The 107,331-nt window shown below is 46.5% G+C and overlaps 4 protein-coding genes across 4 annotated transcripts; 3 read left to right on the forward strand and 1 right to left on the reverse strand.

Annotated features, from left to right (window-relative positions):
• Window positions 1–12,195: 12,195 nt before the first annotated feature.
• LOC125330898 (pinopsin-like) lies at window positions 12,196–33,527 on the reverse strand. Its single transcript, XM_048314649.1, has 4 exons — window positions 33,209–33,527; window positions 30,908–31,236; window positions 17,700–17,933; window positions 12,196–14,550 (listed from the first exon to the last, which is right to left on the reverse strand). Exons 1-4 carry the CDS (start codon window positions 33,525–33,527, stop codon window positions 14,398–14,400), a joined length of 1,035 nt encoding a protein of 344 aa, XP_048170606.1. The 3' UTR covers window positions 12,196–14,397.
• A 22,108-nt stretch (window positions 33,528–55,635) lies between these two features.
• Window positions 55,636–59,984, forward strand: LOC125331160 (G-protein coupled receptor 35-like). The gene is made up of 2 exons (XM_048315113.1): window positions 55,636–55,953; window positions 57,569–59,984. The coding sequence occupies exons 1-2, from the start codon at window positions 55,897–55,899 to the stop codon at window positions 58,514–58,516; spliced, it is 1,005 nt and encodes a 334-aa protein (XP_048171070.1). The 5' UTR covers window positions 55,636–55,896; the 3' UTR covers window positions 58,517–59,984.
• Window positions 59,985–61,783: 1,799 nt separating this feature from the next.
• Window positions 61,784–65,929, forward strand: LOC125330546 (G-protein coupled receptor 35-like). Its single transcript, XM_048313753.1, has 2 exons — window positions 61,784–63,531; window positions 64,907–65,929. The coding sequence occupies exons 1-2, from the start codon at window positions 63,177–63,179 to the stop codon at window positions 65,866–65,868; spliced, it is 1,317 nt and encodes a 438-aa protein (XP_048169710.1). The 5' UTR covers window positions 61,784–63,176; the 3' UTR covers window positions 65,869–65,929.
• A 21,282-nt stretch (window positions 65,930–87,211) lies between these two features.
• Window positions 87,212–95,551, forward strand: GPR55 (G protein-coupled receptor 55). Its single transcript, XM_048315079.1, has 3 exons — window positions 87,212–87,646; window positions 88,445–88,677; window positions 91,713–95,551. Exon 3 carries the CDS (start codon window positions 91,720–91,722, stop codon window positions 92,680–92,682), a length of 963 nt encoding a protein of 320 aa, XP_048171036.1. The 5' UTR covers window positions 87,212–87,646; window positions 88,445–88,677; window positions 91,713–91,719; the 3' UTR covers window positions 92,683–95,551.
• Window positions 95,552–107,331: the final 11,780 nt, after the last annotated feature.

Consider the following 107,331-nt stretch of genomic DNA (forward strand, 5'->3'; position numbering starts at 1 on the left):
TTCTAACAAGGGGATTAAATCAGCCAAACATTTGCTAATCCTGCTCCAGGACAGCTCTGGTGTGGGTTATCACCTGTTCCAACCCCTAGTAATTCACACAGAGCCCTCCCTGGGTGCTTACCTCGTACCACTCTGGTGATGCTGAAATGCCCTGGGCCATTTCAGGTCTATAAACATAACTTCTCGAAATGGGGAATAAGAGTCTTTCTCTGATAGTTAAAGGCAAATGAAATGCAGGGCCCTGGATGGTGGAAATGGTACCAGCATTTGTAGCACTCATTTCATTTACCAAAAGAAAATAAAAATCACTAATGTGTGAAAGTAGGCTGTATTTCGTTAAAAGCCAGTTTCAGGTATAGCCAGCAGCATAAAAATAGGAAAACTGACTTGCATGCTCGGTGTGTAGTTTATATATTACAAAATTACTGTTATTTATGGTGCCTGGAGTATTACATAAACACTAATTTTAACCAGTGTATGGAGGGGGAACTTTGTTCATTTTGTCCTGCTCAGCTGAGTGTTCCACACCCATTCAGAAATGCTGAACAGTTGCATTGCCACTTAAAACAATTCCAGAAAACAGAAGCTGGACTTTAACTGGGATAAGCCACTGAAGTATCCTACCTTCAAGGAAGCTATAAATCATTTTCATGAACCAAGAATCTGTTTCCCCTCTTAGTTGCCTGTTTTTTCCTTGTGTATCTTCACAGACATTATCCTACTTGATTCTTTCTTGGTTTACCAAAGATAACTCAAAGGCACAAATTTCTTAAGTAAGTATGTGTGAGGGGGCATTTGCATTGGAATTTAGGAAGAAGGCTGAGCAAACAGTTAAGGCTGAACCTCCAGTGCTTGGGACAAAATGCAGAACAGTTTCTTGCTGTGGAACAGAGTTTTATAGGGAATTTGGAAGGTGCTCTCCTGTCCCAGGTGCTAGTTTAAGGCAGTTTGTACAGGATGTGTGAACAGGGACTGAAGCCGAAGAGTTTAAGGGAAACAGCAGTGAAAAATTGTTTTGTTAGAACTGAGATGCTCAAAGCAGTTTTGACGAGAAGCAACTTAATCTTGTTGAAGTAGGGCTGTCATGGCAGATTATTTGAGTCTGACCAGGCTAATTGTGACCCATAGGTTAGATAAACTCTTTTCTTATTTTTAATAAGTAAGAGTTCTAATTTGCATAAATAAGATATGCAGTCTCTTACTTGTTTTTCTTTCCTGCTTCCAATTCTAGAGCTTGTTTGTATAGGGAGATCGGTGAGTGACTGGGACAATGAGATGGAGATTTGGCTTTGAATGGCGTGAGGTAATTGTGTGGGTAAGCTGTGTATCCTGGCAGCAGTCTGAGCTCCTTGTGTCCAGCTGGTCTCCAAAGGTGCCAGGTGTGTGGAGTGCTGTTTCTGCCCCATCATTTCAAAACCATTGTAGTCTTGCTCAATCGGCTTTGAAGGTTGAGCTCTCTGAGAGAGCTTGAGCTGTCTTTGAGCTCACCTCACAGCTGAGCTGTTGCCTCTGAGCTTCTCTGTTGAGCTCCTGTGGAGGTCTGAGATGTCCCTGCGCCCCAGGGTAGACACTGCCTCCTGCTCTGGGTCATTCTTCCACCAGCTGGAGGTGACACAGCTGTAGCTGGAACTGGCTGTTTTGCATTCCACCATCTGACTGCCCATACTGGGATGCAAAAAAAGAGCCATAAAATGGGTATGTTTTCATAAACTGAGCCCACGCAGTCACTGTTGGATTGACTTTTCACTGGCATTACCCAGGCCCTGCTGGGACACTGGGGCGAGGTGGGGGGGCTGGGGGGTGCTCTGGGCAAACCTGTATTGCAGCGATGCCAACCTTGGTGTTTCTCACTAGTATGGAACTCAAAAACTTTCCCTGGGTGACACAGCAATAAAACCATCTCCTCCCTGGCTGTGTCCTACAAGGAAGGAAGGAGGTCTCTCCAGATCTCAGTTCTTGATATGTGTACAGCAAACGAGGGCAGAATAAGTGAGTGTGAGTGGGTCTGGGGTATGTAGGGACACCTGGGGCTGGAAGCTGGGCTTTGGTGAGGCTGTGCTGCTCCAGGTTTCATGGTGAAGGTTTCATCCAGCTCTGCAATGCCTGTCCCTGGCTTTCTTATGCCTTCCTGCCTGTAGACACCCAAACCTGTGCCCTGAAGGAATTCTGATTTACTCTGGTTTATACATTTACACTTTACACATTTAGTTAATAAAGAAATATAGTGATGGTGCTATAATGCAGCATTATCATATGTGGCAGAGAATGGAAAAAATAGCTAATGAGTAGCCCTGGTGGTATGTATGAACAAGGAAATGGTATGTCAAGAAATCTGCTATTTTTATCACTGTTTGCCATAAAATTAACAGTACAGGAAATAGTTTTAGGCTCAATTAATTTTCAGTTCTCTTGAATAACTATTCATATTAAAACAAAGCTTGTGCTGCCCCCTGTGCCCCCTGCTTTCCCCCCTTCTGTCCAACCCTGTCACCCCAAGCGCATCAATGGCCACGCTGGCACCCGGGGATTCCCGCTCCATGGAGGAGCTGTGTCTCCCCACTGCACCTTCCCCTGTCCCAGAAAGTCTCCAAGGGGCTGGAAAGGGACAGTGATGGTTGTGGATTTCTCCTTCATGAAGCCTGTGGGCTTCTCCTTTATGAAAGCTGTGTGTGTGCCTGTGGTCTAATCCCCTCACTGTTCTCTATCCATTCATTCTTGGGAGCAGATGGTTTCTGTAGAGCTGTGTTTGATATTTCCATAGCCTCAGCATTACATGGATGCTTTTATTCACTAATCTTCCAGTGTGAGCAATAAAGCATCTTTGGAAAAGCTGATACACAGATTAAAAGCAGCTGAGCCATCCCATCACCTGAAGTCATGCTTTGTTTTTTGCAAAGTGTAATTTGTCAGCACACACCTCTTAAATTCCCCACTGTGCCCAGCTGTAACTGTGGCTGGGGGGGTGTCACAGGGAAGTTGCTTAGAGAAAAAACAATAAATACAGAAAAGTTCAGCCTTGTAGTTTGCTGAAGCAGATGAAGCTGAGGTTGTAATGCAGCAAGAAGCTCATTAAAGGTGAGGGATGCAACTCTAAAGGAATTTTACGGTACTAAGGAGGAGATACCAGGATTGTACAGCAAGTGTATGTGGGAGCTGTGCCCCACGTTGCTTTCAGCATAAGGACACTAGAAGGGCAGATTTTTTGCATCACTGATACAAACCATATGGAGGTGGATACAGCTGTTTGTGCCAAGCATATTGTTACAAAATCCCTGCGCTGCAAAGCTTAGCTTAATCCCTCCAAACTCCCCAAAGCCCTTAGGAACACCTGAGTATCTTGCTTGAGGTTTTCATTTGTGATGAAGTTGCACTTCAAAGCTCTTTTATGGATCAGCAAATGCCAGAAACACTTTACATTTTCCTTTCAAGCAGGGCTGAGCCTCCAGTGACTGCTCAGTACAGGTCTGAGAATTGCAGTGCTTATGAAAACAGGTAGAGTCAGTGACGTCTGTCTGACCTGGTCAAGTTAAAAATTTGCACTCTGTTTATTTGCTGATGTACCTTTTGCTCTGATTCATAGAGATAGTGACCTGGCAGAACCAAGTACAGTATTTCCAAGAACACGGCTCTTAAAAACAGCTCTTCTTTGAAATCAGAAGGCGATTATTCTACCAAGAGCAGCACTTGGCACTTCTTCATGGTCAATCAATAACAAAAACTTAGTCATCATCAGGGAAAGTAACCAGGAAATGGCATGTTGGGTGAGAATGGGAAGAGCTTGTGCAATCAGTTTCAGGAAATTCTTTATAACAAACAAAACAAAAGCCCCAAACCGATCTTGTCAGCAGCATATCTAATGGGCAAAGTATTTGACATGCACCTTCACACTTGGCACTCAGGAGTGTCCTGAGTCGATGTGATTTTGCCGCAGTATTAATGTTTTAAGCTCCTTTACTGAAGCAAATTCACAGGCATCCGTAAGAAGTCCTGTAGTGCTACAGCAACTTTCCATTTGCAAGCGTGAACAAGTCCTTGCCTGGTGCAGAAACCGGAGCATCTCCCCTTGGGTGATTGATGCCAGGAGCCAGTACTCCGTGTGGAGACTGCAGGGAGGGGTTTTGTGCTGGAGTGCTGGGGTCTTTCTCACTTTGCCAGAGTTGTGCTATTCCATGTGATTTAAGTTGTTTGTGTACACTTGGGACTCTGCTGGCTTTTATTGCCATATGAAATGTGTGTGTGTACAGGCATAAGGGGAAGAAGCAAGAAACTGCAGAGTGAAGCAATGGTGTTTTGAGCAAGAATGGCAGCGAGGGGCATTCCTGGCTTTTCTACTGAATCCAGTATTCAGGATTCCTAACAGTACAGCAATATCCATTGGGAGGATGGGGCACAGGTTGGAATTTGGGTAGTGGAAACATGTGCTCATGCTTCAAAATGTGAGCAGGTCTAACCAGCAGCAAAGCCACGTGTAAATGAAAATGAATTTCTTTCATGCAACTGCTGTTTAATGAATTTTGCCCGCCTTAATTGAGTTCCCAAGTTCAGTGCTTCCAGTCCATTCAGGCTGCCACCCTTTGGCCGTTTGGTTTTGCAGTATTTGAGGTAATTAAAGCCACTAGTGTAGTCTAAAATCAGCTTTCTCATGTCTGCTGCCACAGCAATTCCTCAGTTTCTCTCTCAAGATTCATAATATGATTCTTTTAGGTGTCTGGCTGCAAGAAAAGAACTCAGAAAAAAACCCAGCCTGAATATATCAAATGGGATAAAATCACAGCCTCCTCCCTCCAACTGCAGTAGATACTTTCCACAGTGAAGCACTTAAAACAATTTTTGGTACGTGTTATAAAAACTTGCACAATTGCAACTGTCTCATTACAAAGCTAAGGAATTGAATATTTAAAGTGAGTATTTAAACTTGAATTGTTTGAGGAAAAATACCTGGAGCCTGATAGTTTTCTCACGTGAAGCAATTTAGCATCACCTCAGAAAAGCATTTGTCCTTGTTTGGGGAGTTTCCTATCCCCAGTTCATTAGTTTCTGTTCAAATTCTGAAGTGTTTCTGTCACCTTGAAAGATGTGGAGTCAGCTAAGGGGTGGGATTGCACTGGTGGGTGAACTGGACCACGGATGGTGGGGAAAGATAACACATGATGGATTCTTCCATGTTCTCCTGGGGACTTGCACAGGAGAAGGGAGTGCAGCTGGGAATGTGCTGCCTCCTGGCCCCCCAGCCCCTTCTCTGCTGCCTCTGGGCAGGGGGACAGGGCAGCTGCTGGGGTAGCAGAGGCAGTGGTTCCAGCTGCCAGGAGGTTCCCAGGGCAGGAGAGTTCCCTCTTCCATGGGGGATACTGTGTTGTACAGGGTCAGGAGACTCATGTCCCTGTCTATTTTCAATAAATTGGGAACAAATTTATACCCTTCTATTTCAACCATTTATGTATGTGTGTGGCTTTTCCCCTCTTGCATGTTTTTTTCTAATTATAATTTTCTGACATACTTCCTGGAAGCCAAAGTTACTAACATTTATCTTTCCAGGACTGAATGCCTCTGCTTAGCTCTGAATCACTCTTCCAATTACAAATTAATTTATCCAGTATTGCTCTTTGCTGCAATGAGCAGCAATGAGCAATGCACCAGTCTCAGACTAAAATTTGCCGAAGGGAAGAAGTAACATGTCTGTGGTGTATCTCTGGGGCTCAGCTTCATGAGAGGTGTGTTGAAACAGGCTGAATGTTTGGGAAGGCAATAGGGGAAGTGTGATGACTGATTTACTCCAAGGAGTTTTACAGTGTGCAAGTGGGACAAACCCCCAGTGCAGGAGAGCTCCCCAGGGCTTCTCCCCCTCACCTTCCCTCCCTGACTCTTGGGGCACCAGCTTTTAAATCAGCCTTGGCTTTCTCCCTGCTACCCTGTTCAGGAGAGAATGTGGATTGCTGAAGGCATCTTAGTGCTCCAATTTGCAGACCAACAGCAACTTGCAAAAGAAGTGTTTGTTTAACTGGGTAGCTTAAGATCACTCTTCACTGGTTTTGGAAAAAATACAGATACTTGGCTATTTGTTATTCAAAATAGAAAAAGCTGTTAAAAGTACTCTTAAAAGATACAGGTGGTGGAAAAATTACTAAAAAGCTTTTAGCTGTTTCCACCACAATGAAATCTGCAGTGTCTGTAGCCCAAACTTTGGACTGACTGGTGAGAATCCCTGTTAGAGTAACAGAGCCAGTTGTCCTGAGGAAGCCTGCAGGGAAATCATATGCCTGAAATGTGGGAAATGGCATTTGCCTTGGGGTTGTCTGCCAAGACACAGAACTGCCATGATCAGTAAGTCAATATCTGGAGGGCATCCGCATGAGAACCTGCTGCGCATTTGGGTCATCAGTGAAAAGGCATAAGCTAAAATCCCTTTGGGGTCACCTGAACTGCATCGAGGGAGCTCCTACTGCATGGCTGCACATCACCCAAAGGCAGAACTGACACCTGACCTGGGGAGCTGCTCATTAAAAGCCAGCTGGTTGGGAGCTGCAGTGTCTCTTGCCTGGATCTGACAGTTATTCTGTAAATAAACCTCTGCCTTGACAGATGGGTCAGGTCAGAACTCCGAGCTGGGGGTTTGGGGTTCCTGCTTCAGGTTGCACCCACTCAAGAGCAGCACAGCGTGGCCAAGCACACTCATTTCTGTAACCCCCTCACTTGCCTGGTCAGTTCCAGCAGGTCTAGATGGATTTCCTCTGTCCCCCTTGTCTTAATTATTTTGTTCTTATCTGAAAGTGAATTCAGAGAAGTACAACTAAAATAAACATGCCCTCTCATTTCTTGGAAATGCTGATCCCTGATAGTTAGACGTGCCTATGACCTCCCAGGTTAATTGAGTGACTTTCTAATGCAGCGTGGGGGTAAACCTCTCCTCTACTTCGGTGTCAGATGGAAAATTCAGGAGGTGGAGGCACTTCCTGCTGAGTGGGCCTTGGAAATGTGCACGGTGGTGAGCAGCCCTGAGAGTGCTGCCTGCATGGGGAAGCTGTGTGCAGCAAGTGCCCCTCTCCAGGAGCAGGGAATTGTTGATGTCACTGAGCTGGTTCCTGACACCAAATCAGGAGTCAGGGCTCCTGGTTCCATTAACAGTTTCAGACTCAGCTGACGATGTTTTAGCATTGGAAAGCCTGTCTGATTAATCTTATTCTCATTGATTTACCACTATGTCGTCTGTTTTTTAATGCAAAGTGCTGGGGCTTTTTAGGCAAATTATATTAAAAACCCCAACACGTAGAATTAAGATTGAATTAAGCTTTCTGTTGCTAATCAATCTTCCTTTATTCCATAAACATATTTTTATTCTCTCATCATAATTTTGTATTGGAGGGAACATTTTTGTTATTTACCGTATTTATAAGTCAGTTATCTTGGTTTTTTCTTTTGTTTTCCTCTCCCTCATTTGTATCTCAGTTGTAAGATAGGCCCTTCAAGATGAAAGCCATAACTGATGTTGGGGTTTAGCAATGGAAAACCCTGATGTGACTGGAGAGTGCCCACTGTTCCCTGGATCTGAGGGGTCACTCGGTCCTTGGCACGTCCTGTCCCCAGCTGAGTTGGGCATTGTGTGCTGGTGTCTCTGGTGCTCTGGCAGGGTCTGCTGGGGGAGCAGAGCCCTGCTGAGGGAAGGGCTCTCCGTGGAGTGCACGTAGAGAGGTCAGTGTCGGGCTTCCACAGAAGGAGCTTTTTTTATTTCTGCCGAGATACTTGAGATCTCAGTGTTGTTCATGCTAATTTTAAACTTGTAAGATGTTTCTCATGGACTGTTTATAGACTGGTTGGCTCTTCAAAGGCCCAGAGGGACTTTTTCTGTAGAGCAAGCCTGAGAACTTCACTCAGGGAGGCTCGCCAGGAACCCAAGTCTTTCATTAAGTATACTCAAATGTGCAGCTCACTGAAGAGGGTGAATCCTGCAGACTTAAGGCAGCTTCTCAGCTTGGACTGACATTGATGCTGAGGGAACTGCTTAAAAGACTTCAAATAAAGGCTTGTATGTGTATGGATGCATGTGGGACTGGGGTCAAAGAGACTCCCGTACCCCAAAATCTGTACCTTTTGAAAACTAGGCTGCTGAGTGAAGATTTTCTCTAGCTGCCATGCTCCTAAAAAGTTAGAAGACCACATACATCCTCACCAAGGACAACTTATTTTGGAGAAGTCAGTTTTCACACCTGACTGACTCAGTATGCAGAAGTTTCCAACCTGGTTTCTGTTATGCTGGAAGACTTGCAGCCAGACTGGATTCCTTGTTTTGGAGCTTAAGGGGAGAGTTAAACCCCTCTTGTGCTTGGTAGTGCACATGCAGAGGTTTCTTTCTGAAAGCAAACCCCTCTGTCATGAGGATTAAGCATCAATGGGCAGACATAAAGACAAAGAAACAAACAGTCCTCTCTGAGGTCGTTATAGAAGGCACTGTGCAACAACACCTCAAATTTTTGACTGTATTTGGGTTATGTAGATGGACAAGATAGGATCTTTTCCCTGTGTTTCCTCAAATTCCAATTTGATGTGAATGAATTGTTAAACCCAGGCAGTTCAGCAAAGCAAAGGCAGGTAATTGGTCATATAATGTCTGTATAAATCTGTTTCCAGTTCTTGTGACGGAACAGGATTGTGTGCACTTTGACTTTAATAATCTTCTTTTATTTTCCATCTTTCTTTAAATAGATGCTGAAATTCCTTCCCCATTGTTCATCAGTTTGGGCTGTATAACTGTGTCAGTTGATAATTTAGAGTAAGTGGAATAGGATCCTCTCTATTCATTCCTCCCATGTCTCCTTTGAAAGGACTTTTTCTTCTTGGATCACAGCAACTTCTGCTGGAAATATTTGTGGCTGGCACTTAGTGCATTTTTACTACATTTAGATCACAAGGGTCACACTTTTATGAACCCTCGTAGTGGAGCTTTTTTCAGCATCTTCACCTTCAAAAGCACTCCAGGCTTTTAAATCTCACCTGTAGTAGGTACTTTGCAAGGATTCATTAGGTGTGAGCAGCAGGCTCTGATTTATTTGATGAAAACATGTCTGTTGTGTGTGAGTCTGGCTGCTGTGGGACTGCAAGCAATGAGAAATGTGGTCTGTTAGCAGCACCAAATGTGGCATGGCAAATGTGCTGTCATTGGGATGTAGCAATAGGCCTTCTGTGAGCTTGTTAAAATCTTTGGCTTCGTTTTCATCTTTGATTATAGCTGTGGCTTAGAGAGCTGCAGGTGTGCAGCTGGATCACGCTGTCTTGTGGCCATCAGCAAATTAGTGGTGGTGCCTCATAAAAACTCTTGTGGGCTGGGGTATCTCCAGTGGCTGGGGCAGGCCAGCCCTGTGGCAGGAGGTTCCTTCCCACCCCGTGATGGTGTTGGGGTGGGATGTGCTGTGCCCACAGGGCAGAGCTGTGGGAAGGAGCTCTCTGCTCACAGCAATCCTGCTTCCAGACCCTTGCTGGTGCAGCCTTGCCTCTGCTGAGTAGCTAAACCAAATCATTACAGTGGTCTTCGCCTCATGGGAAGCATGGGAAAAGGCTGGCAGGAGCAGGGCTCCGTGATGGATATCATTTGAATTGGTTAAACCCTCCTGTGGACTTGGACTTCAAATAGTGTTGCTTTACTATCAGGTACTTCAGTTTAATTATATCTGAAAGTAGAGTAAGGACCACTAACTCAGAATCAAAGCAACTTAATGCAGATCAACCCATTCACTTTAAATCCACACCCCTAAGTTAAATCAATTTCCCTCTGTGTCCCTGTGCAGGCAGGTCTAGAGCCCCAGTGCCCTCCAGAGTGGTTCCTCTCTCCAAAGCAGAACCAGCTTTTAAGTAAAGGAATTTGATGGCCTAAAATTGCCTCACCTTTACTTTTTCCCTCATTGGAAACAGCCTCTCTTTCTGCTGAGGAGCAAATATTGTAATGTTACAATTAATGCCAGCATTGTAATTAAAGAGCTGCCTACAAGACACTCTCTGCTCCACTTCTAATTGGAAAATCTTGTGGAAGGACCTGGAAAAGCTCTCAGTCTCTATCATCCCAGTGACAAATTTCACTGGCAGTCCCAACACTGCTGCTAAAATGGTCCTTTTACATTTAAATCACAACTGATAACTTACACTTCATGTAAGAGATAGGGTTCACACTTAGCTGAGTGTTGCCTTCCAGCCTTCTGGCAAAGCAAAACTAGTAACATACTCTAAAGTAAAATTACATGCAAGCACATGTATGATGACCTAGAGCTAGAGAATTTGATGCTGCCTTCTCTCTCCTGCTAAGAAAAGGTGCTGAAAGGCCTTCTGCAAGAAAACCGATGGGGGAAAGTGAAAGGTGCTCTGCAAAAGTTGTTCACAGACTGCAAGTTCAACTGGCCCTACCAGCAGGACAGTGAAAACAAGAAAATCAAGGAATCAGGAAAAGAAAAGGGGCTGCCTGGTATATTCTCTCTACTTGGATTGCCAAAACATCATGAAAGTGTTGCACAATCCTTTATGGGCTGCTTAAAGTACTGGTGTCATTCTGCTGTAATTTGTTCATCTGTTATTGAACTGGTTTATAGTTTGATGGAAAAACCCAATAAACATAAAAACATTTTCTGGGGGCTGGATGTTATTTCAGTTGTCAACAGTGTGACTCAAGAGCACCATTTTTTTGGGCAATATTCTCTAAGGCTTAGGGGAGAAAAAAGCCATCTAGCCCATGTAGAAGTCAAATGAAATCAGTCACTATAGCAACTGCAGTGAGTGTTAATCACACTAAGTTTAGTTCTCCCCTGGTACTGTGCTATGTAAAAATAACATGTATGTCAGCTTCCTACCTTTCTGGGTGCTGTTCTGGTCAGAAACCTGGCCTGCTTATTGACAGAAACTCTGCAGGGTAATTCCAGAATGAGTGCTGGTTGTCCCCTCTTGCATGGGGCCAGTAACCCCAAGTTTCCTTGGGAGTTAGCTCCCTGCAGCTCCAGCAGGTGTTCCTCCTTCTCCTATAGGACTTGTGCTTGTTCTGCTTCTAATCTGGGACCTGGGTCTTTTAAAGCTAAGCTGGTATTTTTGTTCAATTCAAGGTGAGGCAGAGGGTGTCTGAGAACTGATTTGCTTAAAATTAAGTTTCAGACTGTGGGCCTGAAGCTCCCTTATAGTGATGAGAAAACTCCCATTGCCTGAAGGGACTTTTCCTCAGTGCTGCTTCCTTGTGTTTTTTCCTGAAGCGGGGCCAACACAATCCAGATAAAAAAGGAAAGAGTCTTTGAAGGCTTTTTCTCTAATCAGTACAAGGGGGTCTGTGCCTCTGGGAGGTGACATCTGATGTGTCCCAGGGGACACTGCAAGGCCCCCTCATGTGCATGCATGGTGGTTGTGCTGTAATCATCCTTTGTTACTCCTGCCTGATGCTAGGAAGGGGGAGCTCTAAAGGAGACGGGGCTGCTTGGAACTGTTTAATATTCATTTCCTTTCTGGTATCAGTTTTGCTTGACTCTAAACCCAGTTCTTGGATTTGCATCTGAAAACTCTGCAAAGTCTCTCTTGGGATATCCTAGGGGTTTACTAGGGATTGAGTCTGCATGCAGTGAAATGCCTACATTCAAAGCCAAATGGCTTTTCCTTATCACAAAAAAAAAGGATGCAAAGTAGTGCTAATTTTGGTCATTTAGCTAATTTTTCATATATTGAAGGTGCTGAAAAACAGGTAAGGGAAGGCTTGACTCGTGGCTGAACACCCCATGATACTGCTGGTTACACAGCTACTGTGCTTTGTTCAAAAAAAAATTCAGGTAAATGGTTATGAAATTATCATTCCCTTTAATGACAGCCATCACAGACAGAAAATCCATCTGCTGAAATGAAATTACGAGCTGCTCATAAATCTCAGAAAGTATAGAGCTGTACACTCATTGAAAAAATGGGAGCTGTACCTCCTTTTCAAGGAGAATTTTCTCTCACTTTAGAAGTGTAAATTAGAATCTGGGGATTTATATGTTTGGTTTTGTGTTGTTTTGCTTGTGCTGGTGTGTGTGGGTGGCCTTTTCTGTATATTTTTTATTAAATTGGTATCACCTAGATCGTATTATCCAGCAAATTGGCCAGAGTATCCCAAATGAAGTCAAGTGTAGTTGCTGTCTCTCTGGTGCCATGTTCTGAGAATTGTGTGAGGGCTGTGGTAGTGAGTTGTTCAGCAGATAAGGCTGGTGAGGTACCATAGGAGAATGTTTTTATTTATAGCTACAACATCCTGCATGTTTCCGAGCAGGGCAGTTCCAAGCTGCTCTCTGGAGCTGAGTTGCAGGTGGTGTTTCCAGCAGGTTACAGGGTTACAGAACAGAAACTAACAATTCACGTTGGAAACATACATTTGTATCACAAACTGTGAACTATTTAACACTTCAAACGCACCTTCCAACACCAGATTTGTATACTCTAAGACAACAGATCTTTGCGTACACAAAACCCACCAGTCACAGAGCTGCAATATTATTATTAATGTAAAAATTCATACTGGGATTTAACAATCCACCTAGAGACAATATCAAGGGAAAATACAAACTGAAAAATTCCTGGCGTGCTTTCTAATCTGAAAATAACAAACTACCCTTTAAAAATACGTACTTGGGAATAAATAATTGATTAATATTGCTTAGCAGTGAGTGCATCCACTGCTTTGATTTCATCCACTAATACAACCTCAGTAAAAGCCTCAATTCATGGTTCTGCTTTTGTATTTTAAAACATTTGGTATTATTTAGGTTAATAGTACAATTGTGGTTTAGGGATAAACAAAGAAATAGGTTGTGAAATAATGCTGTGACTATGAGGAAGCTTTTGTTAATATTGCAAAAAAAAAAAAAAAAACCAACACCCACATCCCTGGAAGAAAAAGACAGCTGTGATGATCTGAAAAATCAAAAATATCCTTTTGGAATAGGTAGTTCCTGGTAGTGCTATGCACAGAGCATTCACTCACCCAGACCCCTGTGTTGGCTAATATATGGTAATTAAAGCACTGTGGTACAAGTTTTTGACAGCTGTGTTGACAGGGCTGTGGATTTGCTTCTGTGTGAAACTCCTCTGAAGGAAGGCATTTTCATGTAGTTTGGGATTTGAAAAGTAATTCTCCACAGAATGGTGCTATTTCATGCTATTTTCCTTCCAATTTGGGATGAAAATATTGTCAAAATATTGAAATTGTGTTCAGAGTTAATGAGGGAGAAGGTCATTCCCTGTTTGTTTGTCTGTTTATAATTCTTCCTCCAGCTGCACTTCTGCGGCTTTCCAATGCTTTTCTGTTTGTAGGAGACACCATCTGTCACCTTCCTTCCCAAACATGGTCCAGGAGGAAGATCCTGTAGAAGGTCCCCAACCAACTTTCCTGATGGACTGTTCTGGGTGAAACCACTCTGTTCCCACTCCTGCTCGGTGCTGCAGGGTTTCACTGATGTACTTCACTGCTCACAGCCTTAGCTGACTGGCCTGGCCCTTTTGGCTCCACAAATGCCCTCATACCCACACTTCCAGAAAGGGCTGGACACACTCTTGTTTTTCCCTAATGCTCACAAGCTGGCAGATTTCCAGAGACAAGGGCTTTACCCAGCTGAGTGCTGTGTATTCAGAGTTGCTTCTTCACTGTTGGGATGAAGTTATTTTTTGCTGCAGTAACTTTGTAAGCTGATAATTAAAAAGAAAAGTCCCTAAAAGACTTACTTTCTTTAGCTTCAACTGCAATTTCTAGACTTTGGAACATAATCAATATATGCACTTTAAATTTTATTAGAGCTTTTCTTTGTAACTGCACAGTTCTTCATAATCTATTCAGGTTTGTATTGAAAAGCAATGTGAGAATTTATGGAGGAGCATAATCCAAACCAGGGAGAGAGGGACCATCTGCAAGTTGATCATTCCCTCCTGGAGAGCCTGTTTGCCTCCTCTCTTCAAATGCAGGTTGTTTCTTATGGCTGTCATACAGCACCATGCTCTGGATCTCTGTTTTGTGGTGGGTGGGTTTGGTTGGGCTTTGGCAGAAGGGCTTTAGAACCTGGGTTTTGTTGTTGCTTTTTTAACCTTTTTCCTACAGGCATCTGTGGGTTTTTGTTTCCTTCCAAAACTCCCATAAAACTCCTATTATTTGATTGAGAAAGAGCCTTTGCTAAGCAGATCAATGGTTTATTGGTGAAACCAGCCTCTGAAGGAGCAGAGGGGCAATTCTCCATTAGCAATGCAGCTGCAAACTGAAGTTATCTGACAGAACTCTACTGTGAGGCCGGGAGGTCCCAAAGGCAGTGGCCGGCAGGGCTGCTGGCCTGGCAGCCCCGCTCAGGTGCCACAGCGAGCCTTGGGCACGGCTCCTGCAGCTGCCACGGTGTCCCCCGGTGCTGGGCACTGGCTCTTGGCCAAGGGTTACCCAGCCAGGGGTTGCCCAGCCAGGACAGTCCCTGCAGGGCCAACACCACCCTGTCCCCGCTGCAGGGCACGGCAGGGCCTGGGCAAGGCCCTGGTGGAACTCTCGGTGGATTTGTTGCATCTCAGAAGTGCCACAAAGCACCTGTAAAACTGTCACACGAAGAGAACAGCAAGTTAGCAGGAATTTAATTCATCTCAGGTTTTATAAGACAGGCTTTATCTCATGGTCTTTATATTAATTAAGTTCCTGGGATAGCTCTGAAACAACATGGATGTAATAATATTTTGTATTAGAGGTTGAAATGTTTTGTGGGGGGAAAAAAGTCATTGTGCCAAGAGACCTTGACCTCAGCACAAGTAGTACAGAGGGGAGAGAGCCACAAACAAAATTCTTGGACAGGTTACAGGCCTGCAACAGTTGTCCTGTGTTTTAATTGATTACAAATATTACTGACTTTGTGGCAATGCAGAGAATAGAAGGGACTAAATGCTCTCCAGGCTGCTTTCAGGTTTGTAGGATCCTGTCAGCTGACTGAGCTGATGCAAACACTGCTGTGGCATGGAGATTTTGGGGAACTGACAATCACTCATGCTGGCCTGCAGTCAGGTTATGGATATATCCCACTGCTAAAAGTGTGGTATGGATTGAGCTAATTGAGGCTAATCAATGAAATTGATGCTGGCTGGTTTGATTTGTGTTTGACCAGGGAAAAGATGAAAACTTTAAGCTCTCACAAGGGGTTTGTTCAATATCCATAACTGGAGAGATTTTTTCAGTTGCATGGCAAAACATTCTGTGTATCTGAGGGCAGAGGGAATGTGCTAAGCATGAAGGTAAGGAAACTGCCTGTAGCTGGAAAAATAGGCATTTTAGGTGGTATGCATTGTGTGCATGGCCTCCCTACAGCTGCAGGGTCAAACACTGATAACCAATCTCTCTACACTCAAGAGTCCAAAACAACATTACTGGTAATTCTTTGTACAAGGCAGCTGCTAGCAACAAGCTCTGACCACTCTTGTTATCAACAGCCAAGTGAAAAATCAGGCCGCCTTTTCATCAGCAGCCTTACGTGCTGGGGAAAAGGGCTTTTTAAAAATTTTACACAATTTTTGTGTCAGCTGAGGTTGCTTTTTTTTAATGAAAAACTGCATTTTCTCAGGATTAAAAACTTGCTTTGTAATAATCATAAATTTTTCACCAGCCTCTCACCACTGAGCATTGAAACATTAAGCACCTTCAAAACTTGTGGGGAGTAGTGTCTATTTTCTAGTTTTTGCTTTGCCCCCTCCCCTCATGGTCAAGCTCACGTGGCTCTTCCCAGGTACCTTTCTGTAGCTGTTTAATCCCCAGTAAATTTCTGTTACAGCTTGAGAGCCTCTTCAATCTGTTTAACCTTCACCTAGTCCTTGCCTGGATGCATTTCCTCCATGTGAATATTATTTTATCTGGCCTGTTCTTGGATTTTATCCATCCTGATTAGAGATTTGTGAGCATTTACCAAAGTAGGGGGGGATCCTGGACATAGAATTGTTTTAGAAATAGCACAGAACTAGAGGGAAATGTCAGCTATGTGAGCTGTCAAGGCATCTCGTATAGATTTCCATAGCCTCAGGAATGGTGTCAGTGTTGAACATGGTTTTCTGGACGACCAACACGTCCTGCTTTCACCTGCCTGGCACTTCTGGGTGGCTGCAGCATCTTCTGGTCTGAGGTGCTTCTACTGCCTTCTCTCCTGAGTGTAGAGAAACCCAGACTATTGACTTCTTATTCTGCACTGAGTAGAGAAGAACCCTGAGCACTGATTGCTGCTAAAATACTAACTGAGCAATGGAAACCAAGTGGAATTTAAAAAAAATCCCAAACCAAAACCATAAAAAAGCCCCTCCACAAACAAAATGAAGTGTGTATGGAGCACTAGTAGTAAAAGTTTATGGTGAACTTAAGGAGTCTGACATGGATAAACCCACTTTAATTTGTGTCTAGCCGCTGCCTCTCAGCAAGCTATTTAGTAAAAAGATTAATTAAGAGTTGCTGTAGAAAACTCCTCTGCACAGTCTGTGTTGTTTTGGAGTGCTCTTTCCAGCCCATGCACACGTTAAGATCAGTCTGTGATTTTTGAACTGCCTCTCTGGATTTAAGCAGGGTTGGACATGTTTGAAGTGAGTCAGAGTCACCCTTCATGTGTTGGTGTGCTTGGGGCTTTTCCCCTGGTAAGGGATGGCAACAGCTCTCCAACGTTCCAGGCAGTTTCATGAGAGAGTTTATTTAAAAGCTAAATAATAAAGGAGAAGGGAAAGAAATGCTCCTATTGCAGGGAAGATGTCAGGGAATTCTGCAGGTGGCTGAGCATGACCAGAAAAGGGACTGCACCCCCCTGAGCTGTTTGTGACAGTGAGTGGAGCTGATGGATGGTGTGGAGATGATGGATGGTATCATGGAAACTTTCCCTCCCTGGGAATTTCTCATGTCCCAGAAAAAACACCCACTGCTAATTTAAGCCAGACTTAAATCAATCTTTTACTATCTCCATTTGTTTTCAAGAGAGAGTGAACAATTTACTGCCTGTGCTTCCTAACAGCTTCCAAAACTCATTTCAAGTGGAGGATTTGCTGGACTCGGAGAAACAAATGATCCACCTGCTATAATCCCAGCAATGCAAAAATCAGTGAAATGTTCCTGAGTGAGTGGGCTGATGGAGCTGGACCTGGCTGAGGGTACCCCAGCTCCTGCCTGCTGTGTGCTGTCCCCTGCTCCAGGGCCAGCTCCTCTGGCAGTGCTTTCAGACAAATCCTTGCTGGTCATGGCTCCCACCAGCTCTTAGGGGGGGAGAGCAGGACCAAAGAGCAACTGAAGTATTTGAGGGGGGTTAAAAGAGTAAATCAGAGAGGGGAAAGCTGATGTTGTGAAGAAGAGGAGTTACTGTGGGCAATGTGCTGTGCTGGGGCTTGGCGCGGGGCAGCAAGAGCTCACATCCTTACAAGACTTCACGTATCTGAGTCACCTCAGACAATTTCTGGTGCTTTCTCTCTTGCCAGAACACAAATTTCTTCTCTTTTTGTCAAATTGTGCAATGGAAAGGAAGGACCTATCTTTTGCTATATGCACGTGTGGGAAGTTGGTTATTCATCTTCCAAAAGTGCAGATTTGTTGAATAATTTTGGTCCTTGGAGCCCTTTTTTAGAGCTTCCCTCCCATGGATTTGAGTGATGTCACTGATACTCTCGTTACCTCCCCTCGCTATTTCCTCACTCCTTGCATACACTGAACCTGAGTAAACAAAGGAGAGCATCTCACTGACCTGTTTGTTCAGAAATATGTAGATGATGGGGTTGTAGACGGTGCTGCTCTTGGCAAGGATGGCTGGGATGATGCTGGCTGCAGGGGTGATGAGCCCAGGCTTCCCAAAGGTAGCTATGAGTGCCACAGCTGCATAGGGCAGCCAGCAGAGGAGGAAGCAAACCACCATCACCACCACCATGACCAGGATGCGCTGCTCCCGGCTCCGGCCCAGCCCCTTGTTGATGCTGCTCCCCTGGGTGGGACAGAGGCACAAGTAAGGCATTAGCACTGCTTGTACTGGGCACAGGTGATGGTGCATGGGAGCTGCTGGAGCAGCTGCACTAAGGGCAGGGCTGGCAGCGTCACCTGAACCGTTCTGGCTGGAGAGGAGCTGCCTGGCCGTGGGCAGGGTGGGTGTGTTGTGTTCTCAGAGTGTGTCCCTGACAGCTGGAACAGGACCAGCAGAAGTGCTCTTCATCTACAGCAGCCTTCTCCAGCTTACTTTAAATCCCAGCTTTTAACGAGAGTATCCTGGGCTGGAGGCAAGGAGAAGGAATGTGCCCTGGTCTGACCAGAGCACAGCTGCTCCCAGTGCTCCCAGAACCACGGCTTGCCCGAGTCCTGCCAGGAGTGATCCCCAGCAAGGATGAAATGCCCTGTACCCACAGGGCACTGGGGCAGGCGAGAACATGAAGAATGGGAGTTGAGAGAACTTCCTTCCCTGAATCCATGGGAAAAGGCAGCACTTGAATTAAAGTGATTTACAACAGGCTCCTCCTCTGGACTTTGGGTTCACACATACTTGAAAGTAAATCACATTGCATATAAACACTGCTGGCCTATGCCTCACCCTTGTTTCCTAGTTTTCAGTGTGTTTTGAAAACCTGACCTTTCAGTGATGGCTGTGTAAAGCCTGCACTGAGAAGTGCTGCAGTAAGCACGAGGAACTAATTATTATGAGCAGTTTTATGGGGAATCCGTCGGGATGTATTTGAGTGCTGGAAGTCACCTTGAGACTAATTAAAAAACCTAACCAAAACTGTTCAAAAAATAGAACATATCTGTAATTGCCTGCTGAGGGAACTCAAATACCAAGTACTTTATAAATATCTTGTTAATGTGCAAATGAAATCTTTTATGACACTTGTCTGTGATTTAAAAGGAAAAAAAGTGGTATTTGCCACTAGGCAAATAAAGTTGTTAATCAAAATATTTCCATTAGTGAGAAGTGAATATTTCTCTCAGAGCCGCCCACAGGCATCAGTAGCTCAGATTTATTCACAGACATCTCAGACAGAAAGCTCACATTTATCTTTTTATGTTGTATCTCATGGTGTTGATAAGAATTTTGTATGACACATTCCCTGTGTGTGGATTTTCTGAGAGTTTGCCACACCTCGGTACAAAACTACACTCAGGCTGTGTGATGAAGTCCAAACAGCTGGATTGGGGTGGAAACAAGGATGGAGACGAGAGGGGTTGCATTTTGCATCATGTGCGCTTGGTATTTAAGGCTCCTGACAAGAAGCACTGAAAGGCATTGGCACCAGCTGCCAGGGTTCTGTATCCCCACACAAATCCCAGTTTCTTTGTGCCTTCCTGAGATCCTCCTGTCCACCCCCTGTGCCAGGAGACACCTGGGGCAGGTGGTGGGTGATGCCTTGCATGTGGAGCACCTCGAGGAAAACCAAGAGCTCCTTTTTGTTCTGTTGATTTCTATAAATTTTAGAAAAGGAAACCCAACAACCTCTTCCTTCAGATAAGGCCAGAGAGGACAAATGTTTAACTGATGTTTTCTAGATCAAAATCAGGCTGGTCTGAGGCTGGGCATGGGAGGAGGACTCTGGAGGGATTTCTCATTTAATAACCTTGAGCAGGGCTAAGGTCACAGGGAGCTGTGTAATGCTTGCTCTCCACATCTCCTCCTGCACATCCTGCTGCGGTGTGGCACGGAGCTGCACAGGGAGGAACAGCTGCTTCTGGCCACTGGCTTGAACTTAAAGCCAGCAGGGGACTTCTGCTGCTGCATGTTCTGCCTGGGCAGTGCTCCCTTCTCAGGTAAACTCTGCTAGGTATTGCTCTCTTGACTTCTGAAGTATTTTATGCTTTCCTAAAAAAAAGAGAAAAGCTTGCAGTTTTCAGACTGCTGATGTCAGGGAATGGCTTCATGGGTAAGCAAGGAAAGGTTTCCATTTCCTTGCCAGCAGCAGGAAATTATTATTTTCATCCTATGAGGCCAGAAAGTTTGAGCATGCTCCCACTGCTGTAACTCTTCTTGAAGCATTTTTGCTTTCAACTACAAGGCTCTCCTGGTCAGTCAAGGAAACCTGAGATATTCGTATTTGGCACACACGCAGAAAACTTTTGCAAAACTAAACAAACCCAGCAACCTTGAAATGTTGCTGCACCCCATCAGCAGATGGTGACTTGGCTATACCATATAACTGTGGGCTGTGCCTAGACTTGGCATCAGATCACCCTCTGTATCTGGACAAAGCAAAGAGCTATGTAAAAATTATGCTGGTGAGTGGTGCTGTGGGTTTTTAGTTTAATTTTGTCTTGATAACTTCCAGGAAAGGTAAGAGCACAAGTCTGGCCCATGCTTGCCTTTAGTTGCTGGCCCATGGAGATTGGAAAGTCAGCTCAGGCTGTTCCTGGCTTTGGGTTACCAGCAGCAATGCCACTGCAGGAGTTTAGCACAGGGGTACCCTGGCAGTGCACTGATCTGCTCTACACTGTCCTTTGCTTCTGGTTTGGTCAAAAATCTAAACCTCGATGTCATGTGCAAGAAATTTGTTTTTAAAATCTCTCTATTTCTGTAGGTTTTGGTATAGAAAAGAGCCATGAAAAAATGTGCTTTTATAGCCTTTGTATTTTCTTCACTGGAATTTGAGTCTCTGTTTCTTCTAAAATGATCTTTTCGGTTTCCTAAAATTTGTTTTGCCTCTGTATCACGCCTTCTATGTGTTGAATGTGTGGCCCAGTGTACTGAGTTAGCGAGACTGAGGAGTTGGAAGCCCTGGCCCCATCTTGCTCTTACAATGTCCTTTACTTTTGCTTCCCATGGGTGTTGATTTTCCCATGGGAAGCCAACGAAAGGGTCAGGAAGAGCTGGGCATATCCACACCCACCCAGGACACCCATGTAAGGTGCTGACCCCGTTTCTCCTGGGCTCTGCTCAGCACCCAGTCCCTGCCATGGGCATGCAGTAAAGGCTGACGTTGGGAACTGCTGTGGGTGGTGAAGAGATGGTTCCCCGTGGGCTGGAGTCACATTCCACGACCACTGATGTGAGCAGGAGGAAGGTTAACGCAGTGGAAATGTTACTGTGTGCTCACTCTGCACGTAAGCTGTCCTTTTCATCCCAGAGCTCACTCTGCTGTGCCCTTTCCAGTAAAACTCCACTGAAGCTTGGTCACAAAGATGCCAAATGCTGTGGCCAGTGCAGTAGTTAATCCCCTACATTATAGAGGCATTTCCATGGAATATGCACTCTCTCAATGCAACCCATGACTTTGGGGCTTGCTGGATGCAGCAGGGGTTTGTTGTGTTCCCTGTTTGCCTCTCCAGGGACAGGCTGAACCATGATGTGCCTGTGCTATGTATTATCCTCTGCTGTCAGACAGGTCCCATGGTGGAGGTGACCATGAACACAGGAGAAGGACAGTCCCTGTGCTGAGATCTGTCATGTACTGGCTAAGTTACTTTGTGTTTTCTACTGCAGAGAAGCACCTCAAGGTGGTGATTCAGCCTGCAGAAGTGATTAATTTGCCTTTTTTAAAATTTCACTGACCATAACTGGGAACTTACACAACCATCCTCCCAGTATAGGAGCAAAAATGCTCACAAATAGTGTTTGTGCAGTGTGGCATTGGATGTCACAGATACAAGGACATGGATGAGTGACTAATGCAACAAACAATAAGGACAGGTTTAAACAGAGGTCACTGTGGACACAGCAAATTCCTGGTTGATATTGCTGACACTGTGCAGAAATAAGAGTCATCACTTTACTAGGAAAGTAAAATATGTATTTTCAGCACTGGATATGGAAATTGCTCAGTGACATCCAGGCCTGGAGAGCACAGCTGAGTGTACCCATGGCCAGCTGGGAGGTTCAGCCATGAAGCTCCCACTGTGAAGAGCTCCTGAATCTTCAGGGTTATGTGAGAATCTCAGCTGAGTGACTGACTATGTCTTCTCTTGTCTTGTGAAACCACCATACTATTTAGAGCTTTGAGAACTGGCAGCAACACTCGTGGGAGTAAGAGGATGGTCCTTGAGAAATGTCAGAATAAGGGAGATAAAGGGAAAAAAACCTCAACCAAACTGTGTATGTGCTGGCCTGAGCACTCCAGCTGAGCCCCTGTCTTATGTGAGCAAAGCAGAGACAAAAGGGGCAGCACAGGCACTCCTGGGCTGTGGCAGCAGCTGAACACCTTCAGGCATCACTGCCTGTTCATTAGAAAGAGCCCAAGAGCTGTGAAATCAGATATACTCAGTTATGCTCTGCCCTGGAGAATTCATGGCTATGGCTGTTTGAATATGCACTGAGGAATCAAACTATAACCTAATGGAGATGCAATTAAATTGCATAGCCTGTGCACTGAAGGTCAGTCTGATTTCTTCTGAAGAGGATGTGAGAATTCCTGGTGGTCCCTGCACATCAGCATATGCACTGCTTCTAAGAATTGATAAATGTAGGTAGCTAAGTTGGATGCTTCAGGGGAAACCCTCAACCCTTTGGGGTTGGGATTAGATGATCTTTAAGGTCCCTTCAAACCCAACACAACCCATTCTATGATTATATGAGAATTTCCTTGAAGTTCTAAAACAGTGGGCAGTCATTCAGTGCTGGTTTAACAATATTTCATGATCTGTCCAAATATTAATTTAAAAAGTTTTGCTTGGAGAGGAGATAAGCAGCTGACGCTCCCATACAGAAATGTTGCAAGAACAAGTTAGATTTTATTTTGAAGGAACTTTTTTCTATCCCTCCTAGCATTCAAACCTTTGAATTATGTTTAAAAGCCTTTAAGTGCAATCATAGAAGCTAGAAATTCATTACCTGCATTCACAGTGAAGCATTGGCTTTCTTAAAAGTCCCATCCATTCAGTGCCTTGCCATGAAAATGAGAGTGAGGAAAGCAAGTTGCCAGCGCTGTTCCATGTCTGTTTTAATGCTTGTCTTGTGAGAGGAGAGCTCTGCTTCTGACAGACCTGGGGCTTTCACCCCACCAAACAGTGAGGCCTTGAGCCCAGCAGATCAGTCTGCAGGACAGCACAGGGGGAGATGGGGAAGAGCAAAGCTGGAGACTCAAAATGACGTGAGGCAAAAAGCAGCTTCATTGCTCATTTGTCACTTGGAAACCTCTGCCTCCTGGCTTCCCAGTGTGCTGATTACCTGCACTAGATCTGGTAAATTGACATATTGTGAGCCTAAGCTTTGTCATTGATGACAAAAACCTAAATTCCTTTGTCTGAGTGAAAGACAAACCTTATGCAGTGCCCTTTGTGCAACACCAGCTAAGCCCTGTCCCTACTGGCTGGGGCCCAGGTCCTTCCTATATGGAAGAGGACAATTAGAAGCCCCTCTGATTTACATAGACATATAGATGTATATTTCTGCATGCTTTGGGGGGGATGGGGGAGTGTGAGGTGGGGGTGATGTTTTGTAGAAGATGTGAAATGAAAAGGGTTTATCAGTCCTCTGAAAGTCACAGAAAATGCAGCGCCCTTTTCTGCAAGGGCAGCAGAGCTTCCTGCTGTGCCGTGGCTGAAACCAGGGGGCTCTGCCAGCCCCAGCTGCACACCCAGCAAAGCTGAGCTGGCAGTGGAGAGTGGAAATGGAAACTGATTTAAAACAGTGGGAATTAGTTTCTAGGGCAACCCCCCCCAATTATTCTCAAGGCTGGAAATCCTACCTCAGGATTTCCAGGGCAGAAGAAAGCCTGTCTGTGGGCTGTGGAGAGCCTTGCAGTAGCAGTTGCACCTTTCTTCCATAACCACAGCATTCTTGATTCTTGGTTTCTTGCCTGGGACTAAGTGTATTTTTATGGATAATGGAACACCTTATGCACAGGAAGGAATAAAACATCTGTAAGAAATTGCTTTTGCCTCCAACTGCTAAATAATTTCAACCAGAATTCCATCCTTCTTTTGCAGAAGAGGTGTTAGGCTGTGAGCTGAGCCTCAAGTTTGGCTTCACTTATGAGGTGCTCTGCTTTCCCTGCTCAAGGTTTCTGGGCTCCCCTGCACTGCCCCATGCCCACTTCTTGCCCAAGCAGAGATTCAAGAGCGATGTCTGTGACCTGCACAGCTGAGAGATGGCCCCCTCTCTTCTGAGGGCCTGTGAAAAGGCAGAGAAATCCTCAGCCACATGAATACATTTGTATCACTCAAGCTTGACAACAGTCCACATAAATTATCGATTCTTCTAATCAAACATTTCCTTTTCCCCTGCTTTTTTCCTGTGATATTTTACCTTTTTCTCCCTCAGTAATTGACACACAGTTTGGGTTGCCCTGAGCCTCTCCTTGCTTTTGGAATGCTGTAGAGACTTCTACCTCACTTGGCTGTGTCACAGGGAAGGGAACCGGATGACAAATGTGACCATTCATGATGTACAAAATGTCTTGTGCTCCAAATCCCACTAATGCTTCTGCCTCAGCTTCAACCCTAAATACAGGGTATGTTCATGTACCTTAATGAGCTGGGTTTGCACCAAAATATCCCAAGTTTGCCTGTTCATACAAAGAGGACACCCACTAGTTTGGTGGGTCCAAACAAAATTCTGACCCTCAGGCTGTGCTTCTGGTGCTGCCCAGCACTAAGAGTTGGGTGAAGATTTGCCTTTGCAAATCATCTCTTCCCATAAGTGAAGGCTGTGGAAAATCTCCTGTGGTGTGTTAACAAGAATGGTCCTGTGGAAATTTGGCCAAAAGCACTTAAAGCTGGCTGTAAGCAAAGGAAGGTGGTCTCAGGCTGTGTCCTGCTGGCAGGGGATCACACAGCCCATGCAGGGACCATCCACTACTGATGGCTCTCTGGAAGCTGCTGTTTCCAGTATTAACACAGACCTCTGCCAAAGCTTATAGGGATGTGAGAGGAGAGAGAGAAGAAATCCAATTCCAGCTGCTGTGCTGATGTCTTTCACCTCTGCTGTAGTACCTCATTTCTGAGAAGGCTTGGAAGGTGCTAAAGGAGTCACAGTGAGGGCCTTGTGGTGTGCAAGGGAGGAGCTCTATGGCTTAGACATCCTTTGAAGTGCTCGCAGCATCCTCTCACATCCACCTCTGTCCTCTCAAGGGTGAACCACATGATTTAAGATCAAGATTTATATCTAAATTCAGTTCCTCTCTTGCTGTTATAAACATAGAGGGCTGTAAGGAGAGGTATTTTAATCACTAAAGGGGGTAAATTTTTAATCTCAAATACCAGAATATTAAAATAATTCATCCTGGTTGTTGTTTGCAAAGGTTGGAGTACCAAGTGCAGGCTGGGAGGTTGCTGGGTTGGAAGTGTGGCCTCATCCTTCTCAGTCACTGAGTTCCCTGTAACACAGCCAAGGTGCTTCCAGGCTTGGGGGCTTACTGTGCAGGGATGTCCTTCAGAGCTAGGAATCTGCACAGCCCATCTGTCAGTGAGAATGGTTATTAAAACATCTCAGCACCACTGATGTTCACACAGCTTTGGTTCCCCTCCTTCTGCATCTTGCACTGATTCTTTAATCAGTAATGACTGTGGTGAGAGTCTGTTCTTCTTACTGAGAGTGGAGGTCTTCTCAAGTGTTACCTGTGATACACAGCGGAGTACCAGGAGGAGCCAGTGGAGGAGGGAATGCGTTCTCTGGGCAGGAGGGCAGGGGAACTCAGCCCGCGGGGCACGGCTGCTCCCTGCTGTCCTAAGGGAGAGTGCTCTGCAAGGCTCTGCTTCCCTCACTGCACGGGCTTGGACACATCTGAGGTTTGGAAGCTCCTGTGGAAAAATATTTGCGCTTCAGGAGAAAAAAAAAATGTTACAGCTGCTTTGTTTTCAAAAAATTAGAAAAATCCTTAATGTATTCACCAGGTCACGACTGCTGTTGGACAAATCATGCCGTGGCACAGCACGAGGTATCTCCCCTCCAGCTCTCTGTAGAAGCTGAGAACAGGCAGTGCCCCTCTTTAAGCAAATCCTCCAGGGAATCACAGTATCCCGAAGGGGAAAATGTTGTCCGTGGCTCCAGAGCCAGCATCTAGGCTCTGGCCTTCCTCTCACACGTGCTTTGTATTCACGTAGGTATCAGATCCTCCACTGCCCACAGCTGCTGCTGCTGCCGAGGGACGAAAGAGCCCTTCCCGCAGCTCTGAGAAGGGGAACCTGCAGCAGAGACCAACTGAACGCGAATCCGAGCATCTCGAATGGGCAGAGCTCCTGCTACCGTCCGAGTGGGGAAATACAGAAACACCCCCCGCCGCATTTTCACTGGGACTGAAGTCAATTGAAGCAAAGAAAGCCAATTCTTTGGTTATTCTGCGCGTGGGTGGATCGATCCCGTTTCTAAAGGTGATTGCCCTCTTTGATCACTGACCTGCATGGTTTCTGCAGCTCTTCTGGGCTCAGCTGTCTCAAGACTGATTTTCTCTTCCCTGGGGTCTGAGATGTTCCAGTGCTTAACCTGTCATGGTTCCTGCCTTTGGGAATGTGTCTGTCTCACATGCCCAGTTCAGTCCCAGTTTATTGTTGCTATTCATACTGGCCAGATTAATGCTGAAGGAGCAGTGTAATCACCCTTTCCCCTTCCTGCCGCTGGAAGGGAATTCCTGGAAAAGTGCTGTTCTCCCCCAGTTTCTCCTGCCCATGCTGTATGAAGCTATTACCCCAGCATTAGAAACTGTTGGACTTGCTAATTGACATAATGAAATTAACATGTAACACACCAAATGCCTACTTGCTGCACTTTTTTCTTTTCCATAACACTTGGGGGACCAAGGGGGCAGAGGGCTGGTGGAAACCATGCCAAGGTGTTGGCTTTTCCTGCCTTGCCTGTGATTACTGCTTGAGGTAGATTTACCCTGATGTGACTCAACCCAGGGCAGGAGTCTGTGCAGAAAAGCAGAATATTGAGCCTTGCCCTGATCTATTAGGATGAACACTGGTCAATAATTCGAAGGCAGGCCCTCGGATTCATTTGTCAAAGAGATAATAGAAGAGTAGCTTGTCTGAGAATTAAAGGGAAAAAACCCCAACCACACTGTAATGTAGTGACACAAAAGCTGGAATCGATTATATTTGCGTTTTGACAAGTCATGGGAGAGGACTCAGCCAAGCTTGTCAATGACTCTAATTAATGACCTTCTAATCCCTGTGCTCACAAAATGATTTATCTGTTTCCAGCGAGCATTTTTAAGGTTGAATGTGCTGACTACAGCTGTTCCAAAACCTGGTAGCAGAATGGTTGTCTCCTGCAGGATTCATGGATTTTGCTTGTGTGGTGCTTTCAGTGAGCTGGCTATTTCCAGCTGGAATCTGGGATGCAACTCATGTTTGACCAGGTGGTTTACCCAGGCAGGTCCATACTGGGCATCTGTACACACCACACCTGGGGCTGTGCAAACTGCTGAAACACAGGAATGGCCAGGGAGAGCCCTTCATTCTTCAGGACATCCACGAGCTCGGGGTGAACCCAATGCTGGCTACCAAGTACTTGTACTAGAAGAAATTCTGAACTACTGTTTCTTGGTAGCCCCTTAACTTTGCATTGCCAAAGTTGTCTTTGAGAGTCCACGTGCACTGTTTCTGCTGGCTGGAGTGCTTTTGCAGAAGTTATAGACACGACCAAGCTTTTCAAACCAGCCAGGGGGCTTTGGATGAGGATGAATCCAGCCTCCCTGCACTGCCCAGCTTCACGTCCCACAGGGTTTGCCCTGCTGCAAGCAGCACTGTGTGCTTCCCCCTGAGCACTGAACAGGTTACCCCAACAACCTCTGACCCTGGCTGCCAGGCCCTCTGAGGGCACCAGGCTCTGCAGAGGAAGAGGCAGATATGCTTTTCTGCTTCTCACAGCTTGCTCAGCCTGGTTGCTGGCTGCCTTGCGGGCTCTGCTTCACTTCTGTCATTTCTAAACCTTCATAAATTCTGTCATTCTCCCAAGGTGATCTGAGCTGAGGGATTACAGCTTCTCTGCTGTGGCATGGAGCATGGATGAGATCCTGTGTACTCCTCTGGAGCTGCATACTCAGCTGTAGGAGCAGTAACACAGTCTTGAGGCTCTGCTAACAAAACCAAGGCCATCCTAAAGCATCCCTGCTCTCTGCAGCAAACCCCAGCTGGCAGATTTCTGCTAGCAGGTCCCTTTCAAGAATGGGACTGGACATGGGGGTCACAGCCACCTCCTGCCATCCCCTGGGGCACTGTGGTGAAGCCCTTGTGCAGGAACCCCAGGAAGCAGAGATGAACCCCCTCACCCAGCTGGCTGCCAGTGCGCAACTGCATCGTGCTCTCGCTTCCCCAGGAAAGCAGCAGCCTTTGCTTCTGCCTGGGCCCTCTGCAGTCCTTCACAGGGGAGGTATGAGACCTGTATCAAAGCAGAAGGACTCCTCAGAAATGAGATAATTAAGACTAAAGCTCAATGTGTTTGGGAACCTTGATAGCCCTCATTTTCTAATGGTTGTTTTCAGAATTCCGATTTATTGTCGACAGTGTACTGTAATACATCCCAGCTCCTGTGGTATTCATTTTAAATGGCTCAGAGCAAACCCTTCCTTCTGACCATCCCCTGCCTAAAACAAGACATGGGAGGAAAAACAGACCCGCTTGTAGTGGTGACAATTGTCTTCAAGTTTATTGAAACTGTGACCTTGAAGCAATACAGTGGGAATGGGAGCCAAGACCAATTTCCCAGAGTTTGAGCATCCCTGCATATCTCCTGTGATGACAATCAGGTCAGAAATCAGAGCATGAAAATACAAATGTCAAGCGAAAGGATACAATTTTTCATGCCTGGCTGAAACCAAACACCCTGATCTCCCAGTACAGTTTTACTCCCGTAAGTGGTGCAGATAATCTCAGTTAAAGGCAACTTTTCACGGCAGGAGCTGAAAGCACTATTAAAGGCTTACAGAGTGTTGCCTATAATTTGGGGTCCACTAAAACCACAAATGTCTGTTGTTCAATTCTTTAAATATTCAGCTGGCATGTGAAGCTTATTTTGTTCCTTTTTTTTTTCTCTCTCTCTTACACACACAGGGAATTTGCTGCCCTGGGAGATCCTGGGCAGCAGCACAACCATCTGGGAGCAGCCTGGGTCAGGAATGAGCATGGCACTGGGGATGGGAATGGGGACGCTGCCTGGGCCAGGGCAGGAGGCAGGAGAGAGGCTCTGGGGCTTCTGCCCCTGCACCTCCCCTCCCTCTTGTCTTCCCAAATGAGCCCAGGTGCATCCACAGTACCATCCAGTTTTGACTTTCCCTCTTCATGGAAAATCCCCCTTCTTGAAAGGATAGTCCAGATCCAGACAAAAGAATAATTTTCATATTATTTTCTCATGTCTTGGGATTCCTGCAGGACCAGAGAGCCCAGGAAAGGCAGCTTCTGACCTTTAGAGGTGTCACCCATCTGACAGGGAGGGTAACAGCCCCTGCCACCACCCTGTCCCTTTTCCATGCCACTCTATCCCTAGTGGAGCAGCTCACATCACTGAAGGGATCCCATTGCTCGCTGCATTCACAGAGGGCTCTGCTAAAGCTGCTGAGCTCTGCTGCTGCCTGAACTGCTGGTGTAACTCACCCTGCTTAGTGGCCACAGCTGTCCTGAAGACAGACAGCTCTCCTGAGCCCAAATGTAACTTTTTATGTGATGGCTGCATAAGTGGGAAGAGTATTTAATGTAAAAACTTACACCCTCCAGTGCTCCTGCACAGGTGCAGCTCCAGCAGAAATAAAGGCTCTGCTGGCACTGGGGAGGGCAGAGCCAGGAGAGCTTGTCCAAGCTGTGGGGATCACTCTGACACACCAGACAGCACAGCCTTTGACAGGAAAGCAGGTTTTCTTGTTTCTTGCCCCTAGAAGAGCTTTGGAGAGGAACAGCCTCTCTTGCAGGCAGGACCTGCTCCAGTCCCAGCTGCTGTGAATACCTTGCAACAAGCAGCACCTCTAAAACAGTATTTTTAGCTCTTAAAGATGGAAAAACATTGAAGTCCTATGAAAGCCAGCCCTTGCCTGCACTCAGGAGACTGGTCCATGGTGGTGCAGGAGAAGCAGCTGTTCCCAGCAAAGGGTGACCAGAGAGGACTGAGCTGGCTTTCAAGGGGAACAAAAGGTATTTGTAACAAGACAATGGGCTGGGGGGTATGAGGATTAATTTAAACATCTCCACTAATTTAATTTACTTCTGCCTAAAGTCCCTGATAGTAACAAGCTTAAATTAAATGTTTACATCTGCAAATGTGGCTCATAGAGTGACCTTTATCTAATTCTCTCTTATCTTTCAGGTGCTCACTGCATGAGGTGAGCCCAAGTGAGGTCTGGTAACACTGATGGAGCTGAGGCCCAGCCTGGGGTGGGCTCCTAGGGTGCAGGGACCCAATGTGGAGGTGTTTAGGGGGTGAATGACCCTTTTGTGCTGAGAGAAAGTCCTAGCCTGTCCACAGACTGGTCCCCAAAGAGGGGCTGCCATGCTCATGGGTCTCTCCCAGCATCACTGTGCCATGAGCAGGCAGTGCTGGTCCATCACACCCCGGGATTCGTGGCTAAAGGCAGATGTTCTCCACAAAGGAGGACAAACCTCTGCACTGGCATTTCCAGCTGCCTGACGGTGCTGCCCTGACAGTGTTTGGTACCAAATGTTCTGCTGATCTTCAGAAATCACAGCTCCCACACCCTCCACTGACCATGCAGCTGCTGGACCTGCTGATAATGCTCACCTCTCCATAGCATTCCTGCAGATTTAAATCCTAGGACCAATCTCATCAATCTTTCCTAGTTTTAATTAGGGATAATTTGAAGTATCTAGCAAACTTCCCTTGTCTGTGATGCTGTCATAGGGACCTCCAGCTGTACACACCTGGGTGTGACTTGTAAAGCCCTGGTAGACTGGAGCCTGTCACCAGGACAGTCACAGGAGAGGCAGTTTCCAGGGCTAGCAGCACATGTGACAGCAGAGGAGTTCTAAAGGTGGAAAATGGTGATCACTGGCTTCTGCCTGGTTTGGGGCCACAGACAAAAGGCAGCTGAGGAATCAACTTACCTGTCTCACAGCACAGAGCAGCTTCCCATATGAATAGACAATGATGGCAAAAGGGATTACGAGGCAAAAGACGAAAAGACAGACGATGTAGGATGCGTTGTTGGCATCCTTGGAATGCCAGTTCACAGAGCAGGTTATTCCTGGTCCTTCTGGCCCATAGCTGCTCCAGCCAAAAAGTGGGGGAACAGTCCAGAGCAAGGAGTATGTCCAGGACAGGATGATGCCTGCCCATGTTTTCCTGTAGTTTGTGGTGTCAGCCTCTGTTGTTCTCGTCATAGTGCAGTAACGCTCGTACGAAAGCACAGCCAGGGAGACGAGCGAGATGATGCCTGTATCAAACCAGACACATGTATCAGCAAAAGTGAATGAATGAAGGCTTTGCTGTATGTTCTCCCAAAATATTTCAAGCTCTGGATGAGCCTGATGGCATTGGCTTTGGAAACTCGGTGGGACTGGGACTGGGACTGGGACTGGGACTGGGACTGGAGGTGCCTGACCCCACTCACCAAAAGCTGGGGGTGTTTAAACATGTGTCCAGCCAAAGCCAGTCAGTTATAAATGCTGATCAATAATTAAGCACATCTGTCTGAATTGATATGTGTGTGTGTGTGACCTGCAGCAAAATCCTGGCTTCTCCATCAGATTTTGTTCTTGCTGCACATGTAAAATTAGAGAAAATTATCTAGATTTGCCCTAAGTGTGGAGCTGATCTGGTGCTCCTCTGCCAGCTCCAAAGTGCAGCTTTCTGAACCCTTCTTGGGGAAGTGCAGTCCCACAGGGTTTTCATAAGGATTTCATGCTCTGCATAATGAAGAGCTGTAGATTAAACCCCTGTCCTGAAGCCCCCTGTGCCAGCAAGTGCCCTGGTGTGCCCCCCTCAGGGGGGCAAGCAGCTCATGAGCCTTTGCAGAGCCAGTTACTGGTCTCCTGCAATTGGGGTACTCCCAGCAGACACAAATGGGGCAATAAAACCACCAGCAGCAAATCAAAGGCTTCTTTTGCATGCAGAAATGCTGGAGGGGCGTTAATTTCTAAAGCTGATAAAAGAGTTTGCAATTTCCCTCCACACACACCTCCCGATGTACAGGCGATGCTGGCCTGTACAAGGGAATGTTGCTGGATGCTGACATACTCCTGGTAAACTTTCCTTGCCAAGTAAAGGTTTTACATGCACACAGCTGGCTTGTTACCCTGTATAACTTCAGGAGGGAAAGAGATGGCAGCAAACATCTGAACTGCAGCTGCTGCAAATACATCTTTAGAGTGTGCATAAGCAGTGTGAGTGCCTCCTAAAGTGGCTCTGGATGCCAGGCTGAGCTGTGGTCCTTGCGTTGTTCAGGTCTGTCCTGATGGGCAGGGGGATGCTCTGCTGGTAAAGCCTCTGCTCCATATGAGTGCTGGCTGGGGGAGAACCCCTCTGATGTGTGCCAGTGTCTGCAGTGGTACAGCAGGCTGGGAGAGATTGTCAGCACTGGGAAGCTTTAAACCATGAGATATTGTTATGTATAACATGATTTATATTGCACCTGCTGTCCCCACAACCCCCTCACCACCACCACTGCACCGGGGCTCTCCCTCTGTGTGCCTGGCTGGCAGGTGAAGACGGGGCTGGGTAAAGGTAGAGGCACACAGGGCTGCTCTTTTCTGCTGGTCTGTCCAGCCCAGTGCTTCCCACTCCTGCAGTGGGATCTGGGATCAGGGCTGGAAGCCACCAGCTTTCCAAGAAATCGCAGCTGTGGAGACTCAGAGCTGCCCACGCTGAGATGTGGCACTCAGGGACAGGGTTTAGTGGTGGGCCTGGCAGTGCTAGGTTAGTAATTGAACTCGATGCGTTTAAAGGTCTTTTCTAACCTGAACGAGGCTATGATTCTACGCTCCGTTTTCATCCTTTAAAGTTTGTACAGCTCTTCCGTAGCTGCTGGAAACACACCTTGGAGCCTGAATGAGGACTCACACTTAACGCTGCCTGGGGGCTTATGGGCTTTTTCCAGAAAAACAACCACTGAAGCTGGGAAAGTTTAACCCCAGCCCTGTGCTCCTGGCGTGCCGGGTGTCCCGCTCCCCACGCACAGCCCGAGCTTCACCGCACCCGCCGCTCTCCCGCCTGCGCGCACCCGGGCCCGCACCCACCGCACCTGCCCGTGGTGTGGGGCTCTGCCCCCGCTGCAGGGGCTGGCCCGTCTCCTCCCCTGTCCTCTCCGGAGCTGCCGGGGCTGGCCCGTGCCCTCCGCTCCGCGGGTGCAGCCCCCGCAGCCCCCCCCGGTTCCCGGCCGCTCCCCGGCCCGGTCGGGTCCCACTCACCGCAGAGGGCGGTGGCGAAGCCGTGCCAGGCGCAGGCGGCCCCCGGTGCGGCGGCGGCCCCCGCGGTCAGCCCGAGCGGGGTGCCCAGGGCGCAGCCCAGCAGGTCGCTGAGCGCGATGTTGAGCAGCAGCAGGTTGATGGGGGAGCGCAGCGCCCGGAAGCGCCAGAAGAGCAGCAGCACCAGCAGGTTGCTGCAGAAGCCCAGGCTGCCCACGGCGCCCAGGCACACGGCGGCCGCCAGCCGCCCCGCGGGGCTCAGGCACCGGCCCGCCTCGTCCCGGCCGTCCCCGCAGGCGGCAGCGGCGCCGGGCGCCGGCATCCCCGCGCTGCCTCCGCGCCGACACCGCGGGGAAAGAGGCGCAAGGGTCCGCGCCTGCCGCGCTCCGCCCCCGGCCCCCGCCGCTGCTCCGCTCCCCCCGCCCGGGGCTGGCTCCGGCTGAGCTGAGCACAGGTGAGCGGCACCCCGAGCCCGGCACCCCGAGCCCGCTGTGCGGGACACAGCGTCCTGCGGCGCCCCTGGAGACCCCAGGGCTCGCTGTGGGGCAAGGGGGCACAGCGGCAAAGCTGAGGGTATCGGTAAATCCAGGCCAGAGCCACAGCGTTGGCTGGGTGCAGGCACCGCCTGGACACACGGAACTAAAGCACTGAGTGATGTGTGAGTCTCAGCTGGGCCGGTAGAGCTTTCAGAGTTACGCTGTGAAGAGCACGGGCTGACCCAGACTTTCCTAGAGTGCAAGAAAGGTGAAGCTTGAGCTGCCAACCAGCTAGAGAGTAAAGCGTTTCTTATCAGTTAAAGTTCCTTAAAATCTATTGGGCACTTCTGCAACCCAGCCAAGTTCTGGTCATATCCCATCCCTCAGTAAGGAGAGCACTGTCAGGCATTTTATTGTTTTGATGCGCTGTCCTAGAAGCAAAAACCACCCCCACTGTTCTATTCACAAGGGAATTTTTCTCCAAATTTGCAGATAAAAAGTGAATTTATCTAATTTCCTGAAGCCTGGTTGCTATGAGCAATTAGTACTGAAAAGGAGGACGTGAAGTCTGATATCCTCCTCTCTTTTTTTTTCCTCTTTTTATCAGTTGTTTATGATGGGGAGGAGGCAGTTCAGAGTATTTCTGCTTGTAATGACCAAGTTAATTTTTTTTAAAACCAAACCCCTGCACTTTGGGAAGCCTGGCTGCTTTTTGCCTTTCCTCTGGATTGCTAATTGTATGGTGGGTTAGGGATGGACAGGGTCCAGCTGATGATACTATTTATCAGCATTTCTGAAGACCAAGAATGTAACTGGGCAGGTAGCACAAGAGGTCAGTCACCTGGGCCTGTGCATTTAGATACAAAATAAGGACGGAAAGCAGACCCTTCACCAACTTTGTTGCCCTCCTTTGGACATGCCCCTCAATGTCTTTCATGGAGTGAGGGGCCCAGAACTGGACACAGGATTTGAGGTGCGTCCATCTAGGCAACTCCTAATGCAGTGAAGAGTGTGCCTGTCCAAGCTGTGGGCTGCCAGTTTTTCCAGGAGAATGCTGTGGGATGTTTCAGACCATTTTCTGAAAATGTGTCAAATAGCCGTTTTGGTAATGTAAAATTGCTCTGGTGTTTCATGTCACCTGGAAAATCACACCACTTATTATTTGTTGTGGTAAAGGGACTTGGCACCTCGTTTGGGGGAAAGGTGCTACACTGCAGCACCTCTGTCTGCTTGATCATGTGGGAACTTGGCTGGAATTTCACAGCTGCTGGTGAAACTGGTTTACCCTCTGAAAAAAGGATAGGATTTACCTAAAACCAAATGTGAAATCTGAAGAGATTTGGTTACGTTTCCCTCAGTTTTAGCACCGGCCACAAGATGGCACAGGGCCCCCCGGAGTAAGGTGGGAATTGCGCCACTGGGGAAAAGGATTGGCTGAGAGCCTGAAAACAAGCCCCGGGCACACGATGCCCATGAGACGTGGCCTCAGGCCGTGTCTGGGACCAGCCGGGCAGAGGGTGGCCTGTCCCTCGTGTCGCCTTGGCTTTCCCAGAGCAGCCCTGTGCCGGGCTGTGCCAGATAACTGTCTTGTTCAAGGCTCTCTTTTGGCGCCCCAGCTCACCCATGGGGCTGGGTAAATTCCTTGCCAGGCTGGGTGTTGCCCGTGTTTGCCGTGGTGTGGGCAGCACCCACGTGCCGGGGCCGTGCGCTGCCCAGCGCCAGCTGTCCTGGCGTGTGGCCACAGCCCGGGGAGCCAAGGGCAGGGCTTGGCGTGCCAGCAGAACGGGCAAGCCCCGGGGCTTTGTGGCGGGTCCGAGGGCACGATGCCGGCCACCCACGGAGGTGGCGTTTCTGCCGGTGGCCGCAGGAGTGGCGGCACTGCAGCGCTAAAATGCGGCATCCGCAGCTGGACTCGGTGCCGGCAGCTTTGCTGCTGTGCCTCTCTGCTGGTTATCGAGTATCATGCGTCCAGCTATCCAGTATCCAAACACATCTCCTACAAATATTTTGATAATGGCTGGAAAGGGGCAGGACAGAGACGCAGATAATTCCTCCTGGTTTGCACCACCCTCTGGGCTGTGCTGTCCTGTAAATCCCTTGTCCTGATGTGGAAATCCAGCCTGTGCTGCGTGGGGCGCTGGCTGGAATTTTTGTGTCGTTTAATAGACTGTGGAGACGTTTAATAAATTTCACCCAGCGTGTGGAGAGCTGTCAGGGGGATGCACTGGTGGGATATAGGTGGCTGCACGGGGCTTTGTGCTGGGGTGTGTGCAGCATGGGGGGGTGGAGGGGCTGGCTGGAACAAACCCAGAGTAACCTCCTGCACTGCTGTTTTAGCTATTTAACACAACACCACACAGCAAGTCCTGCAGGGAGGATCTCGTGGCTTGTGGTGTTGGCTTGAAGGGGCGAGTGAGACCCTTGCAGTGATTCCCAATGGCCCTGAACAGCAGCCACAGCCACCAATGGCACTGAAGTCAAGAGCGTTGTAGTAAATTATCTTTTCTCTCTTACTAATGATAAGAGAAGTAATAATCCTCCTACAGGACTAATTACAGCCAGAGAAATTGTGTTAATGCAAAGAACTCCCTTTGCCAGCATTTGAAAAGTTACAGTTTACATGAAGAAAGAGCCTTATGTGAATAATGATTATTATTCTGTACATGGCTCTCTCTGGTCCCATCTGTTCTGATCTCAGTAAATCAGGGTGTAATTAATCACAGAGGATTGACTGTTGCAGGAAAAGGACTGGAAAATTCTGTAGAAGCAAAACTCTGGTTGGTTTTGACTTAAACTTGGGTTATCTGTCACAAAGGATGTGACAGCTCTGCTTCCCACTGCCAGCTCCTCTTGCTGCTCTCAGAAATCAGTGTAATTTCCCCAAAGGCTCAGAACTCCGACTGCTTTCTGGGTGTTTCCCTGGCATTGCACTGCATGATCTGTGTGGATTTGGAGGCAGCTCCCTGGTTCTTTGGGATGTGTGTTGGGAAGGTTGGGGTGCTCTCTGGCCTTGTCCATCCTTACTTGCAAAACCCTGGTAGGGGCCAACCAAGCAGGTGCAGGTTCTGGCCACCACCTGCAGTGCTCAGCCCCGCTGTGCTGGGTCAGGAATGGTAACACCTACCAGGATGACCACTGCCAGAGCTGCACATGCCTGTCTGCCAGGAACATGCACAATAAAGCCTCCTTACCAGTAATTTACCTTGTCCTGGATTCCTGGACTCCATAATGCCAATTACTGCACAGGATTTCTTGCCCTCCGCTCTTTGGGGTTGGCCAGAGAGGGTAATGAAGATATGATTGTGCTGGCAGATCAGCCTAAGTCCTCCAAAAGCCACTCTTCTAACTGCTTGTAATTGAACATTTGAGATGTGTGAAGGGTGGTTTGATATTATCTTTTTTTTTTTTTTCTGTTGTAGTCTCTGCTGATATCTTATCTTTAGTTGCCAAAATAAAATCTATCAGCTAATGAGTTTCTTAATGATTGTGTGATTAAATCCCATGGGAGCAATTGCTACTCTTTGCTATAAATGGCAGGCTTGGAACAGGATTTTCTACATAGTCCTTCTTATGCTTGTTTTAAGTTTTGGGGCTGTATTTTTTATTTCTTAAAGATTCTTTTATTAAAAAAGATCTTTATAAATCATCACGTGGTTGTAGGGCTTTAAGCCCCTAAGTGTCTCAGAGATGTACTGGCTCTACCAGCCTGGATCACTCCGCTGACACAGGGTTTCAGATCTCTCTGCAAAATGTTGTTCTTGTGCTGTTTATTAGTGCAGACCTGTAGTCTGTGCTCCTCTCCAGCCTTTCAGCTTCCCCGAAAGATGGGGTGTGGTGGAACAGGTGAACACAGCACTGTGGTCCTTATTGAGCCAGGAGATCTGAGTGCTCCTCCATGCCAGGGAAGGAGTCTGGGGAGGAATGGGCGTCTCAGGGAACCTGGAAATTAAACATGATGGACATCAAACCTTAAAAGAGAATTTAATTTAGCACTGGGGGCAAATAGACACCAAAAAGACAAAGAAAAAGCAAAATAAATTTGTTGCTTGAGATGTTAAAGTCAGTAATGTCTGTCTGAAAGACAACCTGGTACAGAAACAGGGTGTTCCCTGTGCAAAAATCTCCAGGGCAATAAGGGAAGGGCTTTGGCTAGTTGGAGTCACTGGCCTCTTCCCACTCCCTGTGGCTCAGGCAGGTGGGAGCATGGCAGGTAAAGCTCCTGAAGCAGAGCTCAAAGGCTACAGAAGAGCTGTGATATGAAAGGGATCCTTAGGATGCCCTGCTGTGAGGAATGTATCCTAGGAAATTGGTCACTGACACATCTGTTCAGAAATGTTGTTGTCTCAAGGGTTAAAACAGTTAAATCTTATTTTCTCCTGGGGTTTTTGTTGGGGTTTTTTTCTTGTTTTTCTTCTTATGTGCCTGGTTGTTCAGTACAGGAGTGGAAAAATCATGGTTCAGTTCCAAAACAATTTCTGCTGTACTGCCAGCCTTCCTCGCACGAGGCCGTCGAACATCCCCCTCTCTGTCCCCTCCCCCAGTGCCCCAGCAGGACTCCAGTTGCTGTTTAGCCGCCGCTCCCTCTCGGCAGTGCCAGCTGGATGTGCTTTGGGATGCAGGAGGTGTCACTGCTCCCCTCTCAGAAGCTGGCAGCCCCCAGCCCGTGCAGCAAGCCTGCATTTGAGGCAGCCCCAGCAGCAAAGTGCAGGGAGGTTCTGGCATTTACAGCAGTTTGTTGCACTGTTTGCCCTATGCTGAACCACAAAAGAGGCTGTCAAAAAAGAAGGTAGATAATAAGCTGTGGAAACAAAGAAAAAGCTTAATGACTTCTCCTCAATCTCTTTTTTCAAGGCCTATTAAAGCTCCTGGGATGTGCTAATAGCAGAGAGGTCCCTGTGCTCTGCATGTTACAGACATTTCCAGAATTTTTTTTTTTTCCAGAACTGGGCAAGGACAAATACAGGGGGAATCTCTGAGCCATCAGATGCTGCTGGTGCACATTCATGTGCCCTGCTGCCACAGCCATGGGTGCCCTGGTGCCCTGAGAGCAGCACAGCGCTGGCTCCTGGCAGGACAGTGCTTGGAGCTCGGGAGGCACTGTCTGTGGAGTGACTCCCTAAAATACCTCCCTGCTGCCAGTTACACAAGGCCATTTAGTAGGTTCCCAGACTACCCACTCACCTCTTTGCTCTCCTGGCTGCAAAACCTGGGTGAACCTGGTGTCAGCTGCCCCTGTCCCCTTTGAAGGGTGCACAAGTGCCACAGCAAAGGTTATGGGGTAGGTGATGAACAACCAGGGTGTCCTGGGGCACTCAGCTATGCACAGCCACACCCCGAGAATAATTCTGGACCTGCTGTTTAACTTTGTTTTGTCCAGCTGCAAGTATTTAAAACGTCCTCCAGCAGGTCTGTGTAAATGACATCCCAGGTCCCTGCTGCACTGTGGGTCCTGATGCCACCAGAGCAGCCTGAATTTGAGATGTCACACTTGCTGCTCTCAGAAATAACCAGCTCAAATGGTTGAAATAGAAGCCTGAATTACACTACAGCTTGGTGTTATCCATACCTGATTCTTGTGGTATTGAGGGGCTGTCTGCCAGACAGACCTTAACACCACAAATGAGCCTGTTTCCTCTCTTTGGCTGCGTTAAAAATAATTTGAGCATCAGTTTCCCCAGCCAAATTTAACACTGGTGTCAGCAGGCACTTTAACTGAAGGTACCAGAGCTGAGCTTCAGCAGGAGCACTGCCCAGCAGATACTCCAGCACTGCTCACAGAGAGGGCTGCTTGCGCTGTGTTTTGGCTTACCATGGCGATGCCAGTGTCTTCAGAACTGGCAATTTTAAACCCCAAGTTGTTTCAGGCAGGAATTACTTTTACTATGTAGGTGTAGCACCTAAAAGCAGCCTGGATCAGGTTTAGGACTTCAGGTGCTCCTGCACTGGAACAGGGTCCTGTGTCCCTTCCAGGGATGGGAGGAATCTTTCCCTAGAGAGGGGCTTGAGGTCGTGAGAGCTGCAAGTGCTCAAATGTCAAAAGGAAATATCACTGTCATGAGGATCTGCCCACACAATGTGGGGCTAATCTGAATTTTGGAGTGGGTACAAGTTCTTGCACTTACAGACTGTCTTATCTGGAAATGATGATACAAAGTTAAAAAATGACCTTTAGACACCTAGTTCAGACACCATTTTCCCCTGACGATAACCTTCTGCTTACCTCAGGTGTTAACAGCATCCAGCAGGGTGATAAGAAAAATAGTATTAAGTCCTGTCAGAGCTACTGCAAATTGGCTGCAAGCAAAATAGAGATTGATCACTGTTTAGAGGAAAAGTAACACAGTGATCTGCAATCAGGAAAGCAAATCAAGCAGAGATTTCCTGTGACAAAAGGTTTACAGTGAAATTAGTGTAACTTAATGGAAGAGAAAGGAGGAACCATGATTGGTTTCATTAAACACATAAGCAAGATGAGCAAATAATTTCTTCCTTGCTCCCTGCTTCTTTCCCTGAGAGGACATGGTTTTGCTTGGATTTACTGGTCCTGGGTATTTCTATTTGAGGATCTATGTCTGTCTGGCTGATAAATTGTCGCTCTGGGTTTATGTTAGTGTGAGAGGGACCAGAATGCCGCTGTGGGGCAGCAGCTCACAGAGGTGTGGGTATGAGGAAGGCTTTGGGGCAGGGTGGGTGCTGGAGGTGCCTGGCCCAGCTCCCCATCCTGCTGTGCCCAGAGCCCCCCTTTATCCTCACCCCAGTTTATGCACTGCTCCAGCCCCTCAACACAGGGGACAGGAAGGAAATTCCCTCTGTGTGGCTGGTGGTGATCTCCCTGAACACACACAGGTTCACCGGGCTGAGGTGGGCAGGTGTGTGCTCACAGCCATCCAGGATCAATGTCCTCCTTCCTGTGGGATGAAGGATTATGGGCACATTAATAGGAACTGTGTTTAGGCACCCCAGAACTTCAATAAACCGAGAGACTGTCACCTTGTAGCAAACTGGGAAATTGCTTTAAAATTTAAAGAAAGTAAGTCACAGAGGGTTACTTCCTGTGCCTGCAAGTTTTTAAACCGAGGCGTCTAGGAGGCAAAAAATAAACATCACATCTCATTTGTGTCTTATACCTTCTGGTAATACCAGCGGAAGAGGCTGATTTTTCCTTGATCTTTACTTCAGGGAGGAAAGGAGAACTACCAGATGAGAGTGGGACACACCATACTGTGCTCAGGGCCGTGGTGAGTAGAGTGACTGACATCTCAATCGAAATGCCAAAAAGATACTGATGCAGTGGAAGAAATAATGCATATTTTAGGAGCTGTTGGGATGAAGCAATAGCCTGAAGTTGCATCAGCAACTTAGAGCAGCATACGTGTCCCCAGAAGTTCCTGCTCAGCGTGACCCAAGGGGTCACAGCCTGCTCTCTGTAAGGTATTGCATTAGAGGGTGAGTTTGGACAGTGCATTTCAGGCAGCACCAGCAGCAGATTTGCTCAGAAGCCTCATGTTTCAGGTGGGGATTTCTCAGGGCCTGCTCTGTGTGCAGCAGCAGTGACAGGGACAGCAGACGGAGACTCCCAGCAAGTAACCCCAAAATGTCCTCTCTCAGATGGGTAGCACTGGTGTGCTGGGACAGGGGCACAGCCCTTCAACCCACCTCAGGGCTCTGGAAGCAACTGGACAAGTTGATCATGTCACTGTGCTTCAGTGTTCTGCTAGATAAGCAGGTCAGGAGATACCTGTGTTGCTTCTTAGGGACCAACCTCCCACAGGAGGTCTTCTCTTCTCCAGAAGAACCAATACTGCAATAAATGAGTGTTTTAAAGCATTGAAAGTATTTCAGCCACTAAAGCTAGGGAGAGGTAAAGGGCAGGGACCCAAATAAGGGTAAATGGGCTACTGTCACTATTGCAGCCACAAAACTTGGGCAGGTCTAGATGTCACTGTCTAGCACCAAGGGAAGCCCTGCCCTAAACAGGCACGAAGAGGTGCACGGTTGTTTATGTGCAGGCTCAGGGCCGTATCAGTGACATCTGGAATATGCACTGCGGTCAGATATTTGCGCAAAGGAGCTGGGGGAAAATTTGCTGCTTTTCTGAGTCAGAAGCTGTGATGAAAGGCTGTCAAAGAGGAGAAAAGTAATGGAGCAAAGCAGACACAGACCCAGCCACCAAATGAACTTTGCGGTTAAATGGGGTCCAGCACAACTTTATGGGGTTTTTGTTTTTCCCTCCTCATGTGCTCTCTGATGCCCTGAGCTCACTGTCCTGCACAGCCCCTGCTTGCTCAGTGCTGGGAAGGGGAGCAGCCACCACCACCACATGGGGTCTTTTTTGGCCAATTTTCCCACCCAGTTTTGGTTTTTATTTTCCTAGACAACAGGGAGGTCTGGAAGTGGGAGGCCCATGGAAAGCCTGTGTTTGCTGGCAGAGCTGTCAATGTTGTCAAGGTTCTGGGCAAAAGGCTGTCTATGGCATGAGGCCAGGGGGTTGTAAGTGTTGTGCTATGTCAATTTCTTACCACTGATGAGTGGTTGGATAACAGACTGATTAAGGAGGAATGAAAATGCCTCCATGTAAATCAGTGGCTCTCTGTGGGTGCACAGCTTTACATGTATTTTAACTGTGAGATGCTGAAAGCCAAGATGTCCAAGGTCAAAATTAAATTCCAGTGTCTGAGGCTGGAGCTGACCTTACCAAACCACATATTCCCTGCTTCGTGTCTGTGCAAGTGAGAAAAATGCACATCTCACAGATGTGTTTTTCAGCCAAGTTCACGTTCCTTGCTCTTGTGTTTTATACTCTGAGCACAGTGTGTCAGCACAGCCCTGCAAAGGGGAAAGGTTAACATTTATAGATATGCTTATATGCTTCCCTGGCCTGAAAAGCAAAGCAAACATGACCAACTTACCGTTTTACTCTACAAGGCAGCCCTGCAATGGTTACCAAGCAATCCCATCACTGACATATTACATTTTCAATAACTGCACAGACCAGATCCAGCAGGATCAAGGTGGTGTCATTTGCTTTAAGTGCTGCTATTCCGATAGCACAATGTCATGATGTTGATGCTCAGTAGCAAGCACAGGAAAGCAAAACCCATTTGTCATCATTAGCTGATTGCCCTCTGTCCCCAGTGCTTTGGAGCTATTGACAGATCTCGTGTATCTCTGGTAGGGAACAAGTATTCAGCCACTTAATCCTTGGTGAGACATCGATCTTCACTGGAACTGGGACAGGTGCTTGCAGTGCTCGTGTGGTGTAGTGTTCATGCAGGAGAGGTAAAGCTTGTGCCCAAGTCCTTCAGGGACCCTCCACTAAACACTCTGTTCCAGGTTTCCACCTCCCCTTGGCTGCTGAGGAGCCCAGCCCAAGCCCTGCCAGGCAGCAGTGGCTGTGTGCAAGCAGTGCCACGTGCTATGCTGTGACACAGATGCTTTATCAGCCATCATCACCGTATCTCTCACCAGCCTGCCACACTGAATTTTGCTTGTTCGTGCTGCTCTGTGGCCTTTCTTTGTGTGGCCCATCTCTCCAGCAGAAAAAAAAGGGTGGGTTTCAGTAAAAGGGTGGGTTGCAGTAATGAAGAAGAAATCAAAATGTAATTCCTTGGCATGATTATTCTCTGCAAAACCTCCCTTTCTAGTCAGTTAGCTCATTTGCCTTCTGGAAATACTGAATCAAAGGGTGAACGAGCTATTCCTAAATTTCTATTTTTTGAAGTTATTATTAAAATGTATTTCTAAATTTGCTTTCAGTTTCAGGAAATGGAAGTAAGTCTGGTGTAACAACATCTTTTTGGTACAGATTCATCATCACCTTTCCAAATGAGGTGAGACACATTTGAATCTAATTTATCACCTCTCCTTTGCCAGGTTATTTCTAGTTCTTAAATGATGGGATAGTTTTCTTTCTGAAAAGTGGATGTTTATGGAGCACTCTTCCTCCTCGTACCTCTGCAGACCCTCTGATGATTTTCCTGCCTCCTGCAGAGGAAGTTTTCCCACTTTAATAATGTATTTGGTCTGGGTGGCAGGGTATGTTCATAAAGGCAGGAACACTTGAGGCCGTGGGACCCTGAGGGGTGGCTGAAGATGAGAAAATGGCCCTGCATCATTAGCTCTGGGCTCTTTCCCTATGCCATGGTGTGTGCCTGTGGTGCTCCAGGTCTGCTCACCCCGTGAGCAGTGCTGTGCTGGAGCCACCAGCCACCTCAGCACCCAGGAAGGCTGGGGGTGTGCTGGCAGCCACCCCCTGCTCTGGGGACAAGGGGACAGCAGCAGTGGTGCCAGGCCCCCCCTTTGCAGGGCTGGATGCAGAGGCAAGGGCTGGGGGTGTGTCCTGTAGAAAATGCCCCCACATGGGGCAATGGAGACACTTCTGAAGGGGAAAAACCTCCGAGCTAAGCTGCTCGTTCTCATCCACACTTACGAAAAACAAAATGCAATGGGGTTTAGAAGACAAGTGGAAAAATGAGCAGGAGGAAGAAGGGTGATTAGTCCAGTGAGTTTTAGGAACACTTTTATTTCAGGAAACCAGTAAATACACATTTCAGCCTAATCTATGCTAGTAATGCTTAGAAGGCTAAGAACAAAGCAGTCCTAGAGGCAAAGCCCAAAGGTATAAGCAAAAGCCTCTAACACTCGTACGTACTACACTGCAGGAGTGATGCTCCTCCCAGGCTGAAAGTGCCTCTGACCAAATGCAGAAATGGGGAGGATAACTACAGGCAAATTACAGACTTCTGGTGAAAGCCAAGGATAAATTGATTTGCTTTCCTGAGATTAGACAAGGTCAGAGCATGGGTTACAATTACCAGACCTACTTCCACTCTCCTCTGTTGCTTCCCATTAGCAAACCCTTTTTTTTTTTTTTTTTTTTGAGTGTCTTGTGGTTGAGGGAAAGTGATGAAAAAAAATCTCATGGAGCTCTTGAAACATTAGTTACCTCCACTCAAGCACAGGGCACCCAGAAACAAAATGATTCTTAGAGAGGGAGAGAGAGAGAGCAAAAGGGAGTTTTTCATCTCAGGAAATCAGTGATGTGAGTCTATAGCATCAATGTAACGAGGCTGGATAGGCTGGAGGGCAGCCTGAAGAGCACCAAGGATTTGGTCCAGTATGTGCTGGTCATACATAAAATTCACTCCAAGCAGGGGCACCTGTGGGATGTATTTGTACAGCATTGTACGAGTGGGGTACTGCTGTAGCCCACCCTGAATAAAGCATGGCTGGCTCTACAAACACTGCCATCCTTAGCCCATCTCTGTTTTCCTCCTTCTTGGACATATGAACGTAAACTGTAAATAAATTAAGCTTTGAATCTGGAATATTAATGAAGGCGAAGTCCTTCCAAACCCAGAGGATTGCATAACAAAGTGACCTTTCAAACTGATTATGTAGGAAGGAGATGTTCATGATTGAGGGAGGGGAAGGGGAATAAAAACCCAAACCAAGTTTAAGAGTGCTTTTGCCTTGCTGTCATGGAAAAGGTGGTACCTTCAAAGGTTGCCCAGGCTGGCTTGTAAAGGTTTGCAGCATCCCATGAAGGCGTTGCCCCTGTTTCACACCACAACCAAACCCACTTTGTTTAGTCCTACTTAGTGTACCGTATTTTAGCAAAACACAAACAGATATAATCTGGATCAGTTTAGCATCTTCCAGCACTGAGATTTGGTAGAAGACAGGTGAAAAATGCCAGGTGCTCAGGAAGATCCAGCACGAGCAGCCTGCTCCTGTCTTCCATGGGGGAATGAATCCTTCTGTCCAGGCTACACACTGCTGCTGGCTGGTGCCACTGTCACAGACTGACCTTCCCCCAGTGCTGCTTGACTGCCACCATCCCAGAGAGGTCCTCTACTGCCATGTCTTTGTGTCCCCTGGCCCCTTCCAGTGGTGGAGCTCATCAGTCTGGACAGTACGGCCAGCCTGTATCCATCCCTGTCCCACATCCATGGTCTTCTCCCCCAGCCACCTCAATCTCCTGGTTCACACCCCTCTTTGGGGCTCTTTCCTAGGTCACCACCTCCAAATCAGCTGTTCTAACCTGCCCCTCCCCCTCCCTGCCATGGAGCACTGTTCCTTCCCTCCTCTCTCCTCCACAGGTTGAGTTCCATCTCCTTCTGGCACGGGCACTTTTTAGTCCCCACCACCAACTGCAGCCCCTGCAGATCATGGTGGCACAAAGCAATTTTCCACTGCTGCTCATCTCCTCACCTTTTACAGCCAGGTCTGCATGTGAGCTGACACTCATGGTGTGCTCTTCCCTTCGGCACTGCTGTCTTCCTCAAATGTCACCCACCCTTCAGGAAAGGCAGGAAAGAGCATCCAGAGAACTGCAAGACAGTCAGTCCCTACGATTCCTGCAGCTGAGGAGGAATGACTCCATACATCTGTACAGCCTGGGGCTGACCAGCTGCAAAAGCAGCTTGGCAGAGAAGAACCTGGGCTCCAGGAGGAAATGAAACTGATTGTGAGCCAGCAGTGTGCCATGGAAGCAGAGGCATCTGGGGCTGCTTGAGAATGAGCACCGCCAGCAGCTCAAGGGAGGTGTACTCTGCCTCTCTGCCCAGCCCTGGTGAGACTATCTCAGTCTATCACTTTCACTGGGTCCAGTGCTGGCCCCCAGTACAAGAAAGACATGGACTTATTGGGGCAGGTCTAGGGAAGAGCCACAAAGATGAGTAAGGGACTGGAATATCTCCTGTATAAGGAGAAACTGAAAGAGCTGAGACTATTCAGCCTGGAGAAGAGAAGTCTCTCAAGGATCTGATCCATGTGTATAAACACCTAATGGCAGACAGTAAACTTTTTTTTATGTTTAAACAGACTTTCCTATATTTCAGCTTGTGCCTTTTGCCTCCTGCCTTCTCCCTGACACTGCTGAGAGGGCAAGAGGCAAAAGGCACAAACTGAAATACAGGTAAGTCTGTTTAGAGATAAAAAAAGTTCAGCCTCAGAATGATCAAGCACTAGAACAGGTTGCCCAGGGAATGTGTGGAGATATCCTTCAAACTATTCAAAAACAAACTGGACATGGCCTCAGACAATGGCTCTGAGCAAAGGGTTGGTGGAAACCTCGTTCCTTCAAGCCTCAGTGATCGTGAACAAGGCCATCACCGTGGGCTCTAACTCAAAAATAACTCACAGCCTCTCTGGCAAATGCAGCTGCAGCTATCACAGGCAAACAGCTCTGACCACCTTTGCTTTGTGGCTCTCTTCACACAGGTCTTTCCTGCCCCTGAACACCTGCAGTGACTCTCCTGTCCCTCTTTGACACTGTGACCCGAAGAGCCACTGCAGCATTTCATGTCACCATGCTTCCCTGCCCTCTTCCTCCACAGCACCTTACAAATGCCAGATGCTATCTGAGGGTCTTATCAGCATGTGGTTCAGAGATATTTGACGTGGCTCCTGCCTTACACACTGATTTTTCCTCCCGTGACAGGCACACCCAGGACTTTGGATGCCTGTTTGCCTCCTGAGGGCTGTGATCAGCACGCACATCTCTGTGGGTACAGGATGGCTGCAAGCTGCATAAGCCTTGTGGTGGAGCAGAGCGAGTGGGTCTTATCTCCAGGATCCTGTTCCTGGTCCTCTCCCCTGCACAGCCTCGTTTGACAGCTGTGCTGCAGTGCTTCCTTTGCTTGGTGCCACCTGGTGCCTCCTGAGCCTGGGACACGCGGGCCATGCTGGCATCCTGCCATCCTTCACTCACCACACCAGTGCCTGAGAGCCTGAGCTCGAGCCAGCTTCTCTTCTCTCACAGCTCCCATAGCCAGGAGAGCACCCATCGTGCTAATTGAAGAGCAGCCAACCACCATGTGCATCACTGCAACAAAGCAGTGCAACAGCTGCCCAGGTACGGAGGCTGAGTGTGCAGCGAGGCAGTCCCCACTAGCTTTAGAGCACGCTGATTACTGACACCAATTAAACAGCCCATCACTGAGCCCTCTGGGGCTTACAGCTCTGTCTGCCCCCTCCACTTCTGCCAATGCAGACTTTAACAAGTGAAGCTCTTTGCCACCCGTGTGAGATGCCAAGGCCTTGGTTTAGTTGCCAGCTGAAGCTCTCCGATGGTTTGGCTGTACCTGTGCTCAAAGAGGAGTCCAGGCCAGAGTCCTAATGCTAGCCCCAGCATGACCCTCTCCTGCTCCATCCATGCCCCAGGCACCAAACTCAACCCAAGGGACCATTAGAGTGCAGCACTTGAGGAGGGTTGGGGAGGCTTTCTGCAGCCTAGAGAGAGCCTACACGACTTGCCAAGCTGCTCCATGTGCCCACCTCCATGCCCAGAGCTGTGCAAGCACAACTCAACACTCAGGAATACCTCTAGCTGCATGGGGCGATCCAGACCAGATATTGCACCTTCCTGGCTTTACTTAGCTTAGACTTCAGCACAGCATTTCAAATCCCCCGTTGCTGAGCATCACAGTTAGCCGTGGAACACATCCTTTTAGAAAGTGCCGAGGCGCTAGAGCTCACATAAAGTATTGCCACCGTTGATTTGGCCAGGAGATTGGCATTCAAAGCCTAACTGATGTGAAATCTGCTCTTACGCAGGAGGAGGAGGTGCTATGGAAACCCTCAAGTACCAGGGAGTTGTTGGTGCCAGGCACCTGCCTTGCACAGGCAGCCTGTGCCCGTCCTCCAGCCCCACCGACCGGCCCCGCTCATCTTGCCCAGGCTGTGTGGCTGCACAGACCCTGCGTGCCCTGCCTTGGGTGGCACCTGCTGCTGACTTTGTCACATTAAATCTGCAGGTAAGATCACTTTGTTCCCTCCTCTCTTGCTGGCTGTGAACTGCTAATCAGGGTCCTGCTGTGCTTGGGGGGAGGCAGAGGAGGCTTTGAGTGTGATTTCTGCAGGGCAGTGAGGTCCCTGCGATGCAGGAGTCCATGGGGTGGGTTGTGATCTCTGACCCTTTCAGTTTCTGTTCTTAAGCCAAGGTATTCGCTGGGTACTTTATCTGGAATATCACAACAGCTGAGAACTGGAAGTTAATTCATCCCAACATGGGAAATTAATGATTCTAAGAGATTTTTTTTTGCCTAAGAGATCCCCTTCCAGCATCTATCAAAGCAGATCATGGTTAAGGTGACCACATTAAAGTTTTCAAGGGAGGCAGTGATAGATGAACCTGAAAGAACACAAGTTTCAAAAAAGAAGAGAAAAAAGTGCTGTGCCTTAGATCCCTGCATTTGAGAGAGGTGTGAACAACAGCAGCAAAGTTGGGGCAGGCAGTTTGCAGATTTCTTTATGCTATTTGGAAACAGACAGGAAAAGCTCCTCACTTCAGTACCATGGCAGGGCCCTCCCCTGGGTCTCCTCTGCCACGGGGGCAGTTTGCCTGCTCATTCTTTCTGGCCATGCACCTGCCCAGGGCCTGCCAGCAGTGCTGTGGGTACATTAACACCTCTGGGAAGTACTGCCCTGTCCAGGTCTATTTTCATACCTGTGCTGCATCTTCATTAAATATTTGCTGAGAGCTGCCCATTCCATTTATAGGAATGTTGGTGACAATCAGGGCTGTTGCCATGGAGGTGGCAGGTCTGAGGGCAGTTGATGCAGAAGGTGTTGTGCTGTACCCAACTTCACCCCCATTTTCCTTCTTGCTCTCCCTCTGCTCAGTTCCAGGTTCCTTCCCTTGCCCACCATGGCTCCCATGCTGTCCTTAGCCATTTCACCCACCATGTTCACCCTTCAGCCCTTGGTGCCTGCTCAGTTTTGAGCTCCCCCCAGAAGGAAAGAAGAGGATTTTATGTGTAAGACTCTCTCTTCAGCACAGCTGCTTTCCCACTGGAAAAGCACGGGACGCAACCACCACAGTGCTGCTGCAACATCCACTGCACCTTCAGCCTCTGCCTTCCATCTCTTCCTCCAGCCTCTCTGTTTGGGGACTGGCAGAAGCCTCCTGCTTCTTGAGCTGCTGGAGGAAACCAGCCCTGGCCTTCCTCCCCACATGGTCACCAGCTTCTATGCTGGGGGACAGCTGCTGACCAGCTCTCCCCAGCCTATGGTGGGGAAAGCAGGACACCCTGCACAGTACTGGTGACCTTGTCCGTTGAGCCCCAGCCTATTCCTGGTCTTCCAGCAGCAAGTTTCACAGCTGTCTCCATCCTTTTGTCACAGCTGTAAGTTGCTGCCTAGCCCCTCTGATGCTGCAGGCATTTCATCTACCCCAGTTAAGCATTTCCAGCAGCCACAGGATATGCTAGCTTGTCAAGCTGCATCTCTTCAAAGATTTTTTGTTGTTGAATATCCCCTATCAGTGCTTTTGGCCTGCTTTAAACCCTCTGCTTGTTTCCTCCATCCTTCTCCCAGCCTCTGGACTGCCTTGTGGCCTGGAGCACTTGTGAGCCCTGCTGCTGGGAGCTGCATTGGGCCAGGTTGCCAGGTCTGCAGCTCCAAAGGCAGCACTGGCCAGAGCCCTCTCATGCTGCAGAGCCCAGCAGTGTGGTTTGCCTGTGTTGTTCCTCTGCAGAGGCTGCTGCTGGCACTGCAGACCAGCATTGCTGCTGGCATTGCATCCCAGAGCAGCTGAAAGAAACCTGGGCACCAGTGCAGCTGTCAGACTTCTGCCTCGTGCAGTTCGTGACCATAACCAGTGGCAGTTCCCTGCTGCTACTTACCATAGTTCAGAGAGGTTTTCCACAGGGGAAGAGTGTCCCCTTCCTCCCAGGGTACAGGCAGTGAGCAGCAAGCCTCTGCTGGGAAATCCAGACCTCAGCATACAAGAACTGGGAGAGAGATCTGTGCAGCAGTCACCTTAGTGTCTGCTATTGCCCAAGCCACTTACATATCCCCCCACCAAGTGAGTTATTTGTGTATTTTTCAGTCACTTCAGAACTGAATTCTGATTTGCAGGCAGTGCCCTCACCAACTGGCCAGAAGGTCTGCATTGCTGGTGGAGGCAAGTAACTGCTTAACCAGGCAGACATGGTGTCCCTTCCCACTTCACTCTCCTGTTAGAGTGGTAAAAAACTTATTTTACATTGAAAGGTTTTTTTTTTTTTTTCCGAAGTGTGTCTAGATGCAAGCAGAAATCCAGTGACAGATACTCAGAATCACCAGTTCAGAGAATTGTTCCATGGGCATGTCACATGAAGCCACTTTGCACAGGATGGGGTCTGACAAAAGATGATTTTTATCAGCCCATGAGCTCACACTCTTCACACAACTAACACTCTTGCAAAACATCTTGCAGCCAGTGTGACAGAGGCTCAATAGCTACTACCTATACCATGGATTTCTGAGGGTGGCTGGATGCCTGCCTGAAGCAGGAGCCATCCAACACAGCCCTTAATAGCGAGCTCCTTGTTCTGCAGTGGTGTTCCCTCTTTTACATGTGTCTTTCTGCTTTGCATCTGCAGACTCATACTCTCTCCTGGAACAAATGGGCTTAAAATCAAGTTAATCCTTCCATCTCCCATTCCCCTCTTGGTGAGGTGGAGAGCAGCATACCTCACTCTCCCTCACGATTCCTAGCATGCTTTTGGGAAAGCAGGAACACAGATTCAGCTGTTTTCCTCAGCTTGGAGAAGGAGCTCCAGGTTCACAAGGTGGTCCAAAGGCTCAGAAACCTTCCCAATTAGAGCCAGAGCATGAGGATGCCTATCAATTGACATCTGCTGTGCACTCCCAGCCCTTCATCCCCAATCTGAATCCAAAGCCAGCAGAACTGACAGAAGAGCTTTTGCTCATAGGTTGTGCTGGGCTTTAGTTTTGGTTGGTGCAATCCCTGCCAAGTTTAACACCAAGCTAAGGGTAATTTTACTTCATCTGCACAGCCTGGCTTAAGGAATTAGTGTTCCCATTGTCACAGGATGTGCACACTACCTATGGGGGCTCTTTTAAGTGCCATGTTGCCTCCTGCCCTCACACACTTCAAGATTTCCCTGTTTAATAAAGACTGTCTGCCGTGTCCTATTGGAAGTGTACCCTGAGATACTCATAAACTGAGTGAACATGAACAGAGCTTGACAAAGGATGCCAAAGGATGGCACAGGCTGACTGAGAAAGACAGCTCTGTAAAGCTCAAATTCACATTTTTAACAAAGGACATATGTACTTATATGTGCTTTTCTTACAGCTACTAAGAGGTCTTACCATGTCTTTTCCCATTTCAGGTCTCAGAACATCTTACAACATTTGTAACTCAGGACAATGAACGTGTCCAACAACTGCAGCACCACAAATCTAGAACTGCATCACCATGTTCGCCTCACTGAATTTGCTCTTTATAGCCTCATTTTCTTTTTTGGAGCACTATTTTATATCCTTGCCTTCTGGGTGTTTTTCTGCAAGATGAAGAAGTGGACAGAAACCAGGGTGTATGTAATCAATTTAGTCATTGCAGATTTCTCTGTCATCTGCACCTTGCCTTCCATGATTTATCTGCTCTGGAGTAAGTCAGCCCGAGGGGAGCTCTGCTGGTTTGTAGAGACGATGTATTTTATCAACATGTTAGTGAGCATCTACATCATTTCATTTATCTCCATTGATCGATACATTGCCATAAAGCACCCCTTGAAAGCCAGGACCTTCAGGTCCCCATCAAAGGCTGCCCTCCTCTGTGGGCTTCTGTGGGTCTTGGTGATAATCAGTGCCACCGTCCAGCTCTGGCAGAGACACGCAGCTCTCTGCTTCCAGACCCACACCCCCATGCCTGCTGCTCTCCGCCTCCTGGCCATTTTCTTCGTTTTTACTCTCCCATTAGCAATCTTGACCTTTTGCTCCACAGAAGTCATCAGGAACCTCAAGAAACATCTGAACAAGAATTCACCGGAGGAGAAATCTATCCAGAAAGCCGTACACATTATTTATGCAAATCTGATTGTATTTCTAATATGTTTCCTGCCAGCCTACTTTGGGGTACTTGCCAGGTTCATCATGGAGAGCGTTGGAGCTACCTGTTTCCTGCTCCATGTCGTGAACAACTTCTCCTCCGTGATGAGGTGCGTTGCCACGTCCAACTGCTGCCTCGATAGTGTCTGCTACTACTTTGTCACCAGGGAGTTCCATGAAGCCTTTCTACTGCCCAAACCCAGCACTCAAAAAACAGATGCAACCCACCCCTTGCAGATACAGACTTGCTAAAGGAAAAAGGGGAACAAAATCCCCCTAACCCACACCTCCCCACATCTGCAAGAGGAAATACTTCAGCTTCAGGGCTGCTGGGATAACTATTGCTCTTTTTCTCTAGCAAGCTCTTTGTTAGGTTTAGCGTTACTAACTACAATTTCTACTCTATGTTTCTGTTAAACAAATAGGTCACAGAGATGTGTAAAAGTGATCACTAGCTGTTAACATGCCTCCATTCCACCCTCCAGCACCTACTTGTTACAAGAAGACAGGTGAGCCTCTTGTTTTAGTTCATTCTGCAGCTAAAATCTATTGATCCTTCTCGCCAACATGTAAAAATGCATATACCATATTTTACCTCATTAAGTATTTCAGGCTGTTTGCATTATTAAAATACTTTGGTTTATATTTATCCTATTCCTTTGGCAGGCTGGGTTGGGTGGGTGTTCAGGTGGTTCTGGCATAGTACTAAGTACACATCCCTACAAAACAGCCTATGCTGTCCTGACCTCCTTGCCCTTCAACTCAACAGGTCAGATAGGTGTGAAGGAACACTTTTGGGATGAAAGCAACACTTGTCCAATGCCATAAAGGCACAAAGTCCAGATTTCAGAGCTGGGTCCTCCTGCCAGCTCCCCTCCAGCTGCACTGCTGAGCCCTGGCACAGAGACACCTCCTCAGGGCAGCCGTCCCTGTCCCTCCCACCCACAGGAAGGCTCTTTTACTGCTGCCTCGGCATTTGCCACCCTTGCACTGCTCTTCCCTGGTTTTGTGTTGTGGCATCAGGCCAGCCCCCAGGTTCACCACAGCCCAGGCTCAGAATATCATCCCCCAGCTGAACCCAGCTGGGGCTGGGTTTCCAAAGCCTGCCCATACTGACACCCCTATCATTTCCTTTAGGGAAGTGTATTTTTCCATGAGCCAGCAACCTAAAAAAGTCAGAGGAGAGTGGAACTGGATAAATACTCCCTAGAACTGGGCTTTTTTTCTTTCTGAATACTGAAAAATCTCAAAAATGGCACTGAGCTCTGCCCCAGCAGTTCTGAGAGCATGCCACCAGACAGCGTGGGAGAGTACTTCCTGCCCACAAACACATTTTCCCCTGTGACCTACCTCTGCCCTCAGCTAGTACTCTGTGAGCCCACAGCTAGTACTCAATCTGCTGTTGTCATCTCTGAGACCATGAGCTCCTGTGTTGGTTTTGCAGGGCGTGGTTTTTGGTAGCAGGGGGCCACAGAGGTGGCTTCTGTGAGAGGCTGCTAGAAGCTTCCACCACGTCCGGCAGAGCCAATTCCTGATGGCTCTGAAGATGGACATGCTGCTGGCCAAGGCTGGGCAAATGAGAGGTGATGGTAGCACCTCTGTGATAGCATATCTAAGAGGAAAATCAAAGCAAAGTGGGACACAGTGTTTTTCTAGCCAGAGAAGAGGAGGAGGTGAGAGCATGTGAGGGAAGCAACAGGGAGACACCAAGGTCAGTGGGGAAGGAGGGGGAGAAGGTGCTCCAGGTGCCGGAGCTGAGATTCCTCTGCAGGCTCTGGTGAGACCATGGTGGAGCAGCTGTGCCCCTGCAGCCCATGGAGATCCTCAGGGATGCAGAGATCCACCCGCAGCCCATGGGGATCCAGGGGGGATACAGAGATCCACCTGCAGCACATGGAGATCTTCAGGGATGCAGAGATCCACCCACAGCCCCTGGGGGAGGTGCCCGTGCTGGAGGGGGTGGATGCCTGGAGGAGGCTGTGATCTAGTGGGACACCCGGTGGAGAGAGGGGACCCTGCTCCCAGGCTGGAGCAGCCTGTCCTTGGAGCACTGCACCCCGTGGAAGAGTGACCCACGCCACAGCAGTTTTGGGAGGACTGCTGCTCCTGAGATTGGAGCCACGCTGGAGAAGTTCAGGGAGAACTGTCTGCCGTGGGAGGGACCCCACGGGCTCACAGGGAAGGACTCCTCTCCCTGAGCGCTGGAAGAAAACCTCGGGTGACAAACTGACCAAAACACCCATGCCCTCTCCCCTGCACTGTTGGTGGGAAGAAGGGAGGTGTTGGGGGAAGAAAAGGTGTTTTTAAGGGCTTATTTTACTTCTTATTATCCTCCTCTGATTTGGTTAGTAATAAACTCACTTTGTATCTGTAAGATGAGCCTGTTTTGCCCTTGGAGTGTTTTCTCCTGGTCCTTATCTCAGGCTCAGGAACCTTTTGTTAAATTTTCCTCTCCTCTGCCCAGCTGTGGCAGGGGAGGGCGAGTGAGCAGCTGTCGTGGGTGCCTGGCATTTGGCCAGTGTCAAACCACAACAGCTCCAAAGACAAGAACTAATGGGACAAATCCTGAGGGAGTCAGCTTGGCTCCTGTCAGCTGGCTCACGGAGATGGGACTGCAACTGCTGTAGCCAGTGGACAGCACGAAACCATCAAAATGTCTGTGAAATACCACTGGGGCATGCTCCTAACCATGTTCCTAAAGGTCCCAGCACCTCACTGCCACACTAGTGTGTCTTGCCCATGCCCGGTGGGCAGTGACGGTCATTACCAGCCCTGGCTTCCCAGCGATGCTGATGAGCAGTGTTATGCTCCTGGCTGCTGTGCAGAGGGGGAGCCAGCCCAAAATATCTGTCACCTTGCTTGTAAAGACACCGAAGAGCAGCAAGCTGGATCTCTGGGCTCACTGTCACGGGGTGCACAAGCACCGATTGCCCCCTCGGAAAGGTCACTGTCCCCGCCCGGGGCACCCTCTGCAACCGCACCAGAGGCTGCACAGCCTGCCGGGCTCCCTGGGGAACCTTCTGCTGCCAGAAGGGCAATTTGCAACCATTATGGGTTTTATTTCAGAAATTGTTTTCCCACGACTGAAAATATTAAGTTTTAATTGCCGGCTTGTGTGAGGCGAGGAGGGGGAGTGCACTCTGGGTGGAAAAACTGGCGGTGAAGCATTGAGCTGCTGGAAGCGGGACAACAGAGGGCACCAGAGACTCTGACTCTGCCAGAAAAGCAGATGATAAATGAAGCGCTTGTGGAGCGCACGAGTTCATTGCTGGGTTGCAGCGCTGCCGGGCTGTGGCAGCCGGCCCCGGGACAGCTGTGCCCCGCACCGACACCTGCGGCCGCCACGGATCTCCTTCCCTGCCGAGACACTGCATGTACCCTGCAGCCTTTCTGAGGACTCAACCCACCTGTCGGCCTCACAGGGAGCAGGTAAAGGCTTTTAATTGCCCCACACCGGTACGTGGCAGTGTGCTCAGCTCGGCCCTTCAGGGTGTGCTTTCTCACCTCCTGCCAAGGCTCCTGCTAGCCAACATAAGGGTGGGTCAGTCAGCAGCGGGTGCCTTGGTTTCCTCCTGCTTTCACAGCTGTTCTGCCTCACTGTCCTGCAGCTACATTCCATTCAGGGGAGTCCTTGCCCCTTGCTGCGGTTTCCCATTAGTGCTTCTTACCATGCTGTCTCCTCAAGTGTGGGGACACCTGGCCCCAAGCACGCAGCCTTGGGAGGTGCCAGCAGCTCTGTCCTTAAATGGGGGACTTAGTGGGGTTGGGATGTCCGGCCCAGTGGGCTTAGCTGTTCCTCAGGCCAGGGGTATGCAGGCAGAGTGGCTTTTTCACTGCAAGGTGACCACAGCAGGCTGCCGGGGAACAGCTTCAGGGTAGGCTGAAACCACAGAGTGGCCAAAACCTATGAGGCTGAAAGCCCAAGAGCACTAGGGGACCAGCTGTATGTTAGTTTCTCCATAAATTCCACCCTAAAAATGACTGTACACCTGTGGTTCAGTGTTCCTGTACCAGTTCTGGTGTTAGGGCAGGTGTTGTGCTTCCCTCTGGGATTGCCAGATCTGTCTCCCAATCTTGGACACTAAAAACAGTTCACTTACTTCATGCAATCATGTATTTTCTCTACAAATTACATATACATGTTTAGAAGCTGCTGACTTATAAGGCAATGTATTTGTGACAGATTGTAGGAATCTGGGCATTTTCCATGCCTGGCTCATTGTAAACACTTCCTTTTTGAGCTGCAGAGACAGTCTGATTCATTCTCCTTGCTGGTGGCGAATGCCCTGAAATATTTAACGGAAGAGCAGGAGATAGTCTAAGTTCTCAGATTCATGTTTCCTGACATGGCAAAATTTTGTCTTCCTACCTTTGAAGGCTGAGATCAGACACATGTGCTCACTTTCCCTTCTTTCACTGCTAGGGCCAGTGGTACCCCTGCTGAGCTGTTCCTCCCCAGCAGAGGAGTGGATTTGTGCTCGGGGCAGCCTGCAGCAGCATTCCCACTGCCCCTGGGAGCAAAGCCACCTGAGCTACCCCACAGGTGGAAGGGCTCAAGCCCTGAGGATGTTCTCAGGCCTGGCAAGACCCAGAGCAAACCCATGGGGTGGCTTCAGCAGCAAAGCAAGCGCTGTAGAGGGCAAATGGGGAACACTGCCCAGCTCTGGTGTGGGCTGCCCTAAAGCCAGTGGCTCTGACAACCACAGTGGAGGTGAAGGTAAGGGACCACAAAAATTACCATTCTGCCTTGCTGTGACCCAAACTGTTCCTACCAGGACTGGAGGGAGGGTGAGGCAGGCTTAACCCTACAACAGCTACAAGAGAGGGCTGTCTCTGTGTTTTTGTCTTAGCTGGCAGTGAGTGACAGTGTGACTTGGATGGCTGAGGGACTGATGGTGCTGATGAGCCACTGAACCCCTCCAGAGGCTGCCTACATAAGCAATGCAGGGACACGAGGAGCTGCAGGGCCATGAGAGGGGGGCCCTGCCTCAGGACCCAGCCCAGTCGCCAAGCTCAGTCTCATGCCTGCACTCTCTCCTTGCAGAGACGGCCCAACATGAGCAACTGCACTGAAGTGGAGCGTGGCATTGTGCTATTTCAGTTGGTTGTCTACATCCCAGTGCTCACTTTGGGGATCCCACTGAACACAATTGCCTTCTGGGTCTTCTGCTGCAAACTCAAGAGGTGGAGCGAGACCAAGGTGTACATGATCAACCTCATCATCGCAGACAGTTTCCTGCTCTTCACGCTGCCTTTCCTGCTGTATTTTACCAAGTACAAACATCCCGTAGACCGGCTGTGTTTTGCCATACAAAACATCTATTTTACAAACATGCCTATGAGCATCCTTATCATCACCCTGATTGCGATTGATCGATATATTGCAATCAAGTTCCCTCTAAAAGCAAAGATTCTTCGATCCCCACTGAAATCAGCTTCTGTCTGTGGCTTTCTTTGGATAACACTGATAATTGTTTCCAATTTGTATCCACAACTTCACAGTGACCGGGAAGGTTGCTGCTTTCGTAGAAAATCTAGTCAACCTATGTATTTCTCATTATTCTCCAGTATCTGTGGGTATTTTATTCCTTTCGGGATTGTGATTTTTTGCTCAGTACAAGTCATCAGATGTCTAAAAAAGAAGATGGCCATGAACCCTCATGAAACAAAATTACTCCAGAAGGCTGTGCACATTGTTTCTGTGAATTTGTGTGTGTTCACTGCCTGTTTCTCACCTCTCTACATCACACTGCTCTTGAGGTTTGCATTGCAAGTTGCTGGAGCTTCTTCTCTGCTCTCGGGAGTTACAACCTATGTTAAGATCTCTGCATGCTTAGCAAATTGTAACTGCTGTTTGGATGCATTTTGCTATTATTTTGCAGCCAAGGAATTTCCAGAGTTTTCTTGTATGTTCCCCAAGTGTATATTTATGAGGTCCAAGATGAACCAAAGCGAAGAGTCACAGCCACCCACGGATCAAGTGATGGCATAAACAAAGTGTAGTGCACGGCAGGTGTTAAGTGCCATGAAGTTTTCAGGCACAGGGAATAGGAACCACCTACAGTATTTGCAATTATTGTAGGAATAGGCATATGTGCAGACCCTCCAAAGGGTCTGATGTTAACTTGAATTTTGTCCTGCTGTCCTCAGTGACTTGACTCCAGCTCTGACTACTGTCTTGTATCGTTGCATCGCAGCTCCAGGCGCCTCCTGGTGACAGCTTGTCTTGGTTGGCTTCATGGTCCTTCACTTTCAGTGTCTTCTGACTTGCAAACCTCTAAAAAATTTCCTCCTGGGACTGCAAGCTCATATTCAGCTCATTTAAACTTAGAGGCAATTAACTTCCTTGGTGACAACTGACATAAAGTTCCCCTACAAGTCTGTCACCATGTAGTGACACTTGTTCAGATCACAGTCTGAAACCACTGACTAGACTTTGGTCAAATAAACACACAAAGGACTATTCCCAGCACAGAAAGTATCCCGTATCCAAGCATTAGATCCACCTGCTTTATGTCAGTTCTTTGGCAGACAATGCGGTGGAAGCTGCAGTGAGCCACTGTGCCGTAAAACCAGATGAAACTACTTAGGTCATTCAGCTGATAATTTATGTCCCAATTTTCTTTACTGGTGTATTTTTTAATGCTCTGGCATTACTGGTATTTCACTGCAAACAGAGCAAGTGGCCTGTGTATGTGACCAATTTAATCACTGCACACTGTTTAGCCCTTGTTCTGCCTTCTAAATTCTCTTTTCAAAGACAGGAAAAGATATGGGAGACAAATAGTGCCTGATCTTAACAACCATCTATTCCTTAGGGAGATGTGTGAGTCTTGTCATCCTTGTAGCCATCAACAAATGTGTTGCAATTAACTACCCCCAGAGAGCAAGAGGCTTCTTGACAGACACCACTTACTATCCAGGCAAGTGGTGTTCAGCAAGGAAAAGGACTTCCACTTCAGAAACAGCACAAAGGGCGTTCAAAAACATTTTTGGATCTGGGATTCCCTTCTGGGACCTTGCATCTCGTTGCTTATAATGAATGCATGTTCCAAAAAGATTACTATGAAATTTTTTATTATTTTGAAAAAAGAGATGAAGATTCATATCAAGCTGTTAACCTACTGTTAATCTAGAAAGCAAACAATGTGCTTTTTTTTGCAGATCCAGTAATGCTCATGTTTTCTCCCAGTTGACAAGGAGAACTTGTTCAATTTCCAAGGGGCTCCAAATAGGTCATCCACTCTGAAATACAGAACAGCAATGCTTTTATACACGTGGCCTCACATAAAGGTCTCATGGTTTAGTGTAAGTGTTCCTTTTTCTCATTGTAAAGGGGAAATTAGTTGACTTCTCAATCCCTGTCATCGTTACATAATATTTTCTGCTGTTTTCACTGAATGTATGAAAACAAAAAAATCCATACATTTGCAAGTGAAAATAAAGGTGTGTCACAGTAATATATCTATAAATAAATATTCATTTATTACCGTTATACATCAAAGTCCTCTACTAATGCGAAACCTATACTAGAGATTGGGAAAAAAGACTTTTTTCCAAGATATAAGATCTGCCTTACAGCAGGGTACTTAACAGTGAAACCCAAAGATGGGCAAGGAACTTTCTGATTATCTGAAGATGTATGTTCTACCTTGAACAAAAATTATTATCTGGTTTATATGTCAAGTTTAGGATGGGTTTCTGGCATCCTCCTTCAGTCTGAACAAAGCCTCAGCTCCCTGAGAGCTCTCAGTAAATGGAACAGATGAGTTATCAGATGCTGGGCCACAACAAACTAATGGCCACCATCCAGTAGCAGTCCAGGAGGATGGCGACATGCTTATCCCCAAATCTTCTCCATTTCCTAGCACAAGAGTCTGGGAAATGATAGTGGGGACCAGCCACAGCTGCCAAAGTCCATCAGCTGCCCCAAGCAGCAAGGCTGAATCACTGCATTTTACCAACATTTCTGCAAGATACAACTTTCCTGTCCCTTAAAAGAAAAAAATGCTAATAATGGTTTCCACTTCAGGCTTGAGAGGAAAAAAAAAAACAAACAAAAACACAAGGAAAAGGCTACAAAGTAATTCAGAATCTTGCTTTTATGTGAGCGAGTAGCCATCGGATATAGCATTTTTGGCCCTCCTATGCATGGAAGACAGGGTCTGGCATAAGACAGTATTTTGCTCTTTGGTGGCATTTGGGCAGGCCTGAAACCTGAGGTCTTACCAGAGGTTTGAGCTCCAGGGGACTGAAGGACACATACTGGGGAGCTGTGGGCTGGGTGCTGCTTTCAGGTGTTGGAGGTATCTCTGGCTTTGTTTCCTTGGCGCAGCACAGCTGTTCCAGTGGTGAGCACTGCCCGGCAGCCTCCAGGGAACGCCACAAGCACTGAAGCAGCGTCAGGCAGCTGGGAAGCACGGGCTTTTCCATGCCCTGCCCAGTGTGTGTGCACAGATACACAGCTGGTCCCTGCTGCTGCAGGAGTGTGGGGAGGGCTGCAGCACAGAGAGCCCTGACAGCGTTTTCTGCCACAGGCAGTTCTGTGCGGTGCTGAGGAAGGGGAAAGGGGAAACGGCCCCAACAGGCAGGGCTGGGCACTGTGTGAGATTGGTGTGCTTAGCCTCACACTGCCATTTCACAGGCTATCCATGCTAAAAATAACACTGACGTTTTGCTCTGAGCCCCGCAGTTCTCTTTTGGTCAAGATGTTGCGCCATCCCATCTTGCCGTGAGAAAACCAGGAAACAAACCACACACGGGGCAGAGGCACTGCAGAGCCCAGGTGCTGCAGGGTGGCCCAGAGTCCTGTGTCCCTCTCCCATGTGTGGAGGTGGTCCCAGTACCCCTCCCATCTTGCCAGAGGCTCTGCCCCACTGTGATATACCAGCAGCTGCAGGTATACAGGACACAGTCTCTGGGATGCAGGGAGCATGGAGATTTTCCCTGGCAGGGAAAGGAGGCAGGAGCCCATCAATCTGTCTGTCAGCAGGCTGTACCAGTGGTTCTTTACCTTACAGAAATATTTTGCCCCACTGGCTACTTTCATTAAGAAAAGCACTTTTCCAGGCACAATGGGGTGGATTCTGGTGTCAGCGCAAGGTCCTTTGGAGCTTGTTGCAGGCAGCGCTGCAGCCTGTACAGGCACCAGTGCTCTGCAGTGCTCTTGGGCCCCGGAATACCCTGCCCAAGAGCTGCCAGCAGGGAAGTGAGAACGCAGCACAAGTGTCATCTCCACTGCGCCACACGGTGACAGCACTCACAGGCATTGAGACAGGCTGAGAACTGCAGAGACAGGGGAAATACCAAGTGAGCATCATTGGTCCATGGCAGGGGTGATGAAACCTGTGACTGCATGGAAGGAGGGGACCGTGAGCAGCTGCAGATGAGGGTGGCTGATGGGAAGACGAGGTGGAGAGAATGATGGGGACCGTGATGCAGCGGTGGCCAGGAATCAGGCAGAGACCCAAAAGCCTCAGCAGGAGACATGTAAGTTCTCCACGGACAGCACTTCATCCTAGCTTTGCCTACTGGTAGCTGGTGTTGAGTTTGCTTTGACACATCCTGATGAACCTGCTGCTCACAGCCAGCTGCTTTGTGCCTGGTGACATGGCTTGTCCCTCTCTTGAGACCTCACTGGGCTGATGAGACCCTCATCTGGCAACCACAGCACCAAGCTCTGGATGGGAACCATCACACTGGAGAGGTGTTATGAGCTGAGCCCCTCCAAGCTTGATTTTGACTGCTCATGGTTTATACCACTAGTGATTGCCTGGGCATAGACAAGAGGAGTGTGTGAACAACACTTGAGGATGATGCAAAGTTTTCTATACAGTGATGAAGCTATCACAACCCAGAAGCTGGATGACTTTGAAAACTAAAGTACCAACAAGGACCATGACATAAGAATGTTGTTGGTTGGGGATCAATGAGCTGGGCACATTAATATGTCAGTAACTACTTGTAAGCATTCACCAAGAAGCCACCCCAAAGAAAGGGGGTTTGCAAGGTAAGCTCTACACTGGCTGTACACTGGCACGGAATTATTCTCAAGGGCTGGCTTGTGATGTGCAGACAGACAGTGCAGAAATACTCCAGAAGCTTGTCTAAGATGACCCGAAAAGTGGAAAGGGGAAATACATTTGCCTAAGACAGCAATTCAAGGCACTAATATCAGGGCCTTTAAGCTCATTGATCAACTTGTCAGCTTTTCTGGTAAGTATGCTGCCACGGGGAGCCCAAGAGCAGCCCCTGGGCAGCAGGTGCCTGCAGACACAGAACAGTCACAAAGCCAGCAGGTCACAGGGTCATGGTGCCACGTTTTCTCAGAATTGCTGGCTGAGAAGAACTATGGAAGACAAGAGAACTACCATGATTCAGAGTGAAACACTTGTTAACAATCACAAAACTGCCTGCAAACCACTGCCCTCACCTCTCCAACAGCTGCAGGACTGGGGGCCTATTAGGGCTGTTCTGTCCCAGGGCTCAGCCAGTGTGGCAACAGAAGCCACTCCTGTTCCAATCCCAACAGGGCTGGCACTCTGGAAGGCAGAGAGAAGACCTCAGGACCTTTCCAGGGCGATGGGTCCCCTCCAAGCACAGTCTGTTGGGCAAGGAGGGTCAACAGGCATTGCCCACTGAGACATCAGGCAATGGAAAGTAAAGCAAAGGAAAAACCTGAAGTCATTCCATCACTGGAGGAACTGTTGCAGGGATGCACAGCAGACAAGCCTTTCACCTCACTGCAGGACTTTCGCAGGCTCCTCAGTCAACAGGAGGTGGTACAAGCCACACCAGTGCTGACAGAGGAAGCTCTACCCTGGGGAAATGTTCAGGAGGGGTACGGGTGCTTCCTCAGGCACTGTTGCTGCTCTCACAGCCACCAGAAATTGGTTATCACAGGACACCTTCCTGGTCATGTGCAAGGAGCACTGCTCATCGTGCCTGCACAGCGCTCCACGCCTGGGCTGGAGGAACTCGCTCTCTCCAAGGACAGCAAGAGAACAGGTAATTCTCCTGGCTATTTACTGACAAGGTTATTTGAACTCTGCAAGGCATCACCTTTCCCCAGCCATGGTGGGACACCAGAACAGTGATGGAGAAAGAGAGGGCTGGAGCCAATGTATTTTCAAAGTATCATTTTGATACTGGCCACATCTGACATGTTTTTGGATGCTTAAGGGCTGTCTCAGCCTTTGCTAGGTCTCCCTGTTATGATCTTCCCTTATATCTTATGGGCTCGTAATGCATTTCTCATGTCCAGAGGACAGAGCTTCTGCAGCTATCTGCTGTACCACATTCCCTCACCTCTTCAGAGGTCTCCTGGCATGATTCTTCTGCTGCATGATTTTCAAGGCTAACCACGAGCCACAGATGCACATAAATGCTGCAGCACTGCCTTAATGGTTTGCTCGCTGGGGATGCTTTTGAGACCCAGGAACCTTCACCCATGGAGCCACACTTCCCTTGCAGGGGAAACCCAAAGATATGTCATCCTGGGTCTTTTCTGTCCATGAACTGTTGCACCTGGAAAGTGCTTCTGCACTAACTCCTCCAAAGCTGGAGGGCAAACAGCAATATTGCCCTTAGATCCAAGGTGAGGAAACCACCCACTAGACCAAACACAGCTTATTTCTTTCACATGGCTGCTGATCACATTCCTGCCATGGCATCAGTGAGTTTCTTTTGTCTTGGAATTGTGGCAGTTTGATGTAATACTTCTGGGATAAAGACCAGCTTTGACAATCCTTGAAAGGCAGTGAGGGTTCTCCGATCCTCACTGCAGACCTCTGAGTACAGGATTCGATGGCAGATGAAACTAGTGAGAGATATACTAATAAGAGGTATACAAATAATTGCTCGTATCACTAATGAGAAGTGATGCAGAGACATCTCAGGACTGAAGGAGAGGACAGCTGTCCTTCTGCTACACATCTCCTGGAACATTTTAAGCTGTGAGGACTCCAGCTGGCTTGCACTGAGCCCTGCTATAAGGGAAGGGATGAGAGCTGGGTTTAGGCATCCTCTTTCCATTATTAAATGTTTGCAATGGCTCACATAACTCCTTGCTGCAGGATATCTGCTGCTGCCTGATCCAATTCTGAGCCAAAATAGGGGCCCAAACTCTTTTCCCTGCCATCCTCCAGGAGTAGTCTTCCCCGCACGGGACCCAGGGAGAATCCACGTTTTTCTCTCCTTCACAACTGATCAAGCTTGTGTCCCTGTTCCTCTTCTTCCCACCAGGTACCCTACACCCAGCCATGCACAGCCATCTCAATTGTCAGGTTTTCATGGCTGGTAAAGCCCTGAACTCTCTCAATTAGTATTAATCACTGATTCAGTCCAGAACCTCCCTTGAAAAAGGCTTTATTTGCTTTTGCAGGAACTGTACCTTTTGATACCCCCAAAATGAACCACAGCAGCTGCAATATCACAGCCTACGAAGTATTTCCGCTTGTCCAGCTGTGTGTTTACATCCCAGTTTTGGTTTTGGGCATTGTGCTGAATGTGTTGGTGCTGTGGGTGTTCTGTTGCAAACTCAGCAAATGGACAGAAACCAGAGTATACATGGTCAACTTGGCTGTGGCTGACTGCTTGCTGCTCTTCACTTTGCCATTTAAAACTTTGTCCCAGTTCCAGCACCTGAAGGTAGATGCATGGTGCCTGGTTCTGGAAGGTGGCTATTTCATGAACCGCTTTATGAGCATCGGTATCATCACCTTCATAGCTGCTGATAGGTATCTTGCAATCAAGTATCCTTTGAGATCCAAGGCACTGAGGTCACCTCTGAAGGCAGCTTTTGCCTCTGGATTTCTTTGGATAGTCATCATCTGTGAGACTTCCCTCATTAAAAGCTTAGAGGACCGAAGCCAAGATGACTTTTGCTTTGAGAAATCTTCTGTGACGCCCTCGGTGATCACGCTGTGTACCATTATTATGGGGTTTTTCATACCGCTGGTCATCTTAAGTTACTGCTCCGTACGAACCATTGCAGAACTCATGAGAAAGAGGAATGAAAACTGTCACAATGAAAAGCTAACCAGGAAGGCTGTCTATGTCATGTCTGCAAACATGGCTGTGTTCATTGTGTGCTTTTTGCCTCTTTACCTCGGGCATCTCCTCCGCTTCATAATGGACTCCATCAGCTCCGACTGCTCGGCAATACAGAGCATTAGCAACTTTGTTCACTTTGCCTCCATCCTCGCAAACACCAACTGCTGCCTGGATGCCATTTGTTACTACTTTGTCAACAAGGAATTTAAGGAAGCATCTTCCAAGCTAGCAAAGTCCGAATCTGAAGCCAGTGAAGAAGCTGAAATTCAGCTCCCACATGTAACACATTGATGCAAAACACATACAGCACACAATTTATATTTGCTGTGTTCAACTGGGACTCACTAGCAGGGTTTCACACTTGCTTTTTATTAGAGTGGGTTGAAGGGACATACTACTAATGGGAAACATTCAGATGCATGATTCAGCTCTGATTCAGACAACCACAGCATTCCAGATCCTAATCTAATGATCGAGATTGTTGCTGACAATTCTCTGCCTTATGCAAATTTGTGTAAAATGTTTGATTTCCCCTGCCAAAAATTCCTGGCAATGGTAAAGGATTGGGTTTTGTCCCTCATCCCCATCTCGGATCAGTGTTTGTGCAGTTGTCACAAAGAAACAGGCTATTTCAAATATCAAAAATTTTAAAAAAATCAGAGTGAAACCATGCAGAAAAAGAAAGGATGGTGTTTCTATAAGTCACAAACATACTGACTTTTAGTTGCTAATAATGCACAATCCCCTAGCAAAGGCATATGTAGCTTGCTTTAGAGAACTTTACAGCAATGTAACAGTTACAAAATGGTCATTACAATACAAGGTCAGAATAAATTGCAATTGCTTGTACTGGGGAAAAACTTATATCAAAAATGTTTACGTCAAATGGCATTAAAATTAAATAGAAGAGTTGGTGCAGGGCAGTGAGAATAAGAACTCTGTATTAGGACTTCATTCAAGTTTATAATGTAAAGCACTGTCTAAAGAAAGTGGCAGCAAAGCTGTTCCAAAGAAATCAACATAAATAAAGTTGTGTCACTAGCATGGAAGTCAGTTTCTTAATGAGTTAAATGGAAAAGGTGGGAGGTTGGGTGTCAGAGGACCTGCTCTTCTGTCTGTTCAGGAGGGATGGCTCCCTGTTGTCCAAGCCAGGGGCAGAGGGTGTGAGCTCTAACTGAGACTGGGATTCTCTATGGCAGAGCCGCGCATCCCACCCTGTGCTGCACTTACCACAAACACCCAAGCAGTTAAAACCACTACATAGACTCAGACCACATGCCCTGGGCTGGAATGTACCATGCACAGACCTCCACTCACACCTCCACTCACACCTCCACTCACACCTCCTGAGCCCAGCCTGGGCTGCCATCCACCTGTATGTGCTAGGCTCAACGGTGCTGCCACAAAAACATCCTTACAGTTCCTACACCAAGCCCTGCCTTTGTGTCTTCTGCTATTCAAGGCAATTCCAAAAGGAGGAAGCCCCTCAAGGAGAGCCTCTGCTGCAGACCGTGGTTGAGCAGAGCCCTCCATCCACCAGGGCAGAGGCTGTTTTGCAGGACAGGATAGTAAGCAAAGCCCTGACAGTTTCCTGAGGGGATGCAGGCTTCTCAGCACACTTGCCAGAGATTCAGGTAGAAATGGGGATATCTGCACTGTAATCACCAAAATCTGAAAGCAGAATGTCTCCTTTGCTTACTATGCAAGAGGGAGGGAAAGGAGGAGAGGCTCTGGCTGCAAAGACCTTTTAAGGAGGTTGGTTTATCTCCCCTTTTCTGCACTTTCATTTTCTTTGAAAAGATCAATGCAGCAATGAAGGGTGCTGTGCATGCAGAGATGGATTATCTGCTGCTGGCTCAGCTCAAGGGGTGGCAGGGCCCTGGCCCTGCTCAGCAGGGCTCACACCCTACTTCCCCAGCCCTGTGTGCTGATGGCTCTCCTGTATCGCTGTGTAACATATGCACCTTTGTGATTTGATGGATTGTTCCCCAGTAAAGCTCAACAGATATTTGAGATTACCTCCCCAGTATAGGATTTATATGGTGAGAGCACAGTGATTTGAGAGATAACCTGATTGCCAGCATGTTTTTTCCATACCTCCAGTCTCACCAGCATGGATGTGTGCTCCTCAGAGGTGAAAGCTCTGCACAAACAAAACCGCTGTTTTAGATGGGCAAGAAAAAAACACTTCTACTCCACTAACCGCTAATAAAAAGGGTGGGGGAGATACAAAACAGCCTATAAACAAAGCATTTCCGAGCACATTCTGCTAACCCACCTAACTTCTAGTAACGCCTCTTCCTCTGACAGCCATTGGCCCAGAGACACACACCATGAATGCCTGGCCTGAGGCAGCCAAGCTTCCTCCCCACAGAAACCTCACACATCTGTGAGCCCTCAGGTGCTTACCAAGGTTTAGAGGGGGGGAGCCTTGGAGGGGCTGTGCAGGAGACAGTTGGGTTGTGCACATGCAACATGGTGCTGGGCAGGGAGTGCAGGGATGGTGTCACTGCCACAGCCAACCTCTGCAGCATCCCCAGCAGGACCAGCACCGCCATTCCTGATGGCTGCCCGGGAGCAGCTGGTATACTGAGGGCAAAGAGGTAGCACAGCATGTTTCACTCTTAGAAAAACTATCCCTTTGATGTAGGACTGAAATTTCTGTTCTCCCCCATTCAGGCAGGGCAGTCCGGGATTCAAGAGTGCTTGCTGAAATAGGACCAAGAAACCCCCTCAATCTCCCCAGCTACAAAACTGGTTTATTCTATTCTGTTTATTCATTGTCTTTTGCTTTTCCCATCCAGAGCTTTTGGGCTGATTTAGTAGAAAAAGTGTCCTCTAAATTCATGACCCACCTGGCCAAGCTCTCCCACCCGTACAGAGAAGAGGTAAGGGTGCAATGAGGAGGCAGCAGTGATATAGAGATGTTTCTGGTGGGCTCAGAAAGCTCTGGGAGACAAGGGGAATCCAAGCACTTGCCAACAAGATACTGATTGTTCCACCACTGCCTGGAAGGCAGATCATAACTATCCAGACGGTGCAGGCCTTGCCTGGCTTGCTTTTATCTTGCTGCAAAAACCTCTCTCCACATCCTCCAGCTTTCAAGTATGTGCAATTTAACCTTCATAGTATAAGATGCACTCTGTTTTTCAGATTTCCCAGATTTCTCTGGAGCCAAGTCTGGACAACACCAGCATTGTGCTTGCCAGGTGATGAGGGCACAGGTGTGAGAAGGGCTGGAACCTCCACCTCTCAGACTGGCTGAGCAGGCATCTCCCAACCTGCATGATTTCATCCTGCCCTCATCAGGCCATGCTGCCCCCCAGCAGAGGCAGGACACAGGCAGCACAAACATCTTGCACGGGCATCTCCTACATTATATTAATTCTATGATTCTATGAATTGATGACAAAGCTGGAAGCAGCGAGTGTCATACCTGTCAAAAACACCAAATGGACATGTTACAAAACCAGGTGGAAGCACGAGTAGAGCAGCTGCAGCAGTGGAGGTGGCTGCACAGGCAGGACACACACACAGTGCAGGTACACATCTAAACCTCTCTCTGACTTTCATGTTGTTGCTGCAGAGGACCGCTAACATCTTACACCAGATTTCTTGCTTGGGGTTTTCCATTTTCTTTTGTTGTCACAATTTAAACGAACCCTGCTGCCAACCAGGGTGGCTGACTGAAAAATGAGAGTTCAACTGAATGTCAAGTGTGGGGGGAAAGTGTGAAAGCTGCTACCAAAAAGCTGTGACATACTTCAAAATCATTTTTATCGAAGACAGAAAAAGAGGACACTGCTGGGGAAGTGAAAATTGGGGTGGCTCATTATCGTTAGCTTGAAGTAGAAGCAATCTCTCAGTTTCTGAATGAAGGCTCAGAGACATCACCGCATCTAAGGGGATGAGCTGTCCCGTGTGGCAGTGCATGCACCAGCTGGGAACCATGGCTGACACCATGCACTCCTCATTCCTTAACATGCTAAAAGGCTGCGCATCTGCAGTCCTGTCCATCAGAAACCCTGGCAGCAGTCTGCCAGCAGCTTTGCTTTACTGACTTCAGAATTCCATTTCTGCCTGCTAACATTTTTCTACCAAGGTGAACACTCTCTAATTCTACCTTTCTGGCCCTTGGCTCTCCAGTCTGCTTTGGTTCAGTATAAATTTGGCACGGATATTTCAAGCTTGACTTCCATCAGCCTCAAAATTGCAAGTGCAATTCTGTAAGCCTCTTGCCCTTGGTGGGTACCACAGCCCACAGTCCCTTGTTAAACCCTTGCTCTATGTTGCCATATAAAAACAGGCTCCAGGAGCACCAAAAGTCACATTGCACTGACTGGGGACCAAAGGACCAGCTTTTCTCAGTGCCACAGCAGAGACTCTACACCATGTCTCCACCACACCATCATGCACACCCCTCACAGGTCACACAGCTCCTCTGCATCGCTTATTTAGTGACTTGCTTACATTTACACTTCTGCCTGTCACAAAGGTTATTAACAATTTTTCCTGAGAAGAGCCCTTGGTGGCAGAAGGAAAGGAGCTGCCTGATCTGATCTGGTTCTGTGGCAGAAAGGCAGCAACGGGCATTTGCTCAGCAGCCAGAGCAGGCAGAAAGCCAGGAGCGATCTTGAGGAAGGAAGGAAGGGATTCTTGTTTAAACTTTAATTTAACAGTAACATCTTTTACTGCTGCTCTCTTCCTTTCCTTGCTAATTATTCTGCTGAATGGAAGAATGCAGCTGATACTCCAATACCTTTCTCCTCCCCCACTGACAACTAAGCAATCATGGAGAATTAAGTCCTTCATTTTACCGCTCCGAGGCTGCTTCCTGTCACGTTCTGGGCACTAACCGTGCCAGGCTGGAGTGCCCTTGGGGCTGCTCCCTGTCCCCGCTGCCTGGCCCAGGGGCCAGAGCAGGCTCTGTGCCTGGGAGGAGCACACCCACCAGGCAGGGCTCTTTACCACCACTGGATCTTTGCTCTCTGCCACTGCAGTTCCAGGGTTTCATCTCCAGTCGCATGGTTATATTCACAGCGCTTCAGTGATTTTAGAGAGGGAGTGGGTGTGGCTTCTGTTTTGTTTTTAAAGAAACAGAACTTTGAAACATGTTAAAGGTGAAATAAACTGGGCAATAATAAAAGGTAAGTGACTGGAATTAATAACATGGCTGGAATTCTTTCTTTTGCCAGTTGGTTGGACTCAAATGGTGAGTTTTGCCCCTTTGGGAAGAGCAGATGATATTTTCAGTAGGCTGAGAGCAGCAAGGGATGATCTCACCTCCTGATTCCTGGGGGATGGATGGTCTGCAGTGGTCCCAGCTCAAATACAACAAAACTGCTCCAGATACACACATTTGGGTTTTGGTGGGGATTTTTGTTTGTTTTTTAAGATTCTTATGTTCTCACATCAGGGGCCTCAGATCTATTTCACTCGCAGCAGGAAGGTTTCAGTAGAGGCACAGGCTTTACCAACTCCCTTGCTAGGCAAAGCACAATGTAGGAAATGGAAGCCCTGCAATGAGCTCCCCTGCTTTCAGATGCTCAGCTCCTGCTGGGCTGCCCAGGGAAAAACCACCTGGACGCTCACTGCCCTCCCCCAGCGAAAAGGAAGTGGATCCCACCACCTGCTTGCCTGGGACAGGGATCCTAACCTGTCAGCATTCCCTGCTGGTTTTCAAAAAAAATAAAGATTAAAAAAAAAAGAGAGAGAGAGAGAGAGAAAAGGCCTCCCACAAAGATGCAGGCACAGCAGAAAAAGCACTCCATTTTGAAAAGGTAAAGGTTTCCCAGAGTTTGCATTTAAAGACTCAGCCCAGGTTTGGACTGTGCTTCTGATGACAATTTATCTACATGATCATTGTGAAGCAGATTTCAAGTGAAAATACTGGAGCCAGTTATGAAATCCAACCCATTTCTGGTTGCTTTGGGGTTTTTTTTTAATCAATTCACATGGGCTTTTTTTTGCCAGTGAATGCCAGGCTGACTTATTTTCACTAGTGTATTTCAACACTTTCCTCTTCCTCATAAACACATATGCTCACTTCTCACTTTACCTTCCCTTGAAACATTTCCCTGTTTAACATTTTAAGAGTTTTATTTTCCTGGTAAAAGTGATGCAAGGAGGGACCTTCTGCTTTCGCATGGGGCTGTGTTAGGCAGAGGTTAAAGAGTGTGAGTCACGTCTGGGTTTGGCCAAGGTTCTTCAGTTTCCAGCTGCACAAAGGCACAGCACATCAAATGGCATAGACAGAAGAAAGAAATCACAAAAGCTGATTTTTGTGCCATTCAGACTTTCCCCCCAGTGCTGGCAAAGGCCCTGACAGTGCAAAGGTTTCCGCTGGGGTCACAGGAGACACGCAGCTCCCCCGTGCAGCACACACACTTTGCTCCTTGCTTTTGGCTCTAATGGTACTGGTCTGCACGGCCTGGCCCCAGCACAGGCACTGGCCTGGCCTCTCCCCCTGCATGGTTCATTCCTGAATCTGCACTGGACCCATCCCACAAACCTCTTCTCCCTGGAAGGATGCATAGGAAAGCTCTGGTATTCTTTCAGGCCCATCCATGATGCAATAAATGCTCTCCCTTGGCTCCAGGTGTGCATTTACCTCCCGTTCCTCCTCCAGACTCTGTCATGGGGATCACCCAACCCAGTGCCACTTTTCACGCCCAACCAGTCTCAGGATCCTGCTGCAACTGGAAACTGTCTTTTTGCCTTATATTGCTCTCAGAGGAGAGAAATGGGGAACAAGGTCCAGAGGAAAACCAAGTGTTAGAAATTGCTGTTTCAGTAATGACACGTTCTAGAGAGTGAACTGTGCAGCAGTTTTATCTTTCAGAGGCTTTCCTTCCTCAGGATGTTCTGTTTCATCAAAATCCGGTGCTTGCCAGGGTCACCCAATGTCACCACAACATGCCAGAAGCTGGACTTACCAACAAACCATCACACAGGATCCAGTTGCTCAGTAAAACCACCCTTCCTCCTCTGCCACCAGCTGCAGACACAGTGGCTTCCCCCTCCCCTGGGAAAAGCTGGACATGAGCAGGATGAGGCAATGAAAGAGGACAGGCTACCGTGGAGGAGGAAGGGAAGTTCCCACATCTGCAGGGCCAGTTTAATTCCGTAGCCCTGTGATATTTCCAACCCAGCCTGCAGTTCCCAGTGAGGAAGCATGTGCACCACAAGAATTTCCATAAATGCAAGAGAAAGAAAGAGAAAGAAAAGAAAAAAAACCCAAAAAGCTCACCTAACAAACAAAACCCAAAACAACACAAAACAAAACCAAAAAAATCTCAACAGTAAGAAAACTAATCTACCTACTGGCTATGGAAAAGGTGACTCATGACAAATTCTTGGGTATGCAGAGATAGAGCCACTAAACAGGGAAACAAGAGGTTCCTTAGAAAACTATGGCTATTTCCATCAACCATTTGGACTCACCCTTTCCAGGTCTGGGGGATTTTTTTCCCCTTTTATTGTCATCATCATCCTCTTTAAATGATCCCAGAAGCAGCTCAGCTTTTGCAGCACTCAGAGGCAGATTTTGGTGGTCACAACTGGTTGCTGCTACTGAGTTATCCTGACCAGTGCTAAGCATCCTGCCCCAGCATGGATCAGTCATCCCTGCCCAAGGCATTTTTGGTGTGTTATCAACTACAGCAAAATTTATCTGATAGAAAGCCAAAAAACCACTAAAAGCAAGCAAACAAACAAAAGCTTAAAAAATACTTTTCTGCAAGAAGCACACAACTTTTATCTGTCTCTTTGGCACTGTCTCACACTCCCTTTCCTTTTTTAAGAATAACCATTCCTAACCTAAGGCCAAGATGAAATGGTCAGAATATATTTATTACAAACAGGACCACCAAAGTCAGGATCTTTCCAGGCTGCTCTGTGCACCTACAGCCCCAGCTGTCATCATGGAGGTGTGAGCATGCTGACAGCCTGAACCTGCCAAGGCAGAAGTTGAAACCACAACACGAGGACATTTCTTTTCACCAGTGAACTTGAGCTGTGCAAGCCCCTTTCTTCCTGCAGCAGGTTTTGCTGCACATCCACCAGATGCTCTCCTGATGCTGCAGATTGTGGCACTGCTGCGAGGCAGGGACATCGTGAAGGATAAGCAGCAGGCCTGGCAAACAGCAGCATTTTGGCATGCAAGGTAAAAACATGCTTTCTCTTCTCTACAGGGTGAATTAACAAGTAAGGGCAGGAAGTGCCAGAGCTCTTCCTCAGGCCTGTGTTCACCCTTGTGTTATTAAAGATGTTTCTAAGCAATGCTGATATAGGTGGTTGGGGCCTTGGTTTGATGACGATCCACTGGTTTTCTCTAAAGCATTTACAGCTTATTCTGGTGCAACCTCACCCACCTTCCCAGTGACAACACAGACCAGTCTAACCTCTCTCAGTGCAGGGTCAGTGTGGTTTCACAAGACCATTAATCACCCTCTGCTCAAGCGGGCACTGGCAATTCAGAGTGTTCTGGGGCTCAGCAAAGTCCCTTCACTGTCACAGCTTGACAAAACAGCCCTCAGCCGAAGAGAAAAAAAGCAGCCGAGAGAGGAAGGCGAGTGGCTAATAGACCCCAACCAGCAATCCTCTTCCTCACATGGAGCAGTGATTATTCAAGGTCTGTCCCTCCAACCAGTCCATGGGGGAGTGAAACACCCAGCAGGGCAAAGTCCCTGCTTCTGCACAGCATCCCTCACTCACCTATTTTATTACCAACTTCCACTGACGAATTACCAACCACCAACCTGCAAAATGCAGGAGGAGCCACCTTTCAACCTTCTTCCTCTGACCTTTTGCTTCTCTAGCCTGCCTCTGATCAGCAAAGACTAAGCCACTAAATGGTTTGTTTCCAGCACATCTGGCTCAATAAATGACCCATATAAGAGCAAAAAACCATAGATTTCAGTAACTTAGGGAAGTTCAATCAACCAGAAAGTTGTCACAAAAAAAAGAAAAAATATCTGAGGTTTCATTTTAAGGCAATGGTTAAAGAACAAGTCTCCATGAGTGATCCTTTATAACTTCTAAAATCCTGGTTTGAAGACAAATATTGTGGACACAAACCTCAGTCTCCACTGGAAAATTAAATAATGCATCAGTCAGAATAAAGAGAAAATAACTCCTTTTTCTGCCTTTTCCCCCTTGCTGGTGACAAAAAGTATGGTGTGACATAAGAGGAACAGAAAGCATGCACACATCTAGGAGAAACACAGCAGACATGGCAGTGTCTGCAGCATGCAGTCAGGGAAAATAAAACACAATTATTTCCCGATGCATTAAGCTTGTAAAACCAGAGAAATTAGGAATTCCCCATGACTAATATTTCTGAGCAGAGAGCATGGGTAGTTGACTATAGATTTTTTTTTTTTAATAAACTGCTTTTTCTTGAACTCCCAATTCTAAGATGTTCCGCATGAACTCGAAGATTTACTAATATTCTCCGCATGGGACTTTCAGACTAAAAGTAGGCTTTTTTTTTTTTTTTAAATTTTTTTTTTTTTTTTTATTTTGTGATTAATCTCTGTGCTAAGCTGCCTTTTCAAGTGTCTGAAGAAATTTCACTCTGGGTCTTTTGAACTCAATCATCTTCTCTCACTGGTAGCCAGAACTTCTTCCTTTGGTTCAGATTCAACTCTGCCACACCATATTAGCAACTTCTGTGAGCTCCTGGGCCCCCCTCTCAGCATAGAGCTCCTGGTTGTGGGCAGCCAGAGAAAGACTGCAAGTGCATGAACTCACTGCCTTCTCATGAGGAAGAGCCTTGCATAGAAATCAGCCTCTCACCCTACAGGTCACCTCCCCACAAGGGTTTTTTCCAGTTGTGCTCAGGCTGATAGGAAGCAGAAATCCAGCAGAGCCCATGCTGTCCCTGTCCCCCTGCTGCAGTGCTGGCTGTCTACAGCACCTGAGCCCAGGCAACTCTGGGTTTGCAGGGCCCTGGACCTACACTGCAAAGCTGGAACACCATCCTTGCTGTGCCAGGCTGGAAAACCACTGGATACTTTCCCAGGCTACTGCAGCCTGTAGTTCAGGAACCTCCCAAACCAGAGAATGTTTCTTTATGTAAAATGGCCCACCAGGGACATTTCTGCTTTCCATGAGCACACAGAAACACGTTAAATGAACCACTCTATCCACATCTGGCTTCTGCAGCATAGTCAGCACGTCCCTGCACCTGCTAGAGCTTGGTGCAGCATCACACCAGGCAGAGCAAAAGGGGCCAAAGTGCAGCCAGTGCCCACCAGGTAAATCCTGAGCTGCCTACTGCTCTGAATGGAAAACATCTGCACACAGCCAGAGCTGCCAAAGCTGAAGATTGCTCTCCAAAAGGCCCAAGTTATGCTGTTACACTGCCGGGTTGAACAAAGTGTCAAACCACTAAAGGGGAACCTCACCTCTGTCTGAAACTAACTCCAGCATGCCTGGGAGAGGAAGGGAAGAAGGGCACCTTAGAAGGAAAAGATATTTGAGGCAGATTTCTGCTGGTCTGCCCAAAGGAGAGTCCCTGGGAACTTACACCTTTGCTTGGATGTCTACAAAGACATTTAAAATTACTCATTTACAGTATGTCTAACACATTTGGAAGAGAAAAATAACCTAAAAACTTATTTCCTAAATGTTTTTCCTTATCCTCCTTTAGCTACTTTCTTTCCTCCCACAGTTGTTTGTGCAGGTAGCCTGGGAGACCTCAGCTCACCTCAAAGCCAAAAGGGATTTGGGGGAAGAGGGAAACCCAAGTTGGGAATAAATGAAACGGAGGTGGGAAGGAAACATGAGTGTGAAGCAAACTGCAGTAGCGTCAGTTTTGATGCATTTGAAATGTATTCAGCTCCTCTGAAATGCCTTTGTGCTCGTGCTCTCACTCTGCTCACTATCATGGGAGAAGGGATGGGAAGCAGGGTCTAACCATAACCAAGAAATGTTGAATTTCCATTCTGCTTCAGAGGGCTAATCTAAAAAAAGAACAATTCTCATAGACATTTTTTCACCCCTGGTGATAAGCCAATAACCCAGAAAGGACTGCTTCAGCACAGCTTACTCTGGCCTCCAGATGATATTTGGCAAAGAAGTATCTGAAGAAAATGACATTAATTCTTTTCACATCTCTTTTTTCTTTTCCCCATTTTTTGTTGCTCTCTCTTGCTGGATTTCTTTTTATAGAGTGCAGTGATGTATGGGGAAGTTCTTGACTTCAGTCACCTGTAGCCACTGGTGAGATCAGGGAACAAGCCTGTGCTAAAGTGGGTGTGGAATAAAGCAATTTAGGGTTCTACCACCTGGTAAAGGGCAACGGTCCACTTGTAGAGAATGAGGAGGACTCATGCCAAGGGAGGAGTTTGTACCACTCTGGGATTACATTGATCTGTACTCCAAGTGTGCAAGCACACTTCTCTGCCCCCCTCAGCAGTAACACACGGAGCTGTCACATTATCCAAGATGGTTTATAATCACTTCAGTCTTCTGCACAGACTGACAGAGAGCACAGACTTGTGGAAAAGGCTGGAAGAGACCATCTAACTAAAGGCTAGCTCAACATTCCCATGTTATAGCTGGCAGAATTTTGTCTAACCTGCTCTGTATAACAACTCACAGGAAGGGGTATTTCTAGTTTCATCTATCTTCAGCATTAGAAGGGTTTATTTGAATTTCCAGGCAGAGTATTTCCAAGTGGAGTGTAAAGCCATTATTTCTTTTCCTGTCTGCAGTGGATATAGCAGACTATTTATTGCCTTCCCCTTCATAGCTGCCATTTATGTATTTGAAGACCTATTTGTGCCCTCCCCACCCCAATATCTGTGCTCTAAATACCCTCAGCTACTTCTGTGCTTCAGATGTAACTTGCTCTGCTTACCCATTTTCTTGGCTCTCTCTTGGATTGAGCTGGGTCTTTCTTTCTTTCTTCCTCTTTCTTTCTTTCTTTCTTGAGAGGCACCCAAGACTGAATATATTTCTTCTACAAGCTCAAACAATTGATATCCCACAATCACATTGACATTTTTCCTACAACAGCATAATCTTCTATTTCATTTCCAGTCACGCTCCATATACAATCTGTTCTAAGCTGCAGATCCCCTTTTTCAGATCTGCAGCATATCAAGCTCACCCATATCTCACATTTGTGCTCACAACTATTTCTAAATATGTGTAAAATTTTGCATGTCTTTCTGCCTTTTTGAATTCCTTTTTTTCCAAATCATTTACACAACTTGTCAACACCATTTGAAATACTCATTTTGCTTCCACTATCTTGTAGTCTCTCTCATTCATGAAATAACTAATCATACTGTATGTAGAGGTAAGTCTTAAGTTAGGTGGCCACACACAGAGGAGCACTTTTCATTACATTAATAATAATATAGGGAAATATAATTCTAAAAGAGTCTGTTCATACAGTCATAAACTACAGCCATTTTCTTTATACCATAATGAATTCCTCTAGCCCCTGTTAGTGGACAGCCTACACAACTATCTGGAAATACTACAGCTTTCTATGCAAAAGCTCTTTTATTTTCCCACCAATTTCTTGATTGTACATTGTTAGAGATCTACAAGAGGCAGCATGAAGGCAGAGCCCCCTCCCGCTGGCTGCAAAAGCTGGTGCTTTGACCCACCCCGCGCGAGGTGAGAGGGACACGACACCTCATGCAGAACAGGATAGCTCTGTCAGGGCTGAAGCGACCACATCGTGCCTTTGTGTTTAACACGGGACTGATGAACGCATTCCCCAGGCTACAGCTGCCCTCTGCTGTCTAGCACCAGAGGAGGCCCTGAGCCCTCTCCAGCAATGCCCTGAGCAGGGCTCTGGAGCTCCATCCCAGCAGTCTGCAGACTGCAGCTGCATCCTGTGGGAGCAGTGGGACTGCCCTGGGAACACTCCCACACCCATTCTGGAGGAGAGGCAAAGGCCTGAGCTGGGACTGGACTCTGGCAGGTTATGAGTCTCTCACCAGCTGAAGTATTGGGTTTGCATGGCCAAGCTTTGGTGGTAGGGTGGGGGCTACAGGGGTGGCCTCTGTGGGCAGCTGCTGGAAGTTTCCTCCATGTTCGGCAGAGCCAATCCCTGGCAGCTCCAAAGACAGACGTGCCTCTGGCCAAGGCCGGGTCAGTTAGAAATGGTGGTAACACCTCTGGGATAGCAGATTTGAGAAGAAAGAAAAAAGTTATTGTACAGTTGTAATTGTGGCCAGAGAAGAGTGGGGTGAGAACATGTGAGAGGAACAGCTCTGCAGACACCAAGGACAGGGGAGAAGGGGGGCAGGAGGTGCTCCAAGCACCAGAGCTGGGTTTCCTCTGCAGCCCGAGGTGCAGCCCATGGGGAGGCAGCTGTGCCCCTGCAGCCCATGGAGGTCCACGGGGATGCAGAGATCCACCCACAGCCCATGGAGGTCCACGGGGATGCAGAGATCCACCCACAGCCCATGGAGGTCCACGGGGATGCAGAGATCCACCCATAGCCCATGGAGATCCTCAGGGATGCAGAGATTCACCCGCAGCCCATGGAGATCCTCAGGGATGCAGAGATCCACCCGCAGCCCATGGAGATCCTCAGGGATGCAGAGGTCCACCTGCAGCCTGTGTAGGAGCCCACGCTGGAGCAGGGGATGCCTGGAGGAGGCTGTGACCCCGTGGGAGGCCTGTGGCAAGAGGGGCCCGGCTCCCAGGCTGGAGCAGCCTGTCCTTGGAGGACTGAGCCTGTGGAAGAGTGACCCACACTGCAGCAGTTTTGGGAGGACTGTTGCCCATGGGATGGACTCATGTTGCAGCAGTTTCTAGGGAACTGTTGCTCATGAGATGGACTCACGTTGGAGAAGTTCATGGAGAGCTGTCTCCTGTGGGAGGGACCCCATGGTGCAGCAGGAGAGGGACTCCTCTCCCTGAGCAGTGGGAGAAGCCACAGGTGATGAACTGACCATAACCCCCATTCCCTGTCTCCTTGCACCACTGGGGGCAGGAATTAGATCTGGGAAGGAGGGAGGGGTGGAGCAATGGTGGTTTTAAGGTTTAATTTTACTTCTCATTATCCTGCTCTGTTTTGTTAGTAATAAAGTCAGTTAATATCACTAATTTGAGCCTGTTTTGCCCCTGAGGGTATCTGGTGAGTGATCTCTCTCTCCCAGTCCTCACCTCAACCCATCAACCCTTTGTTGTTTTTTCTCTCCCCTGTCCAGCTGCAGAGGGGAGTGAGGGAGAGGCTTTGGTGGGTTCCTAGAATCCATCCAGGGTCAACCCACTACACACCTGCAGGGAACCCTGGCTCTTTCACGCTGGGAGATGACCCTCTCTCTGTGATCTGGGGTGGTAAAGGCTTGCTGATTGAGGAATACTGCAGATTTAGGGTGGAATTGGAGAAATATCCAATTCTCATCTGGCCAGTTGTCATTGTTTACCTGTATGCTCTCTGAGTGGACGTTTAAGCTCAGTGGAATGATTTTCCTCTGGCCCAGGAAATCTAAGTCCAGCATCTCAGCCAAAGCCCCTGTTTGCAGGAACAAAACGGGTCACACTTGTGCATGTGTGTAAGGTGTTTCCTGGGGTCAGGCAGGAGTCCAAAAGCACAAGACTTCAAGGCAATCCTACCATTTAATTCCCACACGATAACCTACCTTCACAAATTTCTTGGCCACCTCGATACAATCCCTATACAACCACCCTGGTCTCAGCAATCACTCTTCCCACCCAACACAGGCAGAAATGGGGTTTATTCAGAGCAGCCTAATATAACAGCACAATGGGTTTTTTAGCAGAGGCTGCTCACACACCTTCATCCTACCCCAAACAGGGGAGGCATTCAGTCTCTTAGGACAATCCTGATTTTTAGCACAAGAAATGAAGGCAATGCATCCTGGAGAGAGCTGGCTAGCCAGCACACATTCAGGACCTCTATCTGGCTCCTCCAAGGCCCCCATGCCCATGACACTCCAGCACAACAGACCCCTACGTGACATATGCCAAGAGTCGTCCTGGAGGACAGCCATGCTGGTGTCCAGCTTCCTCCCCTGGCACAGATCAGCACACCCCCAGCTGGATGCAAAGTGATAAAAGTGCATTTTTAAAGTGCAGAGCATCCTGGCTGCCACAGACACACACACACACACACACACACACACACACACACACACATTACCTATGTCTGCAGGCAGGCTGGACCACTCTGAGCTTCAAATTAATTGCTGGATCTTTTGGAGACAGTGTCCATTGAAATTCAGAAGTTGTCATCTCAGGCTGATATTTCAGTAAGCAAAACTTCTGTCCCTTAAGGCTTTTTTTTAAATCTTAGCTTTTCTCTTTGTTTAAAAAAAAAACAAACCAAACCAAAAATAGTTTGCACTGATTATGTGATAGTTTCCACCACTCTAGCTGTAGTTCATTTGAAAGGTTTTCATCTCTTTGAGGTTTTTCACTTTCCTGCAAATTGCTTTTTTGAGCCTGTTTATGTTATGTGGCTTTTCTCTACAAGCTATTTATAGGAATACACCTTTGCTAAAGGGAAGAGAACTTTCCATCATTTCAAATAAATGTCTAGCACTCACACTTGAAGTGCAAAGCTAGAAGATTATCAGTGTAAGTGGTATGATTATATGCAAATGAAGTGCAGTTTTTATTTCCAAAGTCACTCAGTCAAACTTGTGTATGAAGACACTGGGTCATGCCAGGCTGCCAGAACAAAGCCAGCCATATTGACTCAGCTAGACTAACATTACACATCAGAAGGAATTAAGTATCTCACCACCATTAGGCTCAAACACCACAACCTCTCTGAGCACAAAGGAGGATGAGTTCCACTCTCAGAGAAACAAGCCAGAGTGCTTTTCTCCCTGGGGAGTAAGCTGGGCTGGCAGCACATTGCAGCATCCCCACCTTCTGCAGCATCCAAGACCCTGAGACCAAGACAAATTGGTTATATTTTAAATATTAATCATATGCTGATAGCAAGGGCAGATAGCCTACATGCATAGGAGAAACAAGCTATAACTGATTGAACTTACCCCATCACTGTTCTTTTCAGATGCCAGATTTAAGGATGGCCAATTCTCTTCAATGCAAAGACCACTTCTGCAGTGGAAAAAATAAGGAAATTTGCTCAGTTGCCCTTTCCAAAGGAGAACAGACAAAGTCACGTCTTCACAAAAGGACATTTTCTTCAGCAGCACAAAACAAAGTTCTCTCTCTCAAAGGTCTCAAAGGCTGGCTATCTTACTGAAATAAAAAGTGTTCAGCCAGGACAGATTAGGAGAGATGAGAACAAAATGAAGCTCATGCTGTAACCCACATGTGCAATGTAACAACTGTTAATAAGTCATTATGATAGTGATGTGCACGCAAATGCATACACGCACGTTTTTTCAGATATACACATGGGGGAGAGAGCACCCCACAAAGGAAAAGTCCAGTTCCACACTGATGCCTCCTGCCCAACATAGGCATGAACTACCCAAAGATGGCACTGTCGAGCAGCAGTTCCTCCGCCAGCACCACTCAAAACTGTGACGCTGAAGTAGATGCGGGGATCCCTCCCAGCATTTTCTTGAACCATTTTTCCCTATTTCTCAGCCACACTCACTGCATCTCCATGATAAGTCACTCTGTGGTTCAAATTGGGACTTTGGTGGGACCTGTCTGGACACTTATGACAGCAGCGATGTTGACAGCAGTTCTCACACCCTCACATCTCAGTGTTAGGGGACACAGGCTGGAGACATCGACATGCACACCCTAGCAGTACACTTGGGCTGTGGTGGAGGAATGCCATTGTCTGCAGAAACCACAGGGAAAAGCAAGCCAGGCAAACAGGAGAGCCATGGGTGCGGTAACTGCCATCGCCCAGGTGAGACAAAATCAGTGTGAGAAACAATCCTCAGCTGGCAGCTCCAACAGCCTTATCCCTGGGACAGAAACCATTTTGGTTATGCTGCGAGGGGCCAGAACTTCTCTGCAATCCTTGAGACATGCTTTGAGATGCGCCTTATTGGTGCACTACTCCTAAAACAACTAAATGTGCTTGGCAGCACATGAGCTAAAATTGGAAAGGCTCCGAGTGCAAAGATGACATGCATTAATGAAACAGGGCACATCTCAAGTCTGGAAAATGTTCCTTTTAAGCCAATCCGTGATCTTCATTTGACGCTTATCCATTGCAGTCATAGGCTTGAGTGAGTAGGGCTTTCTTTTCAGAAAAGCCAGTCCCTACACTGAGGAGGGGTGGATGAGGACAAGCTAAAGGAAAAGGAAAAAAAATGTCGTTTCATTACACACAAGTCAGCTCCTTTTCAGACCAAGCCATTCAACAGAACTGAGTCTTTCAGAGTAGTAGCATCAAGAGAGCATAAACCCTGCAGAGGAGGCAGCTCCTACCCCTGGTGCCGGGCTGTCTGTGGGAAGTATAGGAATGACTGTGCAAGGCGCAAGAGTGCCCTGCAGCTGCTGCTCCTTTCCTGCACTGGCATCCCTCTGTGCCAGCCTGCAGTGATGGCTGGTAACTTGTACTGATGGTCCAGTCTACAGTGCTCAGGTAATACATGGTGGAATGAAAATGCAAAGGAAATAATTTTTGTTTTGTGTTTCATTACCTACTGCACTGCAAAGGCTGAGAAGAAAATGTTTTCTATGGGAGAAAATCTAGATAACATCATTTATCAGAGTTTATATGGTGAAGATGGGTGAGCATTACATGGCTGATCTGATCACTGCCTGTGTCAGGAAAAAGAATAGTGTGCAATAACCACACACTGGCACTGGAGTGGTGAGGCAGAGCAGATAAATAGCCTGTTTAACTGCTCCCGCAGAAGCCTGAGTGCTCAGGAGGCCTGCTAGGAGCTGTGTGGTCTTCTGCACAGGTGCTGGGTTTATATCCACACCACTCCTAACCATTAGTTCCTTCTACTGGTTGATTGTGAAATTAACTGGCGGTTTCATTTGAAGCCTTGGCTTTGTGCACACCTACCATTTCCCCTGGCAGTGCCACGGCTCAGTGAGCATGGTATCTTCACCAGCACCAGCCCAGCTCTGCTGAACAACCACAGAGCCCCCTGATCTGCCAGCTGGCACAGATCGGTGTGCTGTGAACCTTGGAGGGCAGACTGCAAAGCTCATGGGTGCAGGAAGCTCTGTGTCTATTCTTACACAGTTTCACTAAAGCTGAACTTGCAGCTTGACTGGCTGCTCCTTCCTACAAATACCCAAGAAAAATTTATAGCCTATTGCTAAGCCCACAACCAGAACTGCTTTTGGCCACACACAAGCTATTCTGACCCTGCCTAGAGGAGGAATGGACTGGCCATGAAGAACATGTCCTCACTGGCACTGTCCATGTCTAACTGGCCTTTTTGGCTGTGGAAGACCAAACTGAACTGTGGAAAATTAGAACATCAGCTGTAGACTGTGGGTATCTGAAGTCACTAAGGAGATGGCATCCTGCATGCTTGGTGTTCAGATGGTGAACTTCTGAGTCAGACACAGCTGAAGATATTCTGCACTTCAAAGTGTTACTCCCCTGATTTTGCTCACTCAGCTACATAAGAGTGAGACTGGCTGTTCACCAGACAGCCCAGTTCCTTTCCTCTCATCACACAACCCTGACAAGCCTTTGTAAGGTTTCTCAATTGTAAAAATAAGTCTACCCTCATAGCTGGCCAGCTCCAAAAAAACTATACTATACTATATTTGCTCCATCTGGGCTGCCTTTAAGTCTTTGCCTCACCTTGAGGATGCTGAGTGCAGCTGTTCCCGACAAAATACAGCAGTTCCCAGGTTTTCTGGTTTTAAGTTTTGCAGTCTCCTGAACTCAAAAAACTGGCTTCATGAGAATAAACACAACACCTTAGCTATTCAAAGCTCCCAGCTGCACAGTTAAGATAGCTCACTGTTTGTCAGGCTTTGACTGCTTATGAAGATGAGGAAGAGGTACTGAGCAACCCAAAGAGCACTAGTCTGAAGTGGAAGGTTTCCAGATAAACAAAACACTGTACTCCAACCCAAGTACAAACAACTATTTTTAAGCCACCAATGAAAACTAAGCTTGTTCTTTTATTTACTTGTTCTTTAGACAGAAAGAGCATCATAGTACATCTTCAGGTAGGTGAGAACATCATGAGCTCTTGGCATAGTTCTCCTTTCCAGGGCTTTTCTGCTGCTCCGCTGGAGTTAGATAAAGTCTCCAGGATCTCCCCTCTTAAAAGAAGGCAGCAAATTCCTTTTGGGGTAGCAAGCTGTGGTAGCCTGCTTAGAACAAGACTTGTTAGCTTAACTCACTATGGCCATGCAGTCTTTGAAACCTTGAAAAACACACCAAAATATCAGAAACCATTCACAGCACAGCATAAAAGACTTAGACTCAGGTTTCTAATTCCCCCTAAGTTCATCAGCTTTCTAATTCCCCACTGCACCCAGCACTCTTCACAAGGACAGTTTGTTATTCACCTCCTAGTTGTCTGTTGAGCAATGTCTTTTCCTGACTCATTTTACTCTGGATGATTAAGTCTTGTTATCTGAGATGATATTTTAGAGCTGTCTGGGAGAACAAATAACACATTCATTCAGAATGGCCCGGAAATACACTGAACCCTTCCTTTGAATTTTGATTAATTTACATTTGAGCATCCTAATTCTAGGTCTGAGGCCCAACTCATTCCATTCTGGCCATTGAGTACAAGCAAACACGTAATTTAGACATTTGTGAAAGTTGGACCTCAAAGCTGCTGTGATATATTTTCCACTTAAAAAGAGCAGAAGAATTCATGCTGGTATAATGCAAATGAATGTGGTTTTGCACTGTATGAACATGTTTCCTCTGAAAGAGATTTTGATTCCTTGAAAACAGCAAATGCTGGTGCCTGACTTAGCAAGAGCAGCACTTATGGCACCAAGAGGATAAAAAGTAGAGAAAGTTCAGCAAACATTAAAAAATCAACCAACCAACCAATCAACCAACCAACCAATCAACCAACCAGAAAACCCTACTCATCTTTGCCATAAACATTATGAATTTTTTGGTCATACACTTCCTTTCGGTTGGATTATGGCTCCTCCAGCCACTATTTATTTGCTAAATGAACACAATACTGGGAAACAGATAAAGTTGTTAAGATTCCTGTCTCTAGGTAGCACAAAAAAGATACACTCAGAACATTTTAGTGGTTACTTAAAAACCTGAAGGCCTTCTCCTTCCCATTGAAAACTTCAGAGCCATGCAGCCACCTGAATGCCCAAAATACAGCATTTATCAAGCAGCAGTGCTGGGTGATAAGGCACTGAAGCACAAAGGATTCACTGAAGTAATTCCTGCTGAGCATATTCATGTATAGCACCTGAGAAACTTCAAAAGCAATCACCAAGGACGGGGAGAAACAAGCCCAAATTTCTCAGCCAATAATGCATCTGCCAGCCTGGGACTGAGTCATTCACAACTTGCTCTCATTAAATATCCTCTAGATGGAAGTTGTCCTCATTTAGGCCAAAAAGACCAACCTGAAAAAGGAAGATTTATGTGCACACCAACAAATTACATGCTCACCTACGAGCAATGAACCCACATGTATCACAAAAAAATTGCCAGCTTAGCAAACATGCTGTTGATGTGTGCAGAAATGCTGATTTTTTTGTCTAGGTCTGATGCATCAGGTGATACTGAGTGGGAAATTCATAGAGCCACAAGGAATGAATCTAGTGCTGGGAGTGAAGGCAGCACAAAGTATTAAAATTCATTTTTAAGCTAAGTCTGGAGCATGCCTGTGGCAAGAAGATTAAAGAAGCAAACCCATTTCAACCATTTCAGGTGCAACATGACACAGAATAACTTGTTCAAAAGTCACTCGGAATTGTAGGGTGTTTCTTTTCTGCTAATATGTAGTTGCACTCTTAGGTTTCTTTCTCTGACTCCAGATTTATTTCAGTCTGTTGCTGAGCTGGAGCTAGACCACAGTTCTGAAAAGACAGAAGTTGAAAAGCCCTTGAAACCTCCCAAATCCAGAATGTGTTTCCCAAATGCTATGAATCATATTGCTTTCATTTCCTCTGCCTCACCATTTTCTGAGGAGGTTTACCTAAACTTTGTTTAGGGTTCTGCTTTTTTTTTTTTTCCCAAACCCCATTTTTAGATGAGACAGGAAGAAAATTGCAGATTTTTTTCTTCTCCTAGTCCTGTGGTACGAAGCTGATGCTACTTTTTCTATAGAAAGACAAAATTACCTCCAAAGCCAGGTTGCAGCTTGAAAACTGTCACTTAGAGCTGTATTTCTTCCTGTATTTTTCTACAAAAGGGTTGCAGTGTGTCCACACGTAAGGAGAGGGGCTGTCAGCACTAGCAAGTGAGTTTCACACTTCAGCCAGAGAGGTTCCAGAAAGCCTTGGAAGCTCATCTCAAGAAAAGTGTATTTGGTTACTGTGTAATTTACATGTAAGGCACTAGGTTGCTTCTTGATACACCTCAGTCCTCCCAGAGATAAACATTTGTTTGCCAACTTGAAGATATGAATCATACACCTGAACTGGCTAAAACTGGCACATACCCCTTAAATAGTTTAACAGCTGCGTGTGTGTAAGTAGCTGTATCTCTCAAAAGCCACTGAGCACTTGACTACTGATCTCCAGTATGCAAATGGAGCAGAAACTGGGGGAAGAAATCCTATTTTTATTACAATCTTTCCTACAACTTCCCACTTTCCAGCTCCTCCCCAGATCAAGGAATAATTGGAAATTTGGAGGTAGCCACCACAAGCTCACAAAAGCTCTCATCTGCATCACAGCAGGTAAAGGCCACGCCGAACCCCCTGACTTCAGAGACGAATTGCTCCCCACCCTATTTTGACTACTGACTGAAAACAGTGGAGGATTCAAATCTTTACACTTTTTCCACCTTCACTTGCCTATATAAGTAAGTACAGAGTGTATCTTGAGACAGGGAAAAAAAAAAAAAGTGAAAAAAAGAGAAGAAAAGAAGGATGTGGTTGGTTATGCCGCTTAGAACACTTGTAAGGCATGGTCTGTAAGACAACATTCTCAAGCTCTGTAGAACAACCTGGACTGAAGCAATGCTGCTGATCTGCTTGCTGGGGCTCAGGTAAAGTAATTCCTATTTTAGTTATTGACTTTTATTTTTCCGACAATTTAATAGCAACATTGATTGTAGACACTATTTTTAGTCTGGTTAGATGATTATTACTTATAAAGCTCAAACAATAAGATCAAACATGTAGTGTTGCTTAGCTTAGAGCAGAAAGAAAGATTTCTGCTTTAGTGATAAATATAAATCTATTCTGTTGTAATCAAAATACTTAGAAAAAAATGGTAAGAAATTATCCAGCTACAGATGAAATATATGGCAGCTGTGGGACCTGCTGCTCATCATTGCACTAAGCCGTCTTACTCTTCTCAAGTACATCCACGAGAGAATGACTTATATCTACCATGAATAATGTTCTAGGAAATAGATATAAAAAAACCATGTTTTTGCTAATGAAGCGTTCATGGATAAGAATACCCTTAATGTAACATCCCTCATCTGTGCTCTCATACAGATTTGTGTGAACCCCAACTAGAGCCAGATGAACTCAGATCCAAGCTGCAAAGAGGAAACTATTCGTGAATTCTGCTGTACTGCAAAAAAACAGCGGAGCTATTACTGTAAAACCTTGCTGTTCATTTCCTAGGTCAGAACACCTTTGCTGCTCACTAAACCACAAGCTCCTGCTATGGGTAAACCCAATTAATGTTTAACGAGTTCATAGGAAGTGGAAAATCCTCAGCAGGAGAAACTGGAAACAAATGAAGCAGCGATGACACAGAGGCTGGACCAGCTAAGACACACTCTCTTGAGTACTGTAAATCACAGGTTCTTATATTATCTTTTGGTTTCTAGGAGTTGTCTGAAACAATCCTAAAGCCACAGGAGATTCCTTCAAAAAACTTTTTGAGGACAGAGAAATTTTCCTCAGAAGACTGGAAAAGAGCAAACGCGGTACCTCTCTTAAGAAGGTGGAAAGGAAGGAGTTGGGAAAACTAGATCCCTAATCCCAGCTTTAGTATTTGAAAGAAACATTGGAATCACCCACCAAAGAATCTGTTTGCAAGCACGCAGAACTCAACTCAGTGGTAGGTAAAATCTGCACAGATTAATCTGAGAATGACTGAAATAGAAGTAATTTGACTTCCTCAGTGACACTGTCAGCAATGGGAGACGGGGTGTAGGAGGGCAAAACAGGTTTCACACACTAAAGAAATTCTCATAAGCAAAGGAAATATGATCAGTATGAATCATCTAAAAAAAAACTTCTATATGATTAGTGAGTACCCCCCGAGATACCAATCAGTGTCTACTATATAGGAAAGATGTCTCTGGTACAGTTCAGTATCTTTCAGGATGAGTATTATCAGTATTTTTACTAATAATTTGGACAATGCAGTAAAGATGATGCTTATGAAATGACTACAAGGTTATTTGTCAATGAAAATGATTCTTCATTTAACTCTGAGCAAACATTACTTAGTCTAGAACAGTTGCAAACAATTCCCATGGATTACTCAAGATGTAAATTTTAAATTTGAGAGACTAAAATGATAAAAACCATCATGTTTTTGACAAGCAGACAATTATCAATTTAAAGGTTGTCTTTTCTTGAAATTTATAATATTGTGGAGTAATGTTACATGCAATTTGGTACCAATGAATTCTAAAGAAAATGCATTCAGTGAGCTAGAGATATGATAAAAGTAGCACCAAACCTGAGGCTTTAAAGAGTCATCATGCACAATTTTCTGATACATTTGCAAAGTGCTGGATTGACAAGTGTTGTCACTACCCAAAATGTTTCATGTTGCCTGATTTTTTCCCCAAGTAGATGGGTGCCCTTGCATGGGTGCCCATGCTCACACCAAAGCTCGTGTTCCCGTGTCCCCTTCCCTGTCCTGCCCTCCGGTGACAGCAGCACCTGCCTACAATGATCCTTTGTACACATGGCACCAACTCAGCTCCCTGTTCTGTGTGATTCTCTCACATACCACAAACACATGATTTTCTAAGTAGCTGCCACATATTGCTGGCTCAAATGGATTGATTTAACCTCATCTTGATGACCAAACCAAGGTTTTCTCTTTGTTCTCATTTCTGACAGATAAATCCACTGATAACATCCAGCTTTTCTTTTGCTGTTTCCTAAGTTCACAACACTGTGACAGCCCAGCTCATGTGGCTCTGTCCAGTTCTCTGCAGGTAGCAGTGGTACCCAGCCCCTGACCGACAGCACCTCCCCAGAGGTCACCCTCACTCTTACAGTGGGGTCACTGGGGGAAACACAGCCAAGGACAGTCTGGGTGAATTTGTGCATCCCCTTAGTAACCCCCATCCAGTCTGTCTGTAGTCCTCATCAGCTTCCAGGCGATCATTTCCTCACTTACTGAACAGCCCTTGTTCTAAATCCTGTTTTTTCTAGTGCTATTCAGTTGTTTCTAGTACACTTTGCTAAAATGCAAGTGCCTGAAATCTTCAGCCTTTCCCTTATATGAAAAAGCAGATACTTCATCAAAGATAAGTGCCTGGTAAGAGCTATCGAAGACTTATTTAGCAGTTTTCTTTAAAAATCTGTGTGAAGCTTAGACTCAACAGTTACAGAATTGCTTTAATCAAATTTGACACTCTTTCCTTCAACAGACAGACTAGACTGAACCTTTTTCCAGCCACACTAATAATATCCATACTTCATAACAATTACTGGGCTGGACCTTCAGCTTTATGTGCCTATTCTTTCTGTAGTCTGAGCGGGAAAATAACTGTTTCACTAATATGAGCATGTTAAGCTCTGAGTGCATTCTGTGTTCAGATACAGTTATTTCCATTATTACTCACTGATTCCCACAAGTCATCCTACCTCTGACCTCCAGCACAATGTCAGCATTCCCATCAAATTAGTGGTGTAAGAGTCAGCAAAATGCAAGGCTATCTATCTCCTCAGTTAATTTTTAGCAGATCTATTTGTTCTCTGTTTTTCTATTATTTTAAATATTTTATTTTAGCCACACAAAGAGAAAAAAACCTTTCACTAATTGGTTTTTGGCTTCTTTAGCAAAATTTGGCTCCATTTGGCAGTGCTTAAGAGCTGTACTTTACATCTTCCAAAGCAAAGATTCTCCTCTTGATCAAAATCTTAAAACATCTTCACTTACTCCTAAAATTTCTTTTGAGCTACTTGGTTGGCTGAACTGGACTGGGAACTTTAACTACCAATTTCTTCTGCTTTATTAGGACTTTCTGTGATTTTGATTTAAAGAGGTTATAAAAAAGCACTTTTAAGGCATAGTTTGTTAAAGCATACATATATTTTTAAGAACAGTGATAACAATTATTCAAGACAAATTAATTTTTTTTTAAGAATTGCATTATGAAGATGTCATGGCTTCCATTTGCTAATCTTTGCTGGATTATCTAAGATAATCAGTTAAAATTTAAAGTGCAAACCCCAAATTTAAAGAATGCTGAAAGATAAACATAAGTGAAAAAACACACTTACTCATTTTGCACCTAGATAAAAGATCAGTCTTCTTAAGTTGACCTTTTAAAATACTGCATTGGATATAAGCACTGTATGAAATGAAAATATCATATAAATGTGGGTGCAGTAAAAGCACATCAGCAAAAAGCTACTGCTGCATGGGGATTCAGGTATAAGAGTAAAATTCCAGCTATCAGATCAACATGCCTTAATATGGAATAATAATTTCATTCATTTCTGTGTAGCAACAAAACTAAGCATAAGTGTTAGGGAAATTCCAACAGTTGTACAAATTATTAGAGATAGCCAGTAGTCTTTAGAGTTTTTGAAAATATGTTTTTGAAGGAGTCAGTCTCTTCAATATCTGAATGGGATTCTCTTATATGGGATGGTAATCAGTGGATGCTGACTACTTTCCCCTGAGAATCAGACTTTCTTGTAACATATCAAAGCACTCAAAGTGGGAATAGAAAGCTCTGTGCTTGAAAGGTTTCACTTTCCGTAATAGACAAAAGCTGACCAAGTGTCCAGCTCAAAACCAAAGAATTCTAGAACTGTGTTTGAAAGTATCTTGGTTTGGCTTTATCACGTCATTAACTGTGACCCTTATACATTTCCAACACACTGTCTTTGTCATTTCAGTGGAGAAATGACCAACAACAGCGAGAATTGCAATTTTACAGCCATCGACAGCTTGGCAAGGACCATGCAGCTGGGGATCTCCATCCCCACCTTCATCCTCGGGCTGGTTCTCAACACGGTGGCCCTGTTTGTGTTCTGCTGCTTTTGGAGGAAGCAGACCAAAACCTCTGTGTACATGATCAGCCTGGCGCTCGCAGATGTCCTGCTGCTGCTCTCGCTGCCGCTGAAGCTGTACTCCTCTGCCACCACGGTGCCTGGGCTGCTGTGCTCCTTCATACAGGCTCCTTATTATGTCAACACCTACACCAGCATCTTCATCATTGTCTGCATCACTGTCGACAGGTACAGGTGCATAAAGCACCCCTTTGAAGGTCGAGCTAACCAGTCCCCCAGGTGTGCTGTCTTGATTTGCTGCTTCATCTGGGCAGTAGCTTGGATCTGCAGCACCCCTATATATGTGTTTCACAAGAAGGATCTTATTACATGCTTTCACAACATGTCAGACGAGACGTGGAGTGTCCCATTAATTGTTTCTGTGGAAATATTTGGATTTCTGATCCCACTCGCAGTGATGGTTTTCTGCTCTGCTCAAACCATCTGGATTCTTCTGAATCACAAAAGTCAAGTCAAAAAGAAGGTAGAAGAAAGTGGCTCCTTACGAGTAATCGTCATCAACCTTGTGGTGTTTTTGGTGTGCTTCACACCCGTCCACCTTGGGATCTGCCTCCAGTGCCTGGTGAGGCAGCACGTGATCGTGGACTGCAGTCTGAAACAGACCATCAGCCTCTTCCTCCAGGTGTCGATGACATTTGCCAACCTGAACTGCTGCCTCGATGCCATCTTCTACTATTTTGCTGCAAAGGAATTCCGTAAGAAAACACACCTGAAAAGGGTTATTGCATCGTGTCCTGTGTTTAAGCCTTGTGCTATGCAGCGGGACTGCCAGCAGTGGGAGAATGCCCCTTGCTAGGACACTGACATGGCAGGGATGGTGCCATAAGGAGAAGGACAATGTTTTTCCAGTGAATGCAAACCTGTTCCATATTTTTCTTCCCTTTAAAGAGGAGGGGGAAAAAAGTTAGATTAAGGAACCAGCATTAGCAAAGTGACAGACTCACACCAAAAGAAGCATTAACCTTGATGGTATCTACAAAATGTGAAAGGCTTGCCAGAGGAAAACTGACCAGATCACAGGAAGGCCATTTAACATCAGCTTTTGTCATAGCTGCACCAGTTTTCCTTTTACATGCGTGATCAGAAATGTCACAGTTGAGACAGATGTGACACTCACGAATCACACACACCAACTCCATTCAGAAGGCAAAAAGCTTATCTTTAATACCACTCAGCATCTTGTATAGTTTCTTAGCTGTTTACGTAGTTTTAAAGCACAAGCTTAATTCAGCCAATCATCACACACCACTGGGTGAACACACAGTAATCATGCAGCATGTTTTTCTACCTCTAATTCAGCTATGCCTCTTTCCCACAGTCCTTCTCTAGCAGAATAGGCCTGAGCCATGATTTTCCAAAGGCAACAAGGCCTTCATTTTATAAGGTTTTACCTGTATGCAACACAGAAAGGTGTTGCTAAGAGCAAATACAGAAATAACTATTCATAACCTTTCTAACTTAGAAGGTATCTTGGCAGTTAAAAGGCAGTATCCAGCCAAAAGTCTGACTCTGCAGAAGGTCACTGTTGGAGCTCCTCTGCTTTGGGCAGCTTGGCCGGCCTGGGACAGCACTGAATCCTCCCTCCTGTAAGCATTACAGACTGCTTGCTACGAGGGACAGCAGTTTTTGCTCCTTCATGGAGGACATGCTGCCCAGAAGAGAAATCCAAGGGAGTGCCTTGGGTACCAGCAATTCCTGAGCAAAAAACTTCCCTGATTACCTTTGCTGAGGAATCATTGTGGTTTTCTCCTGCAATTTTAAAACAGGCTTTGCCCATGAAAATCAAAAGAACCCATTCAAATACGAGATTTAGAGAAAGACTGAATGTATTGAACTGTGTTTCTACATCAGTGTATTTCTATCAAAGACATAACATAACACATGTATGAAATCCTTGTGCATGTCTTCTTGCTCTTTCTTGGAGCAGGGGAATTAAGAAAGCAAGCCCTGCATCACAGAAGATTAGGGAGTGGCTGATATTCTCCTTTCTCCCATCTGGAAGACTGGACCAGCTCTATCCAGCTCATTCCTTAGAGAAATCCTTCTAGCCTGTACTGTACCTGTCTCAAAACATCTCTGGGCTTGCCTGAACCCTTCAGGTCAGCACTTCTGGATTGTCACCATCCTAATGCTATTTCAAAGTTCGGCTGTGAATCTAATCTAAAGGTTTCTTTGTTGCAATTTAAGCTAACAATTTCTTGAACCCTTATCTAGGAGTGGTTGGTGCTCATAGCCAGAAACACATTCACAGAAAGAAATAATTTTCTTTGCCATTCTAAAACAGCTGTGAAAATAGTGTAAGACTGCTGGTAGTCAAGTTTCTGGGGCAGGTATTCCCTTTATTCAAAATGTGAAAAGAAATTACCTTCTCTCGGTGGGAAATTAGAAAGAAAGGGGTACCGTTTTGAAAATACAATTTGCTGTCCATCGATTTCCATAGAAATGATTGACTGTGCAAGTAGGCAGCTGCACATATCTTATAGTGGGCCTAATACATTAACATTTTAAAACCTCTTAGTACTAAAACTATGACCACAGCTAAGGCAAAGAAAGATTTTTATCATCATCTTCGCTGCTTTCTGTAAAGCAGCAAGAGGAAGAGTTTTCCAAAACAGTAGATTTTCTAAACATTATTTGTTACTGCCTCAATCATTTAGAAACTTACAGATTTTCAATATGGGTTAACCTTTCTTCTTTGCACCTTTCACATTACTTTGCATACAAAATATGCATATGAGAAAGAACGTTTTACCAAATAAACTGTACAAGTGAAGTGTATGATTTGAAAGTACATTTTAATTTCCCAGTTTGACAGCAGTGTATAATTCTCTTCTACCTACACTAGCTGCCTAAAAATTACTCAGCAGCAGCAACTGTGACCCATCACACAAGGCTAGGATTATTAATGAAGCAGTACCTTCGACTTTTAACTCATTTATCACTTGGAAAAGGTCATATTCTAATATTCAAGGGAATAAGAGCATGTACGCAGGAGGCAGAGATGGAAAGTGTGTGGGGACTCCCATCTGCAAGGGTTGGGGAAGAGTTCGATTTGCCAGGATCAGGGAGACAAAATTCCTTCATGTCAGTGCTCAGTCAGGGGTAGAGTCCCAGCACACTCAAGCAGGGAGAGACTTCACTTACAGAAAGAAATTGATGTCATTGTCTCAATGAAGGAAACAGAAGTCAGTCTATGAAAATCAGCCTCAATAACGGGCAGTGGTGGGACCCACTGTGAGCTACTGGTCTCAAGGCTCAGTCTGCTCCTGTCGTACATGGCTGCAAACCCAGACTACAAGATCTGGAAGTTGAACTGGTCTGTTTTCTTCCCATTTATTGCCACCAGGGCCACTTCTTTTTTGGCCTAAAGTGTTTTTATATATAACTCCATTTGTCTAAATTTTGCCTGTTATATAAGTAAGTGAGAGCAGCCTCTCTAAGCATGCTTGTAATTTGAGAAATGAAATGAAATTAAATGAAAATGAAATGAAGAGAAAGAAGGAAGAGAGCCCAGCTGTGTTGATTTTACAGGCTGTTACAGTAGTCCAATTTTTTAGCATAAAAAAGCACAGGTCTTTTGAGCAAGGTGTTACTTTCAATTCACTGCTTTTCAATGTGAACTTGCATTCAAATAATACACTTAAAGTCCTCTCTTTGACCTGCAGCTAAGAATACGTTTCTTTCTAAATCAGGATTTTATACACAGGCTCCTGTGTGAAATTCACTGTTAACTCTGGAGCATCTCCAGTTGGTTGTATTTTTATACCAGGACAAAGCGATGAAAATCCTTATGCAGCTTGGGAAGATACACAGCAATTTTGATGATGAATAAAACTGAAAAGCACCTGACGTTTTAAAAACCCGAAAATCTTCCTGAGCTGATACACAGGTTCAGTGCAACAGAAGCCGTTTCTTCTCTCTTGATGTTAATACACAGAAAAATGGTGGGAACCTGAATGTGAACCCCTCACATACTCAGGTCTCCTCCCACTACCTCAGTTTTACTAAAAAGACAAAGAAGCACTGTCTTAGTGGAAAAAAACAACAAAAAAAAAAATCAAGTGCTAACCAGAAACACCAAAACAGTGCCTTTAAAAATTACATTTTCAGTTCTGCCCTCTTCTGTGAATTGAACAAAACCACAATTGCACAATTAACCACGGGCCTTACAGAGGAGCTGTATTTAACCCTATTTTTTCTGGACAAGGCCGTTTCAGGCCACAGGTGAGAATATTCACGAAGCAAAATTTTGTTTTTATCCAATTACACTTCTCCAACTGGGCCAAACCCCACAACATAGAAGAGGGCTGATTTTTCTTGAAGGCATTTCATTGAAGGCATCAATGGCAGATTACTCCAATATCCTACAGTTAGCATTCATTCAACCGTCAGCATGATTCCCCAAGCTGTATTTTATAGACTCACACAATTGAAAGACAGAAGAGCATAAAAGTAGTTTGGACAAAAGGGAACAAAACCCAACCCCCAATTAAAAACAAACAAACAAAAACTCCCAGCAGACAAAACCACACAGGATTTGTTCCCCAAATTCTTTTCCTGTACCTTTGCCTGGTGGGTTATATCATCTTCATTTCCCAGGCCTGCTTGAGCACAGAACTCATTTCTAATGCTATAAAAGTACGATCAAAATAATGCTGGACTTTTTGAAAAGTTCTGTTGCCCAAGAAGTCCCTTCTAAAAGACTTTCAACAATGACAACATAAAAAAAGGAAATTCAACTGGTTTAATAGCAAGTAGAGGATCTAATATATGAACTTTTTATAGCCTTCATAATACTGCTTTTATGATGCATGATTTATGAGCTGGAAGGCACCTGAGGGAGGGTCCAAGCCTAGATCAAAGCCCTGTTAGTCTCCAGCCTTCTCACAAGGGGCCACAGTGAGCACAGATGGGCACGAGCCCTGTAGAGCCAGTCCAACATCTTTTCATTATGATTACATACATTAGTTAAAAATATAAACCAGACAGCTTTCCATGTGAGGATGAACAAACACAAAGAAAGCCTAATAAATTTCACTCTAGTAGTTTGTCATATCAAGTAATTTCAAGTGTTCAGGAAACTTCAAAGTGAGAAGAGCAGCCATCTCACTGCCTAAGGTAGCCTCCAGATCACAAAATGAAGCTGAAATGGGCTGGAAGATTGAAACTGATCTTCAGAGAGACATCACCCCAAACCTCACAGTGGTATTTCACTCAAGGGTTATTCTGCAACACCACAGCTTAGCCTGCCTAAAACACATTCAAACAAGAGACAAATGGAGGCTACTCGAAGGTATAGACTTCTGTCTCTCTCATCAAAGCGGTTTGGCTCAGGTTTTCCCCCTCACACTCAGAACATTTTCCACTTTAGACTAATAGCTTTCTCCGAGTCTTGGGTATGCTCTCCATCCTTCCACCCAAACACAAGGAGAAGAGCCATGCAGAGCCAGTGTCCTTTGAGGAACTGGCAAGTCCAGCAGGGGAAAACAGAGCCCACCAGCTCTGTGTACAGACCTCCTGAGGCGACTGTCACCTGCCCTGGGAGCCTGCTCAGCGCCTCGGTGGCAAGTAGCTTGAACAACCCCTTTACGGAGCCAGGGGGATGGCGAGACTTAGGCTGCCACACACCAAAAGGTTTCCCAAGGACTTCCCAAGGCACTGTCTTCACAAAGAGGGGCAGAAATGTGCTTGCCCTGAGCAAACTGGAAAGAAACCTGCCTGTCTGTTATTTACACAACAGTACAAATGGGCAGGCTGGCTTGGCTAGGTTTCAAATTAGTGTTCTTGCTAAACATGTAGAGAAATACAAACTCCACATACACTGCTCTGCCTGCTCTCCTGGCTCTGCCAAAATGCAACTTAAGTAAACCCATGAGACATTCCTGTTAAAGCTAACAGAGAGAAAAGAGAAAGGCTGCAGGTTGTCTGGTCCTATGAGCCATATATTAAAAATTTATATAATTTATCTTTCGTGCAATGTACTAAAATGAAACTCAAGTTTCATTTTGGCACAGCAGTGCCAGTGCTCAGTATCCCTCTCTAGTTTCCCAGAGGTGCTCTCAGCAGCTCTGTTTCAGAGCTCCATTTTGCCACACTGTAAAGAGCTCACACTGTCTGAGGGAAACAACTGCTCCCACCTCAAGTAATGCCCCATCCTGCGGTGTCAAATACAGAAATGAGTGAGGGTCCCTCAGCAGTCGCTGAAGAGCTTCTGGCATCTCTAGCTAGCAACTCAATATTTTAACTTCTGGCTTGCCCTCAACAAGAACCAATCTGCCCTCCCCAAGGACAGCAGGGTGCTTGGACATCTGGACTCTCAGATCAGCTCTCTGTGTACTTGGATATCTGTATCCTGCAGATGAAACCATACAGATGCATATTAAGCGTCTCTGCCACCCCAATCAACTCGTTACTGAAAAAGATGCAGCAAATAATTATGCCAGATGCTATCTGAGCTCTGGAAAGGAGACCACACATGACTGCCCTTGTAGGTTAATGAGAGTTCAAACAACCATTAGTATCTGTATTAATCTACTAATTGCCTGGTGTTACTGGAAAATAATGAAGATTGTGGTGTTTCTCTGATGCCTTTGATCTGTTTATTTGCTAAGTTACTATGGTTCGTTTCCCCTTCGTTTGAGTTGACACTGCCTGGGTAATTTTTCTCAGTATTTCATAGAATCATACCAAAAAAAAAAATAAAAAAAAGGGAATATGCCATTTCTTTTAAAAGATCCTAATACCTTCACTTTGAACCTTTTACAGAAAGTGCCTATTCTCTGTTACTACACCAAATCTTATCCAAAGGCAAGCAATTCCAACCCAGCAAAAGCAAGACTTGCTCTCATTTCCTACAGCAGTTGAAAAAGTTGTTGAAACACTGCAAAGTCATCAAAATAACTGCACTGAATTCTTGCAAATATTTGTCCTTCTTTTTCCACTGCACTGAATTGTCTTAGGTGTGCCCAGCACATAAGAGTTCCAGTAAAATCAGAGATCTCTGCATGTTTCCAGCTCTCTCCTTCTAATGTACTGAGCTCACAATGCAAAGCTGAGCCCTGTGACATAATTGCCTTGAAACCATAGATCACTTGGCAGCATAAAATACTGAAATCTGAAGTGTGGTGTGATTCTTTTAGGGTTTTTTTGTTGTTTCTTTTTTAGTGTAACAACAAGCCCTAAGTGTAATAAAGACAACAAAATTGTTAGCAAAAGTATCACCTTTAAAACCTGATTCTCTTCAGGGTCTAGTAGTAAAAACAAAAAGATACCCTGAGAATTAAATCTTTCTCTTGAAAGTAGACAGCATGATTTGTTTCGAGTCACAAACTTCTCTAAATTACTCTAAACCACATTTGCTGAATTTACACAGCAAAACCTTCTGTTCTTTCTTCTCTTTTGACTTCCAGTGCTAGAAATTCAGCTTGGGGAATTCAGCTGGATCATCTGTTCTTTACATATCTCTGTCAAACAAATTCTGTGCCAGCTAAAGTCACCATTTCACCGATGTTTTCTGTCAACACACAGACAGAAGGAGGGACTAAAGCTCATGCTACAGCCAGAGCCTCCCCAGCAAGGATGCTGACAGCATGAGAACGAGCACATGCTCCCTTTCCATGCTCATGCTGGAATGCAAATGCCTGCTCTCTCTTACATTATTCATTTAGAGCTCAGCCTAATGCTTCAAGTGTCATCACTCACAGATTTCAGTCCAACTGAGTGGGAACTGCCTCTGTGTTGGCCCAATACTGCAGACAGGAGAAAAAGAAAAGCAAAAATATTCTACCTTCAAATAAAAATATTCTGCTGTCTCCTAACTGCACCAAGTACCAGGTCCATTATGTAAAAATGTGTTCATGGTGATTCTTAGGACAGAATTCACTACCACCACTTTCAGCCTCACTCCGGCAAACCAACCAGTGAGAGTTCTCCCATATGGAAAGCTGACAAGATTTAACATCGAATTTTTCAACAAAGAACATACATCATGCACTGTCTCTCAGCAGCCTTCTGCCCCCAAAACACCCTTGGCCACAAAAGCCATGGTTTGATTTTTCTGTCACCCACATTTAAGCTGCTGTCTCTTACTTTCTGCTGCATTCTTCCTGCAGTTTGACCCTTGTAAAAATCCAGAAGTATCACCAGATAAATCCTTCATCCTGTTTGTGCCCAGCTCACCCACTGATGGAAACTTTTTTCAATGCCAACACCAAATGTCTTTAAAAATTAATTAGAGCTCAGTGTGGCTGATTCCATGACCAGACTCTGCCAGTGACAAAAGTTACATCCATGCCAGGGTCTCACCATCATTAGTCTGGTCTACGAGACCCTGCTTTTTCAGTTGTCACTATAAAAGGAGCAGTCAGCTGTTTTCTCAATTCCTCTGATGGGAAGGAGAAGAGGGCCCCCATGAGCTTCAGTAAGATCTGTAAATGCCGAAAGGTCAGAGATACATTATCAAGAGGCACCTCAGTTTTAAAATAATGTCAGACTATTGTAAGTTGCAAAGTATTTCTAAAATAGTTGATTTTTTTAAGAGTTGGTATCTGCAGAGTTGGGCTTTTTGCTTTTTCTTACTGTAACTAGAATTCAGAAACCAAAAGTCTCACCCAAAGATCTACAAACACCATCTATCAAGATCAGAAGGGTCACTCAGCCTTTTCAACCATCTGGACATGAAGTCACAGCCAAATTTTAGGCATTGTCATTAAATGGACAGGTCCTTTTGGGCAGGCTGCCAGCAGCTGTGGGGCTGCACCTGGGGAGCAGCATGGGGAGCCAGGTACCTGGGCAGGTCTGCAGCCAGGCCAGGGCTCCAGCAAAGCAGGAGCTTGGGTGCAAGTGTCCCCCAACTCTGCCTCATGTTGCTCCTCCACAGCAGCCTGATTTTGCGTTGCAGATCATCTCAGACACCCACTGCCAAGTGTCACTTGAGGAAGAGGTTTGTAGATGAGGAAGATGTTGCAGAGCCCCTTGGGCCATGACAGTGACACTCATGGCTGAGCTGTGGTCCTTTTACACATGCCGCTAGTTTAAACCTAACAGCAGGCTCTTATGAATCATCAGGTGCTGACATTTTTTTTCAAATTGTCAGAGATTTTAACTCCACTCTTTCACGTGGTTGCATATTTCTCTAACACAAGCACAGGCTGGAGGGCAGCACTGAAGCTGGGGCCTGTTGAAAGCTGGTCCCTAAAGGACAGCATACGTACCACACACACACTGCATTGACAAGACCTGGCACACAGCTGCAAACTAATCCCGTTGCAAAGGTCAGAAAGTCAGACAAATACATATATTGGAAAGCAATATAAATAAACCACTCTCTGTTCCCCATCACCACAGGCAGCTGAGGACTGGTAGTGATCCAGAGCAGCTTCAGTCTCTCAGCAAGTCCAAATTTTGGGCTAGTTCTGCTCTTCAACAAAAACGTTAAATTTTCAAGTGGTTGTACTATCTAAAGTACCAAATACATTGCAATCCTTCTCCAGGTCCTAAAATAATAGCAATTACTCTACATTTTAACATTCTGGGCAACATGTTTTTTGTCCCTGACCATGGCCTTGGCTGAAATTCAAACCCTCTTCCATTCTTGAACTTTGCACCTAAATTTTGGCTCCTCAGCATTGCCTTTCAGTTCTCAAAACTGGTTTGTGGCTCACTTGCTTAAACAGAATAAGATTCCTTACAAAACTTTCTACTTTGCTTGTCCTCTTACCTCCACCTAAAGTAGGAAGTTATCCCCAGGCAGGGAAAGGAGAGCCATCCCTGTAGCACCCACAATGGTCACCCCAAGCAGCCATCCCCCATCTCCTGCCCTGCAGCATCCTCTGCCTTCTTCCACTTTGTGTTATTACCCTCCCTGGCAGTCACCTGTCCACAGAGCTCCTTTCCCAGGTTTGATGCTTGCCATCAAGCCACAGCTGGGACTCTTCTGAGAATCTGCCCCAGACTTCCCTCAGCAGTGAGAAAAGGCTGCTTTTTCCTGTACATTGAAAGCTGTGGGATTGAGTCACATTTCTTCTCATGTCAGAGAGCTGAGAGACTGAAGATCTTGTGTACATCTGGAGCCTGAGCATATGGTGCTAAGTTAAAGATGAAGAACTGGGGGTAAAGAAATGACTGACACGCAACATGAAAAGAACACAAACATGAAAGCCCTGCCTGGGTTTCCTTCTGGTTGAGAGGTTCACTGCACAGCACCCAGACCCTGCTCAGTCACCTGCCCAAGTTTGCCTTCAGCAGTGCAATGTAGCCTGTGTCCTGAACCTTAGAGAAGACAGACCTATATGAAACAAAAACACCTTTAAATACTGAGAGCACCTTAAAATACAGCCCTTCACCACTGGCAGAGAGATTTCTGAAGCAGAGATCACCCATCTCTGAGCGTGGCTCACCAGGAGGAAGGCACAGCACGGCAATAAGGCTCCCACAGAGCCAGAGTCCCTTCTCTGTTGGGCAGCAGCTGGCCCCTGGCTCCCCTGGCAGCTGGCGTGAGGCTAAAGGCAAGCTGGGCTTCCTCAGTGGTTGTGCACCACAGAACTGCTTGACCTGGCTGCGAAAACTTGGCTGAATGCAAACCAAAACCCAGCACTCAAACTCCTTTTGTGGTTCCGGTATATACAAAAAATATTGTGTTGGTGTAACCAGCATTAAGTTAACAAATATAACAGCATCCCATACCTTTCCCCCCCCCCCCCAGCACCTTGTCACTTACATGCTGTTAAGACCAGGCTGAAAATCTCTGTCCTGCTGAGTAGCCACTGCCCCTTCCTGGGGTGCCTTGGACATTGGTGTGGGAGGTGCTACTGAGCAGAAGAGCAATAAGCCATAATTATATAGTGAATCCATTTGTTTGGGGGAGAATTACAATTAAATTTACATGTGTGGGTTTCCCTCCAAACATATATCTTCTCCTCAATCCAGAATCATAAGAGCTCTCCTATACAGAAATGGTCAGTAGTTCTTAGTTTGATAAACCAGGTCAGGTTAAAAGCACAACAAATAGTTACTCTTTTTAACTACTCGAGAGGAACAAATTTTAAACCACCAGTTACAGTTTCAGGCAGAGATTTGGCCGACATGAGGCAGGCTACGTATACGTCATTAAACTGCAGTTCTGGAAACTTGGACTCATCTTCATCTCAAATTTGATCTGACTTTTCACAAGTTTATGGGATCAGAAAGAATGGAAGAAACAATATTCTGGATGCTGGAACAATTTACTCCAAAGAAGCAGGTGTCAATGCTGAAAAACATGAACCAACCATCATCTCTGCAAAAACCAGATTATGGTAAGAATATTAAAAAAAATAAAGATCTCGCAGTCAAAGAAAAAGATATTCTAACACTTTCTCCCTCTCCCCACTCAATTCAGATCACAAGCCAGACTGCTAAATCAGCATCAGTATTATAGCCCTCTTTAGTATTGCTTCAGTGGTTGTGGTTATTTACAAAAAAATACCAGTGAAATTTTATGCTAAAATATTTAAATACTTGACTTTAGAACCGCTTACCAGGAAAACAACAGGAAAAGGATGTGGCCTGATAAATGCTTCTAACATCTTCATCAGTGCCATATATTTATTCATAGGAATTTGATTTCACTGAAAGCTAATAAGTGTGAGAAGTCTGAAGTGCAGGCATGTCGCAGTACCAAATGAGCAGCAATCAAGCTCCATTTTCAGGAAGGAAGACAGGCCTTTTTTAACTCACAGTGAATGTTGTCCACTAAAAACCCTTTAAACCTTTCAGTGAAGGGGCATTTTAATAAGGCACAGAACAGTGCAGGCTCAGTCTCTGCACACCAGCCCTCTGAGGGAAGCAAGCCAGCAGAAAGAGGAGGGGGGAGATGGCACGAGGGAGAGGGCAGGAGCAGCAGGGAGAGGGCAGGAGCAGCAGCTTCTTCTTTTGATTGAAACCCAGCCTGTGGAGCCACTGGGGACTACATCTCCAACTTTGCATGCATAGATAGCATCCTGTAGATGCAGAGGCTGGCACGAACCTCTCCCTGCCCTATTTCACACAGCCTCACCCTAACTGAACTATTATTGAAATTAAACAGAAAGACTGAAAGATTCAAATTAATTACTGATCACATACATACAAAACATGACAGGAAATGCAATGTTGTCATTTAATACCTCTTTCGCTTGTTACTACATACTATCAACACAGTTTCAACACTTACCACCAGAGAGCAGTTAATTCTGAATAGGAAAGGGCAGACCAACAAGTTTTTTGGAAGAATGTAGGACTTCTAGAAGGGTGTGAACATCCAGCCATGATTGATGCAATGTTGTGTCTCCTGGGCTGCAGACAGAGCTGCGCCCCAGGAAGGAACAGGCGAAAAACAGTGTGTTGGCCTTGGATATCTGGATTTGGGAAACTGCACTCCATTTCAGATGTCTTGTATAACCTTTTGAAAATCCTTCTTATTATTTCTGCTTCAATTCCCCACAAGTAAAATGGAAAAAAAAAAAAAAACAGACCCTCCCTATGCCAGCAGGACAAGACCAGAACAAGTACGTTGAGAAGAGGACAAAAAACCCCAACTTTGGCTGTGCCCAGCAAGCAAAGCCTGTCATGGTGCATTGAGATGTCCTGTGCAGAAATTTAAATCACTCTAAATCGCCCTAAAAGTGGTGTGTCCAGGCACAAACACCACACCTCATCAGCACAGCACTCAGCAGGGGTAATATTTGATAATCAGCTTGTAACATTTGCAAAGCACCAAACTGATGTGTCCAACTATGCATACAACAGGAGGAAAGTGATTTTCATTAGCAGCCAAATTCTCTGTGTGCTCTACTACTGGTGATAAAAAAGTTAAACTTTACTAGTAAATCATGATATCATAAATACATGCATTGCTGCTGGCCTGCTAACCTCGAAATAGACTGTGAGTTGATGTTTCGCACAACAATGGTACACAGACTTTAAATAATGGAGCAGAACAAAGAGAAAGCAAAATGAATTCTAGTAAAAACATTCTTTTAAAGTTTCCCTTTTTCCTCCCAAGCAGGTCTTTTGAAAACACACAATTTTGTAAGATTATTTCCTTTGAGGAATATCTTATCTATAGAAATTCAGGAAAACGTAGATTTGTCAGATCCTCACTGCTGTCTCTGCATCTCTAACTAATTAATCTCTTAATGCTACTTATCTAAACTTGTTTTCTGTCTTTCTGCTACCACAGGAACACTGGAAATCATGATTCAGCCGCCAACCTGAGTTTTTCTCTTAACACAGTTTTTAACTCTTCCCCTAAACATCCACTGCTGGCTCTAGTCAAAGACAGAACACCACTTGAGACACACTTTTTCTCTTGCCAAAAATGACTCTTAGGTTCTTCTTCTGTTCATTATTTTCTTGTAATGAAATGACATTCAATGACCTCCCTTCCCCGCCACGGGGCTGCTGTAAATACATCTGGCAGTTTCTCACAGGCACACTGTGACATTACACAGGTCCCAGAAACAAGGCAAGGAAAACTGACTTTTCCTATTAAGAAGAAATGGAACCATGAGATGTGGGCTCTGATTGAAACTCCTGTGGTCACTACAGGGCGCACCAGAAGGATGCAGTTCCTTGGCCATATGAGCAGCCCAGCTGGCTCAAAATGAGTGCAAGAGCCTTTTGGAAAGGAGGTCCAACTGTGCAGTTATTTTCCTAGAGCTGTGTGTGCAATTCACAACTGTGAAAAATAAAATGAGATCTTGGTCATCTTCAGTAACTGATTTTTTTTTCCACCTTGCAGAATTCCAGCTGAAGTGCCTCTCTGATCTTGCCAGGTCAGTCATATGGTTTGGAAGTTTGCATGATCTCTCAGGAAATAGCTGATTTGCGAAAATCCTGTCTCAAGTCTTTCAAAAGTAATGATAATTTGAAGACCAGTATAGCTAATTAAGTAGAAAAAAAATACCTTAGAAGTGTCAAAATGACTCAGCCATTAGGCAGAAGAGACACATAGGCTGTGATGTGTTACACAGGGCCCTCAGCTGGGGTGCATGAGCCTTGCTCTGCGGAGCTAGAGAACAAACAAAAGTGCAAAAATCTGCAACATAAGAGGCAGACCTCCACCAGTTTTAAATTTCACCACTCTCAGGGCACTGAGATGGAAAATATCTACCCTGCTGATCTGGACTCAGAAGTCCCACAGGAGCATCCCCAGCTGATTTCTCTGTGGAAACTGAGACATGTCTCTCAAAAAATACTACATCAGTTCAACACTAAGCATGTCAAAGAGCCAGACTGGCTCACCTGCTCTCCCAGGTAGCAGGTTTAACTCCTCCAGCACTGAAAGGACCCTTGTTCCCTGGGGCACTCTTGCACAGCCAAGGTTGGCTGGTGCCTCCCTCAATCTTTCCAGAGGACACTGAACATCAGTGACAAGGCCATTGCTTGAGGTCAGACCATAGTATTGGCACAGCAGCTTCCCTGCTCTGGCCCCTCGGCCCCACCAGCCACACACAGTCAGTCCTTGTGGCCACTTCCTCCACAGAAAAGCTTCATTTCAGCTGTTCCTGTTCTTTGGTCTTCTCCACCCATAACCATCAGAGCTTTTGGCTCTCCCCCTGGCTCATCATTACAGGGCGAGGGTGCTGGGGCAAACAGAGCCAGGGAGGACAAGGAGCTTAGTCCTTGGCTGGTAGGGACAGGTTGGGACAAACTGTCTGAGCTACGTGATAAGCTGTTCCTCCTGGTGACAAACCACAGACAGACAGACAGACACATGGCAGGGCTGAAGCCGAGTTTCTCATTTCTCCTGTAACCACGAGATGGAGCAACTCAGTTACAAACAGTTCTGCAGAGCCACCAGATGAAGGTGGTGGGGCGTTTCATCCCAGTTCTGGCTCGCCCAGAGGCTGCAGGCAGTTCTGGATGACAGCAGTGGATGCTCTCTCTTCTCAAGCAGGGCAAATACTTTTCTCACTGGTTAGACTCTGATTTAAATAATGAAAAAACCTCACCACGTCTTCACTGCACAGCTGTCTCGGTTTTGAAAGACAGGTGTCTGCTAAGGAAGGCAGAGGCCCCCCTTGAAGTGGCAGATATAACCCCTTTTCCCTCCAAGTTATTATATTTTGAAATCAAGGGCCTTTAGGCAAAGATGTGGGAAATAGGAATAACAGTTCTTTACTATATGTATATATGTATATAACCAGTCAAACAAAACAACAACAACTATGGCAGTAACAGCAATCACAAACCCAGTGCCAGCCTTCTCGGCTGTCGGGCCCTTTCCCCTCGGGTGCAGTTCCGCTCGCAGCCGGCAGGGGCGCTGGCGGCTCCCGGTGAGCAGGGCAGGTGCGATGGTTCCCCCGCGGCTGCAGGGGGCGCTCCGGAGCGAGCTCGGGAAACCCGCGGCTCTGGTGCCCTGGGATCCCGGGAAGGGATGGAACAAAGGCTTCACAAACCCCTGGGCAGCCGATCCCGGGCTCTC

This window comes from Corvus hawaiiensis, chromosome 10, assembly GCF_020740725.1.
Source record: "Corvus hawaiiensis isolate bCorHaw1 chromosome 10, bCorHaw1.pri.cur, whole genome shotgun sequence".
Classification (NCBI taxonomy): Eukaryota; Metazoa; Chordata; class Aves; order Passeriformes; family Corvidae; genus Corvus; species Corvus hawaiiensis.

Coding starts and splice junctions, on each gene's coding strand:
- LOC125330898 (XM_048314649.1), bottom strand. CDS start 33,527: ATGCCGGCGCCCGGCGCCGCTGCCGCCTGCGGGGACGGCCGGGACGAG. Junction 31,237..33,208: donor CTTCGCCACCGCCCTCTGCG/GTGAGTGGGACC, acceptor GGTTTGATACAG/GCATCATCTCGCTCGTCTCC. Junction 14,551..17,699: donor ACATATTTCTGAACAAACAG/GTCAGTGAGATG, acceptor TTCGTGTGACAG/TTTTACAGGTGCTTTGTGGC.
- LOC125331160 (XM_048315113.1), top strand. CDS start 55,897: ATGTACCCTGCAGCCTTTCTGAGGACTCAACCCACCTGTCGGCCTCAC. Junction 55,954..57,568: donor GTCGGCCTCACAGGGAGCAG/GTAAAGGCTTTT, acceptor CTCTCCTTGCAG/AGACGGCCCAACATGAGCAA.
- LOC125330546 (XM_048313753.1), top strand. CDS start 63,177: ATGGAAAGTAAAGCAAAGGAAAAACCTGAAGTCATTCCATCACTGGAG. Junction 63,532..64,906: donor CAAGGACAGCAAGAGAACAG/GTAATTCTCCTG, acceptor TTGCTTTTGCAG/GAACTGTACCTTTTGATACC.
- GPR55 (XM_048315079.1), top strand. CDS start 91,720: ATGACCAACAACAGCGAGAATTGCAATTTTACAGCCATCGACAGCTTG.